This window comes from Littorina saxatilis, linkage group LG17 (genome assembly GCF_037325665.1).
Source record: "Littorina saxatilis isolate snail1 linkage group LG17, US_GU_Lsax_2.0, whole genome shotgun sequence".
NCBI lineage: Eukaryota > Metazoa > Mollusca > Gastropoda > Littorinimorpha > Littorinidae > Littorina > Littorina saxatilis.
Window position 1 is genome coordinate 57,390,465 of NC_090261.1, and position 123,795 is coordinate 57,514,259.

A 123,795-nucleotide genomic window follows, 5' to 3' on the forward strand; every position below is an offset into this window, starting at 1 on the left:
CGCAGACAAAGCACGGCTACTGATCCGACCAAAGCCACATTTCATGCACGATGGGCACATTGTTATGGCCAGCTTGTTAACGTGAGCATTGTGTATGTTTTACATAGAATTGAATGTGTTTGTCGTTGTGTCTGTCATCTATCCTAGTCGTTTGATTTAGAATAAAGCAAACTTATTACAATGACGATTTTCTTCGGTTTTTGATGAAGGATTGGCATCAAGACTTTTCCTATTTTCCAACTCTGCCACCATACACTGGCCGTTCAGGTCTGCATGTCGACCACATGGTGTGTGATCAGATTTTTCGGACATGTTCACAATGCTTTGTATACATGACCACCAAATGGAAAATCAGTTGGTATTTGTTATGTTTTTGTGTAAGCACAATCTTCATACAAGTAAACAGAAACAATTTTGTTGCAAACAGAGCCTTCATAAGAAAAAATGCTTCCAAGTCAAAATACATACCCCCTTTTTCGTATTGCGTAAAATATACCCATAAATTCTGGACATCATATTTTTATTTTTTTTCACAACAATGAAACCAAACTTTGGCATATGTTTTAGCAATATATTTACAATAAAACCTATGAGTTTGAAGGCTGCATCTTGTTTTGTTTATTTTTGAGAATTTGTTTGCAAACCCATGCAAATGGCCAGTTTCTGGGGAGAGACTGGGGAGATAATGGCCAGTATAGAAAGAGTTAATAAAGTAAACTAATGTCAGAAGTAGGTATTTACCTTGTTTGCCTTCGTGTTCTTGATAGCCCGCTGCAGCATTTGTATCACTTCCCTTGAAACTCAAAACGCCAATGTATTTCTGAAAGGAAAATAAAGATATTGACCGAAACATCACACAAGTGGTATATCATACTAGGTTTTGTTTACAGTGCCTGTTCTATGACCACATCTGATTGTAATTTAAATAAAGAAAAACTCACTGTATCCATTTATTACTTCTCTATTTGTGTGTGTTTGTGTGTGTGCAGGGGCGGATCACATCATTTTTAAGGGGGAGTTTCCAAATTTCTTTTAGGGACAATTTGACGTTGCGAAGCGTTTAGTTGATGACGCAAAGCGTTCAACCTCCTTGGGGGGGGGGGGGGGGGGGGGGGGGGGGGGGGTCATGCGACAAATGTTGATAAAAACAAGGAAAATGGATCAATCTGAGCCAAGAAACATCCCCTAATACACCTTCCAAAAAAGTAAATATATTAAGAAGAAAAATTTGAATCACAACAAGGACAATTGATCGATCTGGCGCAACCTGAGCAAACTAATTAGCCAACTTCTTTCCAAAAACGTCACTTAGAATACAAAGGCCGGCTCCTAAGTGGTCCGGAAACCCCGGAACCCCCCTCCGGATCCGCCCAGTGTGTGTGTGTGTGTGTGTGTGTGTGTGTGTGTGTGTGACCGATGTCCTTCTCTAAATTCTAATCGTTGCGTTTGCATGGTAATAAAGTTTTAATACTGGATATGCCCATGAAAAAATATCATTTCTTGTTCATGTCATTGTGTGTGTGTGGCCAGGACCGTGACTTCTGCTTGCCTCGACGTCTTCAGAAAAGACACAAAATGCCAGCAGGCGTATGTTCTTGGAGCACTCAGTATGCCGTCATCTGCAAACAAATAAATACAAATTATTCAATTGTGTAAATAAAGAACAATCATTTTAATATTACAACAAAAAATTCATATAACTGTAGTCTTCACCAGAGACATCCACTACACTATCTTTAAATAAAACTGCGGTAAAAATTGAAATACTATATATAAAACTTACCCCCACTCAGATCTATTTGGGATTATTCAAGTTTCAACCATGAAACGATGCTGGTTTGGACAGATCTGCTAGTTTGCCGCTGAAACTGAAATCAAAGGCGATCTTCAGAATTTGTTTGTTTGTTTATTTGTTGCTTAACGTCCAGCCGACTACGCAGAGCCATATCAGGACGAGGAAGGGGGGGATGAAGGGGGCCACTTGTCAAGCGATTCCTGTTTACAAATGCACTAACCCATTACTTGTGTCCCAGCAGGCTTTAGTAAAACTAAATTAATACCTACTGGAAGATTACCAGTTTCCAGTATGTTAAAATAGGCTTAACCTATCTACTGCTGGACTTACATCAGAACACTAACAGATTAAACTATACATGAATCGCGAGACAAGCGGCAAGAGAAGAGATTTTTGGAAAAAATACAGGTGAATGAGCAAGAAGGCAGAAAAAAGAAAAGAATTCATGAAGAAAAAGAGAGCATGACAGGAAAGAGGAACCAAAAATCTACCTAACAGCAAACTAGAAAGCTCCTGCGGTTCCAAAAACAGGAGGGGCCTTTAATTTCACAACCGCAGTGCCCCACTGCGGGAGATCTTCAGAACTATTTCTAATCTTGTATTTGTGATTAATATAAAATACTGATCTTCCCAATAGAAGCTGATGTGTATACACATGACCAGGACAAGGTATTTTGTTACAGGGCATTTACGCAGACGTCGCAGTTCAAAATATCGTTTTAGATCTGATTTTGTACAGCAGCCTGTGTGATTCAGAATCGTCTGCCCTTTTTCGGTTTAACATTTTATGGACGATTCCTATGAGACTGCTCAATCATAACTGATGACAAATTCAGAAACAGATGATGGTTTCAAGTAGGCTACAGTAATGATTCGTTAAAAATGTCAAGCCACTCGTCGATCATTCACACTCAAAGAACCCAAGCCAAATCTGCTCTGGTTCCGAGCAGCTTTTTCCAACTGAGACCCTAATTGTTACGCATCTGCCGCGAAAAGATAGACCACAAACAAGCGGCACTGTACCATGCTTTCGTTTATGTTGCCAAACAGATTAAATGTGCATTGTAAATGTGCTTACAGCAAAGAAATGCATCCTTACTTACCACAAAAATACTGGTATCACATTCATAGCACTTGTGTCTTCTTACCAAAACCTATCGATATGTTTGTTTACGATATATTGGTAATTACTAACCGTTAACTATTTTTCAAAAATCTGAAATGACTTTTAAGAATCAAAGAAAGATTTGCTAAAACGGTTGACTTCAGAAAATAAGCAATATTTTTCTGAACCATGAAATAAAAATCGAAAACTCCGTTTGATCTTTTATTTTGGTAGATTAATGACAACAGCCGGAACTGAAAGTACCAGAACCAAAAATTAAGGGCATTAATCAGGTAAACTAAGAAGATTGTCGTTCCTGGCGCGCACTTCACTTGTCCGTCAAACAGTGTCCGAGTGAGAGAAATATTTTTTTTTTTCGCAGTTCGACAGTATATGAGGCCCTTCTTCATATCAAAGTGTAAAGGTTGCTGAACGATGTTTTTCCTTTTTGCTTGTTTAGTTACACTTTAACGGACTTTCATGGAAGTTGAGATATACATTATTTTGTATTTGTCTTTGTCATCAATATTTCCATTAATCCCTTTGATCATACCATTTCTAGTTTCGTTGTATTCTGTGAAGATGAGGCGGCACCCTCGCGACCGCATATTTCAAACTATTTTCAAACTGCAAACAGATTCTTTGATTCGCTCTAGTCTGAGGGAATGAATGTAATCCTTTTAGCTTTAAAATGGGTTCACTGGGGAAATCTTCTTTTTTTTCTCCCAACTCTTTACAGTTTGTTTACATTGATTGAACAATGAAATACCAATGTCTTTTAAGATTAAAAAAGCAGCTATTTGCAACAAAATGTTTTTGCAAAAACAAGTTACAGCATATTGTTTTTAACACGGCACTATCACTTTAAAAAGTTTCTCCTCTGTCTTCATGTAGATGTAGATGAGTGTGCGTCTAATCCCTGCGTGAAGCCACGGACCTGTCAGGACCAGGTAAATGGATACGACTGCTACTGCCCGCCTGGATACACCGGGGAAAACTGCGAAGGTATGTATACACCCCGTGCGTGTAACATCTTCTAGTGAAAATGAAAGGGTATTTGACCAAAATGCTATGACAGTAATTATAGTAGATTAAATCAAATAGTGATGTCGGAATTTCGGAAGTCTAATTTAAAAAAATATGTTGGCGTGTTAACTTGTTGAAGTTTAAGCTGTTTTTTGTGTTTCATATAAATCCTCTGTGACATACTATGCATGCAATAGCTTCTGTTGTCCAAGGCTTATTAGAGCTGTCTAGGGTGAATATCAAGAGATTTGTAAACCAATGAGTCATTATTCATTTGTTATAATGTGGTCATCGTGCAAAGGTGGGAACTAACGTCGTAGGCGCGCGCGCGTGTGTGTGTGTGTGTGTGTGTGTGTATGTCGGTGTGTGTGTGTGTGTGTGTGTGTGTGTGTGTGTGTGTGTGTGTGCGTGCGTGCGTGCGTGCGTGCATGTATGTATGTATGTATGTATGTTTATGTATTTACGTGCGTTCGTGCGTGCGCGCGCGTGTGTGTGTGTTTGTGTATGCTTTTGCTATCAAGCATATGATATCTACTGTAATAGTTTCATGCATTTGTTGTATGCATTTAATGACTGCTTCAGATGTGTATATTTGCATATAATTTGCTGTGTGTGTGTGTGTGTGTGTGTCTGTGTCTGTGTGTGTGTGTGTGTGTGTGTGTGTGTGTGTGTCCGTGTCTGTACGTGTATATCTGTGTATGTGTCTTGGTGTCGTTTGACAATGTTTGCTTAAGTTATATTATCTTTCCAAGCTATGTTTTCATGATTATGTCTCAACATTTGGCAGGCTCTTTCTTTATTTTGCCTCACTTATTTGCATGTGTAGGCTATGTTTAAAGCCCAATGTATCACACCCTTATTAATTTCGTTTTATGCACCAATTTCATTTGTCTGAAAATTGTCAAAATCAACTCATTGATTAGAACAATAAAACATCCATCCATCCATCCGTCTCTCTCTGTCTCTCTCTCTCTGTCTCTGTCTCTGTCTCTGTCTCTGTCTCTCTCTCTCTCTCTCTCTCTCTCTCTCTCTCTCTCTCTCTCTCTCTCTCTAGATATATTTCTGATGAGATATATATATATATATATATATATATATATACACACACACACGCACAGACACACACACACACACACACACACACACACACGCACGCACACACACACACACGCACACACACACACACACACACACACACACACACACACACAGACACCACGACCCTCGTCTCGATTGGAAGGAAATAAGGAAATGTAATAGAAAAGAGGTGCACTCCAACTCCGTACCAAAAGAGGCATGGTACGAACATTTTAAGGATGTTTTAAATACCGATACAGTTGAAGGTGAACCCGAAGACGATCATTGCCTGATACAGGTATCAGTGACGAAATTCTTGACAGTGAAATAACTGAAATTGAAATTAGTAAAGCAATCAGAAATCTGAAAAATGGTAAAGCGGCAGGGTTTGATGGTGTGTTGAATGAAATGTTGAAAGTGTCTGAAAGTCTTATTTTACCCTTTTTAGTTAAATTGTTCAACAACATTCTCGAGAAGGGGGTGTACCCAAGAGAGTGGTCCAAGGCCATTATTGTGCCGTTACATAAAAAAGGAGACTGTGATAACCCTGATAATTACAGAGGAATTTCCCTCACCAGTACGATGAGCAAAATTTTTATGTCTGTTCTGAACGACCGCCTGTCTGTGTGGTCAGAAAATAATAACATTTTAGATGAAAGCCAGGCTGGCTTCCGGAGGAATTACTCAACTATTGATCATGTGTTTACCCTTTACGCTTGCGTCCAGAAACAATTTTCACAAAAGGCCAAACTGTATGTAGCTTACATAGATTTTTGTAAGGCTTACGATAGCATTAAGCGCCCCGTGCTCTGGTCAGTGCTTTTTCGATTAGGCATACAAGGCAATATATTTAAGGTGTTAAAGAGCATGTATGAAAATGTGAAAGCATGCGTGCGGTGCGGAAACGAATACACTGATTTCTTTGAATGTATGCAAGGCCTTAAACAAGGTTGTGTGGCCTCACCGACAATTTTCTCGTTTCTGATCAACGAACTGGCGCAGGATGTCATACTACGAGGCAGACATGGGATACGTTTATCTCCGTCTGAGTTAGAACTGTTTGTGATGCTTTTTGCTGACGACATTGCGCTGTTATCCAGCACTGTAATAGGCCTACAAAACCAGCTTAATGTTCTGCGCTGCTCTGCAGATAAACTGTGTCTGAACGTGAACTTGACAAAGACTAAGGTCATGGTTTTTAGAAAGGGCGGGCACATTGCACAGAAAGAGAAGTGGTTCTACGGAATGGATCGTCTTGAGATTGTGAACTCGTTTAAATATCTCGGTGTAACCCTTTCCACCCAACTGAGCTGGAACATTGCAGTAGAAACAAAGACAACCATGGCGAAAAAGGGAGTGATCGAAATCGTTAGATTACTGAACAGACTTGGCTGCCATTCGGCAAAGGTGTTTTTCAAACTGTTTGACGCACGGATCGCCCCTATGCTCTTGTATGGTTCAGAGCTATGGGGATATGGAAAATATGACTCTGTGGAAAGGGTCCACCTGTTTGCGTGTAAAAAGTTTCTGAAAGTGACAATTCGAACTCCAAACAACATTGTGTATGGTGAATTGGGAAGACATCCGCTGTATATTAACTCTGCAGTCAGATGTGTGAAATACTGGTTTACACTGCTGAAGCAACCTGATTCAAGATATTCCAAGATTGCATATAAAGCTTTATGTAATTTGGCATCGAAGGGCCACACAAATTGGGTCTCACATGTGCAGAGTCTTTTATGTTGTAATGGTTTTGCTGCTGTGTGGATGTACGGAATGGTTGGGAATGAGAAGTGTTTCTTACAAGAGTTTAAAAGACGTTTACAAGATTGTTTTTGTCAAGAATGGTTCTCCTTTTTAGAATGCAGTGAACGTTTCGACATTTATAATTGTTACAAAACATGCTTGGAAAAAGAGAAATACATTGAATTAATCGAAGATATTAAGTACAGAGTTGCTCTTACTCGTTTCCGCGCAGGAGTATCCGAAATCAACGCTCACAAGTTTCGGTACGCACCAAACCAAACGACAAGAAACTGTCCTCTCTGTACAGCTGATAAAGAAGATGAACACCATGTTGTATTTGTATGTCCTTTTTATCAAGACCTTCGAGCAAAGTATTTAAAAATCTCGAACTCTAAGACGCTGCAACAACAACTTGTGTATTTCTGTGGCAGTAATGAGGAAAATGTGATGAACAGCTTCAGCAGATTTGTGTTCTTCATGTTACAGAAGAGACGAACCCTTATAAATCAGGTTCAGTGACATGTCATCAGGGTTTTAATGTATTTGTTGAATTTTATGCGTGACTATAATTTATAACTGTGCAGATACTATTGCTGTTATTTTTAACCACTATTGTAAGGGGCTGTGGCCTTAGACAATTAAATATTTGTTCTTGTTCTTGTTCTCTCTCTCTTTCTCTCTCTCTCTCTCTCTCTCTCTCTCTCTCTCTCTCTCTCTCTCCATCCTTGAGTAATAAAGTTCGTTCGTTCGTTCGTTCGTTCTCTCTCTCTCTCTCTCTCTCTCTCTCTCTCTCTCTCTCTCTCTCTCTCTCTCTCTCTCTCTCTCTCTCTCTCTCTCTCTCTCTCTCTCTCTTATGTTATGTTCGTTTGTATGTATGTTTGTGTTTGTTTGTTGAGTGTGTTAATCGTGTGTTTGTTCGGTTGTTTGCTTTTTACATTTAGTCAAGTTTTGACTAAATGTTTTAACGTAGAGGGGGGAATCGAGACGAGGGTCGTGGTGTATGTGTGTCTGTGTGTGTGTAGAGCGATTCAGAGAAAACTACTGGACCGATCTTCATGAAACTTGACATGAGAGATCCTGAGTATGGTATCTCCAGACGTTTTTTTCCATTTTTTTTTTATAAATAGCTTTGATGACGTCATATCCGGCTTTTCGTGAAAGTTGAGGCGGCACTGTCACGCTCTCATTTTTCAACCAAATTGGTTGAAATTTTGGTCAAGTAATCTTCGACGAAGCCCGGACTTTGGTATTGCATTTCAGCTTGGAGGCTTAAAAATTAAATAATGAGTTTGCTCATTAAAGTTGTCATTAAAATCGAATTTTCGCAAACAGACTTAAAATTGATTGCATCGTATTTTTCATCATATTCTGAATCTAAAAATATATACATATGTCATGTTTACTCTTAAAATGTAATCACAATTAACGAAAATAGATGAATTAGTCTTACGATAAAAATTTAAGAAATCGATCCAAAAATGATTTCATCTTATTCTTTATCATTTCCTGATTCCAAAAACATATAGATATGATAGGTTGTATTCAAAACAAGCTCCGAAAGTTAACAAGAATACAGAAAAGCGCGCTTTCCTGCTTAGCACAATACGCTTCCGCGCTATTCTGCCGTGTGAATTTCACTGCGTTTTGCACGTGGAAGGTGAGCGATTGACGAAGCTGTACTGTCTTGGTGAAAAACTACAGTGCGTTCAGTTTCATTCTGTGAGTTCCACAGCTTAACTAAATGTAGTAATTTCGCCTTTCGCGACTTGTTATTACTTCTTTGATTCATATTCGAACATTTTTTAAACGAATTGTCATTAGATTAAACCTCCCATGGGCGAGGGCTGGATGTAAAGAAAACACCTGTTTGCTTATGCCATTACTCTCGTTAATAAAGAATTTGTCTTTGTATTGTCTTGTCTTGTCTTTTCTTCTCTCTCTCTCTCTCTCTCTCTCTCTCTCTCTCTCTCTCTCTTTTTCTCTCTCTCTCTCTCTCTCTCTCTCTCTCTCTCTCTCTCTCTCGCTCTCTCTGAAGGAATATTTTGTTGTTCCTTTCACTTTGCCAGAGATTTGTAATTTTCGGAAGAAAGTCTCTGCATGATTTTCAGTTGTTTCTTTCGGATTTTGATCTTTTTAGAAAAAAAGGGCTTTGTTTTTGACAAATTGTAAGACAGTGTTATTGCATATATTTTTAAATAGAAATATTGACACAAGGTATAACCGAGGATATTGAAACCTTTTCTTCTCTCCCAAATTCTTTTATGAAATGAGAGGGGGAGAGAGAGAGAGGGGGGGATTGACAGACAGACAGACAGAGAAAGCGAAAGCGGAAGAGAGAGACAGTTAACAGAGAGAGGGATGGAGGGTGCGCTTTTTTATGGTTGGTGTGTTTTAGTTCTTAATGCACTGCTTTTGACAATAGTTTTCATTGGGTAAAAGGCAAATTCAATTACCTCTCTCTCTCTCTCTCTCTCTCTCTCTCTCTCTCTCTCTCTCTCTCTCTCTTTCTCTCTCTCTCATTACACACACACACACACACACACACACACACACACACACACACACACACACACACACACACACACACACACACACACACGCATTATTGATTTTGTTGTTTGCTGATGATGTGGTTTTAATCTCTGATAGTGTCATCGGTTTGCAAAACCAGCTAAATGTTTTATTGACCACCTCAAAGAAGCTTGAGGTAGTCGTAAATATGGCTAAATCGAACATAGTTGTGTTTAGAAACGGTGGCCATTTGGCATTACGAGAAAAATGGTTCTTTGGTGATAGTGAAGTGAAAGTTGTAAACATGTATAAATATTTAGGAGTCTATTTGTCCACAAGAATCTCTTTTTCCCACACTCTAAACGACCTTGCTGACCGCGCGAGAAAAGGAGTATCAGCTATCCTCAAACTGCTCTGGAGTATTGGAGAATATTCTCCTGATACTTTTTTAAAAATCTGTTTGACAGTCAAATACAACCGATCTTGACTTACGGTTCGGAGATCTGGGGACTTTCTGCTGATCAGCAAATTGTTGAAAGAGTACATTTGTCTGCCATTAAAAGGTTTGTCGGTGTCCATTCAAAGTCACCAAGGCATTTAGTTTACGGTGAAACAGGACATTATCCTCTGTTTGTGATAACGCACGTAAAGTGTATGAAGTTTTGGCTTCGTTTAACTCGAATGGATGTTAACAGGTAACCCAAGAAAGTGTATAATATGTTATTATCGATACAAAGTCAAAATTACACGACATGGGCTTGTAAAGTTCGTAATGTTTTGTACAAGTACGGTTTTGGTGAAGTGTGGGAAGCACAAGGTGTTGGTGATATTCCAACGTTTGTAAGATAATTTCGCCTAAGACTTGTCGATTGCTTTAGACAGGACTGGCATAGTTCCCTTGAATCACACGTGTTTTATCATGTGTATTCGTTATTTAAGCAGTGTTACACGACACTTGAGATTGCCACAAGTTCTCAAACGTCGTATAGTTGTGTTCTTTTATTCTACGTCGCCCGTCTTCGCAGCAACAGAAAACAACTCGTCAAATTGAGTTCGAGGATTTATTCAGCATTCAATACATACAACTGCACAACGTAGCAGAACTCAAATAGAAGCTTTTTTAACATTCAAATCGCGCTGGCATATATAGTAAATACTCAATCTCGAGAATATTCCAGACCGAACACGATACAACTACATTATACGAGCCGTGCATGGACTAAACTAGCGACATTCTCTATGACGTACATCAAAAAGCGCCGACGCACTTAATCCGAACGAACGCCACGAACTCACGACTAAAACAGCATGGTAAACAACTTGTTTTGACAGGACTAGAAAGTTCACCTGCATTCTCGTCCAAGCATAAATATTGTGTTTACAAAATATAATATCGGTACTTTCCCACAAAGTACAAATAAGTCAACTACATGCAACACACAAAACTGAACCAAAGCTCAGCAACGGTAGCGTTTCCTAACATTACCCCCAACACCAGAAGAAATTTACCTAATTTCTTTCAATCATTGAAACGCTACCTGTACACATACTATGTATACATAACAGATTGAAATCCAGGTATGTACATTAGTCTGTTGGAGAATGAACACAGTTTTACTCACATACTCGGCTGAGAAAATCTGCTCCAACATTGTCTGAACCCTTGATCGATTCCACTCGCATATCAAAGTTCTGCAAGTACATCACCCACCTCATGATACGATTATTCACAAACTTCGCAGAGTTCAGGTAGGTGAGGGGTTTGTGATCAGTCTGAAGCACGAATTTCACCCCTTGGAGGTAGAGTTCAAATTTCTTGATTCCCCATACGATGGCTAAACACTCTTTCTCCATGGTCGAGTAGTTCTTCTCGGCTCCTGACAGCTTCTTGCTGGCATAGCTGACCGGAAACGGTTTACCTCCATGCTCTTGCATCAGCATGGCGCCGATCCCTTCGTCCGATGCGTCTGTACGCAAGATGAACTCTTTGGCAGTATCAGGAAGGCGTAGCACCGGGTCTCGTGACATCAGGTCGCGCACGGTCTGGTATGCCTTCTCCTGAGCTGGTCCCCAGAGTATTCGGTTGGGGCATCCTTTTCGGGTCATGTCCGACAAAGGCGCCGTTATGGCGGCGAAGTTTGGAATAAACTCTCTGTAGTACCCAGCCAATCCAAGGAAGGATCGCACCTGCTTCTTGGTTTCAGGACGTGGCGCATTGATGATCTTGGTGACGTTTTCCAACAAAAGCCCCTTTTGACCTTCCTTCAGTGAATGACCTATGAAGTCAACGTTGTCGGTCCCCAAAATGCACTTGCTGGGTCTCACGGTCAGATTAGCTTTTGTCAGGCGGGAAAACAGTTCCCTCAAAGTCTCCAGATGCTCCGCAAAGGTCTCCGTGTGGACTAGCAGATCATCCCAGTAGTACACAACATTCTTCATTCCTTTGAGCATTTTTCGCATTCCCCTCTTCAGGGTAGCACCACTGTTCACCAAGCCAAAAGGCATCCGCAGGCACTCATACGTTCCGTCTGGAGTTGCAAAGGCGGTCTTTGGTATGTCCTCTTCGCGCACAGGAATCTGCCAATATCCCTTGCTGAGATCGATCTTTGAGAAGATCTTACTGCCAGTCAACCGTCGGAACAGATCAGCCGCCGTCGGCATTGGTTCAGGGTCAAACACGGTGATCTTATTCACTTTCCTGAAGTCAATGCATACCCTGTTTGTACCGTCTTTCTTCTTGACCACAACAACGGGAGATGAGTAAGGGGATGATGACTCACGGATGACCCCCATCTTCAACATGTTGTCGATGTCCTTCTTCAAGGATTCCCGAGCCTGAAACGGGATAGGGTATGGTTTTGACCGAACAGGAACGTCAGATGTGAGGTGGACTTCATGTTCGACCAAGGACGTAGAGCCTGGAACATCAGAGAACCTATGGGTGAAGTCGCCCATAAAATCATGCAGCTCCTTCTGCTGATCTTCTGTCAGGTCAGGTCCTAGCTTGACGTCATCCACTCCCTCTTTCTTGTGGAGGTCTCCCAACTCCAGTAGTTCCTCGCCGTCGAACTCGTCTAGTTCGGCTGGTTCTTCCACACTTGCTGCGACCTGTACTGCTTCCGGAGGTCTCTCCACATACAGTTTCAGGAGGTTAGCGTGGTAGATCTTGGACTTCTTGCCGACATTCACCTTGTAGTCGTTGATCCCTACCACGGCCTCAACCTCGTATGGGCCTTTCCACTGCATCAGTAGTTTGTTGTGATCAGTGGGAAGCAGTATCAGCACTTTGTTACCTGGTGTAAACTTCCTGTTTACGGCTTTGCGGTCGTAGTAGTGCTTTCCACTATCCTGAGACTTTCTCAAGTTTTCTCTAGCAATCTCGAGAGTCTCCTCCAGTTTCTCTCGCAACTCAAACACGTACTGGTAACTGTTCTTCACTTCAGGTGTGTCCACATCTTTCGTCCACAATTCCTTTAGTATTTGCATCGGGCCTCTCACGGTCCGCCCGTACATCAGCTCGAACGGGGAGAATCCAGTGGACTCTTGTGGCACCTCCCTGTATGCAAATAGCAAGGCATTGATGTAGCGATGCCACTGCCTTGGCTGCTCACTGCATAGTTTCTTCAGCGTGGACTTCAGCGTCGCATTGAATTTTTCGACCAGCCCATTGCACATCGGGTGATATGGTGTCGTAGTCAAGTGACGAATGCTCAGCAACCTGTTGACCTCTTCCATACATTCAGAGACAAACTGTGTCCCCAGGTCTGTGAGGATCTCTTCAGGAACCCCAATTCTGCTGAAAATGTCCACAAGTGCCTCGGCAACAGTCTCGGTGTCAATTTTCTTCAGAGGCACGGCTTCTGGGTACCTGGTTGCATAGTCTACCAGGGTCAGTACCCAACGATGACCCGCTTCACTTGGCGGTTTGATCTCGCCGATGAGGTCAATGGCCACCCTCTTGAAAGGTCGGTCGATCAAAGGCATCTTCTGCAACGGCACTTTCGGGACCCTTCCTCGAGGTATGGTTTTCTGGCAAATATCGCACGATCGGCAGAATCGAGTCACATCTGCATGCAGTCCTGGCCAGTAAAACGCAGCCTGGATTCTGTCCGATGTCTTCTTGACCCCCAGGTGACCTCCCATAATAGAGTCGTGGGCCACCTCCATCACCTGGCGCCTAAGTGGTTGAGGCACCAGAACTTGACGTAATGGCTTCCCACCGTTGACTCTCGCGTGCTGGAACACTCTGTACAGGATCTTGGCCTTCACCTCAAAGTGCACAGTGCCGTCGCCCTTAGTCATCACCTTGACAGGACGACTCCTGTACTTTGTCAAGGTCAAATCAGCTTCCTGTAGCTGAATCAGCTGATCCCTGTCCACGACAGCAGTTGCAGAACTGTTGGTGACCCTGAGTGGCGTAGTTGTTTTGTCCTTCTTCGCCTGGGCTCTGGTCGTCACAGCGCTTACAACCTGCGGCTGGTCGCGGCGATGCACAGTTGCTCTGTCATCTCGTAACAGTTCGCTGATATCTTCATTCGCGAATGGCAGTGGGTCTTCCTCCTCAGCAGCAGGCTGAGCTGAGCCCATTCTCCATTCGAAATCAGGGTCATCAGGACGTCTCGCACCCCCAATGTTCCCAATTAGTAGATCGTACAAGGGCTTCTTCAGGCAGACGGCCTCAACTTCTCCGGTGAAGTATGGAGTATCTATCTGGATCTTTGCCACTGGTGCCCTCACGCATTTGCTGTCAGCCATGAGCGTCCACTTGAAGTCACCAGTGAACTTCTCTGTTGGCACCAGATCCTCTTTGACAATGACTCCATTGCAGCCCGAATCTCTGAGAACAGTCACTTCCTGCTTCTCAACAAATCCCTTCGACACGGGCATGTTCGACACTGACACAGCTGCGCTGGCGACGACAGAGATTGACCTGCCATTGGCGAGTAGAAGCTGGCCATCAGATATACATTCTTCCACGTCCGATGGTGTAGCCACTTGCTCGGCAGCCCTTGGAAGTATGACGCTGCTCGCACATACTTGTTGGTTCGAGCCACTCGTTTGCCTCTTGTTGTCGTAATATCTCCGTCGATGTTCTTGCGCTTTGTCATTGTCATGTCCGTTATTTTTCTTTTGGGGACAGTTGGCGACTCGGTGGCCCTTGGCATTGCAATGGAAACACGTTATGTTCTGCCCTTCATTGGATGATGGTGCGGACTCAGTTTGTCCCTTGGCAGGTTGGTTTCCCTGGTTCCCGCTCTTCTGGAAAGGTTTCGATGACTTTGACGTCCCCAGGGTCCTTCCATGAGCAATGAGATAACGCTCAGCAGCATCAGTAATGTCCTTCAAACCCCGCAGTTTTTGCTCTTCCAAGCGGGTCGCCAGGTCCTTCGGGCAGGCATTAAGGAACTGCTCCTTCACGATCAAGTCCCGCAGACTCTCGTATGACTGCTCTTCACCTGATAACTCCACCCACTTCTGCAGGTATGACGACAGGCGCTCCACAAACTGGCTCGGTGTCTCTCCAGACAATGGCTGGCATTCGCGGAAGCGTTGACGGTAGCCCCTTTCAGTGAAGTTGTAGCAACGCAACAGAGCTTCCTTCAGTACATCATAGTCTCTGGCGTCATCGTTTGAGAGTCTAGTGTAGACCTCAAGTGCTGCCCCAGTCAAATGTGCGCTGAGTTGAATCGCCCAGTCGTCGCGCTGCCATCTAGCACTCTCAGCGAACCTCTCGAATCTTGCAAGGTAGCAGTCGATCTGGTCCTTCCCGTCAGCGAATGCTGGAAGTTTCGGTGCCCTGTGTAACATTTGCTGCTGGTTATCTCTTTGGCGTGGTGCCTCGTGCTCATTTTGAACACGCACCATTTCTGTCTGAAGCTCTAAACGCTTCGTCTCCATTTCTATTTCGAGCTCTAAGCGTTTCAGCTCAATTTGCCTTTCTCTTTCTTCACGCTGCGCTTGTCTTTCTTCACGCTGCGCTTGTCTTTCTTCACGCTCACGCTGCGCTTGTCTTTCTTCACTCTTCGCTTGTCTTTCTTCACGCTCACGCTGCGCTTGTCTTTCTTTTTCTTCTCGCTCACGCTGCGCTTGTCTTTCTTCACGCTGCGCCAGCAGTCGTGTCTGGGACTCGACGAACTCCGTCAACTGCTTGCCTTTTAGTCCCAGTTCAATTCCTTTTCCCCAGAACTCAGCCATTCTGGTCTTTTCCGGTGCGTTCGTCTGTATTCTTTCACAGCCCCGAACGTAGACGAATGTAGTCTTCTAAAAGAACACAGTCTCTACTGCACCTCCGATGCTTCTCTCGTCGCTGTTCACCTTCGTAGACGCAGGCTGCCACCCTCCTCGTCTAACGTGACGGCGCACTCTGCTCACGATACGTACACGACGTACCTCAATCGTATTTCGTAGTATTAATGCACTAGCTCCGCGACGAAGTCCGTCTCGTCCAAACGGCAGCTAACCTCTGTAATCCCGATACACTCCGGCGTCGCTCACCGTACCGAGCTGCGGCGATTACCAAACTCTTCACCAGTCACACTGAATCCACGGTTCCGTAGTCTCAATACTGATCCCTCAGGATACACCCGATTGATGGCTACCTCCTGTGACTGTCTTGACGCTAGTCCTTGTTGCTGGAAAACCCTTGGCGTTAAACGTAGATCCCGGCTTGGCCCCCAATTGTTACACGACACTTGAGATTGCCACAAGTTCTCAAACGTCGTATAGTTGTGTTCTTTTATTCTACGTCGCCCGTCTTCGCAGCAACAGAAAACAACTCGTCAAATTGAGTTCGAGGATTTATTCAGCATTCAATACATACAACTGCACAACGTAGCAGAACTCAAATAGAAGCTTTTTTAACATTCAAATCGCGCTGGCATATATAGTAAATACTCAATCTCGAGAATATTCCAGACCGAACACGATACAACTACATTATACGAGCCGTGCATGGACTAAACTAGCGACATTCTCTATGACGTACATCAAAAAGCGCCGACGCACTTAATCCGAACGAACGCCACGAACTCACGACTAAAACAGCATGGTAAACAACTTGTTTTGACAGGACTAGAAAGTTCACCTGCATTCTCGTCCAAGCATAAATATTGTGTTTACAAAATATAATATCGGTACTTTCCCACAAAGTACAAATAAGTCAACTACATGCAACACACAAAACTGAACCAAAGCTCAGCAACGGTAGCGTTTCCTAACAAGCAGTCCTTGTGTATGAGTGGTTATTTGTATCAGATAAGAAATGTTCATTTGAGGAGAATGTTAGCACGTTTCAGATTTGGTATGTCACCCTTAAATCACCACTATTTACAGTATAAACCCAATGTGTATAACGTAGACAAACTTTGCCCTTTGTGCTCAGATGATACACTTGAAACGGAAGTTCACTTTTTACTTGTTTGTCCCCCATATAATGAGATCAGAGTTGAATTAATAGCCTCAAAGTATTATCGGAACCCATCCATGTTTAGAATGTGCCAATTACTATCCTCTACAAATGGCCAAGTGGTAAGACAGTTAGCAACGTATATTTACAAAGCTATACGATTTCGCACTGATTCTCTGGAAAATGCACAGTTGCAAGATGCAGGTCCATAAGGTTGCTTCTTTTAAACATTGTTCGCTTGTATTATGTGTCACCAGTCTTGTTATGGGCCGGAGGCCTAACAAATAAAATTTCCGACTCCGACTCCGACTCTCTCTCTCTCTCACACACACACACACACACACACACACACACACACACACACATACACACACACACACACACACACACACACGCACAAACGCATACGTACACACGGTATCGTACACACAAACTCACACACAGAAAAACATCCGTGTATGTATATACGGTATCATGCGAGAGAGAGAGAGAGAGAGAGAGAGAGAGAGAGAGAGAGAGAGAGAGAGAGAGAGAGAGAGAGAGAGAGAGAGAGAGAGAGAGAGAGAGAGCTCAGAATGGTTTATTATACTAAGGCCACAGACTCATATACAAACCACGGAGGATGGGGGAAGAACAAAATCAAAACAAAAAAAAAACACCAACAACATCCATGAAATAAATACGTGGTTAAAAAAAGAGAGAGAGAGAGACACACACACACACAGAGAGACAGAGACAGACAGATCCGACAGCCAGCCATGCAGACATATCTATATTTTTATATACGACTTGTGTCTGTCTGTGTGTGTGTGTGTGTGTGTGTGTGTGTGTGTGTGTGTGTGTGTGTGTGTGTGTGTGTGTGTGTGTGTGTGTGTGTTCGCGATGCACGGCCAAAGTTCTCGATGGATCTGCTTCAAATTTGGTGGGCATATTCAGGTAGACCCCGGACACAACCTGGTCGATGAGAATTTTCAACACGTGCTCTCAGCGCGCAGCGCTGAACCGATTTTGGTTTTTCTGTAGATCCACTACATCCATTCCCAGTAACTCTTCCTTATCTTCTCCAGTGTTTTGCGCGTTTATCTCCCTTCCTTCGTGTGGCGTCAATCCATATTCCCGTTACTATTTTTAGAAGGTCGCTGTCCACAACGCTTTCATCCCGGCGAAGCCGGATATTCCCGTTACTATTTTTAGAAGGTCACTGTCCACAACGCTTTCCTTTACTTCTTCCCGGCGAAGCCGGGTATTGGGCTCTACTTCTTCCCGGCGAAGCCGGGTATCATTCGGCTCTACTTCTTCCCTTCGCCGGGTACCCGGCGAAGCGGGTATTCAGTCTAGTATATATATATACACACTCACACGCAAACACAATGGGAAGTGTCTGCCGTTTGAACATGTAGTAGTGCTATCGACACGTAGCGCTATCGACACGTAGCGCTACAGTACATTGGTTTTTCAAAAATAGTGATATCGACACGTAGTTAAGTTGAGACGTAGTGATAATGGCATGTGTGAATTGTGGCAATAGCACTACGTGCCGATAGCACTACTGGTTTTGGCAATTTGTGTCGATAGCACTACAGAAAATAGCGCAAACGATACGTAGTACAAATGACACGTAGCGCTAGCGGGACGCACCGCCTGTTCACTTACACATGGATCTGTTAATGTCAACCATACAAATTCATTCCGAATGCTCATTATTCTTTACATGGATTCAAAGCATGCTGGATTTTATTTTCTTAGCCCAAGGGTCGTGTTTCCAGAGGAAATATCGACAAGCATAGTTTTCAAACGCGATCCGCGCCTTTATTTCTTTGTCATTTTTCTTGAGAGATGTAACGTCGTGGTCACAAGGGCAGAACATTGTTCCTGTATACTTATCAGGGCATCGTTACGGATTTTTGTAGCCGTTTAAAAATTATTTTGTTTAAACATTTCGAATCACAAAGGAAGTTAATCTACAGACTGTGCCATGCATTATTTTATAGTGCTGTGATGTGAAAGCTATAACCTCGGGTGCCTATATATACCTTAATAGGTTTGGTCTGGAGAGTTTAAATGAAAGCAATCCCTGATACCAGTATAAAGAAACACATTCATTGACAAAACAACTAAAAAAATTACAAGAGTGTCCAGCCCTTTGGCTGTTCAGATATGATCAGAGCTTCTAAGTTTATCGAATATAGTCTGTGCTATTTCTGAAAATGGGTATGTTTACCTTACACATTAATTTCAAATGTTCTTTCGCGCCTCGGTGGTTAAGCAATGGTTGATCTCTTTTTTACTTCCGTGACCATCAAATCTGAGTTTCTGTGTTGCAAATAAATGTGGATGTTCTCCATTTTGTGTTAGGATAAAGTAAATTTCACAGGCTTCTGACATTGAATATTTTGATTTTTGTCAAAGCCATCGACTCATCTTGTACATTTTAATTTTCAATTGCATCTTTTCTTTATTGTCGAAACTAAATTGAAAAAAAGCCTAATTCTGGAAAGAGTCAGATACGTTGACAAATTCATAATAGCTATAATTGTCTTAATCTTGAAATGTCGTTTGCGCGCACTGTTGCTGAATAAGCACTCTAATCATGTCACAGCCATACAACTAAAACTTTTTATTCTACTGCATGTGGACATGTTTTTGTGTAACTTCGTTGGGCCAGGCTGCACGAAGTCGAAACTTGGTCGCACAACCCTTTTGTGGCTATTTCGTCAATATTGTCATTAGTCCCTTTAATCATATCATTCTGATTTTTTTTTATGAATTGGAGGCGTAACCCTGGCAACCGCACATTTAAAACTTTTTTAAAACTGCAAGCAACAATTGTTTAACTCGCTGTAGTCTGAGCAAATGAATCAATAATCATGAATATTTACCTGGCCAACATCTTGCAAGCGAGTTTTGTCGACATTTTTTTTTGATAAGTGTTTGTCTGTCTTTCTATTTAAAAGACCACTGTGTCGACGTACTGTGAATGTAACGTTTTGTTTGTCATACAATAATCGTTCCAATAAACTACCATTCTTACTTTTGTTTTAATTCTGAGAAAATAAATGTAATTCTTTTAGCTTTAAACGGGATTCACCGGTCGAATCTCTTATTTTCTCCTAACTTCACGTTTCTTACAGTTTGCTTACATTGGTTGGACAATGAAATATAAATAAATTAAGACCCAACAGAAGGGCAGGGGAGACAATCGGCCAGCAGTGCCCTGCATGCTGTGCTATAATTTGATGCTAAACTTTTTCATGTTTTTTGTAAATATGTTTTGGAAAATTGATTTTGAAATTGCTATGATTTTTCACTAAAGTTAAATCATAAAAAGTCTTTCAAATGTAACAAAGAAACTTTTTGCAGCGTAATGTTTCTGCCCAAATGCAACTATAAATAAATAAATAAATTTGAGCATAGTTTTTAACCAAGCACGACCATATTAAAAAATCTATTCTCTGTCTTCGTGTAGATATAGACGAGTGTGCGTCTAATCCCTGCACGAGCGGACAGAGCTGTCAGGACCAGGTGAATGGGTACACGTGCTGCCCGCCTGGATACACTGGGAAAGACTGCACAGGTATGTATACACTCGTCTCATGTATTCTACACAACCACAAGCACATTATCATATAAGCCCCCAACCACCATTACCTTCAGTCGACGAGCCGTGATACATGATATGCCCTTTGACCTTTTCTACAAATAGACGGGGGGTAAACCCGACTAACAAATAGAATACGAGATTGTGGGACAGCTGTTCACAGGCAGTAACGCACTAAATACGATTTAAAACACACCGCTGAAAACCTTGGGAATGAGTTAAAATGAACAAAATACAAGAATTACGAGTTCAGAAAATTACAAAAAGTTGAAAATGTAAAACAAAAAAATCTAAACACAAAGAGACTGCCAACGTTCCAATTTTCAGAATAAAAAAACAAGAAAGGTAAGTTGTTGGAACGTTTATATATTGACAAAAAAACGTTACATTCACAAATATATCGACCCAACGGTCTTTTAAGTGCACAGACAAACAATTAGTTACGACAACTTAATATCTAGATCGAAGTTTTTACTGCCTGCTACGAAGCCGCAAGCGAATGAATGCGGACGGAATCGCAGACAAAAAGACCGACCACGAGTCAAAGAATCAGAGTTTCTGCGAAGCAAACCAAAAACCAAATAACGGTGTGGCACACAAAACTTTCACCATGAGGTGACCGTGAGGAAAAAACCACAAGAACGCAGAAGTAAAGACGATCCGAAACAAGGCTGTTCATGTTGATAGACTCGAAAATATTCTTACTGGGAATAGTGCGCTTTTGGGGATATGAAAAGGAGTTTAAAAATCGTGAGATGAATCAAGTACAAAAGGGCAATCGCATTTTGTTCTTATGAAATAATTTCTTTTTTGAAGATATTATCCGTACTTTGAATTTTACTGGCTGTGTAAGTGTACCTTCCGTTCATATTGAGTGTTTACAGTGTTGTAATGATTTTTTGTTTCGGTATTTTGTTTTAATGGGTTTCATATTTTCCATGTCCACGCACAGAGACCTGGGTGAACCAGACCTGCACAAACAACAGTTCCTGCAACGCCACCGCCAAAATTGCATGTTATTCGGGACAATGTCTTTGTGCCAACGGCCTCTTCTTTTCGCACTCAATGAAGTCCTGTGTTCAAGGTGACACTTCTCTCTCTCTCTGTTTCTCTCTCTCTCTCTCTCTCTCTCTCTCTCTCTCTCTCTCTCTCTCTCTCTCTCTCTCTCTCTCTCTCTCTCTCTCTCTCTTTAACGCTCACATTCAATCAATCATTGATTATGCGTCAACACTTTGGGATTGTGCGAGTGCAAAAACTCTGAAACCTTTATTTAGTATACATAAAAGAGCAATCAAAGTTATTTTATTACAAGTCTCGGTTTCCAACGAAGACTATAAACTTCTAAACATCCTTCCTCCTAAATCAAGACTCATGTACAATAAAGGCGTTTTGATGCATACACTCATAATTGGAAGAGCGCCTGCACCTCTTTCTTCTCAATTCACTTCCCACAATTTAAGAGACCCAACAAAAATGTATGCTCCTCGGCCTCGTATAGATCTTTTTAAGTCCAGCCTACTCTTTTCGGGGACTAATCTTTGGAATTCACTTCCAAGCGGTCTCAGACATTCCGTCAATGCCAAGACTTTTAAAGACAGATATTTCTCATTCCTTATACATGGCACATTTCGTTCTCACTTAGAGTGAACATGTTTATATTGTTGATGCCTTATTTGTACCTTTTACACGTTTCAGTAGATACATGTACCTAATTAATTTCATAACATGACTTATGTAACGATGCTACATTGTTATTATTTGCAACGTAGTTGTTCCATTGATTCCTCAGTTCACGGAATTTTTCTTCCCTCGAAGTTGCACACGTTTTTGCTTGATTGATACAGTTTTCATTATGCCTTTGACACTAATATGTCATGTTTGCTTGTATGTATATATATATTTTTTTTGTTTAGTCTGTTAATCGTTTGCTTGTTCATCGTTTGTTTGTATTACTTCTTTAAATGATATTCCAACATTTTTAAAACGTCATTAGATTAAACCCTCCCATGGGCGAGGGCTGGATGTAAAAAAGCACCTGTTTGCTTATGCCACTACCCTCGTAAATAAAGAATTTGTCATTGTCATTGTCTCTCTCATTGTCTCTCTCTCTCTCTCTCTCTCTCTCTCTCTCTCTCTCTCTCTCTCTCTCTCTCTCTCTCTCTCTCTCTCTCTCTCTCTCGCTCTTCCTCAAATTTGCTAGTTTAATATTCGGGTTGTGGTGAGGGGGGGGGGGGGGGGGGGATGGGGGACTTTGGTGTGTGCAAAAGGGCAATCGCATTTTGTTCTTATGAATGAATATCTTTTAGGCACCATTTCGCACAGGTGTTTCCGTTACTGCACCTCCCATCCCCAGAGTGTTTACAAATTTGGTTAAATCATGTATCACCGAAAAGAATGATCTTCTTGTTTGATTATATTTTTTACTCTGTGTAATCAGTGAGACATAGTATTTAGTAGCGTTTTGATGTGTGGCAGTCCGTCCGTCCGTCTGTGGACAAACCAAGTAACACTGACATTACATTTTCTCAGACGTTTAGTGAGATCTGTGAAACTTCACAAGCTTTTAGGATTTGATGGTATCCATACATGCCCGAAGTCTGGTTGACCCTGGTATCATTTCAAGGTCTCAGAGGTGTCAATTAGTGCGGGTAGAAAAAGGAAATTTATCATTCGTTATATTTTGTGATAAAGCTAGATCTGTGAAACCTTACATATTTCCAGAGTTTGATGACATAAAGTCATTAACCAACTGTTTGACTCTTGTCAAATTTCAAGGTTACCGTGGTCATCGAATTTTGATGAACAGGTAGAAATGTATCAGTTTCTTGAACGTCTTTATAAAAATAAAAACTGAACATGTTCAGTCTTGGCATGCACAGGCAAACGAGATTAAACATCGACAAAGAGACTTGCTAATAAGTGAACTGATAAGATTGCAGCTGTGCAAAGATGTGTGTAGGTAAAGAGCCGAATAAGGGCCGACATTTTAGGTATTATTTTCCGTGAATCATTTTCGACTGCACAACATGGTGTAATGTAGAGAGTTGTTTGTGTACATTATTATGTTATCTTTATGTTCATTTTTTTTCTGATTGATATTAAGTATGTTGCAGGTGTGTCGTTACGACCATTTTTTTTGTTTTTTTTGTTGCGGTGATACATGATATGCCCTTTGGTTTAAACATAAGTTTATTTTAACAAAGGTTACAATCATGACATGTATACAAAGTTCACAGAAACAGCAACAAGCTAGAAGCTTATAGTGGTGTTCCTGCATGACAGTACAACATAAGGCGGTAACGGCTGAAAAATTTGTCTCAATAAACCAAATCTATTAATAACGTAATGAACGTTGCATAATGATTATAAAGAAAGACAGTAAAGGAAGGAAGGAGGGAAAGAAGATGAATAAAAGAAGAGGGATGGGTAGGAGATGTGCAGAAGTTAAAGTTGTTGTCCGGCTTGTAGAGCATTTATTCTGATTTACCCAAAGCGGCCTGAACGTTCAATGAACGAGTGTACGGTGGAAAAAATTTTCCTGTTCAAATCTAAAGAATACTGTCTGTCTCCGTTTAAAAGGTGGGGGAGGTGAATTATGTGATTAGGGAGGGTATGTATAGTTTCTTGACGTGCTTCGCGATAATTTGGACAATCGAATATGAAGTGTTGTACGGATTCGGACGGGAATCCGCAGTCACAAGATGCATCTGTAGCAACGTGACGTCTCACTAGATCGTTATTGAGATCACTTATATATAACCTGAGCTTACAGTGAATTATTTGTGACATGCGATCTCCAGAATAAAAATAACACGGCGGACTTAAATCGTTTTTTGACAAAAAGTGCTTAAATTCACTTAGGGAATCACTAAGTTTTATATAGTCTGGTAAAGAATTCCAGAGTTGTGTAGTAGATGGGAGAAATGAGTTTCTGTATAATTCAGTTTTAAACGATGGAACTTTCCTGTCTAGAGGTCTGCGCCGGTGATATGGGTTATTAGTTGATATCAATGGTGGCAATATCGCTAATAAGTAGTTTGGCACCTTGCGGTGAACGATCTTGTGAAATAATATCAATTTATGACGTTTTCGCCTCTCTAGTAATGAAATAAAGCCTGACTCATCGTACAATTTTTGATGGCTTGTACCGCGGACTGCTCCAACAATGGTTCGAATTGCATCTAAGTGAATACTTTCGAGCTCGGTGGCTAACTCCTTTGGGCAGTTGTCCCAGAGAACATCAGCAAAATCAAAATGTGGCAATATGAAGGATTTATACATTATTTCTAAAGCTTTTCTGCCTAGTCTATATTTATAAGATCGTAAGCAAGCTACTAGCGTACGGCATTTTGCTATAACAGATTGTAACTCCCATTTACCGTTATTCTGAATAATAATACCAAGATGTTTATGACTTTCAGTTTCTTGTAAAATTGTGCCACCGAAGTTTAAAGGGATGTAATCTGGATTTCTTTTCCTGCTTATATTCAGAAGTTTTGTTTCACTTTGATTAAATTTAACTTTCCACTGTCTAGCCCACTGGTCGATTTTATCAAGATCTGAGTTAAAAATATCTGTTCGCATCTGAGAATTTTCCAGGCTTAAATACATACTTGTATCGTCGGCAAACAGTTTAATAATGGATTCAACGTTATCAACTATGTCGTTAATGTAAACCAGAAAAAGGAGAGGTCCTAGAATAGAGCCTTGTGGAACGCCTGTTTGCACAGGTAAGTAGCTAGACATACTTCCTTTAAGCACCACTGCTTGTGTTCGATCAGTTAAATAGTTTTGCAACCAATTAAACATCTGACCTCGAATCCCTAGTGCAAATAACTTTCTCAGAAGATCTTTGTGCCAGACTCTGTCAAATGCTTTGGAAATGTCGAAAAAGATTGCCTGGACAGTAATGCTGTCGTCGAGTGACTTGCAAAAGTCGTTATAATAGGCATGTTAACTGGTACACAGTGGAGTCACCGGGAATAAAACCAGACTGGGAAGGTGTGATTATGTTTTTCGATACAAAATAATCAAACACATGTTTCTGAACACATTTTTCAAGAACTTTACCTACGCAGCTTAAGAGTGAGATGGGACGATAATTTGAACAGTCTCCTTTATCCCCCTTTTTAAATATCGGTGTTATGTGTGCTGTTTTCCATATGCTTGGAAATACACCCTCATTTAATGATCTTGTAAATAAAATAGATAGAGGTTCTGCTATTATAGGTAAACTTGCAATAATAATCTTATTATGCACTTTATCAGGCCCGACAGCTTTAGATGTATCAAGACTTTCTATTACACTTTTCACTTCTTCGGAAGTCACGACCATATCGTCGACTAAAAACTCAGCATTGTCTATATCGGGAACATTATCGTCTGTGTCGTTTATTTCTGATTCTGATATGCCCTTTGACCTTTTCTCCAAATAGACGGGGGGTAAACCGGACTAATTTAATTTACCTCAAATCTTTGTCGTCAGGTCGCTGGACGTGTTGCAAATTTGGCTAACGTTTGTTTGTTTTTACCACTGCCTGACCGTTGTGAAAACTCGCAAAACTGTTTTAGCTTTTTCAGCAAATTTTCCGAAGAAAATACATCCATGAAACTTATACTTATGCCTCTCAGACATTGCCTGGATTTGATACGTTATATAGAATTGTAATAATATTAAAAAAGACAACATATATATTCTTTGTGAAGATGAAATGAACTTCATTTATCTCTCCTCAAAGGCACAATTTCGCAAAGGTGTTTAAGTCACTGTACCTACTTTTCCCCGACTAATTTTTGTTAAAATTGAATCGTGTATCACCCAACGGTTTTGTTTTTTGTTTACTTATAATTGTAATGCTTGATTATGAGTGAGACACATTATTCATTAGCGTTTTGATGTGTGGCCTTCCAATCCGTGGACAAACTAAGTAACGCTGACATTTTCTCTAACATAAAGTGAGATCTGTGAAACTTTACATATTTCCAGGGTTTGATGTCCTTTTGACATGACCCAAGTCTGGTTGATTTGTCAAATGTCAAGGTTACAGTGGGATCAAATATTAATGAAAACGTAGAAATGTATCAGTTTCTTGAACGTGTTTAGAGGATCAGGGTCAAATGAAAACTGAACATGTTCAGTTTTGGCATGCACAGACGAACGTCATTAAACACGGACAGTTAGTTAGTTAGATGTTGCTTTTCGGGTCCAGCGGACCATAATAGGCCAAATCAGGACCCCATTAAACACTGACAAAGAGACTTGCTAATAAGTTATAATTGATACGATTGCAGCTAAGTAGAGCTCTGTGTAGGTAAAGAGCTGGAAAAGGGGCGACAATTTAGGTTTTATATTCCGTGTATCTCATTTTGGACTTCTCAACATGGTGTTATGTATCGATTGGAGATTGGATTTCTCTTCTTTGAGTCATGTGACGTCAGAGGCCGACAAAACTTTATAATTTGGCGTTTCAGGTTGACCGAAACTTTAAAGGAACTACAAAACACACGTACGTCATGTGTTTGATTGCATGTGTGTGTGCTGTTCAATGTCAAAACAACAACAAAGTCAGTACATGACGTGTGTTTTGTAGTTCCTTTGAAGTTTCGGTCAACCTGAAACACCCAAATATGAAGCAAATGTGTTTGATTGCATGTCCGTGTGTGTGTGCTCGTTCAATCGTCAAAACAACAACAAATTCACTTACCTGAAAGGAATTCGATCGATACATAAATGTTATTTGCGTGTTTGACCAAAATATGACATTTTACACAGATCTCGACAGTCATTGTTCACCTCGACCGCTAGCGCGGTCTCGGAGAACAATGACTGTCTCGATCTGTGTAAAATGTCATATTTTGGTCAAACACGCAAATAACGTATAATGTATCGATTGGACATTGGATTTCCCTTCTTTGAGCCATGTGACGTCAGAGGCCTACAAAACTTTATAATTGGGCGTTTCAGGTTGACCGAAACTTTAAAGGAACTACAAAACACACGTCATGTGTTTGATTGAATGTGTGTGTGCTCGTTCAATCCTCAAAACAACAACAAAGTCAGTACATGACGTGTGTTTTGTAGTTCCTTTGAAGTTTTGGTCAACCTGAAACGCCCAAATATGAAGCTTATGTGTTTGATTGCATGTGCGTGTGCTCGTTCAATCGTCAAAACAACAACAAAGTCAGTACCTGAAAGGAATTCGATCGATACATAAATGTTATTTGCGTTTTTGACCAAAATATGACATTTTACACAGATCTCGGCAGTCATTGTTCACCTCGACCGCTATCGCGGTCTCGGAGAACAATGACTGTCTCGATCTGTGTAAAATGTCATATTTTGGTCAAAAACGCAAATCTTCTGGTTTATGAGAGAATAACAAGAAAATAAGTGAACAAGCGAATTTAATCCTCTTTTTACGAAAGACACTTTTGAGGATGAGTCAGTGAGGGAATTACGACAAGAAGATCTTGAAATAAGGCAATTGAATTATTTCAAACTTTGTATTATCAGATGCCATGTGCAAGCAAATGTGTGACGGATAAACTGTAAGAATTAATTTGAACTTTAAAATCCGATTCATCTTTATTTTGCAGATTGCACATTTACTGGTAACAACAAATACCTTCACTTCAAAGACATGGACTGGGAATTTGACAATAAGAAGTACAATAACAGCACTGAACAAGGAAACGACACAGCTTGCGCTCGTTGGTGCAACGAGGTATCTGCGTGTCGTATCTTTACTGTTAAGGACACAAATTGCTGGCTGTTCAATGATCAGGACCCTCTCAAAGTGAAAGCTGAGGATAAGGTTTCTTTGTATCAAAAGACATGCACTTGACAAGCTGTAATGGCATGTTCTGGTGTATCCAGGGACTCGAGTTCCCATTTGATGATAATAATTAAAACAAATAATGGATCAATGAACGGATGAATGAATGAAATAAATAATTCGCGGTTTATTGATCTTTTATATTTCTATTCATTTTATGTTTACATTTAAAAAACATTGGAACCCGGGTCACTGAATTCGTTAAAACATTTAACGGCAATATAAATAATCATTTAGGTAAAGAGAAAAATATGACTTACATATAATTTTTATACGCATTTGATGTCGATTTTTCCAGAGAAAGTCACTTTAGAAAAAACAAATCGATTCAAAATCGGTTGGAAAATGTCTGCACTACTGGAAAAAACCCACATACAATACTTGTGGATGCTTTCTTTAAACATTGAGCTAATATTTGCAGGGTTGGCCAAATCGTCCGCCCGATCGCCAGGGGCGAGTAAAAATTCTCCGGGGTTCTAGAAGCCGCCTGGCAACTCGCCCGGCTGGCCAGTGAAAATTCTGGTCAAATGCGACTCTTATGGTTGTCATTTTTAGTTTCAAAGCCATATTAACACCGCAGATGCAGCAACATTTCTGGTAGGCTAGTGACTTTCTTGAAGTTACTCGCCCGGCTGGCGAGTTAAAATGTTGATATTTGGCCATCACTGTATTTGACTAATTGTAGTCCAGTAGGCTATGTACCTCAACTACAAACTTTATACACGTAATATTTTTACACAATTGCCTATGCCATAAAAGGTGGTTGCTTGCACTATTGGAATCACCTTTGGATTGATGATTTCTTTCACAGGGGTCACGTGACAGCCCATCAAATGAAGGGTACCCCCAAATCGACCAGAGAAAAAAAAATGTGTCAGCACAAAAGTCGACGAAATTTAGAGTGGGGAAAAGTCAGCAAATGTTGCTTAAAACAAATCATAAGCTCTCTAGTGCCATTCCTTTGACAAGATTATCTTGCAAACTGTTCACGTTATGCTATTTTTAATGTCGTAGGTAAGAACTACTTTAGAGGTAGAAACACGGATGATTTGGTGTCAGTTTTCGGGTATTAATGTCCTGCACGACTTTTTCATCTCGTTGACAAATCTGGGTAACAAAACACAATGTTCAGATGTGACAAATCCTAGCAATGAATAGGTTTGAGCTTCTGGTGAAACATGGATTATCAAAGCAAAAGCAATGAGGCTGTTTTGATTGATATCTGGAACCATCAACCCCATCGACTCCCAAAGACCCAATCAATGTTGATAATTACCGCGACGACTCATGGTAAATTTGTAACTAAGCTCTGCAATCAAAATACGCAATACGAACAGTCTTAAACATTTAAAAGGAAAGGCACTTAATAAAAACTTATTAAATGCACACATTTAATGGCAGCTCTGTGCACTTTAGACGGAAAGAAAAGTGAAGCAAATTTTACTTTTGACGTCACATACACGTACGTATGATTTGTACTTCGTTATGGCCCTTAACTTGCATTTTAAAAACTGGCATGGCTTTTTGTGCATGTTGTTTTGTACTTTAAAAATGATGACAAAAAAGATGTTTGGCTTTCTTGTTGGTCTGCTGGGACAATATAGTCTTCTGTGATATCTTTATAAACATCGGCCCCTGGCCTCGGTCGATACAGCTGAAACAGAAGACGATATGCACCCTGGACCGACAACAAACATCTTATGTTGTTACGACTTTGCTGTCTGTTCAAACTTAGGACTCACTACTCTTCATCACGAATCTGTGTTTACATTTAGTCAAGTTTTGACTAAATGTTTTAACGTTGACCGGGAATCGAGATGAGGGTCTGGTGTATGTGCGTGTATGTATGTATGTATGTATGTATGTATGTATGTATGTATGTATGTATGTATGTATGTATGTATGTATGTATGTATGTATGTATGTATGTATGTATGTATGTATGTGTGTGTGTGTGTGTGTGTGTGTGTGTGTGTGTGTGTGTGTGTGTGTGTGTGAGTGGAGCGACTCAGAAAAAAAGTACCTGACCGATCTTCATGAAATTTCATATGAGAGTTCCTGGGTATATTATCCTCAGACGTTTTTTTAATTGTTTCGATAAATGTCTTTGATGACGTCATATCCGGCTTTCTGTGAAAGTTGAGGCGGCACTGTCACGCTCTCATTTTTCAACCAAATTGGTTGAAATTTTGGTCAAGTAATCTTCGACGAAGCCCGGACTTTGGTATTGTGTTTCAGCTTGGAGGCTTAACAATTAATGAATAAGTTTGCTCATTAAAGTTGTCATTAAAATCGAATTTTCGCAAACAAATTAAAATTGATTGCATCGTATTCTACATCAAATTCTGAATCTAAAAATATATTATGTATGTTATGTTTTACTCTTAAAATGTGATCAGAATTAACGAAAATAGGTTAATTAGTACTACGATTAAAATATTAGAAATCGATCCAAAAATGATTCCATCTTATTCTTTATCATTTCCTGATTCCCAAAACAGCTCAGAAAGTTAACAAGAACACAAAAAAAAGCGCTTTACTGCTTATCGCAATACGCTACCGCGCTATTCTAGCTTGTCAATTTCACTGCGTTTTGCATCTGACAATTGAGCGATTTCCTTCTCGCGGTGATTGACGAAGCTGTAGTGTCTTGGTGAAAAAATGCAGTGCGTTCAGTTTCATTCTGTGAGTTCGACAGCTTGACTTAGACTTATTCATACGTTTTGGATATTGACATTTTCCTGAGACAGTCACAAAGGGAAACGACAAATACACATTAATGTCACATTTTAAATATCTTTGATGTTGTTGTGTGTATTTTCTGTTGTACTTAAATGTGCTACCTGTTTGCATTAATCTTATCACTTGGCTAGGTCCGTGATGGTTTACAATATATTCTAGGCATAAGGAAGGTATCTTTTAACTTAAAACAACTACCACCACTATTATTACATGGATATATATATTGCTATGCTGATTGACACGTTGGGGAATTCGGGGGTTGTGATTGGATAGTTTCACACAGTCCTTTTTCGTCGATCGGGCCCTATTTTGCTACGGAAGTGTAACGATAGCTAGATATAGGGATGATATATTTACAACAACTAACAACACGCGATTCTGGTTTCATTACCGTGGATGATCAATGAGGTGCACGCTTACTGTGTCAGGCGTGCTTCTGCAACAGGTACAATTTAAAACAGATCAATTTCTAAATTAAAACAAACGTGGACACATCAGTAACCAGGTTAGAGTTTTCTTTTTCAATGATTTGGCAAAAAGCTTCTTCAGGATGTTATCTATGAAAGTATGGAATGACGGCCCGTGATGTACTATCGTGGTAACTTTGTACAGGTCAGAACATTGCTTTTGATTTGTGTTTGAACCTTTGTACAGAATAATGTGTTTATGTGTCAGTGTGACTTTTTAAGTCTCACTGTTTATTATACACTTTAAAGTGATATTGGACTATATGTTTGAATTCCGGTTTTCATCATTAAAAAGTGTACTTCGAATCATTGAATGGTTTACTCTTTATTCAAAGTGAATTAGGACTATTAAATGAACACACTATTAGGACACACTTGAACTGTCTACTTTAGAAATGAAATGATGACGAATTATTACTTCATTTAAAGGCTTGTCAGTTTGTCAATGCATAGCATGTACATTTTAAACAGAGTTTGATATCCATTTTTAATCATTAAGTAGTGTACTTCATTGTTTGGTTTACTCTTTATTGGATGTGATCAATGCTGAGTTTTCACAACACGATTTTTGGACAGTTTGCATTAATAACAATGTGGAACAGGTGTGGTATCTTTGTTAATTCTTAAGCTTTATTTGAACTGTCTACTTGAGATAATAAAATGTGAGTCATGACAATTGTGAATAGTGAATAGTTTTGACGCTTAGTGATTTGCACAGTTTGTATAACGTGTACATATTTGCAGAGTTTTTATTCCGTTTTTATTGAATAAAAACTACGACTGTTTTCCGTTTTATTTGTCGTCAGAAACCTTTTTTTTAATCTGTCGTGGTAACTTTGTACAGGTCAGCACATTCCTTTTGATTTGTGTTTGAACCTTTTGACATATTAATGTTTTTATGTATTAGTGCGACATTTTAAGTATCATTGTTTATTTTACACTTTAAAGTAAAGTACGACTATTAAATGGACACACTTGCACTGTCTACTTTAGAAATGAAATTAAGACGAATTGATACTTGGAGTAATTGTGAAGCTTGTCAGTTTGTCAGTTTATAACATGTATATTTTAAACAGAGTTTGAATTCCATTTTTCATCATTAAGAAGTGTACTTCATTGTATGGTGTACTCTTTATTGAATGTGATCACAGCTGAATTTTCACAACACTATTCTTGGACAGTTTGCATTGACAACAATAATTAAATGCCTATGACGTTATGCCTACATACGAGAATGATATACTTCGGGGAAAATTTGAGACCATCAAAGTACTTTTTAATTCAATCAATCAATGAGGCTTATATCGCGCATATTCCGTGGGTACAGTTCTAGGCGCTCAGCAGTGATGCCGTGTGAGATGAAATTTTATACGGCCAGTAATTGCAGCCATTTCGGCGCATATTTACCTTTCACGGCCTATTATTCCAAGTCACACGGGTATAGGTAGACAATTATTAACTGTGCCAAAGCAATTTTGCCAGGAAAGACCCTTTTGTCAATCGTGGGATCTTTAACGTGCACACCCAATGTAGTGTACACGGGGGGGGGGGGGGGGGGGGGGGGGGGGAGTTCGGACACCGAAGAGAGTCTGCACACAAAGTTGACTCTGAAATGAATTTCCGCCGAACCTGGGATCGAACTCACGCTGACAGCGGCCAACTGAATACAAATCCAGCGCGCTACCAACTGAGCTATATCCCCGCCCCCGCATAATTGGTTATGCCATGTTCTGCCTTGGTCAACTTTTTCATTAGGCGATAAAACACTAGGCGATATGACATCTCGCAGTCGCTTTCAGATTAAATGTTAACCGCCACGTCTATTTGCAGTGCTTCACCGGCACATTTTGGATAGTGAACAAATGCAGAAACGTGTCAATAGTACTGGAACTAATATGATTGTTTTCGATTGACTTGTAAAGGGGGCTAAACGCGTGTCTGTAAATTTACTACAGGGGATTTCACAAACGGAGTTTTTCCCCTTGATTTTTTGTTTTCGTAGTTCTGAAAGATATGGGTTTTTTTAAGTTTTATTTAGAAACGTTTTTTATAACCGATGGTTTGGAACTGTTCTCTCATTTGCGCATAGTGTAAGTGTAAATACTATTTATGCAGCGTATCCAATTACATCAGCAAACAGAGACAAAGTAGCAGGTCGTGGAATATAACACAACAGAATGGCCTATGGTATCGATGTTTTGTCCCATAAAAAGATAAACTTCCGAGCTGAAATGCACACATGTGACACAATTTACTGGCCGTTTTCATGGAAATATACCGTACAGAAAGCTCGCAATGGGTTTTCATGTCGATCGTTTTAGCTATAGAGTTCTTATTGAATGATATTGGTAAAAAAAAAAATATTGTGCGCAATTACTCTGTGGAGTTCGATTATATCAATTCAATAATATTTATTTTTATTCCTGCATTTCAATACCTGCAATGAGTAAGCCTTAAAGTCATTAATTGACTCAAGATGAAATGGTTTTAACAACAATTATAAACCTTTGAACACATTATTTCCCCCAATTCCTATTTCCCCTTGTTTTCGGGGAAATAGGAATTGGGGGAAATAATGTGTTCAAAGGTTTATAATTGTTGTTAAAACCATTTCATCTTGAGTCAATTAATGACTTTAAGGCTTACTCATTGCAGGTATTGAAATGCAGGAATAAAAATAAATATTATTGAATTGATATATTGAATTCCCATCTCCACTGAAACTGGATTCCCGTTTGCACTAGGGCAAACTGGAATTCCAATCTTCACTAACAAATATCCAGTGGAGATGAGAATTCTAGTTTGCCCTAGTGCAAACTGGACTTCCAATCTCCACTTGTGCGATTCGGAATCTCACTGGATTCTCATTTTCACTGTGACATATATATATAAAGATTTCTAAACATCGTGCGAGCTAATTATAGAACACCCTGACGAAGGCCACGAGGCCGAAATATTGGTGAAAACGTGAAGGCTTGCTTTGGTTATTTTTTCCTTATTTGTTCATATTGTTTGTTTGTTTGCTTAACGCCCAGTCCACCACGAAGGGTGATATCAGGGCGGTGCTGCTTTGACATTTAACGTGCGCCACACACAAGACAGAAGTCCCAGTCACATTATTCTGACACTTATTTGTTTATATATTCATTGGTGTACTTAAACTTTATTGAACTGAGTGCATCGAAATTCTGCTTTTCTTTGATGTCATACCCTCAAATGCCGGCATAGGGATACAAATCAAGAATATCTAAATCGACAAAATGTATTTAAAAATGTGTTTAAGATTGTTAGATTGTTCTCGGTACACGAAATTTGAAACTGTGTGGTAAAAACGCGGTCTTCAGCCTTAAGTTGGTAAAACGGCACTACACGTGAAAGCGCAACCCACGCAGCAGAAGCAAAGGAGGATATCTAGTTCCAGAGACAGTCGTTCTATTGACAATTTAGAAACCTTATCAGCACTCTCATGAGATGCCCATTAGTAATCAAGAGTACACTTACTTCGACTCTAAGATAAAATAGAATTATTCTGTGTGTAACCATGTTACGAAGCGTGCTTCTGCAGTTCAATTGCACAAAGTTTAATGAAGGTATTTGTAGGTGTCAAAAATCAATCTCATTTGGTCACATTCCACAGTAAGCTCCATTGAACATAAACTCGGGTTTACGCGATGATTAGAATATCGCTCAAAAACTTACTTTTTTCAATGAATAGGGCTCCAAGACAGGTCAAACGTGATCTCCAAAGTTGTTTTCTTTTTCTTCAGAACAACGTTCCCTGAATATAGCCTGGAGCTAAACTAAAGCTGGTCCGGCTTGATCGGTACGTTCAAAATAAGTTTAGTTACAAGTGGACCATATAACACAAGTCAATATCAACCATTGGCTGCAGTCGACACGCGGTGTTACAGTCGTGCGTCATTTAGGCTTTTCCAAGAGGTAATATTACACAAACTAGAATTTGGAAATCTGGGAAACCGTTCAAGGGAAGTAACTAACTAATGCGGTAGTCGTGCAAACCTTGCACACACAAAAATAACAAGAAAGAAACAAACAAACAATGAGTGCGTGTGTGATGTTTTAATTCATACATCAAAGGCACAGGTAAATACAGGTAATGCTTTTTCCTACCCAGAATTCCCTCCGGTTTTGGAGAACCTGAAGGCTTCTGTTTGTGCGATGACGCCCGATGCTGAGAGACAATGAGGAGCAAGCAGTATTTTTAAGATGATCCACTTATCATCTAGTATAGAATAAGTCAACCACTGATGCTTCTGCACACAAAAACAGTATTCTGTAAAGCAGGTTCTCTTTGGGAAGTCACTCTACAAGTTGTTAGGCCTGCTCATCTAAAAGGAGCATTTTTACCATTGAGGAAAACCAGTGCAACTCAGGGAGCTCAATAAGGAGCTGTTGTACCAAAACATTTTGATATATACTCTACATCTGCGTTGGTAGTTGAAGCTAGGTCTTCTTCTTCTACTGCGATCATTGGCTGCAACTCCCAAAGGCACTCGTTTGTGCAAAAGTCGCTTTTTACATATATGGGCGCCTGCCCCGCCATAATTTAGGCATTCATACTCCGTTTCCGGTGGATGGGTGAGGAAGGGGGTGGGGGGCACTCAGTCAACTTGGATATATGTCAATAAGAACAAGATGTTGTACTATACAGTGCTGCGTTGGCATATTTTGTGCACACACGACAACTGCTTTGGAGACTAAGCTTCCAGTTGAAAAGAATCCGGAATACCTTACAGCTCAAGTACATTATGACACGTATAATGGTGGCGTCACTTGGCATGGTTTTGTTGTTGTTGTTGTTGTTGTTGTTGTTGTTATTGTTATTGTTGCTACTGCTTGTGTTATTGTTGTTGATGTTTTTATAGATGGGTTTTTTTCTCCATTTTACCTTTTGTGTCAAAATTGTACAGGTGATCACATTCCTATTGAGTTTTGTTTGAACATTTGTACATATAAATGGTTTTATGTCCGAGTGTGACCTTTGAATTTTCACTGTTTATTTTAAACTAAAAAGTGTAGTAAGAATATTAAATGTACACAATTTTATGCAATAATTGTATTGTCTACTTTTGAAGTGAATCTATAACGCAATTTGGCTATCCTGGCTACATGTAGGCGATTCAAGGGTTGTGATTGGATATTGTCACACAGCCCTAATTTGGCTATCGGTACCTATTTCTACGGAAATTTTACAAGATCGAACATATTTAAAACAACAAAACAACACGAGGTTCCGGTTTAACTCGGAACAGACGATCGTTCCATCACTATTAAACAATTGCACACATGCATCTTAACAACTCTATAATTATATGATTATGAATTACTCTTACCTGCATATTTTCCGATGAAAGAAGACATAGTAATACAATGTCCCTTTGGCCCTAAAAACAGCAACATCTTCGAACTACTTCTAATTTTCTCACCGATCGGAAGCAAAATAATTTATTGCATATTTGAATTAGTCGCACACTCAGTTGTATCTCGTTATTTTGATTTATTGTGGGCATTTTACAATGATATGTGAGCCCAGGCACCTCATGTGGACCATGTGGGATTTTTTCTCTATTTTGTTTTGCTGCATGTCTATCTAAGACCATTCGCGTTGATTAGGCCAAACGGTTAACTGAAGAGAGTTCAACTACCAAGCACAAAATGAAACTACTTCACGAAAAAACAAGCTAGTAGTCTCTATGAAATAAAGTGGTCATAATTAGGGGACCCTTTTCCTTTTTTTACGCACAGTTTTAGCTAAACATATGGTCAGTCGATTTGAGCAATACACGCCACTCAGAACAGTTCTTGCAATTTACTGACTACCATTTGAGATAACCACCAAATTCACGTGATTCTAACTCTTGTTTCGGCCATTTCTATCGTCACACATGTTCAACATCGATACCTTCTTATAACTCTGTAGGTTGACAAGTATATCTGAGCTTAAATGAAATCAGCATTGCATACTTTAGTTTAATTTGAAGTTGAAAATGAGCAAGAAACAGAGGGACCCTCAAATGAAACCAACATCGTAGAAAATACCGTATACTGTGCCCTTAGATACGGAATAACCACTCCTGATTGTGCAAAATTACCTTTAGCTTGTGCTTTGTCAGAGAAGACCAATACTGACACGTCACGTTTTACGCAGATAAGATGAACAATCAGACTTCCGTATCGATCATTTAAATCATCAAATTGAGTTGTTGTCACTGTCAGTACATTATTTAACTCTATTCTACTAAACGCTAAAGCTGGACAGGAATCAATGGTTTTCAACTGCTTGTTTTCTACCGATGAGTCTTGACAGGTCATTTGTGTCATTGTGTAGGAATGGCTCGAGCTTTGTAAGCAATTGTTCAGCTTGCTTGATGGTGAATACCGTAAAGGGGCCAACCCTCCAAGCGTACATATAGCGGTACTTATTCAGCGGCTTTCTCTTATTGATCGTAGCAGCAACTAGTTTAAATCCAGATTGTTCGGCAGGGACTTCCCCTCAGAAAACGAAGTACGACAACCTAAATGGCGGAGAAAATGGCCATATACGAAAAAAGCCCACTTGTGTAAATGAGACACTTGCACGTTGGAATTGCTGCCCACAAACGCTGAAGAAGTAGAAGAAGAAGTTGAAGGCTTCCTGTCCTTCACGGCGCTGATTCCAGCAGTGCTCGTTGAGGTTCTATTGAGGCAAAATTTGACTCAGTCTAAATCTTACGTTCACAACATTGGCTCCCTGTTGGCGATTGTGCATACTTTTGCTCTTCAAAAATTATAACATAAACGATGTTGGGTGGTTTCTTGGCAGACCAGCATTTTTTGTTTCGGTCCGAGAGGAGCACATCGGCTTCTGCCATATCTTTCTAAACCTCGGCCTTCGGCCTAGAGCGATGAAGATGAAACAGAAGACGATTAGCTCCACTCGGCGACCGAGGTTGATAAAGCTGTGGAAGAAGACGATCTGCTCCATTCGTACCGACCAAAAAGCTGGTCTGACAAGCCAGCCAACATCTCTTATAATGTATCGATTGAACATGGGATTTCCCTTCTTTGAGGCATATGACGTCAGAGGCCGACCAAAGCTCATATTTAGGTGGCTATCTGTGACTTCAAAGGAACTATTTATTTTCGTATTTGAGACATGCGTCTTCAAAAATGAAGCTATGTGCAGAATTATCTCAAGCGAAGAGACAAGTTTCTTTCTTAAGTCATCTAAAGTCGGGGAACATGCCCGTGGTTTCACCAAGAAGGCGTTTAAACATGTACCTTCGGTTTCTGACAATATGCAAAGAAGGGTCGAAATAAAGCATAGAGAGGTAATTGTTTTATTTCATGTTATTGAACGTTTTGTTTTTTTCTCACAATTGAATGGTGATAATCAATTATTATAATCTGAACTTATTGTATGGAATAAACTTTTGACGTTGCACCATTTTTATGGAGCGTTACGTTTTCTCTGTGTGTGTGTGTGTGTGTGTGTGTGTGTGTGTGTGTGTGTGTGTGTGTGTGTGTGTGTGTGTGTGTGTGTGTGTGTGTGTGTGTGTTCTATCGTTAAGAAATAAACAAGTCGCATGCAGCGAAATGTATACATTTAGTCAGTCTGTCAAAGTTCCAGAATTATACTGAACGCACTGCATTTCAGGTAGATAATGCTTTGTTGATACTCGGAGACTGAAAGCGCTGACACGCTATGATTCACGTAAAAAAAAGTAGCAGCTGATCGTCACAGTGCCGTCTCTACTTGTTTTTAAACCGGATATGACGTCATGGAAGACATCTATTGTAACAATTAAAAAAACAACGTCTGGGGACATCATTTGCAGGAACTCTCATGTAAAGTGTCATGAAGATCAGTCCAGTAGTTTTCCGGGAATTTCTCTCTCTACACACACACACATACGTACACACATACACCACCGCCCTCGTCTCGATTCCCAGTCTATGTTAAAACATTTAGTCAAAACTTGACTTAATGGAAAAATAAAAGGAATTCTAACTAAAACGGATCGATACATCAATGTAGTTTGCATTTTTGACCAACATAATATGACATTTCACGCCGATTTCGACAGTGATTGTTCCTCTCGACCGCTAGCCAAACATTTGAGTTCATCATCAGTAATGTCCTTTTCTTGTATCCCACTACTCTCTTCCTCTTAAAAGCGTATTCCTACACTCTTAACAGAAGTTTTGAACACATTCCTGTAACAAGTTTTCAAAACTTTTTGACAAAGTTCATAGTCCAATTGGCAACATATGATAGTGTACACCAGTGTTCAAATGAACACTTTTGAAAGCTATATGTTTATTATGTGTGAAGAACTATGTACGATGCCACAAAATCTTCACAACGTGTTACAAAAAATGTGTTCAAAAGTGGAACACTTTAATTTAGAGAGTAGAGATACGCAAGAGAGTTTAAAGATACAAGAAAGGGACATGACTGAAGGTCAACTCAAATGTTTGGCTATGGTGGATTTACCCGTTAACTTTCCTGGAGATTGCGTCCTTTGTCTTCAGACCATCCAACCCCACTCGTTTCATGAATAATTCCCCGGATCACCTGCGTGCTCGTATATCTGCGCAGAAGAAATGAATTATTACTGCAGTCCCGGTGTAAACTGCAGGAGTCCAAATCTGGTTCAAAAGAACCTCACACAAAAATGTCCCAGACACAGCGGACTCTGTCACGCAAGCAACAACTCATACTTGCACGCATCACAACTGTTTCGCAACTCGTATTCACTCCCCTCTCACCGCTAACCCAAGCCCTCCGTAATCCACACCATACTCGCGCAGACAAAAAAGGTCTACTAAGAAGGGCGCGCTAGCACTAACCACACACACAGGCTTCCGCACACACACGCACACACACACACACACACACACACGCACACATATACACACGCACACATATACACACACACGCACTCACATACACACACACACACACACACACACACACACGCCACACATATACACACACACACGCACACACACACACACACACACACACACACACACACACACACACAGACACACACACACACACACACACACACACACACACACGCGCGCGCGCTACACAAAAGGCCTGGAGGGAGAAGAGGGGCGGGCGCCTTGCGCGATCCGGGAGAGCAAGGTTTTACCAAAGCCTGCGATGTTCTCTTCTGCCAATTCAAACGAGTTTCATGCTGAACAGAATTAAAACAGTCGACGCGTGAATTAGGTACAGTAGGCTACGTCTGCTACTTTGCTTTCAGTGGGAACGAGACGATTTGCCGATGCTCGTTAGGGACAGCTGACATAGATTTCTACGATATGTAGACTCTCTCTCTTGTCTTGGTTTAAGATATTTTCTTTTTAGATATCCACCTTTCACACAAGGCTGAATTCCAAGACTGTCATTTGATAAATGGGGATTTTGTTCAAGCGTTTCTAAAACAAAACGAGCTTTTAAGCTAAACCGGTGAATTCTCACGCATACACCCACAAGCGGTCTGATTCAAATGGCTTTTCTGCAACGGCATCACGGGCAATGCCTTGTCTTTTTGCTTATCAATTTTCTTCTTGATGCTAGTGTGTCGCAGACAACAAACCCTCTTACAGTTGGAGACATACTTAACAAGTATACATTCGGTAATCATCATCAGTGCCAAAGGATGTGTTGGTACATGGACATTTGTGAGCGGTTCTCGTTCTACACAATGGCACTGGACGACGCTCATCCGGCCAACTGTGTTCTGCACGCCACACCAGGAGAAGACGAGGACTTGGTGGACGGATGGATGCAGGAGAAGGCTTCAGGAGACAATCTGGTGAGGAGAATGTTTGACTTAGACGATGAGAAATATTGACTTATATATATAGAAAAAGTTTTCACGTAGTGGATGTGAAGTAGTTTTGACTTAAGGAGGCTGCCTACTTATGAAATAGCGCTCAGAAAATTCGTATACAAAACCTCTATAAAACACTGCACACTTCTTTGCACTGTATATTTCTTGCTGCATTCCCTTCAAACAATGCATGTATCTTCTATTTTCTGAATTTTAAACAGAATGTACAACCCTTTTAGTATAGGATTTTTTAAAATCTTTTTCTGTTTGTGTTTTTGCAAAATACTGAAGTGGTAACAAAAGTCTCGAAACTCACCTGTGACCTTGTGTGAAGGTCAAGGTCATGGAATGCTGGTAAACATTTTGTTGACATCATAGGCTATAAGTATGCGAAATATGAAAGCTCTACTTGCTTTAATCTCTGAAATGTATTGATGTCTATGAATGTCGGGAATGCAAAATGACGACCGCGAAATTTAGGGGGTAGGCTTGGGAAACTGCCTGCAGTTTCATTTTGTGGCATGGGACTTGATATTCACATTTTAACCATAGCTCGAGAAATGAGTGAGCTACAACATATCAAATTGTAAGGAATTCCGAATATCTCTGAGGCATTTTTTTACTTCTCTATATGAAGAAAAATGTAATTGCGCTAAGTAAAATAAATTACAAAAGACGGTATAAAACATACCAAAGTGCTTTGAAATGTAATTTCTTGCTATGTTCTAACAGGTATAACATTCACTCTCCCCCATAATTATCTAGCAAGTGGCTACTACATTCGTACTGTCGAATATTAGCCGTTATCTTTATGTACCCATTTTCACAAAATCAGAAGACATCTGGTTATTTAAAAAAAATCACAAAAAATCAAAAGTGCATGGGACTAGAAACGTTCTCTGCAGATATGTAATGTAGACAGAATGTTCTTTCTCTCACAAAAGTATTACAAACTTGGAATAACTTTGATCATAACTAGGCAGGCACTTAAAGGCACACTCAGCTTCCCGTAAACCATCAGTTTCTGGTCACTGTCAGGCTCTGGCACACAGTACAAAGACCCTTTCGTTTAAACACTCACCGCTTGAGAACATCCTAGGTGCCCTCCGTAAAGAGCGAGCATTTTTCAAAGAATTTATATTTGCGTGGCCAGACGGATTGTCTAACCCACAATCGGACGCCTCGTTTTGGCGCTAGAACTAACTTTTAAAATCTAAATAAATAATTGACAGCTTGTTACACAAACATTCTTAAATCATAAAATAATTATTTTTTCATCAAGACAAGATCAGTCGAAGTTTTGAAAGTTTTAAAAAAGGGAGCCCGGAATCTGGTCACGCAAGGTCGTGTTTCCCAAGCAGACGATGTTTCTGCATAGCGCTTGCTTCTTTTGAAGCTAACCGCCGCCAATGAGTTCGTGTGACTCGCAGTCGTTTGTTGCGTTTTAGATTCAGATGCATACAATAACGTGCTATTGCAGATGCAGCGAGTCGCATTGAAATCACAAATTTGCGACTACATTGTGAAAAAAAGGAAAGTGGATCACATGGGTTCACGATGGCTCAGGGGTAACATAAACCACGAAAGCTGGTGTGTGGTTTTATGCAAGCTAAATAGCCATTCAAACGAACTGTGTCATTTAATTCTATTAAATGCTGTTGTAAGTGTGTTCCATAAGGTTAGAACCGCCTTTAAAGCCCCGGCCCAGTCTGTCTCAAATAGTTTACAGAACGATTTAAATTTTCTCATGAATAAAGTTCTAACCTTATGGAACACACTTGCAATAGCATTTAATAGCAGACCAGAAACTGATGGTTTACGTTAAGCTGTGTGTGCCTTAAATGAACTCTCTTATAGTTATACATTTCTAAAATTGCGAGGGCATGTGTACGCTTGTCTTTGTTGCCTAAAAGACAAAGACAAGTCGCGTCAGGCGAAATTACTACATTTAGTCAAGCTGTGGAACTCACAGAATGAAACTGAACGCACTGCATTTTTTTCACAATGACCGTAGTCCGCCGCTTGTGCATAACGGAGTGAAACTAACGAGCCTGTTCAGCGGGGTAGTGGTTTCGCTGTGCTGCATAGCACGCTTTTCTGTACCTCTATTCGTTTTAACTTTGTGAGCGTGTTTTTAATCCAAACATATCATATCTATATTTTTTTGGAATCAGGAACCGACAAGGAATAAAATGAAATTGTTTTTAAATCGATTTCGGAAATTTAATTTTGATCATAATTTTTATATTTTTAATTTTCAGAGCTTGTTTTTAATCCAAATATAACATATTTATATTTTTTTTGAATCAGAAAATGACGAAGAATAAGATGAAATTGTTTTTGGATCGTTTAATAAAAAATAATTTTAATTACAAGTTTCCGATTTTTAATGACCAAACTCACTCATTAGTTTTTAAGCCACCAAGCTGAAATGCAATACCAAACCCCGGCCTTCGTCGAAGATTGCCTTGCCAAAATGTCAATCAATTTGATTGAAAAATAAGGGTGTGACAGTGCCGCCTCAACTTTTACAAAAAGCCGGATATGACGTCATCAAATGTATTTATCGAAAAAAATGAAAAAAATGTCCGGGGATATCATACCCAGGAACTCTCATGTCAAATTTCATAAAGATCGGTCCAGTAGTTTAGTCTGAATCGCTCTACACACACACACGCACAGACACACACACACACACACACACACACACACACATATACACACACACACACACACACACACACACACACACACACACACACACACACACACACACACATACACCACGACCCTCGTCTCGATTTCCCCTCTATGTTAAAACATTTAGTCAAAACTTGACTAAATGTAAAAAAAAGAAAGAAAAAAAGAAAGACTGAAGAAAAGAAGAAGAAATACAGAAAGAAAGAAAGAAAGACAGAAAGAAGGAAAGAACCGAATATAAAAGATGCGTAAGGCGATATAAATCATTCAGTCAATTTGACGGCCCAGACTGCAGGATTAAAACTGAACACGCTGAATCAATCTTCACCAAGACTACTAAGTCCTGGGCTATTTGAAAAATCTTCGACCGAGACCGCACTCGCTGACTAGTTGCGGTAAAAAATCAAACATCTAACCTATTTTGCATGAAAAGAATGTCAATGTTCGATTCAAACACAACCTATCTGTATAAATTCAAAAACAAAAAGACTGCCACCGTTCCAAAATTCAGAATCAAACAACAAGAAAGGTAAGTTGTTGGAACGTTTGTTATTGACAAAACAGTTCGTTACAGTCACACATATATCGACCCAACGGTCGTTTAAGTGCACAGACAAACATTTAGTAACAATTAGTGATTCATTCGCTTGTGACCTCCTGGCAAGCGGCCGAACATTCCCTCATGATAAGTCTTTGTCACTTATTGTTTGTCTGTACACTTAAAATACCGTTTTTTTCTTCTTTTGATTCACAACCTGGTTGTATAATTTTTGATTAGAATGCAAGTAAATTACATTTTAATCTATATTTTTTAAAGAAAATTGTACGTTTTTAAGCTTCCGAGCTAAACTGCAATCCCTGACTTGGTCAAACATCGTATGACACAAATGTCACTGAATTTTATTAACAAATGTTATTTGCCACAATGTGGCCTCAACTTTTTTTTCTCAACAAAATGAAATGCGTTTAAAGAACTATTCTGAAATTCCCCAAAGCATTTAACAACCGATTAGAACTCCCCTTTCGGGACACATGTATATTTTCTGTTATTGTAGAATATTAGATATTTGATTTATGCTGGCGGCAATGTGTTGTGCCTGAATGAAAAGGTTTTGGCTGTGCGAGCGATGTAATACAGTGAGATTAGTCCCAGACAAGAACTTGAATGTTTCGGTTGACCCTATGTTTTCCTCTCGGCCCTACAACATCTTTTTAACCCACCCCCCCCCCCCCAAAAAAAAAAAAAAAGAGAAAAAAAAAGAAGAAGGACAACACCAACAACACCACCACCACCACCAATAACAACAACAACAACAACAACAACAACAACGACAACAACAACAACAACAACAACAACAACAACAACAACAACAACACATATAATTAACGAAAGTGTAATCTTCTCCGACATACAGGGGATGTAGCGGCCTGCACGATTTCCGGCCAGTAAAAAAGCCACACGTGTCTGTGTAAATAGATAAGAAATGAATGAAGTTGAAAAACAAAAGAATTCTGTACTCACCGATATCTATCTATGATCTATATATGTATCGGTGAGTACAGAATTCTTTGGTTTTTCAACTTTGTTCATCTCACCACAGTCACTTTGTTATTTAGTTATTTAGAATTTAAACATTTAAAAAAAGTTACCGACCTACCGATTTTTGGTGTGTGTGCAATGTCATCGTAAACAAACATCTATTTTACATACAATTTTGTTATTGTTTCATATACGCATGTTTGCGGTATGAATGGGAACTCACTGCAGAGAGTGTTAGAATGCACATGGTAAGCTCGGATGCTTTGAGTGCTTGAAAAAAACACAAAAAACTAATGGATTAGAACAAATCGATTTGTCAGATATTCTTGAAAGTTGTTGCTTAAATACATAATGCACAACATTTTACAGTACCTTTAATGTGTTTTAAATTGGTTGCATGTGTTGCATAGTTTCAATAAACATTGGTTGCTGAATGTTTTATCAGGGAAGAAACATTTCATTCTAGGTTTTGAATAGAAGTCATTTCACCATGATTACCAAACAAACATTCTGTTGTGTTAAATGGAGCGTAATGAGGAATTTGTTTTGTTCGTATTCGGGAACAGAACATGGGAGTGTATTGACATTTTCTATCTGGATTCTTCTTCTTTTCATCCGTTGTGGAATTCTTTACGATGGGCAGTAGCTTTTGAAACAGTGTTGTTTATATAGGTCTTTGTTTGCCAGATAAGTCTTTTTCTGTTAAATAAGTATTTTTGGGTCTGTGCACTTAAAAGACCTCTGGGTCGAAATATCTATCATGTTGTCAATAACAAACGTTCCAACAATTTACCTTTCTTGTTTTTTGTTTTCATATACACATGCTCTTCTCATTACCAAAACAATCAAAACAACTGTGGCTTTTTTTCGACATCCACTCGGAAATGCTTACCAGCACAATACACGACTACACTGAAACAAAATCGTGGACATACATTTATTCTCATTATTCTCTTCTCTTATTCTAAACCCTGCATACACATTTCTATTTATTTTGGTAGGTTTTTATAAATATTGTGGATAACAGTTAGAAAGAAGCGTTCAAATCATAAACCGTTTTAATTACCCTTTTATGTTTGACTTGCAGACAATCATGCAGACAGACAGACACAGACACAGACACAAACAGAAAAACACGAACACATAATATAATATTCGTATTATTCGTATTCGTATTCGTATTCACACACACACACACACACACACACACACACACACACACACACACACACACACACACACACACACACACACGTACACACACACACATACAAAAACACACACACACGCACACACGCACACACACACACTCACACACACACACACACACATACGCACACACACATACAAAAACACACACACACACACACACACACACACACACACACACACACACACACTCACACACACACACACACACACATTACATGTTCAAAGAGAATGTAATTTCTCATTTAAATTAAATTCTTTAGCATGGAAACGCTTATAGTGTTTGTTCTAGTGTTTGCTTGTTTTTGGCTTTTGTTAATATGTTTGTTTGTCGCATTACTGTCTATGAATACAAACAAAGTATCTTTATTATGAAGCCTCTTGGTCATGGATGTCGGGAACGCCAGTGTGGAAAAGCCCTCTGCATGCCTACAGTGTCGCATGGCCTTAAGAAGGTCTGCAACGATTTACCAGCCGGTGAGTTAAATGAACAGGGAGAGGAGAGTTTGGGCCTGATTGGTGGGTGTTAGGGCTGGGAGTGGAAGGGGGGGAAGTGGGGTGGGCGTGTGTGTTTTGGTAGTACTGAAGTGTATTGACACATTGTATCACGGTGAAGTCAGTACTGAAATTATACATGTTGCTTTTGTTGTTGAAATCAATTCTACCTTACTCGTGTGCTTCGAGCATGACTGTGGCCATGAATAATGCGTGACATTATTGAACAGTATTGTACAGGTCTACGTGTTGTCACCGGTCCCTTCGCCCATGACTTTTTTTCTATCGGGCTCTCTCTCTGTCTCCGTCTCTGTCTGTCTGTCTGTCTGTCTGCCTGCCTGTCTGCTGTCTGTCTGTCTGTCTGCCCCCCCTCTCTCTCTCTCTCTCTCTCTCTCTCTCTCTCTCTCTCTCTCTCTCTCTCTCTCTCTCTCTCTCTCTCTCTCTCCTTTTTACATTTAGTCAAGTTTTTACTAAATGTTTAAAACAGGCTGGGAATTGAGACGAGGGTTGTGGTGTATGTGTGTGTGTGTGTGTGCGTGTGTGTGTGCGTGTGTGTGTGTGTGTGTGTGCGTGTGTGTGTGTGTGTGTGTGTGTGTGTGTGTGTGTGTGTCTGTGTCTGTCTGTCTGTCTGTCTGTGCGTGTGTGTGTGTAGAGCGATTCAGACTAAACTACTGGACCGATCTTTATGAAATTTGACATGAGAGTTCCTGGGAATGATATCCCCGGACGTTTTTTTCTTTTTTTCGATAAATACCTTTGATGACGTCATATCCGGCTTTTTGTAAAAGTTGAGGCGGCACTGTCACACCCTCATTTTTCAATCAAATTGATTGACATTTTGGCCAAGCAATCTTCGACAAAGGCCGGACTTTGGTATTGCATTTCAGCTTGGTGGCTTAAAAATTAATTAATGACTTTGGTCATGAAAAATCTGAAAATTGTAAAAAAACAAAATTTGTTATAAAACGATCCAAATTTACGTTCATCTTATTGTTCATCATTTTCTGATTCCAAAAACATATACATATGTTATATTTGGATTAAAAACAAGCTCTGAAAATTAAAAATATAAAAATTATGATCAACATTTAATTTTTAAAATCAATTTAAAAACACATTCATCTTATTCCTTGTCGGTTCCTGATTCCAAAAACATATAGATATGATATGTTTGGATTAAAAACACGCTCAGAAAGTTAAAACGAAGAGAGGTACAGAAAAGCGTGCTATCCTTCTCAGCGCAACTATACTACCCCGCTCTTCTTGTCAATTTCACTGCCTTTGCCACGAGCGGTGGACTGACGATGCTACGAGTATACGGTCTTGCTGAAAAATTGCATTGCGTTCAGTTTCATTCTGTGAGTTCGACAGCTTGACTAAATGTATTTTCGCCTTACGCGACTTGTTACATTTAGTCAAGTTTTGACTAAATGTTTTAACATAGAGGGGGAATCGAGACGAGGGTCGTGGTGTATGTGTGTGTGTGTGTGTGTGTGTGTGTGTGTGTGTGTGTGCGTGTGTGCGTGTGTGCGTGCGTGTGTGTGTGTGTGTGTCCGTGTGTGTATCTGTGCGTGTGTGTGTGTGTATATGTCACGGTAGAGACGAAGATCTGGTAGAAACGTCGTTTCTGCCGGTAGAGACGAGGATCGTCGTTTCTACCGGTAGAAACGACGATCGGAATAAAACGTTTGTGTGTGTGTGTGCAATGTAGGTGATTTTGTCAATTATGAACACAGTTCTATCTTCCCGGAATGATCTCATTTTTAACGTTGTTTACAGAGCACGTGCATTTGTGGGAAATGTATTGAGAATGTCAGCAAATATTGTTCACCAACTACAACTGCCTTCACTGACCAGACGAAGACAGCAATCACAACTTTTTTTTCCTTCAGAGTGAACACAATTCGTGAAATATCTCTGTTAGTTTGACTTCCGAAAACAGAATTCCACAGACCTTCAACATTCTTATAGCCGGCCATTTTAATTGTTGCTAAAGATTGTTGACAATGGAACAAAAAGAAGAGTTCTACAAATTGTTAAGGCTTCACATTGATAGCCTTGATTCAACAAAAAGAGACTCGTTTACGATAACACAAGACAAGTACACACAGGCTATATCTGCCTTGCAGTTGGATAAGGGCGAGAAGTGTGGGAATGGCGCTGGGTTTAAGTCTTGGTGTCTGAGGTACTTCAAACTGCAGAGAATCGGTGGCCAAATATCTAGTGAACGACGAAGAAGAAGAAGAAGGTGGCCAAATCATATTGTATTGCAAAAAAGCAAGTGTGCCCGTAGTGTGCAAGGAAGACCCAATGTAACACCGATAAATGCAAATGCAATCGAGCAGCAGTACCCTGCTCTACAAAATGTCACCCTAAATCCACCCGATCGTGTCTGAACAAAGACAATCACTCTGGTGAGTGCGTGTACCCCTCTTCTGACAATTCTTCTAGTGCACTAAATGCAGTACCAAACTGTCTAGTGATGAGCAAGCCTTTTATTATTATTTCTTCGTTTCTACCGGTAGAAACGTCGTTTCTACCGGTAGAAACTCCGATCGTCGTCTATACTGGTAGAAACGTCGTTTCCACTGGTAGAAACGAGGATCGTCGTTTCTACCGGTAGAAACGACGATCTTCGTCTCTACCGGTAGAAACGACGTTTCTACCAGATCTTCGTCTCTACCGTGACATATATATATATATATGACTAAGTGCCAAAAGGTGCGCACGAAAAGCGGACAAAGGGGCTAAAAAATAAAAGTTGACAAACACGACTGATATTGTGATTTTTGTTAAGACAACAGATGCTGGAACCCAATTACGAAAAGAAAAGATAAATTTACCCAAATGATTTTACAAATAACGATAATTTTGTTCGTTATATCATTCAAAACGGCACTGAGTCATAGCATTAAGGTTATCTCGCACGTTTTTAAAGCTAGGGCTTTGAAACTTGGCACACAACCAAAGTATAATGACCTCCAGGTATGGTGCACATCAAATTAAACAACATTGAATTTCAAGGTCACAGCGAGGTTAAATTTCCTTTGCAAACTGGAAAATTGTCGTTGTCACGTCTTACATGTTTTAATACTAGATCAGTTAGACTTTACATACTTCACATACTTTCAGCATTTTTATAAAACCTCATTAAAAGTGACCTGCTGGTTAATCTTTGTCAAAGTTCAAGGTCACAGCGGGGTCACATCTGGTCCAAATGTGGAATATTTTCAATTTATTCAGCGCGTTTATAGCACGAGCTTTGAAAATACACACAGTTCTAGTGTATAATGTTCACACACGATTAAAGTCTGGTTGAAAAAGTCAAGGTCACAGCAGGGTCGCGTTGAGGTCAAACATATACATTTTTCAATGAGGTTTTCTCATATGTTTTTGAAGCTTGGGCCTTGAAACTTGGCACACTACGCAAGTTAAATTAAACCTCATCAAATTCCAAGGTCACAGTAAGGTTAAAGATCCTTTAAGGATATTTTCTAAAAAAGGTGACCGCCTGGTTAATGTTTGTCAAATTTCAAGGTCACAGCAGTGCCATCTGGCTTAAACTTTGAAAAATTGTCAATTTCTTCAACTAGTTTTATAGTGTTTGAAGTCATTCACACATGATGAAAGTCTGGTTGATAAAATCAAACGTCAAGGTCGCAGCGGGGTCGCATTGAAGTCAGACATATACAATTGTCATTTTCACGAACGCCTTTTAAGCAACACATTTGAAACTTCACACATTCCAAAGTTTTGATGTTGTTTGGTTATAATCAAAGTGTGGTCAATTTCCATGATTGAGAGCATTCAGAGGGGTCAAGTTGAGGTCACACAAAAAGTGATAATCTTTATAAGACTCACGTTTGCTGCTATTGCTCACTTGACATTGGTGAAAGTGCTTATTTTATAATTGTTGATCTTGATGTTTTGACCAATTAATATTACCAGGATCAACCATACCAGATTTCAAAGTCCAGAAGTTGTCAAACCTCAAACCTGTTGGAAGTTTCAAAGATTTAAGCATCAACAAATTTCTATTTGATTTGACCTTAAATAACAGATTTGACCTTAAATCTTAAAACAGATCAACCAGACTTTGGTTTTATATAAATTGAAGTTCAATACAATTTCCTTTTTGTTTTACCCAAACCATAACGCCACTTTGACCTTGACATTTGACTAAGGTCGACCAGCCTTGGTTCATGTTTGCTGGTGTTGTCCATTTGTAAATGTACTGATATCTGAAATATGACATGACTTATGTTTTGTCGTTCCATGCTGCATGCAGTGTCCGAACAATCTCATTTTTACCCACACGAGACCCTGCTATGACCTTCACATTTCTCAAGGATCAACCTTGAATTCTCCATGTTGAACAATCATTAAGCAAAAGAGTTGTTTGAAGTTTGAAGGTTCTAGCTTCAAAAATCTCTGAAAAAATATGTTTCATCCGTTTTCTGAACCACATGTGACCCAGCCGTGACCTTGAAATCTGACAAGGGTCAACAAGACTTTTACCATGCATGGGGGCGATTAAACCCCAAATGTGTGTGAAGTTTCAAGGTTTCAACTTAAAAAACGTCTGAGAAAAATATACATTTTCCTTTTTGGACAATGTGTTGCACGCAAGACAACACGACAAACGCTCGTGTTATCATTCTTTTACTTTAAGGTCGAATTGCGTGCCCGCTCTTTCGCTAATCTCAATTAAAATTCATCTTGGAAGTTCGGTTTTATTACGCTTTTAATTAAGAAGATTAAACTAAGACAACAAATAGTTAGTTTTACCCATTAAACTCGATAAGGTAGTGACATTTTATGTTGAACGCAAGATGGTGTCGCACGCAAGATCTGAAAAGATGTTGACGACATAATTTCAACACTTGATAGCGCATTCGTGGTTCGTGATTTCTTCACAAATTTTGAACACAGAATGTGTCACGTGGTTCCGTAGATGAAGTAGATCTTTGTACATGTAAATTTTGTTTTTAAAAGAAAATAACCGTTAATTACCGAACATTTTGTCGCACGCAAGATATGACGAAATTTTCAAATCGTTTTCAAAAATGCTGTTCAAAAGTTCTGCAGTCTTTGCTGGATTACTTGAAAGACAGCAGTTTGATACACCGTTATCGCTTGACGTGTCGACATCAATTCCAGAATTTTTGAAATAGAAATTTAGTAAATATCTGCGATTGAAAAATGTATGCCGTGATGACGACACATCTTGCGTGCGACACCTTAAAATTCGGTTATCGAAAAAAAAAATTCTCTCGAGATTTAGATTTGACGTTTGGTCTCGTCTGTAAAGCGATGTTTCAGGCATTCAATCAAACTAAATGCAATTCATTTGTGCTTCTTGTTATTTTTCTGTGGCATATTCAAAACACGAGGTATCACGATGTCCGTTTTCAGATGGCCGGTTTTGGCGTTATTTTTGACTTTAAACAAAGATAACTTCAAAACCGTTCAAGTCAGACACACGAAATTATGTCCACTATCTCTTCGCACATTCATCCACACACACACCAATTTTCAGCAGACACACGTTTTTAGAAACATTTTTATTGTAAAACAAAGTCGTCTTCTGTTCTGTGAGCACCTTTTGGCACTTAGTCATATATATATATATATATATATATATATAGAGAGAGAGAGAGAGAGAGAGAGAGAGAGAGAGAGAGAGAGAGAGAGAGAGAGAGAGAGAGAGAGAGAGAGAGAGAGAGAGAGAGAGAGAGAGATGCCTTCTTACTCCACGTCCTATTGTACCATTCAATGTATTCGTCTACAGTAGAACCTCCCCTTTGAGACCTCCGAAACTGTGGGATAATCAGGTCTTAAAGAGGAGGGAGTCTCAAAATGGACGTAAATTTACAGAGGTTATGAACAGAACATCTGAAAAATCAAGGCCTTAAAAACGGGGGAAGTCTTAATTTGGGGGTTCTTAAAAGGAGTGGTTCCAGTGTAGTACATTCGTAAACGGTATCTAAACCTTCGCTGATATTCGTCAGACATAGACGAGTGTGCCTCCAGCCCCTGTCAGAACGGAGGGAGCTGTGTAGACCAGGCCAACGCCTACACGTGCAACTGTTCTGCTGGCTACACTGGAGATCACTGTCAGAATGGTAAATTACCTTTTAATTTTAAATTCCGTGGTTAATCGTTTGACACAATGATAACGGTTATTTTCATTACTTAGTACATGTAACCCAATGTATAATACAAACAATTTATTGATATTGGCTTTTGCAAATTATAAAACTGACGTGGGTCCTCTGATAATCCTGCTCTAATTTTCACAAGACGATAAGACAAACATGTCTTTACACATCGACAGACACAGACGAGTGTGCCTCCAGCCCCTGTCAGAACGGAGGGAGCTGTGTAGACCAGGTCAACGCCTACACGTGCAACTGTTCTGCTGGTTACAATGGAAGTCACTGTGAGACAGGTAACAATGCTTTGTTTTTCCAAAACTGCTCACCTGTCACAGTAAAATAGGGTTAAGCTATGACAACACGAAGTGACACAAGTTAACATTGCATTTGAAGTAACCTTAAATTTATTCCTTTTTTACCAATGCATCCCATTCATTTGATAAAGGTTGATAACAGTTGATATCCCAGTCACCTTAACTGTACTTTCGGCGAAGAAAAATCATAATTATATTTTGGTGTGTTTAAGGGAAGACATATTTGTCACAATATTCATTCACTCAACAGACACAGACGAGTGTGCCTCCAGCCCCTGTCAGAACGGAGGGAGCTGTGTAGACCAGGTCAACGCCTACACGTGCAACTGTCCTGCTGGTTACAATGGAAGTCACTGTGAAACAGGTAAATTCATTTTAAGCTGGTTACTGTGGAATTCACTGTGAAACAGGTGCCATTTTCTTTTTTCCAACAATGTTTCATGCAAAATATATTCTAAGCCATTTTCAGGGGTGTTGCTAGACATTTTCATGTTGGGACATTTGGCCGAAACTGTCAGAAAGCTTTAGGACATCTTGGAAAAAGTTCGGTTATTATTTTGGCTCATCCAAAGTCACCGCAACATTGAAGCACAAGACTCAAGAAGGGAACACCAATACATACAATCATTGTCTTAGGAACACAGATTACAGGGGCGGAGCAGTTAAGCCAGAGGGGGGGGGGTACAACCTGGGACCTGGGGTCCAGGGTCCCGTTTGGGGGTCTGGGGGGCAAAGCCCCCCTGAAGCTGAAGAATTTTAGCTATTTTATAAACAATTTGTGGCTTATCCTTGATTTTAAACAGGATCAACTGGTGTCAGCAGCCACTCATTATTTCTTTTAACATTAGTATTAAATAATGGCAATTTATCTTCACTGATATCTGCTCCCGACATCATATAGTATGGTTAGAAGGAAGACATGTCGCATACTGTGACAATTAAAAAACCCAATTAACTTCTCCCGGCTTTACAGACAGAAAAAAGGAAACATAATTCACAGACAGAATTTCTTCTTTTTGTCAGCGCGACCATTACCGCACTATTCTGGCAGTCGGGAGGGGGGGGGGGGGACGGAACCCCTGTAACACCCCCCCCTAATCCGCCCCTGGATTATATGTTGCATTCTGCAACTGAAACAATCAGCTTTGCTGATTTAACTACAACAGACACCATGCAGTTCTCTGAAACTTTTTCAAGCCTTTAACTTTAATTTCTTGAAAGTAAAACTCTTCCAATCTTGTGCAAATCTTGACAAGCCTTGGGAAACATGACTGGTAAAACACCAATAAAAGGCCGTGTAGTGTGAGCCATTTTGCTTGGAAACCACGATTTGGAGGACGCTTTTTAAATTTAGTCAAGTTTTGACTAAATGTTTTAACATAGAGGGGGAATCGAGACGAGGGTCGTGATGTATGTGTGTGTGTGTGTGCGTGTTATGCGTGTGTATGTGTGTGTGTGTGTGTGTGTGTGTGTGTGTGTGTGTGTGTGTGTGTGTGTGTGTGTGTGTGTGTGTGTGTGTGTGTGTGTGTGTGTGTGTAGAGAGAGATTCAGACTAAACTACTAGACCGATCTTTATGACATTTCACATGAGAGTTCCTGGGAATGATATTCCCGGATGTTTTTTTTTATTTTTGTCGATAAATACCTTTGATGACGTCATATCCGGCTTTTTGTAAAAGTTGAGGCGGCACTGTCACACCCTCATTTTTCAATCAAATTGATTGAAATTGTGGCAAAGCAATCTTCGACGAAGGCCGAACTTTGGTATTGCATTTCAGCTTGGTGGCTTAAAAAATAATTGATGAATTTGGTCATTAAAAATCGGAAACGTGTCGTTAATTTTTTTTTAAACGATCCAAAAACAATTTCATTTTATTCTTCGTCATTTTCTGATTCCAAAAACATATTCATATGTTATATTTGGATTACAAACAAGCTTTAAAGGGCAGCTGTCGGGTTGCCTGGCCTCAAAAATGCGCGGAGTCGCGTGCAAACACGCGTTTAAGAGTTTTCCGAGTTGATTCAACTAAAGACTGTTGATTTGGTCCAGAAGAAGATACTTTTATCATTAGTTTGAAACCATGAAAATGAGTGAAACTTTCTGCTAGTTCTCACAATCCGCAAGAAAACAAAGCAGTTGGCAGGCCGAAACGACTCAAAATCCGCGACCGACAACTCTGTCAGCACATGCAGTGACGTCATCCGAGGAACCCGATAAGGCCGCTGCGAAGTTTACAGTACAATGTAGAGTACAGCTGGGCATCTGTAATGCTGTACGCGTGATTGATTCTTGCACAAAGTAAAGTATTAGGGTGGTGGTATCTTTTTAGGACCCATGTTCCCATCTTCTCTTCTTTGATCTGACCAACTGCAACCTTCACAAGTTATTTCTAAAGTGGTTCACATGCTGTTGCTACTCTCCCAGTCCACCCGGTTAAACCATAAAGTTGCTCAACCACAGACCCTCGTGTCCCTGGTCAGCAGACACTTTACACTGAAGAAGGTCCGCTTGAGGTGTCACGCCAATTACCGTGTACGTGTGAGGTACTGAATTCAAGACAAAAACCAACTCTGTCGGTGGGAAAATCTAGGAAAGAGATGACAATACCTCTTCAGTTACTCACTCAAGTATGTAGACGAGATAAGATAAAGGGAAGAGAGACGAAGACAAAGATGAAACAGTGGATCTAGTGTGGAAAATGGGGGAGGGGGGTTTGGCCGCAAAAAAAATCAAAGATGAATTTGTCAAACTGTGATTGTGGTGGTTATCGTGTGTGTGTGTGTGTGTGTGTGTGTGTGTGTGTGTGTGTGTGTGTGTGTGTGTGTGTGTGTGTGTGTGTGTGTGTGTGTGTGGGGGGGTGTGTGTGTGTGTGTTTGTGTTTGTGGGTGCATGTGTGTGTCTGTGTGTGAGTGTGTTTGTGTGTGTGTTTGTGTCCCTCGACGCGTAACATTATATGCCAATAAGTTGAACAAAAACAGGGTTCAAGTGCGAACACCTGAACAAAAGAAGGAGGGGGACGGAAGACACTTTATAAACTCCGTTTTTTACTGCGAAATTTTGGCCTGGGAGAAGACACCCCATCCTAAGTTTCTCTTCACCTACCCGTGAAGTATAAAGAGAGCGCCGTTCAACCAGGCCGATTTCTCTGCTGACGTCACGCGTCCAAGGGAAGTAATTTTCGAGCGGGCTGCATTGACTCAGCCAAAAATGCAAACTTTCTTCGATTAAAGACATTGTAGCATGTCTAAAATCTTCGGAGTTGTGTTATCAAGCTGTTAAAATCACCAAGTAACTTTTAAGTATAGTTTCAGTTACATGAGAACTAATTCTAATGAACAGATTTTGAGAGCCACAACCCAACAGCTGCCCTTTAAAAAATAAAAATTATGATTAAAATTAATTGTCCAAAATCGATTTAGAAACAATTTCATCTTATTCCTTGTCGGTCCCTGATTTCAAAAACATATAGATATGATATGTTTGGATTAAAAAAAAACTCAGTACGTTAAAAAGAATAGAGATACAGAAACGCGTGTTATCCTGCTCAGCGCGAGCATTACCGCACTATTCTGGCTTGTCGATTTCACTGCCTTTCCCACGAGCGGTGGATTGACGAAACTACGAGTATGCGGTCTTGGTGAAAAAATGCAGTGCGTTCAGTTTCATTCTGTGAGTTCGACAGCTTGACTAAATGTTGTTATTTCGCCTTACGCCACTTGTTTTCTCCTCTGTGTGTCTCTGTCTGTGTATCTCTTTCTGTATGTCTGTCTGTCTGCATCTTTGAGTCTTGGAGACTTGAGTCTTGAGTCTTGAGTTTGTCTTATGTGTCTGTCTGACAATGTCTCTGTCTCTCTCTGTCTGTCATTCTCTTTTTCTCTCTCTCTCTCTCTGTCTCTCTCTCTCTCTCTCTCTCTCTCTCTTTCTCTCTCTATCACACACCCCTACCATCCCCCATCCCTCCCCACCTCTTTCCCCACCCTATTCCCACCCCCCCCCCCCCCATCACCACCCGACCCCTTCGACCTCACGCCCCTCCGCCCTTCCCACCTAGTCATCATGCAACATACATCGTTACCACCGAGGACAAAAAAAGAAATAAGTAAGCTTATAACCCCTCGCAAGGAAATCCACGGCCGTTCGTGTTTTGCCATACTCGTTTCCCTTCAAAAAGCCTACACATTGGAACAGAGAGTAGAAAAAGAAGTCAAGCTAAACCGCATTTCAAGCATTACCTGGTCTAATTGGCAACATTCAGGCGGCGTCTACGAGCTAATCCGTCAAAATCCGTGCACAGCGGTTGAGGCGAGAGTCGGAAACGGGTGTGCACTGGGCACACAATACACCTGTGAAAAAGAGGGATATGAAGACGTGCTTTTCTTGTTGCCATTAATACTGCAGTGGCGACAGCCCTATGTGATGAGGCTTATTCCTTTCATAGTCCGCGTCAAGTCATGCACTTTTCGCATCACTACCCTTCGTTTCAGTCCCGCGTTGGCAATGTCGCTCAATAATTGCTTATCAGCTGACACTGTCCCCTCCGCCAAACAAAAACAAGTCGCGTAAGGCAAAAATACAACATTTAGTCAAGCTGTCGAACTCACAGAATGAAACTGAACGCACTGCAATTTTTCAGCAAGACCGTATACTCGTAGCATCTTCAGTCAAAGGCGGTTACATTGACAATTCAGAATAGCGCGGATGTGGTTGCGCTGAACAGGATAGCACGCTTTTCTTTATCTCTATTCTTTTTAACTTTCTGAGCTTGTTTTTAATCCAAGCATATCATATCTATATGTTTTTGGAATCAGGAACCTACAAGGAATAAGATGAATTTGTTTTTAAATCGATTTCGGAAATTTTATTTTAATCATAATTTTTATATTTTTAATTTTCAGAGCTTGTTTTTAATCCGAATATAACATACTAGATGAATACCCGCTTCGCCGTGTAGCCGGCTTCGCCGGGAAGAAGTAGAGCCGAATACCCGGTGAGTGGCGCACCGTACGCGATTGACGCCACACGAAGGACAACTTCTAAAAATAGTAACGGGAATATGGATTGAGCGTTGTGGACAGTGACCTTCTAAAAATAGTAACGGGAATATGGATTGACGCCACACGAAGTAAGGGAGATAAACGCAAAACACTGGAGAAGATAAGGAAGAGTTACTGGGAATGGATCTCGGAAGATGAACAGAAAAACCAAAATCGGTTCAGCGCTGCGCGCTGAGAGCACGTGTTGAAAATTCTCATCAACCAGGTTGTGTCCGGGGTGTACCTGAATATGCGCACCAAATTTGAAGCAGATCCATCGAGAACTTTGGCCGTGCATCGCGAAGACACAGACAGACAGACAGACAGACAGACAGACAGACAGACAGACAGACAGACAGACAGACAGACAGACAGACAGACAGACAGACAGACAGACACAAGTCGTATATATATATATATAGATTTATATGTTTTTGGAATCAGAAAATGATGAACAATAAGATGAAATTGTTTTTGGATCGTTTTATATAAACGTTATTTTCATTAAAATTTTCAGATTTTTAATGACCAAAGTCATTAATTAATGTTCAAGCCACCAACCTGAAATGCAATACCAAAGTCCGGTCTTCGTCGAATATTGCTTGGCCAAAATGTCAATCAATTTGATTGAAAAATGAGGGTGTGACAGTGCTGCCTCAACTTTTACAAAAAGCCGGATATGACGTCATGAAAGACATTTATCGAAAAAAATGAAGAAAATGTCTGGGGATATCATTCCCAGGAACTCTCATGTAAAAGTTCATAAAGATCGGTCTAGTAGTTTACTCTGAGTCGCTCTACACACACACACACACACACACACACACACACACACACACACACACACACCCACACACACACACACACACACCCCCCCCCCCACACACACACACACACACACACACACACACACATACACCACGACCCTCGTCTCGATTCCCCCTCTATGTTAAAACATTTAGTCAAAACTTGACTACATGTAAAAACGTGGAATGCGATTTTAATCACGGTCTGGTTTTTTTTTTTTTTTTTTTTGGTGGTTACTTTTTTGTTTGCTGTAGTTGTTATTTTTTCCCATACGCGTAGGGATAAGGGGGGAAGTTTTTTTTCTTGATCTCCCAGATCAACTTATGAACACATGTGCTCGTTTCTGATGTAACTAGTTTCGTAACCTACCTTCGGGTATACACGCAAGCACAGGACCAAATGGCCGGAATAGATCATTTCATCAATGTCAGAGTTTGGTGAGTTACAGAAACATGACAATGCCAAACATGAATCCCCCTAACACGGTGTATGACTGCTTACTTGGCGGGGAAATAACAGCAATACACATACAAACCCACTCGTGAAAAAACACGAATATACTTCGGAGTTACAGCAGCACACCAACACAGAACAAGAAGCATGCATGTTTTAATTGTATGTAAACGCAAATAGAATATAATTCAAAAAAAATTAAAACAAATTTACAAACAAAAGATTTGAATGCTCTGTACTAGATTTCCACTTGGACGGGGTTTCATGTACACGCATCATAATCAAAAGATTAATCGGACCAAAACTTGCCGTGTTCTACTGACACTTGTATTTTGTGCAGATATAGACGAGTGTGAGTCAAACCCCTGTCCAAATGGAGAGGATTGTGAGGACACGGTCAATGGATACAATTGCTGTCCGCCTGGATACTCGGGGACAACTTGCAACGGTATGCATTACACCTCTTGCGTTTTAAACACAATCCGTTATTTTACATTGCCTGGTGAGACTCAAGTTTCGTAATACTGTACATTATGCTATCGTCAAAAGAAAAATGATAGGTGCGTTGCTGTGCAAAAGTGTTGCTGTGTGGCTATGTTCAATGAATGTTAAACTCATTCGAGTCGCGCCCGTATTTTTCGTTTCGTTCCCTCAAATCGCACTGTTTTTGGCATTTTGTAAAAAATCACAGACACACAACCACACAACATAACAACATAAAACAAAATGTATCAGAAAGAATTGCATGTGATCTTTATGAAAACCCTAACCTTATATATTGACACGTACAATGGAATACTACAACACAAACTAAAGGCACACGCGTGAACTTAAAAGGAGATAAAGAAAACTAAAACTGACAAATGTTTTATTGGGAAAGAACAATAAAATCTCTATTCTTTACATTTTGCGAGCATATGTTCAGTTACTCCAGCGTAGGTGTCACTCTGTTTCGAAATTAAAAACAGCAACAACCAAAAGCAAAGGGTTTTGCAGTCGTTTTTGTTTTGTAGTTCATCCAAAGAAAAACCCACATTAATTTTCAGAAAGTGAATGCTAAGTTATGCTAAAAACTCCACACAGGATTAACAACATTTGAAAAGTGTGTGTGTGCGTATGTGTACGGGTGTGAGTGTTTGTATGTGTGTGTGTGTGTGTGTGTGTGTGTGTGTGTGTGTGTGTGTGTGTGTGTGTGTGTGTGTGTGTGTGTATATATATATATATATGTGTGTGTGTGTGTGTGTGTGTGTATGTGTGTGTGTGTGTGAGTGCATGTGTGTGTATATATGTGTGTGTGTGTATGTGTGTGATCGGGTGTGTGTGTGTGTGTGTGTGTGTGTGTGTGTGTGTGTGTGTGTGTGTGTGTGTGTGTGTGTGTGTGTGTACGCGCGCTTGCTTGGATAGTCACCCATTTGTGCATTTAAGTTTGTATCAGGAAACTGTTGCTGGATTGAATATATTAAAAACAATAAACCAATGGATATGTTCATTTTGAAACGATCGAAAAATCACCTACTTGATTTCAGAAGTCAAATGGTTGTTAGCTAGTGAATAATGCTCTTAATACCAATTGGCCCGCAAACAAAAGTTGTGTGCTTGCACTTGAAAACTATTTTTTGGGGAGACCTTTATTATTTCGAAAGAGATTATCCTCATTTTGTGTGTCAGCAGTCTTTGTTTTTAATGTAGATATTGTTGCTATCGCTGCTGTGTTTTTTTGGTTTTCGTTTCGGTTCCGATTTAATGTTTACATGTTTGACTGAAGTGGCCCTCTTTTGAACGCTAGAACTTACCATATGTGCCTCTTTTGTACATTGTGTTAACAACTGGCTGACTGACTGACTGACTGACTATTAGGGTTTAACGTCCTCTTAGACCAACGGCTGGTCTATATTGGGACAGGTATTGGTAATACGTTGAAGATATGGTGTGATACTTTGATTCGAACAAGCCCGCTGTGGCTGTCTTCTTCGACACACCAGCATTGGGTTTGTCTCGTCAAAGTATCGAAATACGATCATGATAATCGGAGACGAGAGATGATGCATGTCTTCGTGTTTTCCAAGCCCTGATACTTTCGCTGTGAACGTGGGATCTTTTTCGTGCGCATGTGTGCACACGGGGGTGTTCGGACACCGAAAAGAGTCTGCACAAAGTTGACTCCGAGAAATAAATCTCTCGCCGAACCCACGCTGATAGCGACCAACTGGCTTCAAAGCCAGCGCGCTACCAACTGAGATACGTCCCCGCCCAAACAACTGGCTATAAACACTGTGTTCAAAAGTGGAGCACTTCAGTTCAGGGTGTATTTTGTCTGTGAATGCGGATGCCCAGAAAGCTGGCTGAAAGCGACATGCACAACAGCCGCAGACTGCACAAAGTACCAGACGGGGTGCTATTCCGGACACTGCTTGTGCAAGGATGGCTACTTCTTCTCGCATTCACAGGCCGCGTGTGTACAAAGTGAGTTCTATCGGTGTGTCTGTCAATATTTCCGTCTGTCTCTGTCTCTTTCTGTTTTTGTCTGTCTGTCTGTCTGTCTGTCTCTTTCTCTCTCTCTCTCTCTCTCTCTCTCTCTCTCTCTCTCTCTCTCTCTCTCTCTCTCTCTCTCTCTCTCAGTCTCTCTCGTATTGCATAATTTCGAGGATTGGGAAACAGACAGAAACTTGCTAATCTCTGCGTGGCATCTAATTTATCTCAAAACACAGCCAAACACAATCACGCACGCACGCACGCACGCACGCGCGCACATACACACACAACAACGCACACACACGCACACACACACACACACATTCACACACACACACATTCACACACACCCACTCATACCCCCCCACACACACACACATACACACACACACAAACACACACACACACATACACACAAAACCGCACACACACATCCAAACGCACACAAACATACACACAAAATCACACACGCACATCCACATACACACACACACATACACACGCACACACACATCCAAACACACACACACACACACACACACACACACACACACTCACACACATCCAAACACACACACACACACATACACACATACACACACACACACAAAGAAACACCCTCACAAACGCACAAACATAAACACAAATGAAGTTACGACTTTATTTATTTTCAATAAGCATATCGTCCCCTTCTTTTGATAAAGCTTGCGACCTGCTGGACACCAACTACCTTTACTACAAAGACACAGATCTGACGGGCACCACTCATGTCCAAATTTCTACTCCGGACAGCACCACCTGTGCAGCACAGTGCAGCACTGACCCGCAGTGCATAACCTTCATCATCTTTCAAGGCACATGCTACATGAAGAGCTTCACGGGGCAAGGTTCGGAAGGTTCCTGGCAAGCGAAGGTTGGCGCCCGGATGTATCAAAGGACGTGCGAGTGACACATACATTAATTATACTGATATAACTGTCACTATCACTTTCTTAGATTTTTTGATTTTTTTTAGGTTAGGTCACGTTACACTCTGTCTGTGTTCTTCTGTGATGGTTCTCTTCATTTGCTTTCGCTGTCGACTCTTCTTTTTAGCTTATTGATTGTGTAATGCTGACGAAGACGAAACGTCGAAATTAGTTCTTCTTTATGTATTCATGTTGCTGTTTTCTAGTGAGTACATTTGTATTGTTATCTTGTTTTATTTTTCCTTTCACCTTGTTTCATTTTTGTTTATACTTCTTCTTTTTTGTTCATGGGATGATACTCCCACGTTCACTCATGGTTTTTTTTGCATGAGTGGGTTTTAACGTGTATGACCGTTTTTACCCCGCCATTCAGGCAGCATACGCCGATTTCGGGGGAAGCATGCTGGGTATTTTCGTGTTTCTATAACCCACGAAACTCTGACATGGATTATAGGATCTTTTCCGTGCGCACTTGGTCTTGTGCTTGCGTGTACACACGAAGGGGGGTAAGGTACTAGCAGGTCTGCACATAAGTTGACCTGGGAGATCGGAACAATCTCCACCCTTAACCCACCAGGCGGCCGCGGTCGGGATTCGAGCTCACGACCTCCCGATTAGGAGGCCGACGTCTTACCACTGCGCCACTTCGCCCGTCAATTTGTTTATACTGATATAGTCTTCTCTTCTCAGCTGCACCTCACAGTTCCTAGAACTAAACTCATATCAAAGGTCCTTCAGATTTCAAGTTCAACCATTCTGGAACTCACTTCTCCTTGCGTTCCGAAAGTCTCCCTCACTACCATTATTGAGAAAAAAACACACACTTAAGACACAGCTGTATAATTCTGCCTTTTACCCATGAGTGAACTGAAATTAGCAGAGCAATTAAGAAAAAGCGTACCTGTGATTTGTGTGAGAATGTGCCTAATGATAAATGTGGTTGTCCGACACATTATTCGTTTACTTCTAAGAGCACATTTATATGTTTATCTTGTTGTACTCCTTTATTAATATATACAGTCCATGGCTTTGTATTTATGTAACTTTGAGCAAACACTTGTTAAACCAAGTGTGTTTGTTATCGGTCGGTTGTTGGCTTTCTGTGCTTCTTCCTAATTTTGTTTTACCCTTCGAGATTATTTGTATTCTGTTGTTGGCTATAACATTTTTAGCTATGTATGCTTGTATTGTATGTTATTTACGATGGATTAAATTTGATAGGTTTTTGTGTAATAAGTTTAAAAATGCTTGTAGTTTTATAACAGAGTATGCCTATTTGTTCGCTGTTTAATTTGTTGCCTGAAGCATATGTCAAATGTTCATTCTGTTTGAGATTTCCACGCCTTCGTGTAAGGACTGTGTTTTTAGATTGCATATTCTGTGGTGTGTAATATGCCTGACATTTTTACGTGTGAAATGTTGAATGTTAATACCGAATGGTATTTGTAAAGCGCCAAGAGACCACTTTCTAGCGGTGAATAGCGCTGTGTAGATCTTTTTTTGGATCATTTAAGTAATTGAGACGCCACAGTGCGCTCAGAGATTTAGAAAACACATTCAAAAATTAATTATTGAACGAAGAGCGTAGTGCTGAGTTCAATAATTATTTTTGAGATTTGCTCTATAAATCACTTGACGCACTGTGATTGTTTCAATAACGATATTGTCAGAAATCACAGGAGATTAGTACGTTTGACGGCTTTTGGATAATGTATTGAACAGGTCGAGTGAGATCTACTTGTTTTGCGTGCGCTGGCTATGCCATGCCTTTTACTTGCAGACACAACTCTCACAATATTTTGGTTGTTTATTTGTTTTGATTCTGTTATCTCACCTGTGATGTGTGAACGCTGTTGATACGTCCCAAGGTAAAAATTCAATTGAATGAATTCTGTTATCGTATCTTAACTTTGTGAGTAGCTGTCATCCTTTGTGTCGTGGTTATACGCCAGAACCAATTAAGCCTGACCGTACGCTGAACCGAATTGTGTTATACTTATTGTAGTTGTTTATTTCTTTTAATTCTTTTATCCCACCTGCGATGTGTGATGTTTTTGGATTATGTTTGCTGTTCATTTGGTTAAGAATTCTCATCGTATATTAGATGTCTAAAATGTGCCAGAGAAAACTCTGATGGTAAAACATTTAGCTTCATTTTAATCATTGTTGCTGTTGTTTCAGTGTGGGGGGTGTGTGTGTGTGTGTGTGTGTGTGTGTGTGTGTGTGTGTGTGTGTGTGTGTGTGTGTGTGTGTGTGTGTGTGTAAGACGTAAGACGTACGACATTTTATTGATTAAACACACAAGGTTCATTTCAACGGGGTGTGGGGAGGGGGGTCAGAAGTACATGCCGTGTGTTTGTATTTATGGACAATCACCCGGTTTTATCTCTTTCTCTCTAACATAGGCTATACTCACACGAACGGACGCACGTTCTCATTCTCTCTCTCACTCTCTCACTCTTAAACCTAAAGACATATCCAGCGCATGAATTAACAATATGGATAGGTGCAACGACAAACAAGTTTACAGTGCTAACATACATTATCGGCTTTCAATCATGCTCTAATCGTTCCACGGCACAAACTCTCTCTCTCTCTCTCTCTCTCTCTCTCTCTCTCTCTCTCTCTCTCTCTCTCTCTCTCTCTCTCTCTCTGTCTCTCTGTCTCTGTCTCTCTCTCTCTCTCTCTCTCTCTCTCTCTCTCTCTCTCTCTCTCTCTCTCTCTCTCTCTTTCTCTCTCTCTCCATGTCGAGGAAAATATATTTGTTGAACAGAATAAAACACTTTCTTGATCCACACTCAAGGTTATTATTTTATAATACATACATGTATACAAACCATCACGGATTATTGTTCGACCATCTGGGACTCAGCCAGTGCAAATATTTTAAAACCACTGTATAGTCTATACAGACGAGCACTAAAATCAGTTCTATTAAAACCAGTCTTGTTTTCGACGATTATAAAAAAAAATTAAGATTTTGCCCTTAAAAGAAAGATTTAAATCAAATAAAGGCGTGCTCCTTCACAAAATCCTTTCCGGCCATGTACCACGTGCTTTCATTACAAAATTTAAAGCCAAACCAAGCCGAAAATTCAACGTCCCCATTCCGCGGATAGATCTCTTTAAATCAAGTTTAGCTTATTCTGGCAGCGTTTTGTGGAATTCTCTCCCGGAATCAGTTCGAGTCCCAACAAGTCTCAATACTTTCAAAAAACACCTCTCATTACATTTAATGTCAAATTACGAAAAGTCACAGTGATGGAAGACTTCGTTCTGATTATTTTCATATTGATCATATCTGTCCATAAAGCATCAGTGTTTCATAACGCAAGAATGTATGTATAGCCTACAACGTGTATAATTTATAGTCCTGTGAATAGTTTTTCTGCCTTTTTATTTTTTTATTTTTTACTGTCATGCTTATCTTTTGTAATTGTTTTACGTTTGTATATATATGTATTTAAGATTAGAATAGTCCCTCTCTGGGCGAGGGCTGGTTGAAAAGAAGCTCGTTTATATTGCTTATGCCACAACCCTCGTAAAATGAAATTTGATTTGATTTGATCTCTTTCTCTCTCTCTCTTTCTCTCTCTCTCTTTCTCTCTCTCTCTTTCTCTCTCTCTTTCTCTCTCTCTCTCTCTCTCTCTCTCTCTCTCTCTCTCTCTCTCTCTCTCTCTCTCTCTCTCTCTCTCTCTCTCTCTCTCTCTCTCTTCAAGAATTCCGCCACAGCTGTTGTGCCGTTTCTTACAAAATATTTCAATAAATTGTTTACCTCAAGACTTTACCCTGATGTATGGACGGAAGCCATAATTCATCCCCTTCACAAGAAAGGTGATAAGAATAATCCTGATAATTACAGAGGTATTTCATTATTATGTATATGCAGCAAATTGTATAGCTACATTTTGAACAACAGATTGACGAATTGGATCGAAAAACATGAAATACTAAATGAGAGTCAAGCTGGTTTTCGCAGAGGCTATAGTACCGTTGATCATATTTTTACACTACAAGCTTTGGTACAGAAGCAGTTTTTGACACATAAGAAGTTGTATGTTGCTTTTATTGACTTTCGTAAAGCTTTTGATTCAGTTGTAAGAACTACGTTGTGGAAAACTTTGAAGAAAAATGGAGTTAACGGAAAGATGTACCAGGCGCTCAGCTGTATGTATGACGTGGTAAAAGCAAAAGTGCGATCAGGAAGTGATTTTTCGAACTCCTTTATGTGCCAAAGGGGTTTAAAACAGGGAGAAATTTGTAGTCCAGTTTTGTTTTCTCTACTAATTAATGAGCTAGCTAATGATATTGTCCAGAAGGGAAAACATGGTATTCAACTTATTCCAGACTTTTTGGAAATACTCATTCTGATGTTTGCAGATGATATTATTCTTATTTCAGATTCTGTATGTGGGCTCCAGAATCAGTTAAACATTCTGTGGGATTCGTCTAGACGACTTGGACTTGAAGTTAATTTAGACAAATCTAATATTGTTGTTTTTCGGAACGGTGGTCACTTGGCCTTGCGAGAAAGATGGGTGTATGGTGGACATCCTATGAGCGTTTTGAACATGTATAAGTATTTAGGAGTATGGTTGTCTACACGCCTGTCCTTCTCTCACACTCTTAATGATTTTGCTGCAAAAGGGAAAAAGGGAGTCATTGGTATTCTAAAATGTTTATGGCAACTGGGTGACAGATCTCCAGCTATTTTTTTCAAGCTTTTCGACGCACAGATTCAACCGATGCTGTCATATGGTGCCGAAGTTTGGGGGGTTGAAGCAGACCATACACCTATAGCTCTTTCTCACTTCTAGTCAAGTACGAGTTATCTTTCCATGCTCTTCAACGAAGGAGAAACGCTGGGTTAGTTCCGGTATCTTCTACATCATGGCGTCTGCACTGAAAGAAAGCTCGCTCAGAGTGTGTGGTGGTGGAAAGCAGTACTGTGTCATTTGCCATAACTATCGTGGAAAAATTATTGAAGGAAGAGTTGTCAGGCTACATAAACTTCCAACAAACAAGCAACTGAAAAGAGCTTGGGAGCAGCGCCTAGGTGTTACTCTTTCTTTTAGAAAATGACAAGATTTTGTGCAACTTGACAGAGTGACTTTCTCGTCTAGTTAATCAGATGGGTATTATTTGTTCATGTACATAAAAGTGTAAAAGAATGTTGTTGTACAACATACTTCCTTCAATCATTAGTGCATTTTGCTCTTGTCTGTGTGAAACAGTAACAGGCACATGAGCTGTAAGAAGGACTGCCGTGTCTCAGTATGACTGTAGTCTCTAGTGTCACTATAAATCTCAGTCATTGACTCTGTGTATGTCACTCATTGATGCTTACATTCCCAATGCATGGAAGACAGAAATTATAAAACTAGTATGCATGAAAACTGATGCTGGATTGTACTCCAAATTTTTGTATCCAGTTAAAATATCAGGCATGAAAACTGAAGAAAAAAAAAATACTGAAAACTAAATTCGAAGGCGCGTAGCGCCAAGTTTCGCAGGCACAAAGCGCCAAGACTTCTAGGGAGGTCCGGGGGCATCCCCCCCCGGAATTTTTTTTTCAAGGGTGCAATTTGGTGCAATCTAGGGCTATCTGAGCCTTAAAATTAGATTCAAACATGGCCCCAAAACTATTTTACTATAGCTATGACTAGGGGGGGAAAAAAAATTTAAAAAAAAAAAAAAATTAAAAAAAAAGGAAAATACGGTAAAAAAAAAAAAAATACGGTTTATTTTTTTCAAAAATACGGAAAATACGGAAAATTTTCATGCCTGAATATGTCTGAGAAGTTGAACGCAAACCAACCAGGTGTGAGCGTGTGTTGTAAGGAGTGCACTATTTTGTAACGTGGGATTATGTACATGAAATTATAAATAGGGTTTGTGTGGTGTGTATCTATGCTTTTTATGTTTTTAAGGGAAAAATATTTATTACCTGTGTGTGATTACATTTTGTTTTTTATTCACAGTTGGCTGAAATATTTGCCGAGGAACGTCAATGCAGTGTATTATATAATTATATATGTATTCAAAGAATAAAGACATGATGAATCTGAAGCTTGATGAATGACTTGTTTTACAGATAATCACACACACTTCAACAGACGCAGTTGATACAGTTTGGGTTTTATTTATCTAAAACATATACAAACAATAGCAGTTTAACAAAGTTGGTAAACAATGTAAAGTAAAACAACTGAAGTAACATTAAAGAGCCATGAACTGGTAATGTGAAACTGCTCTCAGGCTAATGTCAGATGGAGCTCGCAAAACACGAAACAAAAGCCGAACAAAAACAAAACATGGTGCTTTTGTGTGTTGTTTTGCTTTTGTTCGGCTTTTGTTTCGTGTTTTGCGAGCTCCGTCTGACATTAGCCTTAGACAACACGCACATCCAGTTAACAACAATAAATGCATGACTACCAAGCATCAAAAGGACTCACTGATTCACGCACAAATTCCGCGTGTGCTCAATAATTATTGATAACATTTAACACATAGGCTACAAGTTCGTGACACTGACAGTCGAAGTGGTCTGTCAAATGCTAACTTGAATCATTTGTTTCCACAGCATTATCGATAGCATCCTTGCCATCTTTTCGCAGCTGAAACGTGCCTCTTGCTCTGCGCACTAATTCTTCTTTTTTCCACTGACAAGTTGGCCATGTTTCCGAAGAAAATCTTTCAATTCTTTCACGTTCATGCGCTCGACAGCCGCCTCTATCTTAACCGGAACTTACCGAACCAAAGGGACGAAACTCGTGCACACCTCCGGCCTCGCTAGTGAGAAAGAGCTATAGAGAAAGTTAATTTATTCGCACTTAAACGTTTTTTGAATACGACTATGAGAACACCAAATGCTATGGTCTATGGAGAAACGGGAAGGTACCCCTTGTTTATAAACAGCTTTGTTAAATGCATTCGTTTTTGGCTACGTATATTGAGGATGCCACATCATCGCCTTCCGAGCAAGGCGTATAAAATGCTGAAATATCTCCATGAACAAAATACGAAAACATGGGCCTCCTCGATCTGTTACACTCTGTACATGTACGGTTTTGATGAAGTATGGGAAAACCAAGGTGTTGGCGATGAGAGGGCGTTCCTAACAGCATTTAAAGAAACACTTATTTCATCCTATAAGCAAACCTGGCTTGACAATGTACAAGGAAGTGAACGTTTCTCTCTGTACAGAACCTTCAAATCAACCCTAACACTATCCAACTATTTAAGTGATTTGAAACATATTAAAGCTAGAAATCTTCTGATTAGACTTAGATTGGGAGTATCTCCTCTGAAAGTGCATCGATTTCGCTTTAATTTAAATGCAACCTCCTCTGATTTATCTTGTCCATTTTGTTGTGGCAGTGTTGAAGATGAAGTCCACTTTGTTTTAGTTTGCCCTAAATATGCTGAGTTAAGAGAATATTATATTCCACGAAAATACACTAAAATCCCATCATTGTTTAAATTAACCATGCTGTTTTCAAACACTAGTAAGCCGCTATTGCTGCGTTTTTCTGCATTTGTCATGAAGGCGCTATCCATTCGTAATCCATAATCCGTAAACGAAACAGGGCGATACTAGTAGGATGTTCTTGTTTTTGTTAACTATGTGCATTTGTATGCTGGTGCTTGAGATGTGCTCATCTCCATGAAAAGGGCCCAAGGCCTACTCATTAAAACATTCAGACTTCAGACTTCTCTCTCTCTCTCTCTCTCTCTCTCTCTCTCTCTCTCTCTCTCTCTCTCTCTCTCTCTCTCTCTCTCTCTCTCTCTCTCTCTCTCTCTCTCTCTAACATACAAACATTTCCAGCGCAAAAATCAACGATTTGAATAGGTACAACAACAACCCAAATGTACTACACCAGCATACATTTTTTGCAATCAAACCTACTCTAACATTCCACGGCACAAACTATGTATAACACATCGCCGTCTCGTTCACCTGTTCCACATTGGTTAACTAGTCCAAAAAACTTTTTCTTTTTTGAAAAACACGATATAAGAATCTGGCCACATGCACCACTGAATCCCCTTTATCTACAGACATAACACGTATAATACTGTTCGCATCTTCACTCTGGGTTTTTTCTCTTAATATTTTGACATCAAGTCTATAATCACAATATCCTTTGCATACAAGCAATACATGTTTCTCGTCTTCCACGTCCTCTCTGCATACAGGGCAAATCAAAAGGCCCGGTACAACGTCAGTTCGATAGCGGCATTTGTGAGTGTTTATGGGTGAAATACCAAATCGAAATTGTATGTATGCATCTCGAAAACAGCGGAGCTGAATATGGTCTATATACACTTCAGCACGAATTTCTTGTTTAAAGAGCGAATAAAATTCAAATCGCTCCGAGTTCATGATGCTGTCGTGCCAGTCTTGCTGGAAGCAATCAAACAATCGTTGTCTGAATACTTCTATAAATCGATTCAAATCGCCTACACCTTGTTGCAGCCAGACATCTCCAAAGCCGTACATGCATAACATTTCTTTCAAATAATGAGACCATATTTTCTTGCCATAACCCTGTAAATGTTTCATCATGTCATATGCTTTCCTTGGGAGTCTTTTGCTTGGCAAATGTAACACTCTCAGCCAATACTTAATACAGCGAACCGACGAAGTGACATAAAGTGGGTAGCGGCCTAAGTCACCATATATACTGTTCAAAAAAAGAAACGCATAGCTTGTAATATTTGGTTAATTTAGTTATATGGCTACAAGGATATCCACCAAACTGCAGAAAATGTTTATCTGGTCGTCGACCTTTCGTCCATTGCCACAAGTGAGCTCTGCACGTGACGCATGCGTTATCAGTGGCTACAATGTCAAAATTGCTCATTTGGCATGACCACTCGTCATGCTTCAGTGTAATCTCGTGAAACTCGGGGAATATTGAGCTCTCACCATGTCTTCCAAAACCCATAAAAGCGGATTGTTCGCCACAAAGAAATCAGACGACAATTCAGCGACGAAAGATGGCCCGATTGAGCAGAGAAGACCGCCAAATTGCATTGGGTCGTTTACAAGCAGGCCAAAGTCAAAGTGCAATCGCCAGGCACTTCCACGTGTCCCAGAGCACCATCAGTAGACTGTGGGTCAGGTTTCAAGCCACTGGCTCCGTTGCTGACTTGCCACGAGCGGGAAGACCAAGGGCGACAACTGCTGCTCACGACCGCTTCATACGGCTCCGCCACCTCCGGAATCGTTTCCTGTCGGCCTCATCTTCTGTCCAGGCTCTCCCCGGGCCACACCGATTATCGGACCAGACCGTGCGGAACCGCCTGCATGAAGCTGGTTTGAGAGCTCGCAGACCCCACAGAGGAGCTGTCCTCACCCGCCGCCATCGCCAGAACCGAGTGCAGTGGGGCAACCAGCACCTTCGCTGGACCGTCCGGAATCACTGGAGACACGTGTGGTTCAGCGACGAGTCCTACTTCCTGCTCCAGCGACATGATGGTCGGAGGAGGGTCTACCGGAGAGTAAACGAACGTTACGCGCCCAACTGTGTGGATGAGGCACCCGTTCATGGTGGTGGAGGCGTCATGGTGTGGGGGGCGATCAATACCGCTGGAAGGAGCACCCTGGTGCACGTCCAAGGGCGCATAACTGCCCAGCGATACGTGGAGGAAATTCTGCGCCCACACGCCCTTCCTCTTCTGGCTGACCAGGATGCCATATTCCAGCAGGACAACGCTCGCCCGCACACAGCACGACTCACCACCCAGTTCCTCACCGACCACCATGTCCAGGTGCTTCCCTGGCCATCCATGTCGCCAGACATGAACCCGATAGAACACCTCTGGGATGAATTGGACAGACGTGTGCGCAGGCGAGAAGAAGCGCCGGCAAATCACCGCGATCTATTGCAGGCAGTTCAGGAGGAGTGGGACACCATCCCACAGCAAGATATCCGGCATCTGATCCAGTCCATGCCCAGAAGGTGCCGGGCAGTTGTTGCTGCTCAAGGCAGTCACACCCCCTACTGACTTGACAGCCTCGGCACCCAATCGTATTGATTGACTGATTGATTTGAAGATGCAAATGAACTGTGTGTGCATTCAACTGTGTCCATACCAAATTTCAAACAAATAATCTAAATATTGGATTTTCTGTTAATTTTTTCGAAAAATAAAACAAATTTGGCAAGTAGCAACTATGCGTTTCTTTTTTTGAACAGTATACCATCTTGTTTGGTGTTTGTCGTCCTACACACAAACAACTTCTTGCATGCAAACAAATGGCCTTTCTCAAGAGCTTCAAACCTTTGGAATCCCCACAGCTCAGATCCATACATTAAGATCGGGAGGACCTGTGCGTCATATATTTTAAAAAATACGCTTCTAGGTATGTTGCCTAGCCTCCACAAACATCTTAGAGTTTGGCCAGTCCTTATCTTTGCCTTTGAGGCCAGATCGCTGACCATTTGCGTCAATGAGAATTTTGTGGTGAAATTTAACCCCAAGTACTTGTAACTGTTTATTTCTTTTAATTCTTTTATCTCACCTGCGATGTGTGATGTTTTTGGATTATGTTTGCTGTCCATTTGGTTAAGAATTCTCATCGTATATTAGCTGTCTGAGTAGCTGTCACCTTCGTGTTGTTGGAATGTGCCAGAGAAAACTCTGATGGTAATACATTTAGCTTCATTTTAATCATTGTTGCTGTTGTTTCAGTGTGTGTGTGTGTGTGTGTGTGTGTGTGTGTGTGTGTGTGTGTGTGTGTGTGTGTGTGTGTGTGTGTGTGTGAATGCGTGTATGTGTCAGTATATGCGTTCATGCGTATATGTACGAACGCGCGCGCGCGTGCGTGCGTGCGTGTGTGCGTGCGTGCCTGCGTGTGTGTGTGTGTGTGTGTGTGTGTGTGTGTGTGTGTGTGTGTGTGTGTGTACAGCTAATACAGACAGAGACAAAAAGAGACAACAGGAGAAAAAGAGAGAGATAGTTCACCATACACACAGGCGTACTGAAAGTGGGAGAAGAAGTAGCCATCCTTACACAGGCAACGGTCAGTGAAGCAGGCAGTCATGTTGGCGGGGCAGCTCTCTTTAACACTTCAGTTCATTCCCAACCAGTTCGCTTCATAAATGTCCACAGCAATGTGTGTACATTGATTGTTGCAACGACTATGAACATGATGTTTTTACTCTTTGCAAAAAAGTGTATGATTACCATTTTAGTGAACTATTTCACTATTTGACATATCATGACTTATTCTAGATGACCCGCTAAATGTATATCAGGCTGGGACCCCTTTCGTTTAACGCTCTAAAACTAACAAAGACAAACTAACCGATTTCGAATTAAACATGTAAGGATGACGATTACTAAAAGAATGACAAGACACGTGTTATTTTTAACAAGAGAACACTTTACCATGTTAAAATACGCAAAAGCCAACTTTGTCAGTGAGTATGTGTAAACAGTATAGCAAGGCACATGCACCCACCTGATCAGAATGCCAAGCTGTGATGAGTTCGCTTGAAAATTGCATGATCAAAGATTTAAAGAATCAAATGAAATTGCGTAACTCAGTTTATGTCAAATTTCGTTTGACCTTATTTCCTTATTTCTGATGTTGATTCTGAATCAGTCCCATCTCTTGCACACACAAAAAAGCTAAGCCAAAGTTTTGAACTGGCTTCAGATTGTTGTGTGATACCTTTTGAAGCCGTTAATATTCATTAGGTCAGGTAAATGGGGTCTCCATTTTGGCTGTTCCTTCCATCCTATACGCAGGATCGCTTCAATAACTATTTTGGTTGAAATTATAGCGGGAAATAAAATTGTTATTTCTGATATGCTGACCGTTAGCAAAGACGTGTGTTTCGAAAATGCTATCGACACTCGACTGCCGACTCATGTTGATATCAATTTGCTCGACATGTCTGTTATCACTTGCTGACAGTCAGCTTATTAAAAATAATCTATTATATCAAAATAATGTTTTGATCTCTGCGATCGAGCGTATGCTTTCGATTGGGGAGGATGGGGACACACACACACACACACACACACACACACACACACACACACACACACACACACACACACACACACACACACACACAGATACACACACACACACACACACACACACACACACACACACACACACACACACACACACACTCACACATGTTTTAACTCGCATGCTCTCCGTTATGGGTTTCCCAAAATGTCAGAGATATAAATCTATGCAAACTTCAAAACTGCTTAGAATTTCTTTTGACTGCCAGAAGAATTTATTTAAAACAAATCCAAAAGTCATAACATACAACGTAGGACAATGAGAGAAAAACTGAGAAAATAGTCTCCAGGGGAGGCAATCATCTTCCTGCAATTTTGCAGCGGTTGTTTACCTTGTCAGAGTATTGATTTTTTTGTGTTAGACCAAAGTTCGTACCTGTGTCGTACCAGATTTACACGAGTTGCTTTTTTAAATACTGATCTGCGAGCGGAAGCGAGCTTTTCAATATTTGAAAAGGCAACGCGTATAAACCTGGTATTCAGAACGCAGAACTCAGAACTTTATTACAAGTTAATTATTACCAGTTATACGAAGTTAAAGATGTGTGACTATTGACCAGACGTGGCTCACTGTAACAGGGAAACTACTGCATCACCCTTCAAAGCAAACTCTGCAGAGTTGTCTGCCGGCGAAGAGCGTTCTACGTCGCCAGCCAGACACCTGTCAATTATGGAGTTCTGCTTGTGATGGGGTGTGGCTGCTGCAACATGTAGCCTTGTATGCTCTTGGGAACCTTTGCGTACCCATAGCAGTTTTTGTAGGGCTAAGAAGTTATATCTAAATTCTCAGCCCTGTTTGATTAGCGGCTTTGCATGCCTCCAAACGTGACGGTGATTGTTGTGCTTTGTGCACTTGGTTACATAACTCAAGTGTCAGTCAGTAATGTTTAATGATCGTGATTGATTGTTGTGCTTTGTGCACTAGGTTAACTCAAGTGTCAGAAATGTTTAATGATCGTGATTGATTGTTGTGCTTTGTGCACTAGGTTAACTCAAGTGTCAGAAATGTTCATTACAAATGGTTTGTTGGTTGTGCGTGCTTATAATTATTATCAACCCTTACATAACAAAAAACAGAAAGATCGATTGCAAAAAAAAATCATCGAATAACCGCTGATCCTTTGCCTGTTTTTCTGCACAGAAACAGACATAGACGAGTGTGCCTCCAGCCACTGTCAGAACGGAGGGAGCTGTGTAGACCAGGTCAACGCCTACACGTGCAACTGTCCTGCTGGTTACACTGGAGATCACTGTCAGATCGGTACATTGTCCTTTAATTTCTAATTTCGAGGTGCATTGTTTGACTTAATGTTAACGGTTATACTCAATATTTAGTACATGTCACACAATGTAGAATACACACAATGTATTTGATATTGACTTTTGCAAATTTGCAATGTGGGACCTCAAATGCTCCTGCTCTAATGTTAACTGGACAATATGACAAACATATATGTACACATCGACAGATATAGACGAGTGTGCCTCCAGCCCCTGTCAGAACGGAGGGAGCTGTGTAGACCAGGTCAACGCCTACACGTGCAACTGTTCTGCTGGTTACACTGGAGATCTCTGTCAGACAGGTAACTTTTGTTTCATTTTAAAACCGGGATTGTCGATGATGCTCGTAATTTGAGTATTACAGAACAGGCTACATGATGTTACGTAGTTTTTAAGAATATACCTACACTACAGACGAACCAAATCCGGGCCTGTTTTTCTGATGGCAGAAAGATTTCAAAAGCGCGCACGGTGTGGATATAGAAATTAGGCATGCTATACATATTTCAAGGCCATTGGTATAGCATTATTTGAAAGCTGATTATGGGTGTTAAATTCAACTTGCAACAAGTTAATAATAATATGTTGTGCTTTTGTCATTCTGAATTTTTTTTAAGCCAGAGGGTTTCCAAGACAAACTCTTAACCAGAATTTCTGAACTGGGTGAAAGTGTTTGAATCATAAGTTACCGTTTTTCACGTGCATGCTTATGAAACACAGACGCACGTAAACCAACAATTTTTGTCACAATTGTCGCTTGCATGGTTCTCTCGACAGACTCAGACGAGTGTGCCTCCAGCCCCTGTCAGAACGGAGGGAACTGTGTAGACCAGGTCAACGCCTACACGTGCAACTGTCTGCAAGCCTTCACTGGAGACCACTGCGAAACAGGTGAATTTTGCTCACAAGTGTGCCTCTTTAGCAAGTAGCACGGGAAAACACAGTACAAGAGAGACAGACAGACAGACAGACAGACTGACTGAAACAGAGAGAGACAGAGACAGACAGACAGCCAGTCAGAGAGCGAGAGAGAGAGAGAGACGGAGACAAAGAAAGACACACAGAGACAGAGCCGTGAAAAAGACAGAGACAAAGACAGAGAGAGACACAGAGAGAGACAGACAGGGGCAGTTTGTGACTCATATGCCAGAGCGTGAGTTTTTATGTAAATGTGCCAGGGTATGTGTCAATGTGCTCTTTTTAGTGTGTGTGCGTGCGTGTCTTTGTGAAAGCGTATTGTCTTGCGTGCGCTCGTGCGCGCCAGTGTGAATAACCTTTTCCGGCTGTTCGTTTTCACGTTTGCTCATATAAGCAGTCAACCCACATACATATGTTTGAAACAGGAGCTTGGCTTGGAATGGCGTGCACGAACAGCTGTACCCCCGCCATGGTGGACTGTTTCTCTGGACGGTGTCTGTGACAAGCAGGATACTACTTCTCCATCTCACAGTACGCTTGTGTGCCCAGTAAGTTGCTGTGCAAAAACGATTTTATAACTGAAAAGGATATACGCACAACCTATGCAGAGTCTGACAGACCGACAGATACGGACACACACACACACACACACACACACACACACACACACACACACACACACACACACACACACACACACACACACACACACACACACACACACACTAACACACTCACACACACACACACTCACACACACACACAGATACACACTCACACACACACACACACATACACACACACACACATACATGCGCGCGTTCACATACGCAGATACGCTGACAAGCAGGTACGCACATACAGCACATACAGGCACGAAGACACGCAGACAAACACGCAATCAGACTTTATTCACCACTCTTTGATTACATCAACATTCCCCACAGAATCTGTCAAAATGTATTCTACATGAAGGCTAACTGATCTATGTCTGCACCTTTCACATTGCAGCCTGCACCAACCTTCAAAACACTTACCTCTTCTACGAGAACTACAACTACAACAAGCATGATGAAGATTTCGTACAGAACGTGAATGGCGATGTGTCAACCTGTACAACGAGATGCACCATCGACCCTCAATGCACAACTTTCGTGCACTTAAGATCATGGGATAAATGTTTCTTCAAATATACAACAGCACAAGACTTCCCCGATGACTGGATGCATCTAACGAGCGCTGACACTTATCAGAGGACATGTGCTTGACAATCTCTTTCTCTCTCTCTCTGTCTGTCTCTGTCTGTCTGTCTGTCTGTCTGTCTGTCTGTCTCTCTCTGTCTCCGTCTCTGTCTCTCTCTCTCTCTCTCTCTCTCTCTCTCTCTTTTTCTTAAGCATAAAACAAACACAGACAGCTTCAAAAAAAATTATATGTCACACATAATGCAACTAAACATGTGCTGAATGGTTCACCAATTCATTTAAAACGTATGTGCATGTTAAACAAAATTATAATAATATGCAGATCTAAATTATGTTATGTTAAAAATTGACACTTGGAAATTGTACTTAAAATGCAGCATGACAATTTATTTTTTAAAATTGTATATATACAGTTATAATGTACTAAGTTTGATGTGATAGTTCTTTGATTATATTGTTTTCTGTTCTTGTTGACCCTATATTAGGGCGAGGGCTGGATGTATTTTTTTCAAGCTTTTCGACGCACAGATTCAACCGATGCTGGCATATGGTGCCGAAGTTTGGGGGGTTGAAGCAGACCATACACCTATAGAGAGAGTTCATTTATTCGCACTTAAACGTTTTTTGAATACGAGTATGAGAACACCAAATGCTATGGTTTATGGAGAAACGGGAAGGTACCCCTTGTTTATAAACAGCTTTGTTAAATGCATTCGTTTTTGGCTACGTATATTGAGGATGCCACATCATCGCCTTCCGAGCAAGGCGTATAAAATGCTGAAATATCTCCATGAACAAAATAAGAAAACATGGGCCTCCTCGATCTGTTACACTCTGTACATGTACGGTTTTGATGAAGTATGGGAAAACCAAGGTGTTGGCGATGAGAGGGCGTTCCTAACAGCATTTAAAGAAACACTTATTTCATCCTACAAGCAAACCTGGCTTGAAAATGTACAAGGAAGTGAACGTTTCTCTCTGTACAGAACCTTCAAATCAACCCTAAGATTATCCAACTATTTAAGTGATTTGAAACATATTAAAGCTAGAAATCTTCTGATTAGACTTAGATTGGGAGTATCTCCTCTGAAAGTGCATCGATTTCGCTTTAATTTAAATGCAACCTCCGCTGATTTATCTTGTCCATTTTGTTGTGGCAGTGTTGAAGATGAAGTCCACTTTATTTTAGTATGCCCTAAATATGCTGAGTTAAGAGAATATTATATTCCACGAAAATACACTAGAATCCCATCATTGTTTAAATTAACCATGCTGTTTTCAAACACTAGTAAGCCGCTATTGCTACGTTTTTCTACATTTGTCATGAAGGCGCTTTCCATTCGTAATCCATAATCCGTAAACGAAACAGGGCGATACAAGTAGGATGTTCTTGTTTTTGTTCAATATGTGCATTTGTATGCTGGTGCTTGAGATGTGCTCATCTCCATGAAAAGGGCCCAAGGCCTACTCATTAAAATATTCAGACTTCAGACTTCAGACTTCAGACTTCTCTCTCTCTCTCTCTCTCTCTCTCTCTCTCTCTCTCTCTCTCTCTCTCTCTCTCTCTCTCTCTCTCTCTCTCTCTTTGCCTAAAACCTCTATCCTTTGCCTAAAACCTCTCTCTCTCTCTCTATCTCTCTCTCTTTGCCTAAAACCTCTATCCTTTGCCTAAAACCTCTATCCTTTGGTAATAAAGTTCAGTTTCAGTTTCAGTTTCAGTTTCTCTCTCTCTCTCTCAATCTCTCTCTCTCTCTCTCTCTCTCTCTCTCTCTTTCTCTCTCTCTCTCGCTCTCATCTTTTTTTCCGATACAAGTCTTTTATGCCAGCATATCTGGCTTTTAATAAAAGTTGAGGTGGCACTGTGACGACCTCGTTTTTCAATCAAACATTATTTGAAACCCGCTCTGTCGGATTGCATTTCAGCTTGTGGTAAAAAGAGTGGTAAAAAGAACTGGGCCTCAAGTGTTCGTTGTAAATTGTATGAGTATGGTTTTGGTTTTGTGTGGTTGAACCAGGGCGTTGTTAATGAAAAAGATTTTTTGTGTGTTTTTAGGGAAAGGTTGGTCGATTGCAGATGGCAAGAGTGGGATTATCATATACAAAATAGTGATAGATTTGCTGTTTATCGGACATTCTGTACTGTACATGACATTAAACCCTATCTTTTGTTGAATATGGATAGACATCTAAAGTTTATTATGACTAGATTTCGATCAGGTATTTCAGAAATTGCTGTGCATTCTAACCGATATAAAAAACATAATGCCGATCAGTTGATGTGTCCTCTTTGTAAAGAAAAGCAAGAAGATGAAGTCCATTTTGTTTTTTGTTGTCCATACTTAAACAGATTAAGAGAAAAATTTATCCCATTTAAATATTATAAAACCCCAAGCACTTTTAGACTTAGCCTGCTCCTGGCCTCAACTCAAGAAACTGTTATCAGAAATGTATCCCTGTATTTGTATAAAGCCTTGAAATTAAGAGATGTTGTAACCTCGTAGTTAAAGACCGTGTAATATATGTTTTATTCTGTAGTGTTGTGCGATTATTATGTTATTATGTTGTACCTTTTCTGCACCTGATGAGTTATATTATTTGCAACGTGAACCGTTTGTTCACACCCATTCATAAGGGGCTATGGCCTATTGAATAAATTATCTGCATCTGCATCTGCATCTCTCTCTCTCTCTCTCTCTGCGATATCTACATATTGCTTTAACTTTGATAACAGAAACAAATTCTTGGGTACTTTTTGACAAATATAATGTACATGATATTGCTGTTTTAATTCCTGATCGACTATCACGCCCAAAACACGATGTTCCGTTACCAGCTGAACAGGTTGTGATTCCAGAGAAAGCTTTAACTAAAGAGGTCGTGACTGATGTTTTTGTCTTGTTGTAATAATCATGCTTTTTTTCTTTCCTGGGTGCACTTTCATAGAATGCTGAGTACACCAGCTGTTGACTTCATTCAGACTATACTGTAAGGAATTACTTCAATTTCCTGAACAGTCTTACAGCTTGTGTGAAGCGTCGAATCCTCAGCACAAAATTCGCTTTTTACTTACACATTAGATATAAAGAGAGAGGTCATTACTGAGTACGCAAAAAAAAGAGGTCCTAAAACTGACCCCTGAAACAGTTTAATAAGGCTGTAATGCTACCCTTACACGGTGCCTAATTGCCCTTGCGAATATAATTCGCCAATAATTCGTAATGATCGGGACATTCGTAAACCTTCTTGACCATTCGCCACCTTTCGTCTATTGTTGTGAACATTAGCAACATGCTTATTTTGTCATTGTGTTGATTGTTTACTTGTTTGTTCGTTTGTTTGCTTATTACACACACACACACTCTCTCTCTCTCTCTCTCCCTCTCTCTCTCTCTCTCTCTCTCTCTCCTTCTCTCTCTCTCTCTCTCTCTCTCTCTCTCTCTCTCTCTCTCTCTCTCTCTCTCTCTCTCTCTCTCATCTTGTTTTCCGATACAAGTCTTTTATGCCAGCATATCTGGCTTTTAATAAAAGTTGATGTGGCACTGTGACGACCTCGTTTTTCAATCAAACATTATTTGAAACCCGCTCTGTCGGATTGCATTTCAGCTTTGAAGTTTTAACCATCAATCAACTAGGTTGTTCATTAAAATTGTGATTTAAATCCAAATCTTGCTTACAGATTTACAAATAGTTTTATTGTATTCTTAACCATCTTCTGAATCCAATAATATTATATATTAAGGTGTGTTTGGACTGAAAACAAGCTAAAAATCAAAACAATCCTTTTTGTGTGGAAATTGGGCCTGTGTTACCAAAACAATGTATCAGTGCTGTCTCGGCCGCAGCGTTTCGGCGAGCTTACGATTAACTAGTCTTGGTAAAAGAAATCAGTGCGTTTAGTTTCATTCAGTTTGGACTACAGACTGACTAAATGTAGTGATTTTGCTTTTTGCAATTTTTCTTCTTCTCCACTTTGTTGTTGTTGCTGTAACTCTCACGCTAGCAACAATGAAGAGTTGATAAAGCTTACTATATGTTATATCAATCAGGGCTCCCCATAGCGCGCGTCCGAAAACACGTACTAGAAATATATGTAGGGGGTCCCTGGACGCACTAGATTTTAAAAGAGCGGGTCCTAGGATGCACTAAATGTCCTTCATCGTGCGTACCGTAAATACCGTTTTCAGACTGCAATCGACACTTCGCAGTACACTATACGTGACCACAATGTTTTATAAGTACACTGGGACTGTTCGGCTTTTGGACCCTTGGGACCCTCTAAAATACTGCAGTGGGAGTCCCTGGACCCTCTACAAGTTAAAAGTGGGGGTCCCGGGACGCACTAGGAGGGGCGTCCGTGGGGAGCCCTAAATCAGAGGCTGTGAAATGTCGTATACAGTGCAGATCAATAAAAAGAAATTCTAATTGAGACACTTTCTGCATGTTGTGTTAGCTTTTCAGGTCGTTTGTTGTTGAATGGTTTCTACGCCAAACGGTACTCCTCACCGAACCGTCCCATCGAAATCTATTTTGTTATCTTTGGAAGAAAAGGCATCAAAGCTACACCTGTATACGTTATACGATAAGACGGTAACATAAGTCAATGGATTGAAAGCAAAGAACACAGTTCCTAAGTGGTTTGATCACGATAACCCTTATTCAAGAAACGCGCTTGTCTTCATTTTCACACAAAGGGATCAGAGCTGAGTTTATTTGAACCCAGAATTTCCGTGATGAAGCACATTGCATTGACAGCACTAAAAATGAATTTTCATGCCGAAAGTAAAGTGACGAATCGTGTATCCTCTTGTAGGTAAAGAAAAAGCAATAGAATCTAATCACATATGTACGTAAACTTACTCACGGAAACACAAACGCACTCAGTCACTCACTCGCGCAAACACGCACGCACGAACGGATACACGCGCACACGCGCGTACGCGTACACACCCACCAACACACACACGCACACACACACACACACATACACACACACACACACACACACACACACACACACACATACACACGGCTTGCATTGCTAGCTCCTTCTTGTTTTATTGGTTACATTTGTGCAAAAAAATGATAATTCATTAAAAAAATATTGTTAACTCAAAAACCAACTTGAAATTGGCGCAGCACATTTAAACAAATAAATCTTACGGTGCACATGAAAGCATTATGTGATGTGGTATGTACCCCATTGATGTAAAGCGAAATATGATGAACAAGCTCTAAAATATAATATGTACATTTAAAAAAGGCAGTTCAAGCAGTTTATGTTGCTGGACACGTGACAAGCGATACTCAATAATAAATGTTGTGTTATTTGACAAACTATCAACAGCTATCTTAGATACAGGGTGACGCTAATAAAAAGCCACCCATTGGTTTAAGCGTGGTTTTTTTTAATTAATTTCTTGTATACACGTTATAAACAGTAACAACATTAAGAACGTTAACAAGCAGACTGCTTATGGACACGTTCTAAAACTGATAATCAATACACATTCTGATAACAAGACATGGCGAACAAGTAATAACTTCAACCCTTTTCTTTCAAAATATTTCATAATATTTTATACAAATAAAAAAAGAGAGAGAGAGAGAGAGAGAGAGAGAGAGAGAGAGAGAGAGAGAGAGAGAGAGAGAGAGAGAGAGAGAGAGAGAGAATGCTTTGCTACATCTATTGCAGTCACTGTTAATATAATATCAGCCACCCATTAACATGCTTATGCCGGTAAATACTAAACTACCTCAGCAATTAACTTCATATTCGATGTACAGTGGCAAGCAATATGGGATGATAGGTTCACTTAGTTTCAAGTGTCTGCATTAAATATTCTGACTTGTATGTTCTTTCGGGAAACAAATCCAAATTCGGGAATTGACGCAAAAATGAGCGGATAGCCACACAAACACGTTTTGAACCCTCCAGATTTTTATTTGTTAGTTTTTCTGAATGATCTTGCATTAAAGGTACTGAACTTGTCAAATCCAGGTGCACGGAGCCCCTGGGGCTTTTAGTCATACCTCAGGCAGCTATCCGTTAGAAGAACTACCAAGTTTCATTGACTTGCACCCAAAGAGTCAAGAACTGCGATTTTTTTACGAATCAATTTCGTACTCGGACCCGGCTGGTCTTGCCTATTTTTGGATCTAAATTTAGATCAGGTAGATCACCACATCATGCACAAAAAGACACGTTTGCTATGTCAGACGTGTGTGTGTGTGTGTGTGTGTGTGTGTGTGTGTGTGTGTGTGTGTGTGTGTGTGTGTGTGTGTGAGAGAGAGAGACACACACACACACAGGTATTATAAATGTGGCCTGTAAACATAAGAAATCGGCCAGTAGGCATTCGGCCAGTACGCATACGTAGAACGAAAGTTATTGAATTTGATATATTTCATTAAGAATATTTTGAAAGAGTACTGATTATTTGATCACGTTGTTTATTAAAACAAAAACGAACACAGAAACATATACATTCCTGTAAAACAAATGTATGATTACAATTATTTAGTTATAAATTAAGCTTGATGTATTTTCGGTTAATTAGAAGTGTTGTGTCTCATTATTAAAAAAATTTTTGGTCGTGTTTATTGCAATTTTTTTTAAATCATGTAACCCTATTTTTTTTTAAATAAATATTGACTTGACTTGACTTGACTTGGTAAGTAGGCATGGAAGCAAGAGAAGTGTTGTACATGTTTATTCAGGACAATTCAACCACTCAGTTCTCATAGATTGACCAGCGGCCCAAGACTTACTTCGCACGCACTACTGACTGTCGCACCTGATGGTCCGTCCGCGATGCGTGACTAATGAGGGGCGTGTGCAGATAAATTACGAACTTTGACACAAACTGGTGTTTTGGCAAGAGTCGTAATTGAACCTTTGTTGGTAGGTCGGTCATCGTAAAAAAGGGGGTGTCGCCATCCGAAGGTCAGTTACAGTGTATAAGGTATCCGTGCCAAGAACGGTCGGGAAAACGGGAGATGTCGTTATTATGAGGGGTCATGATGGCAGGTTCCACTGTATAAGCACAGCATAGTCTATCTAACGTCGTGCGCACCCTTCGTAGCTACGTCACAATGGAGACTGCCTCAGAATGGAAAACATGGACAAAACAGTCTGCAGCTATGGAGACGAATGAATAGCACCTTGAATCAAAGAATCACTTGATTGGCCCTTTCTGTTCATGGGTGGGAACTGAAGTATTCCAACAGAGTGTGCATTGTTGCATTTCAATTTATAGTTCGAGGAGGCGACGCTTTGACATGCCTTCATCTTATCCAAAAACAGAGATAAAAACAACTTACCTTTTTTATTTTACATTTAGTCAAGTTTTGACTAAATGTTTTAACATAGAGGGGGAATCGAGACGACGGTCGTGGTGTGTGTGTGTGTGTGTGTGTGTGTGTGTGTGTGTGTGTGTGTGTGTGTCTGTCTCTGTGTGTGTGTGTGTGTGTGTGTGTGTGTGTGTGTGTGTGTGTGTGTGTGTGTGTGTGTCTGTCTCTGTGTGTGTGTGTGTGTGTGTACAGCGATTCAGAATTAACTACTGGACCGATCTTTATGAAGTTTTACATGAGAGTTTCTGGGTATGATATCCCCAGATTTTATTTCATTTTTTCGATAAATGTCTTTGATGACGTCATATCCGGCTTTTTGTAAAAAGTTGAGGCGGCACTGTCACACCCTCATTTTTCAATAAAATTGATTGAAATTTCGGCCAAGCAATCTTCGACGAAGGCCGGACTTTGGTATTGCATTTCAGCTTGGAGGCTTAAAAATTAATTAATGAGTTTGGTCATTAAAAATCTGAAAATTGTAATTAAATTTATTTTTATAAAATGATCCGAAATTACGTTTATCTTATTCTTCATCATTTTCTGATTCCAAAAACATATACATATATTATATTCGGATTAAAAACAAGCTCTGAAAATTAAAAATATAAAAATTATGATTAAAATAAAATTTCCGAAATCGATTTAAAAAAAACCAATGTCATCGTATTCCTTGTCGGTTCCTGATTCCAAAAACATATAAATATGATATGTTTGGATTAAAAACACGCTCATAAAGTTAAAACAAAGAGAGGTACAGAAAAGCGTGCTATGCAGCACAGCGCAACTACTACCGCGCTAAACAGGCACGTTAATTTCACTGCCTTTTGCACGAGCGGCGGACTACGGTTATTGTGAAAAATGCAGTGCGTTCAGTTTCATTCTGTAAGTTTCACAGCTTGATTAAATGTAGTAATTTCGCTTTACGCGACTTGTTTTATTATGCATTCAGCTGACATTTTCCAAAGAGACAAAAACGAAAAGGTCAAATGGCAGTGGCGACTGTTGTTCGTTTACGATATCTATTTGCCGAGTTCACACTTCCGAACAGTTGGCCATCTTTCGGACACGATACATGATCAGACCATTTGACGAATATGTCTAACGTTACGCCTTTACCGTATAACGGACTGACATTTCTTTTTGAACACTATTCTTTTATTTGGTTCATTCTTCTTTTGAACGTAGAAGCAATGCCTTTTGGAGACAACAATGTCACATGGAGCTATAAAGTCACAAATATTCATCAGTGCCAACGGTTGTGCTGGTACACGAAGGTCTGTGAAAGATATTCTTTTCAGAACAAGATCGACAACTCTGTAAAAGGGGAAAGCAACTGCGTACTGCACGTGAACAGTGAACAACATCACAGATCGGTGGACGGCTGGACTACAGAAGAAGCGTCACAGAACGGAATGGTATTTATTCGTTAAAAAAAAGTACAGGCTCAACCCTGGACGTGTTGTGTGTGTGTGTGTGTGTGTGTGTGTGTGTGTGTGTGTGTGTGTGTGTGCGTGTGTGTGTGTGAGTGAGAGTGTGTGTGTGTGTGTGTGTTATGGTGTATGTGTGTGTGCTATCATGGTGTGTGTGCAGGTGTGTGTGTGTGTGTGAGTGTTATCATGGTGTGTGTGTGTGCTATCATGGTGTGTGTGTGTGTGTGTGTGTGTGTGTGTGTTAGGCCTAAAAAAAAATAGGTGTGGTTACGGTAACCCGACCTACCCTTTTCTTAGGGGCCGACCCTATAACTTTTTATTACATTTGTCCAAAAAAACAAAAAAAAAACGAGTGCAGAAAACGCAATGAAAGCGAAAGCGCTCGAGTCGCACACTTATTTCCCTGTCAAGTAGGTTTAATTTGTACACAGAAAAAAAAGTTTAAAAAAAAAAAAAGTGATTGCCTACCTTCCTACCCTATTTTTTTTGGGCTATGTTACCTTAACCACACCTATCCTTTTTTGTTGGCCTTATCATGGTGTGTGTGTGTGCTATCATGGTGAGTGTGTGTGTGTGTGAGTGTTATCATGGTGTGTGTGTGGGGGGGTCTGTCTGTCTGTCTGTCTGTCTGTCTATCTCCATGTGTCTGTGGGCAGCGTCCAGATCACAAATGCGTGTCAAGACCATGTGGTGACACAGAAGTTTGCGTACCTTTCAACGGTCATCTCCAGGTGTCATGTGTACGTTTGCCCCCTGCAGGTGAGTATCGGAAAGAGAGCGAGCGAGAGAGACAGACAGACAGACAGACAGACAGACAGACAGACAGACAGACAGAGACAGAGACAGAGAAAGAGTAAAACAGACAAACAGAGACAGACCTGGGCGCGTTTGCAAGACAGTACAACTGCATGTCCTACGACAAGCGCCCCGAAGTGATACTCGCGTTGCGGTTTCACGCGTCTGGTGCATATCAAGATGTTTGCGTGGCACCGATTTGGGGTGAGCCAGCCACGGTCAGCCAGCCACAGCAAGCGCAGCCTTGACAGTATGGTATGGAACGCCAGATTATGGAACGCCGAATAGGCCGTGTCCCCGCGGCGCGCGGACTTTCGAGCTATTCTCGTCGTTGATTGGTCAGAAATTCCGACCGAACTTTTAATGTCCTCCCGCAATTCCGGCCGGAATTCCGCCCGATTTGGAAAAAGAAAGAAATATAATGTGAATTCTTGTGTGATTACTCATTCTTTATGACAGACACACACACTTACATCTAATATATATATATATTAGTGGATGTAAGTGTGTGTGTGTGTCTATCTGTGGTCGCCATAGAGAATGGTTAATCACACAAGAATTCACATGCTGGTAATGACAGCAAGAGTTATGTCCCTCGATGTTTCTGAAATTCCACAAGTTTCTTGTTCTGAAGCTGCTCATGCATAAAAAAAAGAATATTGGAGTATAAGCATCAATTTAATTTGACATATTACCGCTAGGACAAAAACAACACAGCAGGTTTAAATTCAGCTGTTTACATCCTCTGAGAATGATAAGGTGTTTGTGCATCATGAGTTACCTTCCTTCCATAGATATAACAAATCAAGAGTTACCTCCCTTTGCTTCTAGAACATTCATCTACTCTCTTGTTTAATGTGATCTTCTTCATTTATTCTCCTGATAAGCACGGTGTGTCAACTGATTCCGTTCGTACGCCGGATGTTTCCGTTCATTCAGCGTGATTTTCGACACTTGGTCGAGGAAAAGAAATTGCAGTAAATCGTGTGGGCAGCGCACATTTGTGATATTGCAAGGATTAGGTAGCAAATTGATAGGGCTATGTGTACAATAAATATCAATGTGCTAGTCAACTTCATGATTGTTTGTTTGTTTGTTTGCTTAACGCCCAGCCGACCACGAAGGGCCATATCAGGGCGGTGCTGCTTTGACATTATAACGTGCGCCACACACAAGACAGAAGTCGCAGCACAGGCTTCATGTCTCACCCAGTCACATTATTTTGACACCGGACCAACCAGTCCTAGCACTAACCCCATAATGCCAGACGCCAGGCGGAGCAGCCACTAGATTGCCAATTTTAAAGTCTTAGGTATGACCCGGCCGGGGTTCGAACCCACGACCTCCCGATCACGGGGCGGACGCCTTACCACTAGGCCAACCGTGCCGGTGACCTCATGATTGCACACTCGGGTAAAACGTGGCAACATTGCATGATTTTCCGTCATTTTCTTGTTTTTCTCGCTCTGTAATCAAAACTGACACCTGATTTGCACATGAGCACCAAAACCATTGCCTGTTACGACATTCCGCTTGAACAGAAGTTTATAGAAACTAATTCCTGTTGTACAATCACTTGTTTTTGAAAACATGCCGATTCTGTTCGTACGCCATGATTCAGTTCGTACAAAAAAAACACGTTTCTGTTCGTACGAAAAGCGTTTCCGTTTATGCACATTTGTTTGATCAGGGAGAAACAGGCCCCCACTACAAGTTATGTGTAGTCCAATGGTCGTCAGATAGCACAGAGTACGCCTACGAGTGATATTGGGCCTCTGTGAACCATTAGATGTATTGACTTTGCATCAAACAGTTTTGTTTCCTTTCGTACTGATTTTGACGAAAACAGGTGTCTTCGTCAAAACTGAAACATCCGGCGTTGGAACGGAAACATCCGGCGTACGAACGGAATCAGTTGACACACCGTGATAAGAGCAACAGAGAATCTCTAATATGTTCCTGATATTTATGCGCGCTACAGGTGAACAGCATAGGCTGTACTGGCCTTGCACTGTATTCGATAATGGGGCGGTACATAATATGAAAAGGAAACAATCAATCGAGAAACTTAACCAAGGTGCACATCTTTGGCTCCTTGGGAGTCTGCATGCACAATATCTTGTCCTTGTTTCTTGCCATTTTTAATGTATGGCGACCACAGACAGACAGACACACCCACACTCACACCCACACCCCCCCCCCCCCCACACACACACACACACAGTGTGTATGTTTGTCCACCTTTTTATCTATACCTGTCTGTCTGTTTGGTTGCAGTAAATCAGCCAGGCACGACTGGACTGACCACAAGAACCATCACGGTTCCGGAGACTACAATCAGCACAGTTCCAGTGACTACGACCAGCACGGTTCCAGAGACTACAATCAGCACAGTTCCAGTGACTACGACCAGCACGGTTCCAGTGATCGAGCAAACCTGCACGATGGATCGGGACTGTCCCGCAGCCACCAACACTGATTGCTATCAAGGCCTGTGCCTCTGTGTCTTTGGCTTCCAATACTCCGTCAGTCGAGATGCATGCGTGGACTGTAAGCTTACATCAACTCTTACTGTCTGTGTATCGGATTTGCTGTATGTCTGTATCTCTGTCAGTCATAACGCAAACACACACACGCACGCACGCACGCACACACGCACTAACGAACACAAGCACGCACGGACGCGCGTGTGTACGCACACACACACACGTACACGCACACACACACACACACACACACACACACACACACACACACACACACACACACACACACACACACACATATCATCATCATCATCGTCATCACCCAGGTCTCCATTGCCAGTCCACCGGAACACATTCAGCCAACCAGAATAAATGTAAAAACACATCTCTGAGGCCCGAATTCTCTCAATTTCAGTTTGTGACGCGGCAGACCCGGCTTTGACCACGTACCTTACCTACCGTGGGGGAGGTATTGCTGGGTATAACAGCTATACCACAAATGGGACACCCGAGCAGTGCAAGGCAATCTGCACCAACGATACCACGTGCAACAACTTCGAGAGGGGATTGTCCACCGGCATTTGCCACTACTCGAGCGTCGGACCCACCCCGGACAACTGGGTGTCCGACAGCGAATGGGTGTCGTACCAGAAAAATTGCGCCTGAGATCCCAATATTTCGCATAGAAGGCTTTTTGCCTGTTTTTAAGCATACTTTTATATTACATACGTGAGAGAGATCAACCATCTCACTACATGTGTGTACATCATGTCAATGAGGTCAAAGTACAGTCTGGCAGAGATCTCAAAATTGTTCTATGTTTATAAGGACAAAGTCACGGAGATACACTTCATCCTCGAAAGACTTTGTTGTCTCCTCTGAAATAGTTGTGAGAACTTGCACGTGTTGCTAACATTCCTATTTCGCTTTTGACGTCAGAGATTTGACTTTAGAAAAGACACGTCAACGATTTTGACTAACCGACCTTAATGGCCCAACAGCGCAATGTTTGTGTTTATTTCTTTACTGGCAGTCAGAACCGGCTTCGCCCGGGCGTAAGCGGATCTCCGAAGCATTTGTTCCAATGAATAACATAGGAGTTGTGTAAATTCATTCAATAAAAATACGTAAAAGAAAAAAAGAAATGAAAGATAAACTAACATGTTTCGTGGTATGAGTGATCTCCCTTGCTTATTCGCATACTGGATACGTTAGGACTTAAAACTCTTTATGTCCGCGGAAGAACTCGTGTCCAGACATATTTGCTGCCCACGTAGAGTGTCATATTTAATCAAATTTCTGCTAACACGGTTACTATGGTGGGAGTTGTCTCCACACCGTCAGACATGTCTAGAACCCTAATAATCCCTTCATGATAAACTCAATGTCCTCATTTAATTTTGTCCATTGAGAACGGTTAATCAGTCATTTAAGACTTGACATGTTGGTCATGCTCGCAAGAGTTATCTCCCTTGAGGTCCCATAATATTCTACAACTGTCTTGTTCTGAAGCTGCTCATTCATGTTTTACTAAATGTGTCAACATTGACTGGGAATTGAGACGAGGGTCGTGGTACATGTGAATGTGCATAGATCGATTCCAATGAAAACTACTGGACCGATCTTCTTGAAACTTTCCATAAAAATGTTTCCATAATTATAATATCCCCAGACTGTTTTTCCTTTTTTCGATGAAAGTCTTTGATGACGTCATAATCCGGCTTGTAGTGAAAGTTGAGGCGGCACTGTTACAACCTCGTTTCGGTTTCAATGGGGACAGATAGATTCTTAGCCTGTGTTAACTTAATCAATCGAAATTGTAAGAAAAAAACACCCCGTGAAGTCCGTAAACCAGGCGTTTGGGTGTGCAGTAGTTTACTGCAAATAAACATTAGCCATATCTCGACAGTGCGTCACAATATGAATGACGTCACTCATGGCATGGAGAAAAAGTATTGGAGCCATCAGCTGCGATGCAACTTATATAATTATAATGTACGTTTCACTTGCTGTGACACACCCCTGTACTACAAAACAATCCCTTTGCAAAACAACAAGAACAACCAAACACCAACAAGAACAAGAACTACATCATCATCAACAACAACATCAACAACAACAACAACAACAACAACAACAACAACAACAACAACAACAAAATAACTGGTTATCAAGTTATTTGTGGTGAAAATGAGACAGCAACAAAATAAAAATGTCTGCCATTCTTGACTCGTAGAATGCAACACATCCAGAAGCAATTCTACGGTCCGAATTTTTTCTTTTGCTGAGGAATCAAGCATTTTCACATCAAAGCTTTGTCATGTAAGGTCCAATCAAAGTCTCTTTTGTTATCTGCAGAAGAAAAGGCCTCAAAGCTAAACATGTATACGTTATACGGTAAAGCGGTAACAACAAATCAATGGATTGAAAGCCCAGAACACAGTTTCAAAGTGATTTGATCACAATAACCTTTTTGCAAGAAAGGCGATTGTCTTCAATCCAGCATATAGAATCGTTATCAATACAAAGGAATAAGGGCTGAATTTGTTTGTACCCAGAATTTCTATGATCAAGCACGTTGCATTGACAGCACTAAAATGGATTTTCCTGCCGAAAGTAAAGTGATGATTCGTGTATCCTCGTGTATAGTTAAAGAAACAATACCATCTACGGATTTACTCACTTACACACGCACGCACACATGCACGCACGCACGCCCGCACACACATACATAAACACACACACACACACACACACACACACACACACACACACACACACACACACACACACACACGCATAACGGTTCCATTCAGCATAAAAATGTTCAATCCTGCTACAAATAAAGGCGTTATACTTCTCTGTCTACCCTAAACCGTACTTGTACAAGTTTCTTTAAAATGTATTTTAGTCTCGCGGTTTACAAATGAAAATATTTTGCTAACAACAAGAACAGATCAATAACTTTGTCAGTGCTTACAGCCTCTTTACAACCAAATATGATCAATTCCTTTGATAAAATCAACTGTGCCCAGTGTGAAAAAAACCTTTCATGCAGCCACTGAAAAAAGTCACCCCAAAAATCTGTACTGTAGAACAGTCCCTGAAATGTCTTCTTCTTCTTTACTAAAAACAAAGACACAGGGAAAAGTCAACATTATTTTTCAAAAACAGTAGATGCCTTGTTAATATAATTATGTACACCATTCTGAGCTGTAACCACCTCAATCTGGTATCAATAGTTGTTTTTATTAATTGTGATGAGACAGTTGCCTTATCAAGACTGATATTCAATTTTTGTGACCATTTTTCAATTGACTTTAATGGACCGTCAATACAAAACAACTTCTCATACAACATCTTTGAATCAGATTGCCAAAAAGTGGGATTTCAAAATCCACATTTATTTGTTGTTGGTACTTTTTTTTACTGCAACTAACTAACTCAGGGGAGATGTTAAGCATTAGAATTACCAGCGGCCCAAGATTTCGCACACACTACTGATGGCGCACCTGATGGCCTGTGCTGGGTAATTACGAACTTTGACACTAACTTGAAAAAAGTGAAAGTCATTATTGAACCGTTGGTGGTAGGTGGGTCATCGTAAAACGGAGGGCGTCGCCGTTCAGATGTCAGTTACAATGCCCAGAAAATCCATCGGGAAAACGGAGGATATCGTTATTATGAGGGGTCATGATGGAAGATTCCACTGTATAAGCACGGCAGAGTCTATTTTAACGTAGTTTGTACCCTTCGTAGCTACGTAACACTGGTGGGCCATCTACCTTTCCTTAACAAGCACACGCGTGTGATTTTTATATCAAGGCAAACTCAAGCTTAAACCCACCGCATCAGCATTGACCGGTATGTTCACCCGGACAAGATTTTTAACTTTTTAAAGGAGATACAGATTTGTTAACAAGATCTGAAGAAACAAATGTGAAAGTTAAGACGTTTTAGAACCTTTTTTTTAATTTCTTTTAACAGTGATATCGATAGACCTGAATTAATTATAAAGAGTTTTAAGCATGGAGCTTGCCATGTGAACTGAGGAAAGAAACAAACTTGCATCGATCCCGAATGGTAATATCAGCAGAAGGGACGATAAAAGATAATAACCAACTAACCAACCTCAACATTGACAGACAACACTCTGCAGCTATGGAGACGAATGAATAGCACCCTAAACCGAAGAAATAACGTGATTGGCACCTATCTCATTGACTGTATCCGTCTGTTCACGGGTGGGAACTGAAGTATCCCACAAGAGTGTAAATTTTTGCATGTCACTTTTTTAGAGGAGGCGACGCTTTAACTTGCATTCAGCTGACATTTTACAAAGAGAAACAAGTCGCGTAAGGCGAAATTACTACATTTAGTCAAGCTGTGGAACTCACAGAATGAAATTGAACGTAGTCCGCCGCTAGTGCAAAAGGCAGTGAAAGTGACGAGCCTGTTTGGCGCGGTAGCGGTTGCGCTGTGCTTCATAGCACGCTTTACTGTACCTCTCTTCGTTTTAATGTTCTGAGCGTGTTTTTAATCCAAACATATCATATCTATATGTTTTTGGAATCAGGAACCGACAAGGAATAAGATGAAAGTGTTTTTAAATTGATTTCAAAAATTTAATTTTGATTATAATTTTAATTTTTTTTAATTTTCAGAGCTTGTTTTTAATCCGAATATAACATATTTATATGTTTTTGGAATCAGAAAATGATGAAAAATAAGATGAACGTAAAGTTGGATCGTTTTATAAATTATTTTTTTTTTACAATTTTCAGATTTTTAATGACCAAAGTCATTAATTAATTTTTAAGCCATCAAGCTGAAATGCAATACCGAAGTCCGGCCTTCGTCGAAGATTGCTTGGCCAGAATTTCAATCAATTTGACTGAAAAATGAGGGTGTGACAGTGCCGCCTCAACTTTTACAAAAAGCCGGATATCTTCTTCTTCTTCTTGTCGAAAAGCCGGATATGACATCATCAAAGACATTTATCGACAAAATGAAAAAACTGTCCGGGGATATCATACCCAGGAACTCTCATGTCAAATTTCATAAAGATCGGTCCAGTAGTTTACTCTGAATCGCTCTACACACACACACGCACACACACACACACACACACATACATACATACACACATACACCATGACCCTCGTCTCGATTCCCCCTCTATGTTAAAACATTTAGTCAAAACTTGACTAAATGTAAAAAGCGGACAGTGGCGGCTGTTGTTCGATCACGATACAGAATTTCACACACTATCCCTTTTGTATGTATATAATTATTGCCCGAGCTCACACTTCGAACATTTGGTCATCTCCCGGACCACTGATTCGTTCTCTTTTCAGCCTGTCCCTGTCCGCTTCGGCGTCCCACAAGGGTCTATCCTCGGGCCTGTCCTTTTCACCCTGTACACCCAACCCCTCTCCCTGGTCATCGAACGCCACGGCTTGAACTACAACTCCTTTGCCGATGACACGCAGCTCCAGAACAGCGCCAAGCCGGAGGACGTTGACCATCTCCTGGGATCCATCTCCAGTTGTTTCACTGACATCAAGAACTGGATGACTGAGAACAAGTTGAAGCTGAACAGTGAGAAGACAGAGGCCCTTCTCGTTGGAACACGACAGAAGATTGCTTCCCTCACTGTGACCGACCTCCAGCTGGATGACGCGACTGTTCCATTCTCCCCTGCTGTCAAGAGCCTTGGCGTCTTTCTCGACTCCACTCTCTCCATGCAGACACACATCTCCTTCATCATCAAGACCTGTTTTTTCCACCTACGACGCATCGCCTCCATCCGTCGTCGCTACCTCACCCACGACGCCTGTGTCAAGCTGGTTGTCTCCCTCATCTTCAGTCGTCTGGACTACTGCAACTCCCTTCTGGCTGGCCTCCCCGCCTCATCCATTCATGGCCTACGAGTCCTGAACGCTGCTGCCAGGCTGACGTTGAGGAAGACGAAGCGAGACCACATCACCCCTCTACTTCGCTCCTTGCACTGGCTCCCTGTCAACACCCGAATCTCCTACAAACTGTCCACTCTGGTCTACAAGTGTCTCAACGACTCTGCTCCCGAGTACCTTCAATCCTCCCTGGACCTGTACACCCAGCCCTCCGACCGTCCCCTTCGTTCTGGTGCTGACCCACTCCGCCTTCACATCCCTCGCTCGAAACTCGCATCTGCTGGTCAGCGTGCATTTCCCTCCGCGGGCCCCTCCGTCTGGAACTCCCTGCCGCTTGAGCTTCGCCAGAGCCCCTCTCTTGACGCGTTCAAGAGTAGGTTGAAGACTCAGTTCTTCCCGTAGCTGGCTGAGACTTTCATGTTCGACAGTGATGTGTTGTGCCCCAAAAGACATTCTTGTGCTGTGCTCTGTGAGAGGTGTTTTCTTTGTGTTTGATATTATTTTGTTTGGACCCAGCTATTGATGTGTACATTGTTGTTAAACAGTTGTTTGTTGTATGTTTATCAGGGTTTGCTAGTGTGTGATAGGGTTTGTGTCCGTCTGTAGATGTTAGTTTCTTTGTTAGTCCTGTGTTGACAACTCTTCGACAAGCGCTCAGAACTGTACCCACGGAATACGCGCAATATAAGCTTCATATTGATTGATTGACTATACTGGTATTTACTGATCAAACCATCTCACGAACATGTTTAACGTTTCGCCTTTACTGTACTCCGGGACCAGGATTTCTTTTTGGAAAACTTTTTTTTAGTTTGTGTATTCTTCTAGCCAACGTAGGAGCTTATCTGCAATGCTATCCCAGGGTGCGTCGTTTTCACCTATCACAAGACAGGTCATGCCTGCCTTTTCAAAAACGTCACAGCTCAAGTCTACCCGGGGAGCTGGGGGTGTTTTTTTGGGATATATATACGTACAAGAGAACATGGACATAAACAGACGCGCTCATGACGATTTGAAATCATCAACGGGGCTTCTGTGGAATGAATGTGGTATTTCCTTGTTAATCATTGTGTACCAAGCTAAGCAACAGACCTCAGCTTTCATTTCGTTGATTTGAAATCATCAACGCGGCCTCAGATCACTATAATTACTGTATCTTGCAGTGTTTACAAATCAACCATTGTATACCATGCTTAACAACAGACCTCAGTTATCATTTTGTTGATTTGATTGATTGATTGATTGAGTATACTGGTTGTAGCTTGGTGTGTATACACATCAACAGAGAGAGAGAGAGAGAGAGAGAGAGAGAGAGAGAGAGAGAGAGAGAGAGAGAGAGAGAGAGAGAGAGACAGAGACAGAGACAGAGACAGAGAGACAGAGACAGAGAGAGAGAGACAGAGAGAGAGAGAGACAGACAGACAGACAGACAGACAGACAGACAGACAGACAGGAAGACAGACTGACAGAGAGACAGACTGACAGAGAGACAGACAGACAGACAGAGAGACAGACAGACAGACAGACAGACTGACAGAGAGACAGACAGACAGACAGACAGACAGACAGACAGACAGACAGACAGAAACACAGAGAGAAGAGCATATAACCAATACTAACAACAGTAAGATGGCATCGGTCGCAATGTCAGCTATAAAATGTGTACAACTCAGAAGGAAGAACAAATCTTATTTGCCTGGAGACATTTAGCCAACGCGTGTTTGTCATTGCTCTCTATTTGTCGAGAAGTAATAGGTAATAGAATGTTTTGAGAATGCTGACAGTTGCAATTTAAGTGGTCCACGTGCAACGTGCGAAACAACTAAATTAAATCAGCCATTTAAGCTTTGTTGGTGTTTCTTCGCATTTTCTTCCACGTATATAATTATGTCTCTTGTCCTATTCAGTTGCTTCAATCCATAAGGACAGTAATGACAAATAATCATCGTTTACCTTTGCTTTGTCTTCTCTAGGCTTCAATAGCAGGCACGTACATTAACACTAAGGTGTCTGAAATCCAGAGCATGCAGTGCTTCTGAATATATAAACAGTTGTGCAATTGCTCGGGCTTGAGAACAATACAGCTCTTGGATGGAAGAGCGCATGAAAAACAAGAGGCGAAGCCTTCAAGGCTCACGTAAGAAATCGTCAAACAGTAACACAAACTCAATCACTCCCGTCCGTCACACATACACACACACAGTAAGCATAGCGGTGACAAGGTGCAAGAGTGCGAGACACTAGATCTAGATCTGTCTGTCTGTAGCCTACTTACGGGACACGACTGCCAGATGGACAGATCGACACTGCGCTTTCAGCGCTTCCTCGCGCAGACACTGGAAACACGCTGTGCAGATTAACCTGTAGGAAATCTCCTTTGGTATCTTCCTTATCTATTTTTCTGGAGCTACGAAACCGAACAATGAGAAATCGTCTTCTCCGAATCGGCGAACTGCAGCTCGGTGATAACTGTATCTATACCACAATCCTTCACGCGATCTGACCTAACCTTGACCCCTGACCTGGTCTACATACCACACACGACACAAACCAGTCAAAACCCCCCACCACCCGTTTTCTTTGGATACACACTTTACGTGCCGACGAAATGTTGATAATTGCTTCTGATACTTTGAAGCTGTTGCTTGAATAATAACCAGGTAAAATTAGTATTTCGGTGTTCAGTCAAATGTTAAAGTTTCTACCACAGACATACATACATACATACATACGCACGCACGCACGCACAGACAGACAAAAGTTAGCATCGCATAGGCTACACTTACGTGAGCCAAAAATCGATGCAGTATCTGTTTTAGAAGTCTGGAGGCGGCAACTGGTCAGTCGGATCAAAGAAATTTCGTACAAACGTATTTCCTTGCCGCGAGTCAACTGAGTAACTTTTGTAGCAGGTTTGATCTGCTTTTATTTTCAAGTAGAAAAAAGAAGCCTTTAGGCGATCTGAAATCGGTTTTTCGTGTGTGCGTGTGTGTGTGTGTGTGTGTGTGTGTGTGTGTGTGTGTGTGTGTGTGTGTGTGTGTGTGTGTGTGTGTGTGTGTGTGTGTGTGTGTTTGTGTGTGTGTGTGTGTGTTACAGACAAGCAGCAAGAAAAAAGCGTGTGTGTGTGTAAACGTTTTCTTAGATTTTTATTTTAATGTTAAAATACTTGCGTTCAAATCAATATTTGTCTTGTGAATATCAAAAGGGAGTATCAGACTTGTATTAAAAATAATGGTCTTTTTAAACGATATCAATGACACAAGAACGGATTAACAATAAAGTTAATCATGAGTGAGCGACCACAGAATGATAAGCAAAACGAGGAACCAAGACAAAGACTAACTTAAGCATGTGTTGAAATTTAAGAAAACGGGAACATTTGCCTCAGTTAATCACAAAGGAAAAAAACAAATTGTTCACCAAGGAAGTTGTTTGTGCATTCAGAAATTCACAAAATCACTGGACGTGAAGTCATTTTTGAAAAAAAGTTCCAAAAGCAGTGTTGCGGGTATTTTCTTTTACTTTCAATTTTCTGAGATAATAAATTAGCAGAAAGCAGTAAGTCCACTTGCTGCTCCATGCCCTTTTCTCAGCCAGATAAAACGCTAGGATATACTATGGCAGAAAGCAGTAAGTCCAATGCTGCTTTTTGCCATTTTTAAAAAAATAAGATTTAAGTCGGGATATAATTTGGCAGAAAGCATATGTCCTCTTACTGCCTTTTACCATTATGTTTGAGTGAATGAGTTTAGGGAATTAATTCGGCAAAAGGCAGTAAGTCCACAAAAATCATTATTTATAAGTGATGAATCAAATGAGGGTTTTAATATTCATAGCAGAAACGCATAATAATGCCCTTCATGTTATCAGCAAACAAAGAAATCATTTAAAGCTTTTCATTCCAAAACAGTGATGCAAACAGAAAATGTCGATTTTCTCGAAACTATGTTTCATGGACTTGCTTCCTTCTGCCTTTACACAGCAGCATGCCCATAAAACCCCCACAAAAACGCTGCGTGCTCAAAGCACCAAGGGCCGTTGCCATAACAAAAACCGTCTGCACACACCATGCAGTTTCAATCGTCTTTGTACATCCGCATTAGCCGGCCATATATAATATGATTAACATAAAGCCTATATTCTACTGAATAAATGAATACATGTATTGAATATACGAATGAAAGGGATACCGAGGAAAAGAATGGCAAAATAAAATAGAGAGAGAGAGAGGGAGAGAGAGAGAGAGAGGGAGAGAGAGAGTATGCGTTTGTGAGTATAGCAGCAGGAAACGTCAAGCCTAGTAATCAACGAACTAAAGAAGGGGGTAAAACGAAAGAGAGGGTAAACAGAACACGCCCCCCTTAACTAAACCTTCATAAAAACTGACTGTTTAACTTAACAAAGATGGTCCTAAAACAAAAAGGGACTTTATGTGTTGTATCCAAAAACGATGTGATTAAAACATTACAAGAAAAGGTAGGGCAAAGAAGATCCTAAAATCTTCAACTCGAATCATTTCCTATAGCTACGTGAAGGGTAAAGTCCAGTTGCGGGAGGGGAGGGGGGACTAGAACAAAGGCCCCTCTGTGGTCAGTCGGCTTCCCAGGGCCAGCCAAGCTCGCCTCAGCAACACATGTGAAAGTAATTAACTCGCACGGTACCGGAGTTTTGCTAAGGAATAGAGTAAAACTCTGATTTGGCTGCACAAAAGTTGTCAGCTTAAAATGACCTACTTTCTCTGCTCAACGCACGGGCTATTCATACTTTATCTCATCTTGTACACTTACAAGGCTCCTATGGGGAAAATAAGAGATACCAAAAAAATGTATGTGCACTGCACTTTTCTCTCCACACACACACACACACAGGCATATGATCCACAAGTTCCTATCCCATTTGTTTGGCTCTGTCGACTCCTGGTTTGTTTTGTATCCGCTTGCTTCCCTTTATGTAATAAACCGACCATAGAACGTCGGTCACAGTTGAAATTAATGCTACATGAGTTTGCTTTCCAAACTGATACGAAGTGAACGGGAGCATAGGGTCATTTATTAACTTAACTTACCTCCAACAGTGAGATCGACAGAGCGTACAGTACTCTAATACGAACGGAGTATCTCGGACACATGCTCGAGAACTCACATGGAATATTTTAAGTTAACATTTCTTTTTTCAACCACTGATTCGTTACCCGGCGGTCACGGGTTCAAATCTCTCAATTGGCTAGAATTAAAAACAATGTTTCGACTTTTACTTTTTTCCGAACTTGTAATTCATTTTCAAAGTTTTTAAGTGACACTGAAAATCAAATGTATCAAAGGATTGCATAATTATCGAGTGAACTATTTCCCAAAATTACCCATTCTATTTTTAGTTACATCGGGGACACCCCGAAGCGTCCCGGTACCAAAGCGTCCCGGTACTGAAGCGTCCCGGTACCAAAGCGTCCCGGTACCGAAGCGTCCCGGTACCAAAGCGTCCCGGTACCGAAGCGTCCCACTATAACGCGTCACAGGACTTAAGACTTTTTTTCTTTTTTTTAAACCTTGACCTTGATTTGACCTTGACTTGACTTACCATATTTAAAAAAAAAGATTTAATCTTGACCTTGATTTGACCTTGACTTCACTGATTTTTGTAATTTTGCACAGACCTTGATTTGCTTTCGGTAAAAAAAAAATCACTTTTTGTCCAACTTTTCCCCAACTTTACTTTAGATCTGTACTCACAACACACCAATTTGGAAATACTGTACCCGTGTGGACAAGTTCGGGGGAAAAGTCCGTAGGCTTCCGTTCACAAGAGGGATATGTCTGTTATCACACACGCTTTCTGGCTTCACTAAGCGTGAGCGTCGGAAAAAATCTTTTCAGTTCTGCCTCCGACTTTTAAATTGTATCATTTGGGTTAATTTGGGTTTGTTTGGGTTAATTTGGGTAATAGAAAACGTTCGCGCTGGACCCGAGTACTCTTCAGACTGGCTCGCTCCCCCAGTATGAAAGTTTTTGTCTTGTGCACGTTTAAGACCAAGTGATTGCTCTGTGTGAATTACAGGCATTCCCTTTGCTATATAAATACATTGGCATGCGAGCCGAGGATGTGCGTGGTGACTGGTACCGGGACGCTTCGGCACCGGGACGCTTCGGTACCGGGACGCTTCGTGCCCTACTGCGCGGGAGCGTCCCGAAGCGTCCCGGTACCAAAGCGTCCCGATACCCCTGTGACGCGTTATAGTGGGACGCTTCGGTACCGGGACGCTTCGGCACCGGGACGCTTCGGTACCGGGACGCTTCGTGATGTTACATCGGCTTCTGAGAAAAGCCCTAATGGCCGATTGTATCATCGCGCGTCAACTGCATGTAATAGTCGTAGACTACTTCAATTCCTAATGTACTTCTGACAGAATCAATACTGGAATGACAGACCGCTGTGTCTCAGCCTCAGGAACAGTCGTCGTTAAACAGACACAATCTTGCGTCTCTGACAGATCAAGGGTTGCAATACGTCAATGATCTTGTCTATTGAATTATTTGAGAGATAAATAGATAGAGAATAAAAGATCTCGCAGTTGAATCGTTATTTCTGATTACTCGAAGACCGACAAGACAATATGAACTATTGTGGCAATTGCAGCCCGTATCAGCCTGTTTATCTGCTCTCAAAAACAGTCTTTAGGAATCCCAGCAAATGTTGATCAAAAGGAAAACTGCGACAATACTAACCGGAAGGAAAAACATTGACCAAGACGTCTAGGTTTTCACATAGTTTGTGGTAAAGAAACCGGCTCAACATAAAACAGGCTAAGCGTTTTTATTCTGAGAAGCAAGGCCTTTGGGATAAAACTGTCAAAGTGTACATGTGCATGTCGGGCTAACTGTTAAGGTGATTCCAGTTGTCATTGTTTCTGTTTCAAGAAATTTCAACCGAGGAACATTTACCATCGTATCAACACAGTTCGTGTTGACGAGTCTCGATCAGCAAAATGGCGGAAGCGATTTTGCGTAGCTTGAAAATGTCATGGGCATTTCTTTGCTTGAGAGTATTAATCTGCGAATTATCTGTCCTGTCGCTCGCAGAAAGTATAAACCCTCACCTTGACAATGATATCCTGCAAGTCTACAACGTTATGAACGTTTACCAGTGTCAGAGATTGTGCTGGTATAGACGTTCGTGTGCGCGATATTCCTTTTATACCATGAACGACACATCTGGGGGAAGCAAAGACAACTGTGTTCTGCACGTGACTAATTACAAACAAAATCAAGACCAAGTGGAAGGATGGATGCTTGAGAAAGCCTCATCAAAAGGAATGGTATGTCTCCATTTCATCATCATCGTTATCATCATCATCATCGTCACTGCCACCACCCACACCACCACCACCACCACCGCCATCATCATCACCATCATCATCATCATCCAACTTCATCATCAAACTTCATCATCATCATCATCATCATCATCATCATCATCATCATCCAACATCATCAGCATCAGCAGCTTCATCATCAAAGAAGTCGTCTTGTTAAAAAACACCATATACACTGACTTGTGCCGAGAAAACTACTTTAGATTTTATTCCTAAGTTGTAAGCTATTGGTTTTTAAAATCAAATCAAAACAGATGTCTTAAATAGATATAACAGGTGTGATGTTGCATAAACAGATATAAGTAGCCTGCTTTGTGTGTGCATTGTCTCATAAATGTGTGTGTGTGTGTGTGTGTGTGTGTGTGTGTGTGTGTGTGTGTGTGTGTGCGTGCGCGTATGTGTGGATGTGTGTGTGTGTGTGTGTGTGTGTGTGTGTGTATGTGTGTGTCTCTGTGTGTGTGTGTGTCTGTCTGTTTGTCTGTCTGTACCCCTGTCTTTGTCTGTGTGTGAAGCCTCCAGATCACGGGTGCCTGGCAAGACCTTGCAGGGAAAAGGAGATCTGCGTTCCCTACAAGGGAGGAGTCAGCTTTCAGTGTATCCACGCACCAGGTTCAGGTTTGTGCGCTTCACAACAGTCACAGGGACCATCTTATTATCTATGCATAGTAACCCAGCCAGCAAAATTTTGCGCAGCGAATGCGTGTCGCAGTCGCCAAACTCTGCGTAACAACTGCACTGGACGCATGCGTAACGCGCGCGATTTTGCAAAGCGAAATACATGCGTGACACACTCGTTTTCCCTCAGATTACGCAGACCATACGCACCTCCAGCGCATGCTTATTTGACACCAAGACAAATTTGCACTCTCCACGCAGACGTCACGATTGCTTTACGCATTCTCACGCTATTAACGCGCTCTCCACGCAGACGACACGATTGCTTTACGCATTTAACGCGCTCTTGACGCAGATGTCCTGATCATCTTACGCACTCTCCACGCAGATGTCACGAATTATTGACGCATTCTCAGGCATTACGCGCTTTTTACGCTCTCTTCACGCAGATGTCACAATTGCTGTACGCATTCTCACGCATTTGACGCACTCTCCACGCAGATGTCACAATTGCTTTACGCATTCTCACGCATTTGACGCACTCTCCACGCAGATGTCACGATTGACCTACACAATTTTACGCAGACCACACAACCGCTTTACGCACTCACAAACAAATAATGGGCAGTGCACAACATTGTATTGATCCAGAAAGACAAAGGTCAAGCGTGCAGGTTCGATAACAGAGATGATCATAATTATGTACAAGTTCTAAAACAAAAATGCAGTCAAATAAATTGATTAAAACAAAGGAGAGATTTGAATCTCGCTTATTGCCATTGTGACTTCCAGGTTTTAATTTCACTGCATTTTGACATACCAGCAGCACGGAAACAAAAATGATCAAAATACTATTCAAAGCAGAATTCAAATTGGCAGAACAAAGAATAAATAGAACAAAACCCTGATAGTCATCATCGATACGCCGTAGTACATGCAGTGAAGAATCCAGTATAACTTATAAGAGAGAATTTTGATGTACACTCGTCACTATATCACATTGATGTAAACAAATAAATAAATAATTGGCACAGCCTAGGCATAGGCAGCAGTGAGTTGTATCAACATGTTTGAATACAGAACAGCAACAAAAAGAGAAAAAAAGTTCTACAAGCCAGCTAATAGTTGAACTTCAGATTACTAATGATATCACAAACACTTAGTTAATGCCCATTCTCCAGGGATCGAAATCCAGTCAATGTACACCAAACTAGGATAACACATACATTTAGAATCTATCACGACTGCATAAAACATTGGTATGCAATTCACAAAGCAAGGAACTTGAAACATGAACATTGACATTAAACATACATATGTGCCCCACACACATTTCGGACAAGGCAGCTGAACGAAATTCAGATGTGGATGGAGCACAAAATAATTACATGGGGCGGCATGAAAGCATACTGGGACAAGGAACAAGCAAGAGAAAGAGGATAAGAAGATAAAAGGAAGAACAAACCGAAGAATAAGAAAGAAAAAAACAAAATAAGAGAAGGAGAGAGAAAAATAAAAGGAAAAAGGAAAAAAAAGGGAGACAATCATATGAATGTGTACCATTTAAATAAAAGAAATTAAAAAAATTACTTTTAAAAAGGAGACATTTCAGGTTTTGATTTGAAGTGTGTTAACATATTCACATATACCAGTAACTTTGCATGGAAAAAAAAAGTTCACAATGATTTGAAGCAAATTCAAATGCCAGAGAAAAAACAGAACAAAACCCTGATGTCATTGATAATCAGTGGTACGTTCAGTGAAGAAAAAACAATTGACACAACCTAGACATGGGCAGCAGTGAGTGATCAAGTTTCACTAGGATAGGAGGAGGATAGGATTTTATATAGTCCATGAGGGTAACCTCACAGAAATTACAAAAGTAACAACTACAATAATGAAACAAAAGGTAAAATGCCAGCTAATAGTCAAAATTCAGAACAATGATATCAAAAAGAAACACTTATTCAATGCCCCTTCTCCACTGATATGTATAAGCACACCAACATGACATAAACTCATAAATTTAAAAAAAAACATGACATAAAACTCATAATTAATTAAATTAAAAAAAACTTATCAGACTGCGTAAAACATAGGTTTGCCATCTCAAAATGGATGTAAAACACGCAGCTTACTCACAAAATGATAGACAAGTCTCCAGCGGCCAGCTGCTTAGCAAACAAAATAAGGTGGCGAGGATCAATATAATTGAAATGCATTTTTTTTGCTGTTTCGGAGAGAACTTTGCTTCATTTACCTTACACTGCCTGCATTCAAGGGCTAAATTTTTATCAGGTGCACCAAGACTTACATCTATAGAAATCCAATCATAACGGTTTTAACAGCAAAAAAAAAAAAGTATATTTCTAGTCTCGCTTCTAAATTCTCAACTCAACTCCAAAAAATAATAAAGAACAACAAAAACCCGCATCATGCATTGTCTCCTTCAAGCTGCCTAGGTTGTTTGCGTTCGACTCCCATAAATGACAAGGAATTGTTAAAACCTTTTCTTTCTATTTGTTCACTTTTTGTTTTCTTCTTTTCTGAACTCTTTATACTTGTATTTTATTCATTTTAATTTAGCCTGAAGGTTTGAGTCGTGTATTAAAAATCGAATATAGTGTGTAAGTGCCCTTGAACAGCTTTTCCAGAATCATGTATTCTATATTTTTAGTATGGGATACCCACAAGAAAAGTTCAAATGCATCCATGCGTCTCCACTGATAGTAATGGTAGTTGAGCACTTCCAGTTTAGTCTTCTGTCGTTCTGACACAACCTAAAAGGGTACATCATGTCTGAACATCATCTGTAGAAGAGTGTGAAGTTTAAAGCTTAGCTTAAATAATGTCCAACAAAACCCCAGACTCTTCTGTACATTACCCATCAGCCACACAGACCTGAACTGTGAAATACAATTACTCACTAGCAATTTCTCAGGCGAGTCAAATCTTACATTCATCAAATTTTTGCAACTAGCATTGTAAATAAGCCTACAGAGATTACAAAGTTCAATTACTGCAAACCAAATCATGAAGGCTCTTCCATGGCCTGTTGTCTCTTTCTTTTATCACAGGCTTCCAAAAACCAGTCTTGAACGGCCGTCTTCAAGGTCTTGACCTGTGGCACCCGTACAGCTTCACGGAACAGCCTCTGCATGACAAAACAAAAAATAACATGAACTTAGATCATCAAACAACTATCACTGATTTGAGAAAAGTCTCAAGTTTATTTCCTGACGCCTGTAAACTTGCTAAAAATCATACAGACACACAAACTTGCATACACACCATACGCTTTTACAACACACCAACTATACTTGAGTTAGGAAATTACAACACATTGTAATCCTTGTAGAAGAGAAGTAAAAAAAAATACCTACCCTAATATTTGTTTTAACCCTTTCGCTGCCAATCAAAACTTGGGTATGTGCATTCCTGACTGCCAGGGAATATTGGAGTTTGGGGTGTAATAATTCACAAAAAAATCTAGCTTCAAACTGGCAGTAGGTAGGTAAGTAAAACCTATGTTGTTTTTAAAGGAAATTGAACCAAGAATCTGTTTTTAGTGTCTAATCATGGAAATGATAATTAGTTTGGCTTATAATGATGTTTAAATATGAACTTTTGAAAAATCAGCCCGGCGCATCTTCCGGTGCCTGTGGATCAAACACAGGTGGCTGTTTTGCTCGCTCCAAGAAAGGATTATAATCACTGTCATCTACCTGTTTCCAACGAATTGTCCGAAAGAAGATCTTCCCCTGTCAGTATCCATAATCATTTGCACCGCCTGTAGCATCAGTCCGGCTTTGTTTTTCCCTACTAGGGCCCGGTCGACAGTCACCGTTAACCATTTTGACGAGTCGAGATTTCTCTCCCATACCCTGTCGACAAGGCCGAAAATAGCCTTCAAACGCAAAACCGCGTCACCATTTATGTTTATTCATGAGAATGAGGTATCCTACCAAGCCATTGGCTGCTATTTGTGTGTCAGCAGTGACGTAGCATTTCTGGAAAATCCCGGAACGGAGAAGACGGGTTTACCCGTCCTAAGGCGCTGCGGCTGCACAAGCGCATGACTGGTATACCCGTCATAAGGCAGTCAAGTGGTTAAAGTTACCTTTACTATGACTTTTTCTTTGGGGGCCTTCGGAAATTCATAATACATGTACTGTGACGTGCAGACGCATATGTGACGACATCATACCGTTTGCTAACATCCTTATTTCGTATGTAGTCGAAAATCCATGACACTGACAAATGAGCTCAGGAACTTGGCTTCTAGCAATTTAATGTTAAGCGTAAAAGCTTTGACAACTATCATTCACATGTGAAACATGGCAAATTTAAAATTGATTCCAAAGAACAAAATTTGAGACAGAAATAACTTGTTGTTTTGTAGACATGGATTTTATCTTCTTCCTAAAAGGACCAGGATGATTTTACAAATTATGAAAAACAACTCACTGTCGTTGGCTTTTAGTCGCAGCGTACACCATGGTCTCTTTCCCTGCCCTCCCCCAGAGCCCCCTGTCAGCAACCGTGTAGCCTATGGAACACCTTCGTCATCACAGCATCAGTAGTCGTCTTTAGTTCATGTCCACCAACCACACCGAGCTCATGGTCATGGATCTGAAACAAACAAAACAAGCCAACTGAATTCCAAAAATCAAATATTCAGACAGCTCTTCTTCACATACAAACAATTCAATCTGGAAGCATCATACTGTCACCTGGAACAAAAAATCAATAATCGCACTTGCTTTAAAAAAAAAAGTTTTCAGAAGAGCAAATGGTGATTGAGTGTAGCATTGTCATAAAATGTAATCACACACCTCAGGTGACCTGCATCAATCATTCAATACTATCTCACAAATCTTCATTTGGAAAGCACAAACATAGTTAGAAGAGAGCGTCAACCGTGATACTATTCAGTGTGGACAATTTTTTTCTGACCCATAATCCGATGCCTACACAAAGTGAGAATCAGAACTCACAAGAAGGCACTGTTGCATGTTTGTGATTATTTGCTTGAGTGTAGCACTTGCAATTTTGAACTTGAGGAAACAGCGTAGCAATTTCTGTTACATCCCTGAAAACCTAGCAGATGGCAGCTCTGGCCACAGAGCAATATTTGCATTATTTCTCACAGATGCAATGATCACAGAAAACAAAGTGGTGCATGCATTTTCCGCACCCCACATGAGAAAAAGAGGCCCATCATTGTGCGTACCCATAAGCATAGTTTTATCATCAAAATGTGTTGGTTAAATTCACAAATGTGACCAATACGCATAAACCAGTGATGGCGCTAATATTTTTTCAAACTGGTACACAAACTTTTATGATGAAAACAGTCCAGAACCAAAAGGTAGGCTGGTCATTGGAACCAGTAAGAGTCCAACTCAGAGTACTGCTTTTGTTGTTTTACCAGCGAAAAAAACGGTAGTTCTAAAAATCAACCGGTAGTTATACCGGCAGCCAATTATTTTCCGGTATTTTCTCATTTCAACCGGTAAAATACCGGTAATTACCGGTTAACGCCAATACTGATAAACCTTGCATGAATTCCCAGGATAATGGGAAACTGGTCATGACTGAGAACTGATGAACAGTTAAGATACACCCGTGAACCGTGATGACATCTGGCATCCTCCAAAAAGCACACACTCAAGGTAACATTTAAAGCCTAAAGAGCGTCTAACAATAACATGTCACTCTCACAAGATCTTGCTACAGTTATCTGGGGAAAATAGCACAGGCATGACTGGTCTGCTTCAACAATAACATTCAAAGCCACCTACCAGTGATCACTCCTTCGACAGATCCATCATGTGCCTTCAACATCTTCCACACTCAACAGTAAAAAGATGACTCCATCGAACAGTAGCACAGGCTCTGGCTCCACCATGATTCTTTGGCGACCAATTACTAAATTAGTCGCATCAGGTCCATCTGCTCCTGTAGAACCTTCTCCAGCAGCAAGAACTGATGTTTATCTTGCCGCTCTGCTCTGCTCGTAGTCTTGTGTCCGCTGAATGGAAGAAAAGAAGAACAAAAAGTCATTTACATGAAGCAATACATATTTTAGACAATCTGTCGGCCTGAAAAGAAACCATCAGCACTAAAAAACAATCTGAGCAAATGTTCAAAGTAAACGTGACATCTCTATATTTTTGAATTCAGGAGAAGATGAGGAATATATATATTGCAATCAATTTTTAAAGGGGCATACAGAGTGGCATTTGATGGGGTAAAAAGATGTAGGGACTCAGCAGTTGGAGATGAAAATTTTTGTGTGTATTTACTTCAAGCAGATTTTTTTCTTCTTTTTTTTTAGACAGAAGAACAAACACACACTAAAAATCCTTGTTTAAAGTTGAACTGACCTTAACTTTTCCTCCAAACACTAGAACTTTTTGTATTCATTCAAAAATATTCATCAAAAAGGTTAAATTTTAAATTCAATTTTGCAGACTTTGGATGAAAAGTTACTCTTCTCTGGCATCCTGCGGACACAGTTCACACTTTCTCATCAATGAGATGCCTGTGTTAATTAAAAACAAACATCAATAAAACTATTAAAATAAAATAAAAATTTAAATATAAAAATAAAATCGACCAACCGCCCCCACCCGATTTTTTTTCCCTTTGCTGGAAACAATACATTTGTTTCACTAAAACAGTAAAAGAGATCAGCTGAATTTGTTTGACACATCTGGTTATAACTAAAAGAATAAAACACAAAATAAGCCAAAGTCACAGAACAAAAAGACGCTGTCAGTGTCACTATCAATGACTCTGAATGAGACACTCATTGCTATCGAGCCATACCTGTTCATCTTCACCTTGCCGGGACGGAACGACAGTCTGCGTTACTGGCATCGGTGGCGGTGTTAAGGTCACTGTCCATCTCAGCTTTCTTCACCTTCAGTTCAAACAAGCAGTGAGCACCGTCATACTCAAGTCAAAGCTTTCTGAAAAAATAAATACTTGGAAGTTAAATAGGATCACATTGATTCCCAAACCTAACAGTAACAGTAACACGCAAACATCAAAACTGGAATATTAATTATTAAATATAAGCATCTCAATTTCACTAAATTAGTATATTTATTTTCTCTGTGATGTATTTTTTTATTTCTCTTTCAAACAAATCTGTTTTTCAACTTTATCACTGCACACGCTGACACAGCCTCTGCCTGCCTCTCTAGTCTATGCATGCCTCGGGAACAAGGGTAATTTTTCTCTTTTCCGAGACTCAGACACAGAATATTCCACTATGACTATGAGTCTATGTCAGTATGCGGAACTGAAAGTTGAACATCTGTGGAAAAATAAAAAGATCTATACAAATAAAAAAAAACAGATATATGAAGAGCCTATTAGTATTACTACTAAAGCTCCTGACAACTGCTGCCGCAATGACTCGACCAGATTAGGAACCAACCAAAGTTCACCAAGAAACAGACAATGAGACATAAAATGATAAACGAAAATTCAGTTTTTATGGTGCCGTGAGCGACCCGCGAATCGGGATTCGGATGGTATTTTCACTCTTCCACAACTCCTTAAAAACAAACCACTGCATCAATCAACTTTATGTTTTTGGAAAAGTTAGTTCATTCATCCATCTTTCAGACAAAACAAACATGAATGAATAGAACAGTGTTCTTCTAGGCGAAAAAAAAATCGAAAGTGTGAGAAATTCTCTCTGCCATCAAATTCGGAAGCCGAAGCCGCGAGCTATCAAAAATTCAAATTCCCAAATCTTTCCTTCAGTTGATCAACTTACCTATTCTTGAAAGAAGTCAATCTTCATTTCAGAGAGAAGGATAAGATTACCTTGCATCCAATAAGCAAGTCAAAAATACAAGTCAATATGAAGAAAAAGCAAAAAAACGCCGATACAATGTGGATTTGACAGACTTCTTGCCAACAGGAAGTTGGAGATTGTCTGATTGAAGTGGGTCTGACAGACAAGGGAAATAACTTCAATAAATTGCTCTTTTCAGTCAAGGTAACTGTCTCCCCTGAAATTGAACTTTCATAGAGATTTTCTTCCAAAGCAAAATAAAATAAAATGAAAATATGCTGAGAACAAATTTTATGTAACCATTAACATCAGCCTTTATTTTGAGTAGATAATTAGTTTCAAAGTTACTTTAGTTTACATTTTTTTGTTTAATCTGAATTTTTTAAATGTTTTTATCGTTTTGTTATGGGTGTTCATATAGATTTCAGTTATCTTTTCTGTTCATATAATATTTTTATTATGCTTTGCCTAGATTTTTCAACGACATTATTTTGTGGAAAGCTGATTCCTACAACAATACCAAATCCCCATTACAATAATTATAATACATGCTAAAACAATTATAATGATAATACAAATTAAAATAATCATATTTATTTTAAGATAAAAATAATCAGGATAACAATTAAGCAAATAAATGTTAGTAATAACAAAATGATTAAATAAAAATTAAATGGGAAAACCATTACATAAAATAAAAATATTTTTATTAAACTTTTAAATGCATTTTTTTTTAACCGAAACTGTCTTAAGATAAACTGAAAAATAACGGATTGAAAGTTTTTATGCAATTTTTTTTCTAAAAAAAAAAAAAAAGAAGTTTTTGAAGAAGAATAACTATTCATAACCAAAATTTAAAAGTAAATATTTTTTAATAACATAAAATATAATAAATTATTTCATGAAGTAAATGCATAAACCCACGGTATAAAATTAGGAAAAACAAAAATTGCAATCACCTTTTCATTGAATCCATGCGTGCTAAACACTGCGTGGTGAAGTCGTTTCGAATGCGACAATCTGCGTAAAAGTTGGCGAAAAGTAACGCGCGCGAAGCGAAGGTGTCACGAGGCCGTACGCATCCCCGCATGAAAAACGCAGAAATAACGCATGCGTCACGCAGAATCATGCTGGCTGGGAAGCGGCGGCAGGAAAATCAAATGGTCATGTTTAGCTGAGTTAGTCAATAACTTGGGTTAAAGTTTTCGTGCACTTTAATGGGGATACAACGAGAGAAGTAGAAGAAAACGTGAACAAACGGTTGTCTTTTACTTGGCAACAAAATCAATTGAACAAAGACAGCAGACAAAAATTCCGTTCACATCGACAAAATTGAATATTTGTAAACAAGAAGAATTACCATCGTACATTTCAACCGTATCCATCATGATATTTGTTTTTAAAGACTTTCTATATTCGCTACACTTAGCTTTGGTATTGGAATGTCATTAAAAAACCCATAACTATCACTTACTCTATTACAGATGTCGTATGCATTTAAAGCGCTGTATCCCCTTTGTTTATCAGATGTCATTAAAAACACTTCGCGAAGTCTTGGCACAGTCAACTTCGGGCGCAATTAAGAACAGACGTGAGTCAGATTTCGACCAACATTATTATTGTTCACGAGCGGTATGAAGAACATAGCACAAATCATTTGTACTGTGCAGACATAGACGAGTGTGCCTCCAGCCCCTGTCAGAACGGAGGGAGCTGTGTAGACAAGGTCAACGCCTACACGTGCGTCTGTCCAACTGGGTACACCGGACACAACTGTCAGATTGGTAAGGCCACTCTCTACTTGAACTTTCATGTGGAAGAATTTTTTTCAAATGTGTTGTTTGTGCACAGTAGAATCTTTTTAATTGTGTGTTATGTGGTTTAACATTCATGCATGTGTGTCGAACATTTTGTTAAGTGTATAAGTTTACTTCGCTGTGTATTACTATTTGATTTAGTATTGTGTGACGAAGTATGTATATGTGTATGTTTTTGAAAGGCGCTTAGAACTGTTGTAGAATTTGCGCCATATTTATAAGTATACTGACTATAATCATTTGTATTATTAGTTTTAGATGTTTATTTCAACTAGATTGGTAGATTGAAGATTACCACTTCAACTCATCACCATTTAAGCAAAGTTTCTAATAGGAAAACTTTGCTCTTTTATTCTACTTTCTTTCTTTCTATTAAATGGGGAAGTGGGCGACTTGCCTATATTTTGCTAAAAACAATTAAAACAGTACGTTTTTTAACCTACTAAATGATGTGAGTTACCAAAACTTTGGAAATTGAATAGATGTATTGAATTAAAAAAAACCATTTACTAAATCATTAGATTATCTTCAACAGACACAGACGAGTGTGCCTCCAGCCCCTGTCAGAACGGAGGGAGCTGTGTAGACCAGGTCAACGCCTACACGTGCAACTGTTCTGCCGGTTACAATGGAAGTAACTGTGAAACAGGTAAAGGCCCGGTCACACAGCCCAAAAGTCGCGTAAACGCATGAATCACGCATAACATTTGGTTGTGCGTGCTTGTCGGTCGAGAATTTGACAATTTTCGCTGATTTACGCGATGAAAATCACCGAGGAATTGCGCAAGAACTACGGAAAGATCACGCAAAAATCACTAACAAACCACGCACTACAGCGCATAGGCACGCAAAGGTCCACGGAAAACCACGTATAATCTGCGCACTATCACTAACGTATGAATCGCGCATAATTCGCGCATGATTCGCGCATGAACTGCGCAAGGAGTGCGCAGCAGCGCGCACGTCCGTTCCGCGCATATATAAACTAATGCAACCGCGGCGCCTTGGCATTTTCGCGAACGATAACTGATATTCCACGCATATTTCGCGCATTGTTCGCGTAAGAACTACGCAGAAATTACGCAAACCAGCGCAATACTGCGTAAACTCTTATGCGAAGCCGAGTTTTAAGCTGCTCAAAACCTGGAATCGCGTAAAGCGCCGATCCGGCGAACATCGGAGGTTTCACGTCAGACAAACTGATGAAATGCGCAAATCGCGCATGTATCGCGTAAGGATAGAATTTCGTGCGGGATTCATGCGTTTACGCAACTTTTGGGCTGTGTGACCGGGCCTTGACAGAGTTAACCTGATTTTCATGGCCATTGCACTCATCCAAAGCATCTGTCCTGTAACCTCATCATAATGCAGATGTTACCCAGCAAACATGTTTACGTTGTATTCACGTTGTATTTACGTTGGGTAACGTCGGGTTTGCGTTGCGTTTCAACGTAAAATTACGTAGATTTGTATGGACAAAATCACGTGGAAATAACGTTGAAAGACAACATTGCATTTTACCTGAAGTCAACGTGAAAACAACGTGAATTTATGGTTATGGTTTTTGTTTGGTGGAAATAACGTTGCGTTTTTACGTAAATTCCACGTGAATACAACGTGAACTTTTGGTTCGTAAATACATTGCGTAAATTCTACGTTTACACAGCGTGATTTTATAGTTGGTTGTGGTTTGGTGAAAATTACGTTGGGTTTTTACGTAAATTCCACGTGAATGCAACGTGAATTTTTGGTTGAAATTAGTGAGTGTGGCGTACAGCTATGCAAACAACATTCACTTTAAACTGATGTTCAGATTAATGTTTCGGACCACATCCGATGAAAAGTTGCAAAAGTTGAAACTTAAATGTGCAATTTAAGTCACCTTGTTGTTATTATCATTATTATTGTTCACACTACCTTCAGAAAATTGGTTGGCATCAACATGCAGCGGCACATGTGCGTGGAATTTGACTGACTGTTACTCCGGATTCTGTCTCTGTAGAACTGGCTACTACTTCTCCCTCTCGCAGTACGCCTGTGTACCAGGTGAGTGCACACACGCACGCGCGCACACACACACACACACACACACACACACACACACACGCGCGCGCGCGTGCACATATACACACACACATTCACACACACACGCACACACACACACACACACACACACACACACACACACACACATACACACACACACTCTCTCTCTCACACACACACACACACGACACACACGCACACGCACAGACGCACACACACACACACACATACACATACACACACACACGCACACACATACGCACACACACACACACACACTGACACACACACACACACACACATACACATGCACACGCATACGCACACACACTGACACACATACACACACACATACACATGCATACACACACACACACATACACACACACACACACACACACACACACACACACACACACACACATTGTTACTCGCCTGCTGTCCGTCATGACCACCTTATTATTATATAGCTAAGGGCTTCACAACATATCAAAGAGAAACAAGTCGCGTAAGGCGAAATTACTACATTTAGTCAAGCTGTGGAACTCACAGAATGAAACTGAACGTAGTCCGCCGCTAGTGCAAAAGGCAGTGAAAGTGACGAGCCTGTTTGGCGCGGCAGCGGTTGCGCTGTGCTTCATAGCACGCTTTACTGTACCTCTCTTCGTTTTAACTTTCTGAGCGTGTTTTTAATCGAAACATATCATATCTATATGTTTTTGGAATCAGGAACCGACAAGGAACAAGATGAAATAGTTTTTAAATCGATTTCGGAAATTTAATTTTGATCATAATTTTTATATTTTTAATTTTCATAGATTGTTTTTAATCCAAATATAACATATGTATTATGCTTTTGGAATCAGAAAATGACGAAGAATAAGATGAAATTGTTTTTAGATCGTTTGATAAAAAAAATAATTTTAATTAGAAGTTTCCGATTTTTAATGACCAAACTCACTCATTAGTTTTTAAGCCACCAAGCTGAAATGCAATACCGAACTCCGACCTTCGTCGAATATTGCTTTGCCAAAATTTCAATCAATTTAATTGAAAAATGAGGGTTTGACAGTGCCGCCTCAACTTTTACAAAAAGCCGGATATGACGTCATCAAAGGTATTTATCGAAAAAATGAAACGTCCGGGGATATCATACCCAGGAACTTTCATGTCAAATTTCATAATGGTCGGCCCAGTAGTTTAGTCTGAATCGCTCTACACACACACACAGACACACACACACACACACACACACACACACACACACACACACACACACACACACACACACACACACACACACACACACACACACACACACACACACACACACACACACACATACACCACGACCCTCGTCTCGATTCCCCCCTCTACGTTAAAACATTTAGTCAAAACTTGACTAAATGTAAATACGTTCCCCTGACTGCCAGAAGAATTTATTAAAAACAATTCCATGAAGAAGAAATCGTAACATACAAGTACAACGTATGACAATGAGAGAAAAAAACTGATAAATGAGTCCCGAGGGGAGGCAATCATCTTGCTACAAAAAGACGATTTTTGAAAATAACTGTCAGGATTTTCAGCGGTCTGGAAGAGTAAATACCCCTTTACCTCGGACAAGCTTTTCACAACATACGGAGCATGTTCGGCCACGCTTCCGATCGGCAGTTCATCCCGCGATCGGGTCGAACAACTAACTCTGGCGTGGATGTTATGCAGCGCGCACAATATGAGGTTACATGCCGAGTCTCAGTGATTATTAAAAATAATGGTCGAAGTTAGCGGATCATGAAAAATGCGAGCTTTCGCGAGCTTTTTCATGACAGCGAACTGAGACCATTATTTTTTATAATCACTGAGACGAGGTGTGTAACCTCTTTATTCTTCCTTTCTTCAGTTATTCAAAGAAAAGAGGAGGTTTTTTTCGAAAGTTTGATCGAATCCTATTCACTCAACCAGTCAACCTGCGCAGGCGATCGATTAATGCGCGGTTGTATAGTTCCGTGCAAATCATTCCATTCTGTTTACACTTCTTGTCAGTTTTCCTATTTTGGACTAAAATCAAGTACACAGATATGCTGTTATTCTGCTGTGGCGGCAAAGGCAGATATTGTTTGTTCTGTATATGTTTTGGTATCGCTTGGGATAATGTTCTTTCGTCAAATGGGACTAGCAGACGAACTTTTTCACCCGTGTTCCAACGTAAAAAACTGTATGAAGTTCAGTTTCCTGGGGAAAATAGTGCATGAAACCGCTTTATGTTGTTTAAATTGATGAGATGTGTGCATTTGGTTGCGTGTGATCTGGTTATTAAATGAAATATTGTTGAAAACTGACCATCGGATTGCAGTCTGTTGTCGAAGAAACTGAGTGAAAAGAAATTTGAAAGGGGAACTACTCTTGTCGCTAGACAAAGTATGAGAGTTACTTGCCTTGGGAATTTGCTTGTGATGAACGTTTGTGCACAGCAGATCTAGATTCAGAAAACAACCAAACTCATGGATTTTATATGGAGATTCATGTGTTCAAGCCTGTAGTTGTTAATTTAAATGCAGTATGTTTGTATTGTTTGCTCCAGAGATGTATACTTAGTATAGTGATCGCATCACAGCGTGTTTTGATCGAGGTCACGTGCGTTTAGGAAAACACACGTGGTGAGCGAACATTTCCAGTTCTTCTTCTTCAGCGTTCGACGATGGGTGTGTCTAGATTCTTTGGCCCTTGATGTTGACGAAGTGGGCTGTCATTTCCAGGTCCTAAGTGCTGCCCCACAGCTTGGTGTGCAACGATGTCCTTGTGGGACAGACGTGTTTCCTCTCACTGCAGTGGAGTTGACAGGTTTGCAGGAAGTGGTCCGGTGTCTGGTCCGCCTCTCCACAGTGGCACAGGGCGGACTGTCTGATGCCGATCCTTTTTAGGTGGCTGTTCAGTCCGCAGTGGCCTGTCCGTCTGCTGGTGACGAGTGAGCTGATGTAGGGCATCTTCGTGTGGATTGTATCCATTGTTTTTCTTTTTGAAGGTGGATTTTTGCCTGTTTTGGAATAGGGTCCTGGCTTCACTGTAAGTAAGGTTAGAGAGTTGCTGCTCAGTTGTGCTGCCCTCCTTTGCCAGCCGATCCGCCACTTCGTTGCCCACAATCCCCGTGTGTGCAGGGATCCACTGCAGGACAACCGCTGTGGTTTTGGATAGTGTGTTGATGTTCTGCACCAGGTGTTCCATGGTCGAGTCTGGATTGCCCGAACACAAGGCCTGGAGTGCTGACAAAGAGTCTGAGAAGAAGACAGCTTTCTTGGGACGGCTTTCCCACTGCAGGACTGTCTATGTGGCTTTGTGGAGTGCCAGAACACTTCCAGTGATCAGCAAGCCATCGGTGGTGATTCCTGGCTCCGATGATTATATTTTCGAACGAAAATAATATTATATTTAGCACACGCTGCATAGCATATACATCATACTTAGTTGTTCGTCCCTGTCGCAGGTTAAAGCCGATCGGAAGCGTGCAACGTGCTCCGAATGTTGTGTCCAGACCGCTGAAATCCTAACAGACTGAGTCATTTCTGGAAAACGTCTATTCACAGGGCAATATACAGTGGTTATTTTCCTTGTCATAGTATTGCATTTTGTGTTGTTAGTTTCAAAGTACGTACCTGGTACGTACTGTGGCAGTCAAAGGGTACTATATCTTACAATTGTTTTTATTCTCTCATGACCTCGAATTTGTTTCAGCCTGCAACGAACTTCAAGATACCTACCTGCGCTACATAAACTTCGACTTTCTGGGTAACGATGTCATCGGCAATATCGATGTTGACCTCACGGAATGCCAATCACTTTGCAGTTCCCACTCTTGGTGCCTCGGTGTCGTATTTGTGCCCGACCACAACAGGTGCTTTTTGAAAAATGCGACGGCGCAACAATACCCCCAAAGCTGGGTTGAGAATGATATCTGCGACATGTACCAGCGAACGTGTGCGTGACTCGAACACGCATTTTGTAATCTGGAACTTCAGCGTTGTAAATTCAAAAATCACTATCAAGTACAATTATTGGTTTAAACAAATTGTATTCATATACACTCACAATGATGAAAATACAGCAATATGCTTACCAAGGAGCACAACAAGTCTATAGACTACTGATACATATCATTTCATGGCGGGAGATGAATTATAATGTATACAAGTCTTCTTAGAAAACAAAATGATAACATCATTTAAATCAAGAAGACACAGAGGAAGGAAAAAGGAGTGCCAGTAATGCCAATATTGCATTCTATTTGACAGAGGCCTAAGTAATTTTCACCAATGTTAAGACTTACTCGATTGACATTTATTGACGAGATGAGCTCCAAAAGTGTGTGCATATAATTATAGGCCTAAACATAGTTTGGTCATTCATTTGTGTCGTCGGTCGAAGAAGACCCATGATTTCGGTTACAGTCTACGGCTAGCTTTAACCTGTTATTTGCATACTCAAAATAGCCGCGCCGATGATTTCTCCTTACCAGAAGGAAATAAAAACTATTTTAATGATTTCAAAGAGCACCCTACGTAAATTGTTGGACTTACATTGCACCAGAAGAACGTCCATGAAATGACAAGGATAACGTTCAAGGTTCAAGGACAGGGCGAATTTTGCAGGACGCTCCACAGCGATCGGCCTGATGTTTGGGTCGCCACTTGAAATTTCTTTCGTCTGCTAAGTCACCTTGTCATTCACTAACCCATTTCAAGCCTGCTTTGCGGCTTTTTAAACTTGATTTTTAAAACCATTTCTATAAGAAATCACGCCTAGTGATGTCGGAGCATGTATTGATTAAACAGGGTAGGCATAGTGTATGCCTGTTCGAATATAAATCGCGACCGAGTTCAAGTTTTTCCAAATGACCAATTCTACGAATATTGTTTCTCTTTGCGAGGCGATTTTCTGTTTGTCACGTGTAGGGGAAAGGGGAGTAACTTGGACCGTGCGATTAATTAAAACACCGCCAGGTCTCTAAAACTCGCTGTTCAAAACTATTTTCTTGTTATTTTTAAAACCCAAGCCCCAAAATAAACGGGGGAAAAAATGGACGATTTATATTTCTTTTTTGAGAAAGGTCCCAATGATTACAAATGATTGTTGTTTCTATTCTACATTATTCGGAGTAATGCTCTTCTGTTATCTTTGAAAATTGTTGTCAAATATGTGTTGTAGTTTGTTTGTTACTTGGTTTACATTATTGGTCCAACTTCCACCCCCATGTGGTCCAAATGTCCCAATGTGGCGGCTAAGTTGAACTTTAACAATGGTATTTTTATTTTATTTTCCTACTTTTGAATATGTTTGTTATCAAGTCTTGCTCTGTGTGCGAGTTCGTTTACCCCTAGGCCCAAGAACAATAACAGACTGTGACATCATGTCCTTATCAATTCTGCAAAACATATACATGTATGTGGCAATTTGCTTAGGGGGTTCAACTTTGCCCCCTTTATCCTACCCCAAAAGGTGTGACGTTTTACAACCGAAAATGCCAACCAGACGAATGTGGTAGCGCTTCTTAGGCTGGATTATATTTTTGAATGGTGTCCCCAATTAAGGAAGTTGTTGCATGGTACCGCCATTTGCAGACAGAGACAGTGGTGTTAGTTTGTTGTAACGGAGCTATATTCGTGGCTATAAGCGATACATATGTGTCTAATTCCGTAAACCTTATTTCATTTTCAAAGGAAAAAACTGACTCCACGGCGTAGTGTTGAAGGAGAAATTTAATTTGGGACAGTGCATTGGAGAAAACTACCCGTGGTTTTTTTTCCTTCACGACAGAATGTTTCCTGTTTTTGTGTATGATCCATGAACCCTTCATAGCAGCTGTAATGTTTAGACTAAGAGATTAAACCTTGCGCCGGGAACATGTTTTAAAAAGTTAGTAAACACCCAAAAAAACACGTCAGACACCCCCATAGCCACTTCAAACGTAATCTTACAAGGGTGCACGTGGTAACACGTGTGTGCAGGATAGCGTACTTGTGCGTAGCAGTCCAAACTTCGCTTAGGCCAAACAAAATAGATATTGGTTTAGGGTAAGATGACCCCCCAAAAAAGGGTCGGTAGGTCGGCTTTTAAAAAAATATATATATATTTTTAGTCTCGGTATGGTTCACAAAATGTGCTTGAGGTTGTTTTGGGGGGATTTTTTTGAGAAACGAAAAAGATGTTAATAGGGTCGGTCGGGTTACCCTAAACCAACGAACGTTTTTTGTTTGGTCTCAACAAATGTGCACACATATTCTTGTATACGCACATATTACCGAGCACACGCACTATTTGACTCAAACGCATCAATGAACGCGCGCACACGAGAAGGAGTTGTCAATATACTTTGTATAGTTGTAGGTTACTTTTTCTTAACAGATGTTTACTTTCCGTTATTAAATATACAAATCAAAAGCAAACTGGTTTAGTGTGTGTGTGTGTGTGTGTGTGTGTTTGTGTGTGTGTGTGTGTGTGTGTGTGTGTGTGTATGTCTGTGTGTATATGTACATATATCTATATATATGTGTGTGTGTGTGTGTGTGTGTGTGTGTGTGTGTGAGTGAGTGAGTGCGTGTCAGTGTGTGTGTGTGTGTGTATCTGCATGCTTGCGAGCACGCGCGCGTGTGTATTAGCGTGTGTGTTTGTTGGTCGACGTTTTCAAAACGAGTTGCATGTAGATAGTAAAGATGCTGAATCGCCTACGGCTTACTTATGGTGCCAGAATACACGGAATCGAATATTTAAGAATAGTTATCGCAACAATTAAACCAGTCATAGGAAATTCTTAATAAGCACGTCTAAGGTCGTACGAAAAAAACATAACGGGCCGACAGACGCCAATCGGAAATAGTAGGCTCATCAGCTCAACTAGTTCTTTTAAGGTACATCCCCTCTCGTGTATATATGCGACCAACTATACCACCACAGATCTGTTCATGGTATCACACGGAATAAGGACATTTTTCAACTTTCACACGAACCAACAAGAACAAGAACAAGATCAAATAATTTATTATCTTTACAAAACAGAATTTTTCCTTCGGGCCTGCTTTATAATTACACACGATATTGCACTGTTTCCTCTTTTTTACATTTAGTCAAGTTTTGACTAAATATTTTAACATCGAGGGGGAATCGAAACGAGGGTCGTGGTGTATGTGCGTGTGTCTGTCTGTCTGTCTGTCTGTGTGTGTGTGTGTGTGTGTAGAGCGATTCAGACTAAACTACTGGACCGATCTTTATGAAATTTGACATGAGAGTTCCTGGGTATGAAATCCCCGAACGTTTTTTTCATTTTTTTGATAAATGTCTTTGATGACGTCATATCCGGCTTTTCGTGAAAGTTGAGGCGGCACTGTCACGCCCTCATTTT

The 123,795-nt window shown here is 40.5% G+C and overlaps 2 protein-coding genes and 1 long non-coding RNA gene across 3 annotated transcripts; 2 read left to right on the forward strand and 1 right to left on the reverse strand.

Annotated features, from left to right (window-relative positions):
- Window positions 1–51,304: 51,304 nt before the first annotated feature.
- LOC138953324 (fibropellin-3-like) lies at window positions 51,305–65,488 on the forward strand. The gene is made up of 7 exons (XM_070325123.1): window positions 51,305–51,314; window positions 53,114–53,227; window positions 53,440–53,553; window positions 53,825–53,938; window positions 60,209–60,316; window positions 62,203–62,331; window positions 63,045–65,488. Exons 1-7 carry the CDS (start codon window positions 51,305–51,307, stop codon window positions 63,287–63,289), a joined length of 834 nt encoding a protein of 277 aa, XP_070181224.1. The 3' UTR covers window positions 63,290–65,488.
- Window positions 65,489–74,709: 9,221 nt separating this feature from the next.
- On the forward strand, window positions 74,710–115,230 carry LOC138953325 (fibropellin-3-like). The gene is made up of 6 exons (XM_070325124.1): window positions 74,710–74,740; window positions 76,504–76,614; window positions 76,832–76,945; window positions 77,421–77,534; window positions 114,210–114,323; window positions 114,892–115,230. The coding sequence occupies exons 1-6, from the start codon at window positions 74,710–74,712 to the stop codon at window positions 115,047–115,049; spliced, it is 642 nt and encodes a 213-aa protein (XP_070181225.1). The 3' UTR covers window positions 115,050–115,230.
- LOC138951764 (uncharacterized) lies at window positions 106,800–112,010 on the reverse strand. Its single transcript, XR_011451216.1, has 3 exons — window positions 110,528–112,010; window positions 109,191–109,355; window positions 106,800–107,877 (listed from the first exon to the last, which is right to left on the reverse strand). It is a non-coding gene; the product is annotated as an uncharacterized lncRNA (long non-coding RNA).
- Window positions 115,231–123,795: the final 8,565 nt, after the last annotated feature.

Excerpts from the sequence above, each read along its gene's own strand:
- LOC138953325 (XM_070325124.1), top strand. The coding sequence starts at position 74,710 with ATGTTAAAATACGCAAAAGCCAACTTTGTCA. Across the intron at positions 74,741-76,503 it reads CGCAAAAGCCAACTTTGTCA|AAACAGACATAGACGAGTGT; the intron begins GTGAGTATGTGT and ends TTTTCTGCACAG. Across the intron at positions 76,615-76,831 it reads TGGTTACACTGGAGATCACT|ATATAGACGAGTGTGCCTCC; the intron begins GTCAGATCGGTA and ends ACACATCGACAG.
- LOC138953324 (XM_070325123.1), top strand. Across the intron at positions 53,939-60,208 it reads TGGAAGTCACTGTGAAACAG|ATATAGACGAGTGTGAGTCA; the intron begins GTAAATTCATTT and ends TATTTTGTGCAG. Across the intron at positions 62,332-63,044 it reads ACAGGCCGCGTGTGTACAAA|CTTGCGACCTGCTGGACACC; the intron begins GTGAGTTCTATC and ends CTTTTGATAAAG.